The sequence below is a fragment of the Taudactylus pleione genome, unplaced genomic scaffold (genome assembly GCF_031769625.1).
Source record: "Taudactylus pleione unplaced genomic scaffold, aTauple2 ptg001990l, whole genome shotgun sequence".
Lineage (NCBI taxonomy): Eukaryota > Metazoa > Chordata > Amphibia > Anura > Myobatrachidae > Taudactylus > Taudactylus pleione.
The window spans coordinates 7,850,413-7,994,591 of record NW_028286386.1 but is presented as its reverse complement, the minus strand read 5'-3'; the positions used below and the strand labels follow the sequence as shown (position 1 = coordinate 7,994,591).

The 144,179-nt window shown below is 43.5% G+C and overlaps 2 protein-coding genes across 2 annotated transcripts in view; both read right to left on the bottom strand.

Moving 5' to 3' along the window:
* Nucleotides 1-39,069: 39,069 nt before the first annotated feature.
* REEP2 (receptor accessory protein 2) lies at nt 39,070-105,767 on the bottom strand. Its single transcript, XM_088465418.1, has 8 exons — nt 105,603-105,767; nt 97,376-97,448; nt 94,995-95,071; nt 89,411-89,531; nt 88,278-88,391; nt 78,714-78,861; nt 60,014-60,174; nt 39,070-46,150 (listed from the first exon to the last, which is right to left on the bottom strand). Exons 1-8 carry the CDS (start codon nt 105,632-105,634, stop codon nt 46,076-46,078), a joined length of 801 nt encoding a protein of 266 aa, XP_088321544.1. The 5' UTR covers nt 105,635-105,767; the 3' UTR covers nt 39,070-46,075.
* Nucleotides 105,768-137,550: 31,783 nt separating this feature from the next.
* The window catches only part of KDM3B (lysine demethylase 3B), a 121,741-nt gene continuing 115,112 nt past the window's right edge, over nt 137,551-144,179 (bottom strand). Inside the window, exons 21-24 of the mRNA XM_088465514.1 lie at nt 142,015-142,154; nt 141,738-141,914; nt 140,350-140,484; nt 137,551-138,803 (exon numbers count right to left, since the gene is read on the bottom strand). Of these exons, the coding sequence (XP_088321640.1) occupies nt 138,723-138,803; nt 140,350-140,484; nt 141,738-141,914; nt 142,015-142,154 (533 nt within the window). The 3' untranslated portion in view covers nt 137,551-138,722. The remainder of the gene's footprint in view (nt 138,804-140,349; nt 140,485-141,737; nt 141,915-142,014; nt 142,155-144,179) is intronic.

The following is a 144,179-nucleotide window of genomic DNA, read 5'->3' as shown; positions in this document are numbered from 1 at the left end:
ACATTTTAACAAAGCATATTGAGGGATTTTATACTTATATGATATTAAAAAGAAAAGCCCTTTGAAAATGATCCAGACCATAAAAGGTCACTAAACTGGGACACATAAAATAAAAATATGTATTTAATATGAATTAAAAAAAAAAAACACAATTTACACTCATAATGGTATAGATATGCAAGTACTAGTGTTTGCATTGTACCATGTATAACAAGCCATCTCTTTGCTTGTTATCATATAAAGTCTATTTGGTAACAACCAAAGAGATGAATCGTGTTTCACCCATTTGGCAAAATTCCATGATAAAGGGGAAGCAGTCGGGAAGCCGATGGACAGAATCCCGACCACCGGCTTCCCGACTGTATAATCCCGGCAACCCCCACATCCTAACCACAGGGAGAGGGGCTGCCGTGGTTCCATCCTTTAGAGAGGTACCACTGAACTGCTCTTCACCAACTCTCCTTTACTGTTAGTGAGATCCTCAGATCCATATTGAATCTACATCTCCATGTTGACAGAGAAAGACATATCTATGTGCCCTCTAAACAATGTAATAAAATATATGTCAAAATTAAACACTACTCCAGCGCTCCTGAGCCGTTGCTGCTCACTTATAGAAGCAGGTGCACCAACCTTCACACATATGTCACACAGCAAAACAGAACTGGCACTTTCACTTCTACAAATAAACTATATGCATGTGCATAAATGTTACTTCATAAATCAAAAATGCTTGTAAAGTTACTTATTATGTACATACTTATAATTCATTTGTAGAAGTGACAGCACAGGTGCTCACAATTTCTGTTTGTTGCTTAATGCAAAAAAAGCCTCACATTCAGTGCCACAGCCCGCTGCGCTGCCCACACAGATCCTCTCCCGGGTCCTGGCCGCACTCTCCACAGTGTCTACACACCACGGTCCGGTGTGCAGTGTCGGAGGCTCTTCAGAGTAAGGGGCATGGAGCAGGCACAGGGTGAGGTCGCGGGCGGTCACATGATACGTGACGTCCGCGGCCCGCCGAGACCACAGAGTGTGTAGTGGAGCTGGAGGAGGAGCGCCGCTGATGCTGATTGGCGGCCAGCTCAGAGGGTCCTCGCTCTGGCTTTTTTTTTTTACAGTAGAAGTGAAGTAGTGAACGAAGCCGGCGGTAGCGGTCTAGGTGTAGATGCGGTGGAACGGCCGGGACCCTGGAGACAATGGAGCCAGCTCAGTCAGATGCCCCCTTCAGGGCTGGGCGTCCGGCGGCAACTGACTCTATTGTCTCCGGGAGTTCCGCCACTGCCGGCAAGGGTTAAATGACAGGCGTCGAAATCCTGACACCTGTCATTTTCCCTACTCCGGGAGCCTGACACCCGGCTTACCGATCGAAGGTGCGGACAGCCGCAGGGGGGGAGGGTTAGGTTTAGGGTTCCCGGGGGGGACTTAGGGTTAGGCACCCCCCCAGGAGGTTAGGTTTAGGCTAGGGGAAGGGAGGGTCAGGTTTAGGCATGTAGAGGGGGGATTAGGGTTAGACACTTGGGGGGAGGTTAGGGTTAGGCACCCCTAAGGGAGGGTTAGGGTATAGAATAGGTTAGAGAAATCTTTCCTGGGGACGATCGGGATTTTCACTGCTGCCGGGATGCCGCTGTCAGGATTTGAACTGCCGGCCATGTGGCCGGATGTAAATAATGGTGTAATTTTACAAATTGGGGATTTACTATTGGTCAAGTCACATGGATATTGCATGTCAAACATGGCTTCGTAAACCAAATCGTGTCAAATCACCATTGAAGCAAACATTGTCAAAATAATATTGGCACCAATGCAAATCACAAATTTACTAAGAATCGTGTTTACCAAATTGACGAGACTCGCACTGAAATTGCACCTCAATGCACAAAATCAATGCACTTGTTTAAAAAATGTGTAAATCATTTTAATTAACCTCAACTCAATCAGGATGCTTATAAAAGCCCACATATTCAGCTGCAGCACTCGCTTTCTGCTGACAAGCATGGCTGGGGCTGGATACTCAGTTGCCTGTACACACCAGGGTCAGAAGTATGGGAGACAATGGAGTCGCCTGCCGCCAGGCGCCAGCACTAAAGAGGCACCTCCTCCATCACCCACAATATATTCACCCCATTTAGGGCTGTAAATATGGGGGATAGGGGGGCACTAAATGATAACATGCCTCCGGGCGTCTGGGATGAACTTACGCCACTGGCGCACACTTCAACCAACACTAACGCAGCCCCTCCAACATGATCCCTTCCACCAGGTACAAATGCTCTGCTCCTGGACTTTCCTCTTAATTTCTGATTGCAGTCACCTGTGTTGAACTGATTAATTAATGCGAAGGGTGTTTCACCCCAGGTGATGGCAATAATCAATTAAGAGTGAAGTCCAGGAGCAGAGAATTTTGTACCTGGTGGAAGGAGTCACACTGGAGGCTATGCTAACGCCACCAATGTAGGTAAGCTCGGTGGTTTGTAGGCATATTTATACCACCATGGTGATGTCACTGTAGCATGTGCGAATTCTGACCAATCAGGTTATGTTTGTGATTTTCTCCGATTTTCGCCGTTATCACACGTGAATTGGGGGGGGGGGAGGGTGAGTTCCGTCGTATTACACATTTGCGATTTCAGTTGCAAAACTCACACTAATTGACTGATCTCGCACACACCATAACACGACTGGTTACACCATCGAATGACAAAACGCTAGCAAACACAATTCTTTGTAAATGTGCACTTTGCTGCGAAAACTGTTACAGCGATAAGGTGTGAGAATGGATCGCATCCCAACACGATTCTTAATAAATTTCCCCCCAGGCAAGCTAAGATAAGTTAATTGTTTATAAAGTATTATAAGGTATAGAAGGTGCAATCTGGTCATGTTTCATCTCATCACCTCAGAGGTGGATATAAACACACATTCCTATAAATATTAGGGGAGTACTGCGCCAGTTTGCATAGCAGAGCTTGCATGACTCCGCTTCCCAAAATGTACACATATGTGTGATTGCTGACCTGTGCCACTCTGTCCCTTGTCACACCTGCTGGAGAGGCAGAATGAGGGAGGAATGTGGTGGTCTAACATAGTATAGTGTAGTTAGTGCATGTTCATACATGCGACTCCTGTAGAAACACGCACTAATCACCTTGGGGGAAATGGAGAAACATTTACTAAACAATAAACAATGCCATCTCCAGCATCATTGCTGGACGTATAATTGAATATTCATAATAGTTATGTCTCGAGCCTGTGGATTTTCTGTGTTCTGTCATTTTACTATTACCTTAGTCCATGTAAATATTTTGCTATACAGTAATATTACATGTATTATTTGTATATGTCTCATATTGCGATGCTTAGGCTGTGAATTCCCATATCAAGTATCACTGATTACTCATTTCCATCCATTTTTCTATGCTTCATTCAAAAGTCTCCCTCCTTATCTGCACTGACTCATCCTTCCTCCCACAAATACAATGAAAATGCAGTGTACCCATATATGTACATGTACGCCCTAACTACGCAATTAACCCCATAAGCACCGGAGTGTGCATGAAGCACATTGTTCTTCCCCCTAAGCAGAATGTAACAGGTAAAGTAAGTGAAATAAACCAGAGATGGATAATCTCAGATGCTGCATTCCTATACACACACTGATGGGAGACCTCCTCCTATATAACCAACACTGATGGGAATCCTCGCTTTGCTACTGCAGTGGTGATCCCGCCTCTGTAGCAAGATATTTGTGTAGGCGCAGGGATGGCACATCTCTGGCATTAATAACATCTCTGGGCAGCTCGAGAGGTAGACTTCCACCTACGCAAGACGTCCCAAGGGAAGCCCACGCTGCAAAGAAAACAGGCTGTATTTCAAAGGCATGGGATTCCAGCCCAATCGAAATTGAGAGAAGAGAGGAGAGAGATAGGATATTAGTCTGAGTAATTTCCATGTGCCTGTCAGTGGCTCCAGTAAAATGAGGAAAACATGAGCCTTCCCCTTTACACTGTGAAGACAGGGAGCATACTGTGACTTTGTCAGTACTAGTGAGCTTGGCTAGTGTTTTATAAGCCCATACTCCGCCACCAAGATTTTCCTTCAATTTTACAACTGTTTCCGGCAGCTGTGCCTGCAGGGCTGTGGAGCTGCGCACTCTCCTTGTCTGTGCACACAGTACTGTACATTGGGCTGTTCTTATATTATGGACTGTGCTGCAAAGAGGCTCAAGACTAAGCAATGATAATTAACAGTGCTCTAACTATAACATACTCTGAAATGTGCAGCTTTATTCCAATAACAAAAGTGACTTTATGTAGCTGCTATGTCTGTGTTGTTAAACATATATTTCATTTAAAATGAAGAAATTAATAATATTGCAATCACTTGCACTATAACTAAGGATTACGAAGACACTAGGTGCCAGCTCGGGAAAGACAGAAGATTAGTTTTGCTATGTTTACTGTATTTAGAATTAGATAGAGGTATTCAAGATACTTGGAAAATGTTTTCTGTGCTGTGGGACAGCATTCCCTATCAGGGGCGTAGCCAGAACTTTGTGGGGCCCATAGCAACATTTTCAAGGGCCCCCACTCTAATGCTTCTATAGAGATACCTTTCTCTGCTGCAGTTGTTCATTTTATGCCCTATAGTAATGTCCTAGTTAATTTTATGCCTCATAGTAGTGCCCTAATTCATTGTATGACCCATAGCAGTGCCCTAGTTCACAATATGCTACATTGTAGTGGTGCCAGTACACATTATGCCACACAGTGTCTCAGTACATATTATGTCACATTGAAGTGGCCTCAGTTTATTTTATGCCACACTGTAGTGCCCACAATTCAAACAATGCGTCATTTCAATGCTCCCAATTATATATTATACCACATCTCAGTGCCCCAAGTTCATATTATACCATGTTACAGTACCCCCCAGTTCATATTATGCCACATTACAGTGCCGAGTGCAGATTATGCTAAACACAGCATTCACTGAAAATGGACTGTCCCCCCATTTAGGCCTGGCAACTGGTCTGATCCATTTCCTTAGCAGGCAATTCTGGTAACTTAGTAGACAACTATATGACCTGTGTCCAGGGCCTCCCAAGCCACTGGGCCCCATAGCAATGGTGCCCTCTGCATCCACTGTAGCTATGCCCATGTTCCCTACTATAAACTCAGCTTCAATGCTATAGGATATTTCATGGTGATTGAAGGGGATGTCAACCCTACCTGAATAAAATATTCCCCCTACATCATTGATGTCACAAAGGGGGTGCGGGCCGCACCTGGGTGTCACCTGCTGAGGGGTGACACCAAAGTGCCGACTGCCCCCCCCTCCCCTCAGTGACAGGAGGCGGGGCTGCACTGTAGCATTACGTGGAGTACTCTGCTCCTGTCACAGTGAGGGAGCCAGCACTGCAAATAGACTGGTCCCCAGGGGCAGCCTGCACCTTCGGGACCCTCCGGAGAGACTAAAAGGGGGGTTCTGGCCATGTGGCGACGTCCCCTACCCGCAGGGCCACGGTCCTTACATGCCTCCTTTTTACGCACACACTACTCTACTCACCGCCTCGGGTGTCACCCAGTGGAGGGATGCCACTGCCCTACATGCAGCAGTAACAGACCCTTCAACATGACCCGTTATATTAGGTACATATGCTCCTTGATTTCCCTCTTAATTTATGATTGCCTTCACCTGTGCTAAAAAACCTGTCTCATCATTTACCTAGTTCAACACAGGTGACTGCAATAGTACATTAGGTGAGAATCCAGAAGCAGAGCATTTTGTACCTAATGGAATGGGTTATGTTGGAGGGTAGGCAGTAAGGGGTCTACTCTTGAGAAACTCCTGCATCTACTGTAAGCTTGCGAGCAGGGGCCTCTTACCTCTTTGTCTGTTGCTACCCAGTCTTGTTTTATTACTGTTTTGTTCCCAATTGTAAAGTGCAACATCATTTACTGGAGTTGTATAAGTAAATGTAAATAATAATAATAATACTAATAATGTTATAAAGCCAAAAGCTTGAACCATATGAACAAAGGACAAGCTATCTAGCTCATCAATTACATACGGCTTATTTAGAGCTCTATTGATGTGCTCTGTATGTACTGAGGGCCTGATTCAGACCCGCTCGCTAGGAAGCGTTCACATGCAACCAGACAATTTTTGCATTCTGCACATGCGTACGCCTCGCAGTGCGCGTACCAGTCCGAGTGATTGGGAAGCATACGCTGGCAGTGCATAGACTGCCCAGCTGAGTGAGTGACAGGAGAAGCCATTTGTGGGTGGTGACAGGGGTTGGTCTAAGAAAATGGGGGAGTGGAGGTGTGAACACAGGCATGCCTGAGTGTCTCAACGCCGTTTCAGAGGCGTGCATAATTAAGACGTAGCGTCATAGTACACGTTACCTGGCTGGAGTTTATACTGAAGTGCTCTCAGTGCTTGCGGTAGGGTATGGTCAACCACAGACGCTAAGTTTGCTTCCGATGGTACCGATGGCTGCATACACTTCCTGGAGATGACATACGCAAGTGGGCGTCTTAAGAAAGGCTGGTGAGCATCTGCATACACAGGGTGATTGCATGCCAAGACATAGTGGGCGTGCTAATGCCTTGCCGTGCAATCACCTGCCTTTGACAGATTTGCATACGCTGGGTGCTTGCGAACACATCTAGCGAGCAGGTCTCAATCGAGCCCTGAGTCCTCCAGTGCCAAGAACTTCGCTCTCAGGGCCTGAATCAGACCCGGACGCTATAAGCGGACGGTCGTTCCAAAAAAGGGGCCGGCTATTTAAATTGTGCGCTCGCTCATTGCGGTTTGTTGACGTCTCTGTGTCTGAGCAAGCTCGCTATTTTGTAAAGACGCCCCTTTGCCATTCGCATCACACGTCATCTCCGGTATTTATTAGATTAATCGGGGACATCGAAAGACATCTGAACTGCTCGCAGTGCTTGTGGTAGGTTTATCCTACCGCAATCACTGCGAGCAGTTCAGGCTAAAAGACAACCAAGTGACGTGGTCGATGACGCTCCTTTACTAATTATGCACTCCCATTAAACGCCCTTTTTACCGTTAGGCACGCCTGCGTTTGGATCTCCACTCCCCCGTTACCACCCACAAACGGTACATTCTGTCAATCAAATTAGCAGCCCCTCGCTGTTTTGCGAGCGCTCAATTTCCGACCGCAATGACTGGTTTGCGCATGCGCATTACGACCCATACGCATGCGCAGTTGTGCGAACATCGCTCATAGCGAACGAGCGGCCGCTTACGAGCGGCTCTGAATCAGGCCCTCAGCTTCAGGTAATGGAAATCCCAATTTGCATAGGGGAAGGGCATAAATGATTAAGGATTGTTGTTAAAAGAGTATAACCTCTTTAAACAAGACTACTAACATTGTAGGCTGATGACATTTTACAAGTTAGAAAAAATTTTGTGGTGTAAATATGTCACTAGTCTTACAGGGATTTAAAAAGTGTTTTATTCTATGGACAAGAGATTGATGCCCTGTTTGCATAGTGCAAATTCGCATTGTGCATGCTCAGAAATTGAATGAGTGAGACAAACGCATTCTGACTAGGGATGTGCAGGCTCGGATAGGTTCGAGTTTGCACGTGGAGTTCCAATTTTTCCCTCCAAAAAAACGGAACTCAGAACGAGCAAAACGTCATCTTACATGGACGAACATCATCATTCCTGGACAAAAGACCAGGAATGATGATGTTCGGCCATGTAAGATGACGTTTTGCCTCGTTCTGAGTTCCGTTTTTTTGGAGGGAAAAATCCGAACTCCACGTGCAAACTCGAACCTATCCGAGCCTGCACATCCCTAATTCTGACCATATCTATACTTACTATTGGAACATGGGTGTGAATGGGCGTTCTCATGTAGGCAATAAGGAGGTGTATGGTTTGCACCAAGTATAGGGCAGGTACAAGTACATGCTGATGATGATGACTTGTAGCAATCAGAGGGCCTGAATCATACCCGCTCGCTAGGATGCGTTCGCACGCAGCCATCAGTAGCCAGAGTATGCATATCCCGTGATCGCTAGCAAGACATTAGCACGTCCACTATGTCTTGCCGTGCGATCACAGTATGTATTTAGACACCCACTTTCCCTTAGTAGCACACGTCATCTCCAGGAAGTGTATGAAACAATCGGTAACATCGGACCAGCACTTGTGGCTGACCATACCCTACCGCAAGCACTGCAAGTGCTGCAGTGTGTAATCCAGCCATGTGACGTGTATGCTGACGCTGGGTCTTAATTATGTACGCCCCTGAAACAGCGTTCAGACGCACAGACATGCCTGCGTTCGCACCACCACTCCCCCGTTATTATCGACCACCCCCTGTCACCACACACAGACGGCACGACCTGTCACTCATGCTTGCGGAGCGTCTGTGTACAAGGGGCTATCGCTTTGCGATCGCAGTGACTGTTCGCGCACGCGCACTTCGTCTTATATGCATGCACAGATTGCAAACATCGGCAGGCTACATGCAAACGCATCCTAGCAAGTGAATCAGGCCCAGAGTGCATATACTAACAATGCAGAGGCACTTTTCTTTTGTGTAATGTGCAACTATTTTACTTCCAACCCTACATTGCCCACCCAATGTCTTTCTGAGGACAGAACTGTAACACAGTGGCATCACAAGGGGGGTGCTGACTCTTCCTCATTGACAGGAGCTGGGTGCTGCGCTGAAGAATTACAAAGCACTGCAAATAGACTGGTCCCCGGGGGGCAGTCCGCATCTCCGGCACCCCCGGAGTGACTAGAACGGGGGTTCAGGCTGCATGGCTACGCCCCTTCCCACAAGACCACGCTCCTACCCATGAGGCCACGCCCCTTCACCGCACACACTGCTCTACTGCCTGCACCGGGTGCCACCCAGGGGAGGGATGCCACTGCTGTAACAGTCATATCTGCATATTGTAAGACACTGATGCCCATTCCGCTGTATACAAGGCCATTTTCTGTGGCCTACAGAAACTGGATAGATACAGGGGTTCTGGGATGCAGGGGTCCAGGGGGTCCTGGGATGCGGAGACACATTTACATCAGTCCTACAAAAAGCACTGGCTTCCCTGCAATCCAATGGGGTATGTTATGGTTTGTAAATGTATTCAATACTTGTGTATAACACAATACTATATAGCGTTTTTATGTTAAAAAATGGATTTGTGACCACACTATTATTGTAGTTCCCCTCCCTATCCAACATGTGTCAGGTCAATCCATAATACTGCTGTGGAACTACACATCTCAGCATCCCCTGCCACAGTTTTATCATGTCCTAATTATAAAATTGTGGAAGTGTGTAGTTCCACAGCAGCTGGATGCCTGCATGTTGAATACCCCTGCTGTAGAAGCTATTGCTTGGGGAGGATTTGCCTTTAAAAGGTTTGTGCATTTAACACTCAACAGTAGTGTAGTGATTATATTAAACTTATATTCAAACTGAATTAATGTTTATATTTAGTGTAATGCTGGGTACAGCTGACAAATGACATATCACATGTGTACAGATGATGGGCCAAATGTAATAGGGTGTCTGTTTTGGTAAATTGCGAGTTTTGTGTTAAACTCGCAATTTTTCACAACTCTCCAATGTAATAGGGTCAGTTCATTAGAACTCGTATTTTTTCAGAGTTACGAAAAATCCCCATTCTCAAACTAGCATCCAGATGTTTTCACATTGAAAACAATCAACTCGCCCAATGTAATAGGGTGTCAGCTTCAGACTTGCAAAAAAAAGTTAACCAAACGTCCCCAAATAATAGACCAGCTTCAGGATAGTGTGTATATCCTGAGCAGGTCAGATTAACACAGAAACATGCACATATCCATGAGATACATGCATGTTACTGTGTGTACTTATGCAAAACGTTCAGCCATGTGTGCTTTGTGCGGTCAGCCTGTCTCCTCCATAGATTTCAATGGGGAGAAATCTCCACTGAAGTCTATGGTGGGAACTGCAACATTGTATCTAATGATGTAACCACAAGGTTACTTGAGGTGAACCTTGTGGTTACATCAATGGATACAATGTCGTAGTTCCCACCATAGACTTCAATGGAGATTTCTCCCCATCGAAGTCTATGGAGGAGACGGGCTGACCGCACACAGCCAATCAGCGAGCAGTTCCGACGGAGACGCAGGGCCGGCCCGAGACTAATTTTTTTGGTAAGCGGATATAGATTTTGGCGCCCCCTGTTGAAATAAGCCGTCATTTTTCGGTGTGTGAAATATCGGTAGTACGGTACACGTAACAATGAGAAAAGGGAATCTGTAGATCAAAAGACCAGCTTGATATACATATGGTTATAATTTAATACTAAACTCAGTGGCATCACTAGGGCTGGTGTAACCGAGTGCAGTAACTAATGGTGTCACCCCACATGGACCTTCTCCTGCATAAGACCATACAGTAATAATATACAATTGACCCAACAGGGGAAAAAAACATACACATTAACCCCCACTGTGGGGGCATCACATGATATATAAAAAACTCACACACATAGGCCCCCACATGAAAAAAATACATACATAGGCCCCACATGAAAAAAAACACATATATAGGCCCCACATGAAAAAAAATACGTACATAGGCCCCACATGAAAAAAACACATACATAGGCCCCACATGAAAAAAACACATACATAGGCCCCACATGAAAAAAACACATACATAGGCCCCACATGAAAAAACAAACACATTAGCCCCCACATAAAAATAAAACACATAGGCTTTGCCGAAAAAAAAGTAATAAAACATAAAATTTGCATGAAAAAAAACACACACAGAGGCTCCTACATAAATAAATAATTAACAACACACATAGGCCCCACACATGAAAATGTATAAAGTTGTATAGGGCCCCTATACAGCAGGTCCACCCTGGGTGCTAAGCTGCAATTATACCCTAAGATACGTATTCAGGGAGAGGGTGACAGGGAGAGGGAGACAGCCAGTGGGTGACAGGGGAGAGGGTAACAGGGGAGAGGGAGACAGCCAGTGGATGACAGGGGAGAGGGAGACAGCCGAGAGGGAGACAGTCAGTAGGTGACAGGGAGAGGGTGACAACCAGTGGGTGACAGGGAGAGGGTGACAGCCAGTGGGTGACAGGGAGAGGGAGACAGCCAGTGGGTGACAAGGAGAGTGAGACAGCCGAGAGGGTGACAGCCTGTGGGTAACAGGGAGAAGGTGACAGAAAGAGGGAGACAGCAATGGGTGACAGGGAAAAGGGTGACAGCACTAGGTGACAGGGAGGGAGACAGCAATGGGTGACAGAGTGAGGGTGATTACAGGGAGAGGGTGACAGGAAGAGATTGACAGTCAGTGGGTGACAGGTATAGGGTGGCACTGCCAGGGCATGACAAATATATAGCCAATTTTCTTACCTGGGCCCAGAACTTCACTGCAGCGCTTGGATGGCGGCTCCTCCGTGGACAAAACGCTGGGGACGGTCACGTGACGTCAGATCCCCGGCACCCAAACGCAGTGACAGAGAAAGGAAAAGCCTGGATTGGAATGTGGAAAGGGGAGGAGCTAAGGGGAGGAGATCACAGCCCCTCCTCTCCCTCCAGCCGGGCAGATACTGTGAGCTGAGTCACTTTGGGGGGAGGAGCTGAGGAGAGGGGAGAGCATGGCCCCTCCTCCACCCCCAACCGGGCACAGCTCCTGTAAGCCGAGTCACTCTAGGGGGGCGGGAGCTGAGGAGAGGAGAGGCGAGAGGAGAGCGCGGACCCTCCTCCCCGTCCAGCCGGGCACATACTTTTGTATGCTGAGCCAATCTGGGGGGAGGCGCTGTGGAGACGGGAGGAGAATAGAGAGTGGCCACTCCTCCTCCTTTGGCCATGCCGACTGCCATTCAATAAAGTGTGATGTGGTCAGGCAGTGGCTGCGGCACTGGCGGCTGGTTGCGCAGTGGCATAGAATGAGTCAATTGTGACTCATTGTAATGCCGGCGCCTGGTGGGGACAGCGGCGGGACTCAAGAGATTGCGCCCTTACAGCTTGGCGCTGTACGCGGCTGTGTACCGGGCGTAACGGGCCGGCCGGCCCTGCGGAGACGCCTGCTGATTAGTTGGCGGCTCCTACAATGACTGGGCTTACGTGGGCCCCAGTCATTCGCACGGAGGAAAGGTGTGTGTACACACACATACCTTTCCTCAGTCCGGCTTGGTTACGTGTATTTTTGTGTTTTTATTTTAACCCCCTGGCTGCCTACTTGGAATGAAGAGGATTTGAACTAGGCATAGGTGAGTATGGATTTTTTATTATAGGTACCCCTATGGATTATCTACTGGACAAGGGGACATGATGGCATCAGGGATACTAGTATGTGTGTTAGTGAGTGTGAGTGTGCATGTATGTTATAATAAACTTTTACATTCACGGTGTGTGTTGTGATTTTTTTACGTATTTCTTTGGCTGTGGAACTACAGGTACCAGCGGGCCCCTAATGCCCCACATGCTGGTACTTGTGGTTCTCCAAATACCAGCATGCGGGGAGGCTTGCTGGGACATGTAGTACCACAGCTAAAGACAATATTTAAACATCTATTTTACACTCCACAATAACACTATCAACCCGGCACCCACCGCCCAGGGGTGCCGGGGATAGCCCCGGCTATCAGCCGAGACCTGGGGTGCCCTGGAGAGGGGGACCCCTTTATCGGGGGGGTCCACAACTCCCCAGGGATCCCCACCCTGGGCTAACTAGCGGTCAGTGGTAATGCTTTGGCCAAGGAAACCGGTGAAAGGTTTTCCCTGGCTGTGGCATCACCCCCCCCCCCACCCCACTAGAAAGAGACTGGTGCTGGTTATGGAGATATAGGGGACCCCTACTCGTCTTGTCCCCTGTTTTTCCACAACCAAGGCCGGCTCAACAAAGCCCTGTGCTGTTCTTAATATAAAGGGGATCGTTATACATATTTTCGTCTGTATTTTTAGAACCAGGACAGGCTTTAGAAAGCCTAGGGTAGGTTATGCCTTTGGGGAGGGGCTGCACGTCTTTTTTATGAAAACACAGAAGCCGTCACTGATCTCACTGACCTGTGATTGCATCTGTATAACTCATACCTTTTAATACTAGTCGCATTAAAAGGTGTCAGTTAACATAGTCCTAAACTCGCCTAAATTCACATATGTAGTAGCCTCAAGCTGAAAAGTTTGCAGGCTATTACATTTGCGAGTTGCAGCACAAACTCGCACCTTTAAAAAATGCGAGAAGGTGCGAATTTGTGCTGTTACTAAAACAGACACCCTATTACATTTGGCCCATCATGTTGGCCCTGCAGCACAGCCGATGCCAATATATCTTGCAGATATATCGGTACATCTACCGGAGTTTACGGGCAACCCACTGATCAGCCCTACACTGTGACTGGCTGCAGGAACTGCCTACATGGACATCAAAAGTGGGTGGGCAATTTAAATGCCCGCATAGTTGTGATTTCTGGCCATATATATGGGGCGGGATGGATGCAAGACAGGGAGAAATGCGGTCAAACCCCGAAAATGCAGGTTTCACTGCATTTCTCATATGCTCCAAGCCCCAGAATGCGAAGCACTTCGGGGCTTGGTTGCGGTAGGTAATGCCATCTTCCTGATGGCGTTACCCATAGATGCCTATAGGCTTCTATCCGCAGAGTGCTGCAATAGGGATCCGATCCCTCCCAGCACCCCCCGTGCATGCGCAGAAGGACGCTGGAGGGGCTTCTGGGTCGCTGACCCGGAAGTTCCACTATCGCAAAGGGCCGCTTACCGAGAGAGCGGTCCTTTGCGGTGATTGTCATGCATGCCGGTACTATCAATGCTAAGCTCGGCGGGATGCATTACATCCCGAGTGCGATGCATCATGCATCCCGCCGATGGAGCAGCCAATTGGTAAGTCTGTACAGCTTACCAATCATCTACTCATATGTGTATCGCAATATCCTTGAGTGCCGTCTATTCCTTGAAATATAGTAACCTTTTATTCTGGCACCTTCAGTTGATATATTTTTTTTGTGATGAGTGCCAATTTTTTTCATTTTTTCATTATATATATACATATGTGTGTGTGTGTATTAAGTATATATAAATAAAACAAGCATAGTTGAATGGAGGTCGACTGCAATTGTTTCTGCAGGCCCGCCAAGAGCCGCGGCAGGCACGGGTAACAGGGGGTGTGGCCAAATCGTGGGAGGCGTGGCCACGCCCCATCCCAAAAAAAAAAAGATTTGCAGCGCCGTGCGCTGGGGAGCTGGGGCGCTCTGAGCCCCCTCAGCCTAGTACAAAGCTGGTGGGGGCGCGATCAGAGTGATCGCTCCCCCGCACAGGCATAGGAGACTGCTGTGGCTGCTGCTCAGCAGCCACGAGCAGTCTCTCACTGCAGCTCAGCTGGGCTGCTGTGAGGGAGGGGGGGTGGAGCCAGACCCGGGCCCCCGCCGGGCCCCTCAGGAAGCCCGGGCCCGGGTAATCTGTACCCACTCCCCCCCTGTCGGCGCCCCTGTGTTTCGGCACTGCTTGCTTGAAACTGAGGGGTATATTCACTAAAGATCGCTTTTAATCGATTTTGATTGATTTCAAATTAATCAACATCGATGTTGTGTTTTGGGGGCTAAATCACACATTTACTAATACTAAAAAAGAAAAAAACTGTTAGTAAATGTGTGATTTAGCCCCAGAAACTCAACATTGATGATGATCGATTTTAAAGTGGGAAAATCATCCTGCACCCCAAGAAAGTGGCAACTGAGGGCCTGATTCATTACAGATCACAACTGCAACAGCATACTCAGATCGGCATAATGCGTGTATATAAATTGCTTTGCAATCGCACTGCCATCACCTACGCAGATAAGAATCCATCACAAAGTGAGTGACAGGCTGTGAATGTTTAGAGGTGGTGACGGGGGAGTGGCTAGAGAAAAGCAGGCGTGCCTGTCCGCCTTTGAACACCATTGCATGGGCATGCACAAATTAGTCACTGCGATGGCGTATGCGGCTTAAGTACTCACTGCGTGTAATGAGGTTAGCAACATTTTTGAGTAAGGTCAGACCTGCTGTAAATGTGTGTTAGGGGCCGATGTTACTCGATGTTTCCGATGTATACGCAGGACTACATGGTATTACGGATGTGAGATAGTGGTAGTGGGCAGCAGTGGGCGCCTCAATGCTGGCTGTGCGACAGCATTTATTTGCATATTTTCGAAGCGGGTCTGTGTGTGTAGTCACAGCTGCGATCGCAATAGCGATCCGTAATGAATCAGGGCATGAGATAGCAGGACAGTATAGAGGGCTGTTAGTGGCCATAAGCAAAGTACTGGAGGTCTGAAAGGTGTAAAATCACTGAATTTTTTTTATTAATGATTGAAAACTGATGGCCATCAAGTATTTTCCAGCAAATTAAAGTCTTTACAGTATGTTGGGGTACAGAAAATGCCTGTAAAGTGATTTTTCAGTGTTTTTATAGTGTAGGGGTGAGCGGGTTCGGTTTTACTCAGTTTTACTCGGATCTTTTTATTGGCTATCGCCGAACACGTGTTTTGGATAGCGAATGAAATCGAGCCGAAGTTGCGGTAAAGTGGCGATAAGAACCGAGTAAAATCGAGTAAAACCGAACCCGCTCACCCCTATTTTATACAAGTTTGTAAAAAGTTGGAAAAAAAACACTTGAAATTCTCATCTGCATCATACCTGTCCCACTTTATTGGCCAAATTATACTTTTTAAACCCCTCCAAGTGCATGATTATTCATTGCCTTTATTGTAGGAGATCATTGGGGGCTGACTGATAACGCTGTAAACTTGTTACCTATATATGATCTAGAGATGTGCATTGACCCTCGTGTTTTGGTTTTGGATCTGGATCTCCCCTAGTTTTGGATCTGGATTGGTTTTGGATCTGGATTTTTGTTCTTAAAAATCATAAAACAGCTAAAATCACATAAAATGTGCCTTTTTTGTTCCTACAGTATATATAGCCTCAATAACATTTATTTCCACTCATTTCCAGTCAATTTTGACCACCTCACAGCTCACAATATTGATTTTTTTCATTTAGTTTAGACCCATAATTTGCACCAAGATAGCTGGCTGACTAAGCTAAGCTGCAGCAGTGGGCGGCACAAACACATGGCAGTTCAACTTCAAACATGGCACATCAGGAAACACTTTTATTATTCAAGAGAGGCCTGAGGGAGTTGGAGTATGTATGTAGTTGAAGGCAGGGCAGGGACAGGAAGGGTTGATTGGTAGTAAATTGAATTTAGTTTTTTGATTCCGAAGAAAATTTATGAGGGAGAAGGGGAGGGGAGGAGGCATTTACAAAAAAAAATTGATATATTTACTTCAGTCCTTGCCACAGAAGAATCCTTGAGCATGGCTGCTGCTGGGAGTTGATTTTCTCATCCCAGAAGGGGACCAGGAAGAGTGATTTCCCCCAAAAAATAAACAATTGACTTAAATAATCATTTGCAAACCTTCTATAAAGGCATTTCCCGACCTGTACAGGGATATAAAAAAAACATAGTTAGTTAGTGGCCTCAAAGTGCCACTTAACCAGCACAGATATGTAGACAAGCATAAGATCTATGATTTAAGGCAGGGGTAGCCAACCCTGGTCTTCGAGAGCTACCAACAGTGCATGTTTTCCAGGTCTCCTCACAGAATCACAACTATAATAATTAACTCCACCTGTGGATCTTTCTAAATGTTTTGGTGAGTAATGAATACACCTGTGCACCAGCTAGGTCATCTGGAAAACGTGAGCTCTTGAGAAGTGAGGTTGGCTACCCCTGATTTAAAAACTTTTTGTAACCCAATAACTTTAAAAAAAAAGTTTTCATTGTAATATTCATGCAGCCCTTTGACAGACAGCAGCACAGCACCCCTGCGCAGTTACGCTGATGACAGGTGTGGCTAACACGCACACAAAAACTATTGTTTATTTTTTGGTCAGCAGCCCTTTGACAGACAGGAGCACAGCACCCCTGTGCACCTATGCCGATGACAGGTGTGGCTAACACGCACGAAAACATTATTTATTTATTATTTTAGGCAGCAGCCCCTCGACAGACAGGAGCACAGCACCCCTGCGCAACTACGCCGATGACAGTGACAGCCAGGTGTGGCTGACACGCACACAAAAAAATAGTTTATTTATTATTTTGGACAGCAGCCCTTCGACAGACAGGAGCACAGCAGCTACGCCGATGACAGGTGTGGCTAACATGCCACACAAAAAAATGTGTTTATTTTATTTTTTTTAACACTGGGGTGAACCTCTGAAAAGAGTCAGCAGCCCCTTAACAGACAGCAGCACAGCACCCCTGCACTGGTGACAAGTGTGGCTAACACTAATTGTTTTTATTTTTTTCACACTGGGGGTGGGTAAAGCGAACCCCTGAAGGACAGAGCACCCCCTGGACAACACAGCACTACAGCCAGCCAGCCCATATGGACAGGACAAGTACAACAGCCAGCCCCTATGGACAGGGCAACAACAGCCAGCCCCTATGGACAGGGCAACAACAGCCAGCCCCTATGGACAGGGCAACAGCCAGCCAGTAACAAGAATTAAGTATTGACAATAACAACAGCACAGCACAGCTTCCAGCTCCCTCTCTCTTCACTCTCCACAGCCGGAATGAAAAATGGCGGCGAATTGCGGGACCTTTATAGAATCCAAAAACCCGCGAGAATCCGACAGCGGGATGATGACGTTTTGCATCATTTTCAGATCCGAGTCAGGCAGGAAACGAGATACGAGCCGACTCGTATCTGCCTCGGATCCCCGAGGTTCGGGTGGGTCGTCCGGTTCTCAGGGAAGCGGACCCGCTCATCTCTAATATAATCAGTGTATCAGCTGCTGCAAGCCAGAGTGTTTTGATCAAAGTATTTTGTTACAAATGCATACCTCCCAACTTTTAGGTATCATGAAGAGGGACAGTTTGCACGCTGTAGATGCGCGCCCGAAAAGGGGGTGGGTTTGGGGGGAAAAGGGGTGGAGCCTTGGAAAAACAGGGTGGATCCTCGCGGATCCCACAGTTTACACTATGGGAGCGTGCCCAGCACTCTCCGAGATGCTGAGCAGCCACCAAGTGCTCCATACACTGGTGAACAGACGTTCTGTTCTTATGCTTACCCGCTGCTCTGCTATGCAGAGCAACGGTATGTGTTCCCTCCAAATTCCCCCCCACCGCGACCTGCGGGTGGGACAGCAGGACAGTCCCAGAAAAACGGGACTGTCCCGCTGAATGCAGGACAGTTGGGATGTATGCAAGTGTAGTTCTTTAATCTATCATAATTTAGAGTTGTTATACCTGTATTATATTAGAGTTAAACGAGGTTACCTAGCAACCCTACCTCCACCTCAAGCACCTGCTTTTTGCACTGCCTGAATATGCCCTACTGTATTGTTAGGCCGGGTACACATGAAGCGATATATTGGACGATATATTGTTCCAACGCTCAGTGTGTACCCTCAATTGTGCGTTCATATGAGTTGTCAGCGACGTCATCCAATCAGTTGGGATGACGTCAATGATTACCGCATGCAGGTGAATGCAGGATGGAAGGGTATATCCCGCGGTCGTACACTGGATCATGCAGTGTGTTCGGCCACCCTCGGGCGTAGTTTTGGTTGGGATACACATTGTTCTGATGTGTACTTGGCTTTAGTTTGATTAAGATCACTGTTGGTTAAGGAGCTGCTTTCAGACCTTGATCTCCTTTTATTTCTCAGGATGTCTACTCCATTATTCATCTGTAGCACCATTTTATTAATCTGTATGTATTACAATCATATGTCTCTAGCCACACTACTGACTGCCCAATCTCCCTCTCCTCCCTCTCATCATACCTCTCTTTCCAGCTCAACCTATTGCCCATCTTCTCTGCCCTCACTTAATTCAACCTACCCTATAATCGCTTCAACCCACCCTCCTGCCACCTTATCTGTTTAGCCTCCGCTGGCTCTGCTAAAGTAAGCTCTGACAGCTCTGACAGTACATCTATCCACTCTCTGTGCTCCTTGTTTGTTCTTGTTTTGTCTTATGCTGAATTGTTCCTGTATGCTATGTGATTTGTTCTGCTAATTGCATCCATTAATTTATTATTCTGATTATCTGTGCCTATGTACGCTCACTGTTCCTATGAATCTCTTTTTTATGCATGATTTGTTATGTACTCTATTAACTCATAGCTGTTTGGTCTTAGTTTGATTATGTATCATGGATTTATTGTTTAATTTAGTACATTTGTCCTGTCATTCCCCTATGTACGGTACTGTGGACACTATGGGTTACCCTATAAATGAAAGATACAAATAACACTAATGCTGTAAAATAACCCCAAAAACAAAAAGAGCTAATAATTGTTTGTTGTTGGCTTCATGGAGCTCTGGGAAAAAGTAGATAATGTGTAAAATGAAACACTCATAAATGAAATAAGTGTCAATCTCTATCTCTCTGTCCTAGTGTAACCAAACAATGCCTCTTACTAGGGCGTAATGTACTAATTGTCCACCAGGAGGTAAGTATTTGAACCAAACTAAACTTCCCACGCAATGGCTTATGGACAGATCTAAATAAACCCAGCAAGGCACAGTACTTAAACATCTACGGCACAAACAAGATATTACATATGAATCAACGCTCAGCGTTAAGGAAAACTACAGTGTCTTTCCTATGCCTGATATATTTATCTCCTCCTACTGTGAATGTGGCCTACCTGCCAGGAATAGTGTGATAGGCCTCTCACACCAGCTCTTCTTGCCGAGATACTTCAGACCCCAGTTATCATCGAGATATAACCCCTTTAGCACTCTCTGAAGGGATTATGTCCTCCTTTCAATATTTAACAAACAGGAGAATAGCACTGAGGAGATGATGATGTCCGTGTCTACCTGTAATAATACAAGTATTACCAAAATAAAATACATAATCAACATACTTGATGCTTCATTGCTATAAGAAAAGATAACATCAGAGCACAACAAGGCCCACAGGCAGAAGCGTAGAGAGGTCGGTTCCAGTGTAGCGCATGCTCTGGGCACCAAAAATGTCAGAGGGCGCCGCACGCTGTACCCACTGGCTGAACTCTGACTCCGGCAGCTGAGCTATCTAATACAGAACTTTTCAAACGCTGTGTCGCACTGTTGTACTACGGACCTGGGCAGCGCTGGGCCCTTTTGGGAGGCTCAGGCACGCCCTGGCCGTGACCTTTTGATACACGGCGGCGTGACATCATAGGTCACGCCAGCCAGCCAGCCTGCCTACACACAAGCCAAGTGCCAGTCCGCCCACACACTTAGCAAGAGCAACCCCAGCCAGAGGTACAGGACAGGGACAGCAGTGAGCCTTCCCAGCTACCGACTGGTAGGGGCCAATGAATGTAATTTAATTTTTTTCTGTGGTGAGCAATGTGTATTTTTTCTGTGGGGGCCAGCCTATTTGATTGTTTTTTTTTCTGTGGGGGCCAATGTATGTGTGTGTTTTTTCTGTGGGGGCCAATGTATGTGTGTGTTTTTTCTGTGGGGGCCAATGTATGTCTGTTTTTTCTGTGAGGGCCAATGTATGTTTGTCTGTGTTTTGTTTTCTGTAGGGACCAATGTATGTATGTGTGTTTTCTGTAGGGGGCCAATGCAGAGCCGTAGCTAGACTTTTTGGTGCCCTGTGCCAGAGAGAGCATTGGTGCCACACCCCCCCCCCCCCTATTTTTTAAATAGGGACATAAGATGCAGTACACCTGGAAAAGGGTCAAGGCCTCATGGGGAAGGACTATGGAAGAGATAGGGGAGGCCAGGATATGCTGGGGATAAGAGAAGAGGAAGCTACAAGTGAGAATGATAATAAACAGGAAAATTGACAGGCCCGAACAGCGCCCCCTTCCCTGCAGTGCCCACAGGTCGCACCACCCTAGTTACGGCCCTGGGCTAATGTATCTTTGCTTTTATCTGTGAGGGACAATGTATGTGTGTGTTTTTTCTGTGGGGGCCAATGTATGTCTTTGTTTTTTTCTGTGAGGGCCAATGTATGTGTGTGTTTTTTCTGTGAGGGCCAATGTATGTGTGCCTGTGTTTTGTTTTCTGTGGGGGGCAATGTATGTGTGTGTTTTTTTCTGTGGGGGGTCAATGTATGTGTGTGTTTTTTTCTGTGGGGGGCAATGTATGTGTGTGTTTTTTTCTGTGGGGGGCAATGTATGTGTGTGTTTTTTTCTGTGGGGGGTCAATGTATGTGTGTGTTTTTTCTGTGAGGGCCAATGTATGTCTTTGTTTTCTTCTGTGGGGGCCAATGTATGTCTTTGTTTTTTTCTGTAAGGGCCAATTTAGGTGTGTCTGTGTTTTGTTTTCTGTGGGGGCCACGGTATGTGTGTGTTTTTTTTCTGTGTGGGGCCAATGTATGTGTGTGTTTTTCTTATGTGGGAGCCAATATGTATGTATTTTCATAGGTCACGAAGTCGCATCGCCGGATAGTGTTCCTTGGCAACGTTTATATGTTGTGTAGTGTGCCTCAAGTTAAAAAAGGTTAAAAACCACTACCGGGTGCTAGCTACAAAGGCACACACGCTTCCGTCTTCTGCCGTGCTGTGCGTGTGACGTCATGACATCACACACATTAGCGTATAATATCACCCGCACGGACAAAGGAGCCGGGACGTGCCCAGAAAGAAAAGAAAAGAGGTGCATCATGCTGGCTGCACCTGTTTGCTATTTAGACGGATTGACACTAACAGCATAAATGTTGTGCACAGAACACTTTATCAGGGGCATCGGAAACGATTTATGTTAGAGGTGCCTGCTACAATCAGTGAGGGGCTGAGAACACATATAATAAGTCAGCGGCTGAGGAGTTTTATAGGGGATGGAGCCTGCTACAGTCAGTTAGGGTGGTAGAGTTAGAGTACGGGGCACAGATATATATTGTGGTCAGTGAGTGAGGGGCGTAAAAATATGTATAGGAGGGGATGGGGGATTTGGTGCTATCAGTGAGGGAGGGGGGACACTGATATATAATGCAATCAGTGATTAAGGTGGGTGTAATGAGTATTATAGACAATGGGGGCCTGCTACAATCAGTGAGACTGGAGCACTGATATATGATGCAGTCAGTGAGGGGGTAATAATGAGTATTATAGTGAATGGGGTCCTGCTAAAATCAGTTAGGGGGGGAAGAACGATTAGAGGTTCCCCATTGCGCAGTACCCACCATATAGGTAAGGTACACACAAAACTGTGGATTTTATTAATGGAATTATTTTAGTGGGTTGGAATATATAATTTCAATACGGGTGGAGTAATGACACCTTTAGCCGGGTTGAAAAAAAATCTGGACAATGATTTGTCATGCGACAATTTTCAAAATGCCAAAATAGGGCCTTTTTCAGGTGGTTTTTGCTTTTGTACGATAAAATATTTAAAAATTGTCAGAAAAATTGCCATTTTGACCACATCACTGTCCCCCTTAGTGTCAGGCAACAAATTACTGGGGGTTCTAAAACCCGGCACTGTTGATCATGTTTATGCCCAAAATTTAAAAGGGCAATGACTTTACTAGCAAAACACAGTTAGTAAAAGCATTGCCCTTTTAAATTTGAAGTATAAACACAATCGGAAGCACCAGTGTTTTAGAACCCAATGCTTAGTAAATAAACCCTCCTTAAAAAGGAGAATAGATATTGTAATGTAAACAATATCTAAGTTGTCAGACTACATTTGAAATAAAGAAGCGTATAGGACAACTGTCTACAAGGACATAGCAGAAATTGAGAAGTTTCAGAGGCAGGCATTGTGAATGAATGGGGAGGATGGGTTACTTTATAGAGAAGTAGATGTATTATACAAGTTTAGAGTTGAAAAAAAGACTAATTAGATATTACATAATTAGTATAAATATAATCAAGGTCAATACAAACATTTGTTTAATAAGCTTTTCATACTGAGGACTGTGCAGGTGAATATTAAACATCTACAAGGGACATACATTTTCACCATCAGCACATACGGGGGGGGCTTCATGGTAGTCAGACTATGGAACCTTTACCTAAGGAGGAGGCGTTAGCTAATTTATTATATTTATATAACATTGGGTTGGATGTCTTTCTTAAAAGAAATAGCATTTTCAGATATAAATATTAGAGGACTATTCAATTTTCTGCGATGTATAGTCATGATGTGCAACTATACATATCACAGAGAATTACACACATTTTCCTGCATACCTCTATGGAGGGCAAGGGAAAACATGGGATATTGCTGGCGGTGAGGTGACTGTCATTCAACCATTTATCAGATACTCTGCGGCCATTACCAATAATTTAATTACTCTTGATCCAGGGAAGTAATCAAAATGGTTTTTTTTGGTGCGAGAAGGAGATTATGTTCACGCTGTAGCACATATATTGGCTGCTTCCTCATTGGGGGGTTGCTTGGATAGGAGTCATCATAGCTAGTTCATATAAGAATAGGCTGAACTTGAAAGACAGTTGCCCAACATTGCTAAATGTAACTATGTAATTGGGCAATTATTTTTATTTATTATTAATCAGATATCACTACTCTTAAACGGGTTGGGTATAAAATACAGACAGTCGGGATGACAGCTATCAAAATACCAACAGCGGTATCCCTATGCTCAATATCCCGACAGGTGGTACGCAAGTATCCTAACCTTTCCCCCTTCTGACTAACCCTAAACCTCCCTTCTTGCACCCTAACCCTCCCCACCCTGCACCCTAACCCTCCCCTCTTAGTGCCTAACCCTAACCCCCCCTCCAGTGGTGCCTAATGCTAAACCCCCCCATCCGCAGCCTAACCTTAACAAGGCCCCCCTGCCTCCTGGAGCCTATCTCTAACCTCCCCGTGGTGCCTAAACCTAACCCTCCCCCCTGCGGTTAACACCTAAGCTGCCCCGCTATACTTACACTCGGGATGGAGGGATTTAGGCATCGTTATCTAAACTAATGTCAGGATTTAAACACATGTTTAGTCTCAGGTCAGGATTCTCGGCCTCTAGTCTATCTAGTTGGTCCTCAGGGGGGTCTCACGCATATCCCATTTGGTTAAAACTAGTGGTTTGCGATCCTTTCTGGATCTCCAGCAACTTTACCATCTCCCACTTTGTTCATTCTGGGTCTACTTCCATATTAGACACTACATTAACTCTCTTTTACTGGTATGCATCCATGGACCCCGACCAGGTTTGAAGCTCTATGTTTGACAGAAGATCCGCCGAGACACTTTATTTCTTAAATGTATCAGTTATGCCTTGAGTGTTCCAATCCCTCTATGCCTTCCTATGTTTCCACTTGGCAAGGTGAATTGGGACAGGAACTGACAGAGGAACAGTGGTCCCAAATATTCAGTTTCACTTTTGCTAGTTCCTCTTCACTCCAAGTTTTGGATACACAATACAAGATTTTAGCTAGGTGGTATAGGTGCCCTGTACACATTCACCATATGTTCCCAAATGTATCTGCCCTGTGCTGGCGTTGTGGCCAGGTGTTGGGTTCCCCTCTCCGTATTTGGTGGCACTGCCCGGTACTGGCTGACTTCTGGGGGAAGGTTCGGCAGATAACGGGATTGATCACTGGTCTTCCCTTAACTAGTATGCCTGAGTTTTGGTTGCTCAATTTAACTGACTTATTATCTCCATTTACAAAAAGTCCTTGCTACATCTGGATGAATGCTGCAAGGGCTACTATACCGTGTTTTTGGAGAGCTCAGACTTGCCTTCCTATCCCTCGGTGGTTCCAGAGAATAGACCATTATATGTCTATGGAAGATCTCTCTTTAAGATCGCCTTCCTCTGATTTTACAGCAATTTGGTATGGTTGGTTGAATTTTAAAGAAACTTCTGAGTACAGCTCACATATTACCTCTCCGCCCTCTGTGACATAGTGACTGATATGGATGACTTTTTTCCCTACTGCTTTTCTTTCCCTATTCTTTTTGTCTTTTCTTACCATATTTTTTATTATTTATCTATTTTATTTCTTTTATCTTAAATTTTTTTATCTATACTGTTCTATTAGTTATGTTTGTTTTTATTTAATTCAGCAATATTGTGAAGGTACGGCAAGATATTTGTTTTTCTGGGGTTTTTTTAAGTTTTTATGTGAGTATGTTTACTCACTATCCCTGTATTGTTATTTATACTCATTTTATGTCTATGTAGGCCGTTGTTGGCCGTATATATGTTATGCTGATTTTGCCTCAATAAAAACAGATTATACAAAAAAAGATATTATGTAACTCTTCTCTTGCTAGAGTCATGCCAGACTACGCTGCTCATTCTGTAGAAAGGTAGCATGGTCTGGCACCATAAAAATTGTATATTTTTAGGCAGATGTATTATAGCGGAATGCATGATGCCGCTATAATTATTCCTGCTTTTCCACTACTGATGAGATGTATGAACGTCTTATCTGCTGGAGTGGGGGAGTGAAAACCTCCCCCTCCGGCAATCCCTACCAGAACACACAGCGCATCAGCCTAGTGTTGATGCACTGTGTCTCCCTTCCCGGCTGGCTCCACTGGGCATCGCGAGATCTCTTGTGCAGCCCCCAGAGCCAGCAGTCGCTGCAGCAGGGACAGTGCCGTCCCTGCTGTGGTGATAGGGCAACTACAGCTGCAACTGTCGATATCGATAGCTGCAGCTGTCAGAACAGTCAGTGGCACTGACCGTTGATACATTGCCCAGCATAGCGGCGCTGCTGTCTTGTAGATAGCAGTGCCAATAATGACAGGGGCGCATAGCTTACAACATGGGGGAGAAGCAGTATCAGCACACCACTCCTCCTCCATATTGCTGTGTCTTTATCATCTACCCCTTTATCCTTTAGGAAATCATTTTTAAGAGTTAATACAATGTATTCTTTGGATTCTGTATAGAGATTTTCATAATTCGGGCACAAATAGCCACATCCTGTACATAACAGTTTCAAATATAAAGAAAAGAAAAACATAGACTGTTACTATGGCAACCACTACCAATATTTGTCTAACATATAAAATTGAGGGTTGAATATGTAGTGAAAATACATGGCATAATGAGTGTACTTACTGAAGAACTAAAATCTCAATGTCTGTGGGAGGGAAGAATGGCATGTTGTAACAGGTATGTTTGCCTTCATCACAAAACTGTCATGAGACATCAATAGCCGCTGCGGGAGATTTATCAAGAAGTAATAACCCATTTGTTTTCTCAAAAATGGGGGGCTTACAGTTCCTCAATATTTACCAAAAGGCATTCCATCTAAGCCTAACAGATTGTATAATATCGATCCTCCACAGTGGAACTGCTTTCTCAGTTTATCAAGTGACGAAAAGCTGAGCTTGTCCTTGCTTATCAATACATATAATGCTATCTGAGGATGCAGTAATGCTTATCTGCTGTGCCGCCAACAATGCCTGACACGCCATGGTGATATTGCTAAATGCTCACATGCGGCCTTAGTGGCACAATAGTGTCACACACTGACAAGAACGTATTGCACCAGCATGTGCTCATGTGATACAGGGGTCTATTTACTAAGCAGTGTTAGGAGACAGAGTGAAAAGTGATAAGGTGCCAGCCAATCAGCTCCCAACTGTCATTTTTCAAACACAGCCTGTGAGATGACAGTTGGGAGCTGATTGGCTGGCACCTTATCACTTTCTTATCACTTTTCACTCTGTCTCCTAACACTGCTTAGTAAATAGACCCCACAGAGAGAAACAACGGCAGAGGGGTCAATTACCGCAAGACCTCTCTGGCAAATTAAAAATTTATATATGTTGCCGCACAATCACATCCTGTATTACAGATATAAACGGCAATACACAATGTGTTTCAGTGCTCAGAAAAGTCAGATTTTGATAAATCTCCCCCTTATTTCTGGAGCGTCTTATGTTACAATAGGTTTTAGGTGGTTAACATTAAAAGTAGGGATGTGCAGGCTCGGATAGGTTCGAGTTTGCACGTGGAGTTCGGATTTTTCCCTCCAAAAAAACGGAACTCAGAACGAGGCAAAACGTCATCTTACATGGACGAACATCATCATTCCTGGTCTTTTGTCCAGGAATGATGATGTTCGTCCATGTAAGATGACGTTTTGCCTCGTTCTGAGTTCCGTTTTTTTGGAGGGAAAAATCCGAACTCCACGTGCAAACTCGAACCTATCCGAGCCTGCACATCCCTAATTAAAAGGCAACATTTATAAAGGATGAGGCTAAGGCTGGGTACACATTAGACGACTGGCAATATTACCCTTTACTGTCCCCGGAATATGCAAGATTGCTGGTACACATTAAGAAGATTTAATGAACGACGGAAGGATGTGTCATTCCATCCTTCATTGGTATGCACTGCACTGCATGCGATATTGTGTGATTGGCCATGCAACGCGGTCAATCACACGATATGACATGCGACCCGCGGGCGTGCGCAATCGTGGGTACACATTAGATTATATCATTACGATCCCCCTCAAAACAATATATTGGACAATATATCATCTAATGTGTACCCAGCCTAAGTCAAGATAGAGGGCAGGGGATCATAAGAAGCTTTATTGCTAACTATAGATTAACAATTTATGGGATATTTTAAACTTGGCTCAGACAACCTGCTGTTCCCTGGCGGTTGTGCAATACAGTAACTGGTAGTGGATGCCACCAGTAACCACACTTCCAATCCTGTCTCAAACTTTAGCATAAGAACATATTGGAGAACACTTGGATGGGTCATTGTGTAATAAAGCATGTGTTGTCTATAGTGAATATACTCTGCTATTTTTGTAGTTCAGGTAAACAGTAAACGTGATTGGATGCAATAGGCAACATAACATCTATACAGTAATTGTGGAACATTTTTTTTATAAATGTCCCTGATTTTTATGCTTAAAAAGTGCATGCATGGCAGTATAGAGATCCACATAGATTACTTAATCAGAAGTAACTCCGCATTTTTATCACTGTTGATGATTCGCCATTATATGAAGCACAAGATAATTTGAAATTAAATTTAAATCAGCTACATAGGGAGTGATGTACTAAGCTCTGGAAATTGATACATTTGGAAAGTGATAAACTACCAGCCACTCAGCTCCTAACTGTCATGTTACAGGCTGTGTTTGAAAAATGACAGTTAGGAGCTGATTGGTTGGTAGTTTATTACTGTCCAATTTAATACTTTTACCAGAGTTTAGTACATCTACTGAAAAGACTGGACAGATAGCACAGCAAGGTCATGTTGTGTATTCAGGCTTCTCAGGACAGGTAACTTTTCCTGAGATACATAACTTGCATCCCATTACATATGCCCCTAACTGTCATTTCAATGCATGTGCTTCTTCTTCTCCAGGAATATGGCAGAATTAACATTTAAGCAAAACTGGATGCAATAAAAAAGACCACAATAGATGCACAGTAGATTGCTCCGTATTTCTACGTGTATAATCGCTTGCAAATCAAGCTATTGTAAAGTTCTCTATACAGAATTATCTTGTGATCAAGTGATAAGTAATATTCTACGTAGTTACAGAGAGATAAATAAATTCAGCATTTAAATGCCATTTCGTCTGCGTCTTAATCTTGGTATAGTCTGAATCACAGAACATGTGGGCATCAGTTTTCACTCAGTTGAAATAAAGGAAAGCAAGAATAACAACCATACACAGTACTGATGAGTAATTGTGCTGCTTTTGCCATCTAGTGGAGGGAAATGAGATGGAGAGTGAAGGCCTTATTCAGCGTGAGACTTAAACATGAGAAGTAAACAAAATTTGCGGGGTTTTTTTTATAGGAAATTGCATTTTTTTTTAGCGCATATGCAAATTTTTATTATATGCGTCCAGGGGCGTAGCAAGTCCTACGGGGGCCTCATAGCAAAAATTCCAAAGCCCCCCAGTGCAAATTATTTAGCAGTTTATTCATTTTGGTTGTAAATGATATATTTGCTCTATCTGCCTACTTAGCTGACATACAGGATTAAATGAATGGTGATTAGAATATAGTATTAAAAATGAAAATATATATATTTTTAAACATTATATAGTCACCTTAATCCTAATTGTTTATTATATAACATGGTATATAAGAAGGCTTATGCTGGGTTCACACTGGCGGATATATTGACCAATCAATTGATTGGCCAATATATTGGGTGCCTGTCGGCCAGTGTGTACCAGCGATATGTCTGTGAACGACATCGTTCACAGACATATCACGTTGGCACTGCTGCACAGCCGATGTCCAATATATCTGCAGATATATTGGGGCATCGTGCTGTGTACACGGGCGGTCTGCCGACCACCCGTACACTTGCAGCAGAGGCTGCAGGGAGGGGGTGTGACAACCATCATCTGCAGATATATCTGTTGTGTGTGTACCCAGATTAAAGCTGGCCATACACTAGACGATTTTCTGCATGATTTACACGATTTTGACACATCGGAATGATGAATCGTTCAAAATTGTGCAGACTCCACAAGCGATAACGATCCCGTGTTTGTCGTATCTTCAGATCTTATTTACTGAAGGTAAGATCTGGCAATCTCCTTAACAATGCAGTGGAAATCATTAAGGACGCACGATAGGTCGTTAGTCACATTGCACAGTTTAGCAAGATATCGTCTGTCCAGGAGTGCCAGTGAGTTGACCGGGGAGTTCAAGGGAAATCGTTGACGACATTGCATCTTTTGCGAGTCGTTTAGCATGTGGCCAGCTTAAGATTAATTAATAAATCAATAGTGAGAAGAGACGGAGGCGGAGCCAACCTGGCTAGTGACAGCAGATGCCCTGCAGAAGCACTCTGGTGAGAATAGAAATGCCGGGACTCAGGAGATGGCAGTGTAACTTGGTGTAGGGAGAGGGCCAACCTCCATAGCAGCCGCACTCCCGGAACCTACAGTAGCTGCCCACTTACCTATGAGTGGCAGCTGGTTTGCCAAAAATTGGAAGTGTGTGTACAGTGACGCAATCCTTTCAGCAGCTTGTTTCAGCAGATGCAGATCTGAAATCTGCTGCAAAATTGGACAGGAGCGCAGGCATATATAGGGTGTTGAATCTGCGTTCACGTCTCCAGTAGGATTGTGTCAACAGTCTGGTCTGGTGTTGGATCCCCAGAAGATTGGAGAAGTGTGTACCCATCTTAAGTCATGCAGCGTCACATCAGATAAATCATTTGCTCTTAATTGTTTTTCAATTAAAAAACCTGCTGATATAACGGAGGTAGGTGTCTGGAGGGGTAAGGGTGCCAGGCCAAAATTTGCTATAGTCCTTACCTGAAGATGTGAGTCAGATTCTTTTTCTGAAGATGTTGCTGTTCAGGACCTTATTGGAAGATGTAAGCCAAAGTCCTTATCAGTAGTTGTTATCCAAAGTCACTTAAATAAAGCAGGAACTACTCAGAGAGTACCAATGTAGGACATAATGTCACCACAAAATGGCTGCCAGTAGCTGGGCATCCTTTATATAGGGCTGTGACTTGCATTGTGACATCACAATGCATACAGGCAGCAGCTATAGATGGCTGTAGCTTAGATCAGCTCTAGGCCCTACCTGTCACATTTATATGACATCAGTAAATGTGTGTGAAGGCTGGTGCTTCCTTGGTGAATCTCTGTGCTTCACCAGAGCATAAGGATTGTGGGCTTTGCAGATGGATGGCTGTATCCCTCTGCCGTGCCTCCAGATGTAGCATGCCGGTGCAGGCAGGGGCGGAACTAGTGGCAGTACAGCTGGTGCCTTGCACCGGGGCCCGCTGTGGTGCAGGGGCCCATGGCCGCCTGCATCTGACAGCGCCACTGCCCGCCGACCCGGTCCCCATTAAGTAAATGGTTGGAACTGGAGCGGGCCCGCTTTGGCCGCTCCGGCTCCAACATGACAGTCTGATACCCACCGCAGCCCGGCCCCTTGGAATGACATGGCGCAAGTGACGTCATGACATCACGCGCGCTGTGCCATAACAAGGGGCTGGGCTGCTTTAGGGAGGGGATGAAGAAAAGCCGCGGATCGAGAGGAGCGGGGGGGAGGAAGGCTGAGACACGCTGGGGGGGGGGGAAAGGCTGAGACACGCTGGGGGGGAAGGCTGAGACACACACTGAGGGGAGAGGAGCAAGGCTGAGACATACTTGGGGGGCAGAAGGCTGAGACATACACTGAGGTTAGAGGAGCAAGGCTGAGATGCTGGGGGGGGAGGCAGAGACACGCTGGGGGGGAAGGCTGAGGCACGCTGGGGGGGAAGGCTGAGACACGCTGGGGGGGGGAAGGCTGAGACATGTTGGGGGGGAAGGCTGAGACAGGTTGGGGGGGAGGCTGAGACGCTGGGGGGGAGGAAGGCTGAGACACACTGGGGGGGAGGAGCTGAGACACGCTGGGGGAGGGGGAAGGCTGAAACACGCTGGGGGGAGGAGCTGAGACACGCTGGGGGGGAGGAAGGCTGAGACACGCTGGGGGAGGGGGAAGGCTAAGACACGCTGGGGGAGGGGGAAGGCTGAGACACGCTGGGGGGGAGGAAGGCTGAGACACGCTGGGGGGGAGGAAGGCTGAGACACGCTGGGGGGGAGGAAGGCTGAGACACACACTGAGGGGAGAGGAGCAAGGCTGAGAGATGCTTGGGGGGCAGAAGGCTGAGACACACACTGTGGGGAGAGGAGCAAGGCTGAGACGTTGGGGGGGCAGAGACACGCTGGGGGGGAAGGCTGAGGCACGCTGGGGGGGGAGGCTGAGACACACTGGGGGGAAGGCTGAAGCATGCTGGGGGGGAAGGCTGAGACACGCTGGGGGGGGAAGGCTGAGACACATTGGGGGGGAAGGCTGAGACAGGTTGGGGGGGAGGCTGAGATGCTGGGGGGGATGAAGGCTGAGACACGCTGGGGGGGAGGAGCTGAGACACGCTGGGGGAGTGGGAAGGCTGAGACACGCTGGGGGGAGGAGCTGAGACACGTTGGGGGGAGGAAGGCTGAGACACGCAGGGGGAGGGGGAAGGCTGAGACACGCTGGGGGAGGGGGAAGGCTGAGACATGCTGGTCGGGAGGAAGGCTGAGACACGCTGGGGGGGAGGAAGGCTGAGACACGCTGGGGGGGAGGAAGGCTGAGACACACACTGAGGGGAGAGGAGCAAGGCTGAGACATGCTTGGGGGGAAGAAGGCTGAGACACACTGTGGGGAGAGGAGCAAGGCTGAGACACGCTGGGGGAGGGGGAAGGCTGAGACACGCTGGGGGAGGGGGAAGGCTGAGACATGCTGGGGGAGGGGGAAGGCTGAGACACGCTGGGGGGGAGGAAGGCTGAGACACGCTGGGGGGAGGAAGGCTGAGACACGCTGGGGGAGGGGGAAGGCTGAGACGCTGGGAGAGGAGCAAGGCTGAGACGCTGGGGGGGAGGCTGAGACACGCTGGGGGGAAGGCTGAGGCACGCTGTGGGAGGAAGGCTGAGACACGCTGGGGGGGAAGGCTGAGACACGCTGGGGGGGAAGGCTGAGACAGGTTGGGGGGAGGCTGACACGCTGGGGGGAGGAAGGCTGAGACACGCTGGGGGAAGGAGCTGAGACACGCTGGGGGAGGGGGAAGGTTGAGACACGCTGGGGGGAGGAGCTGAGACACGCTGGGGGGAGGAAGGCTGAGACACTCTGGGGGAGGGGGAAGGCTGAGACACGCTGGGGGGGAGGAAGACTGAGACACGCTGGGGAGGGGGAAGGCTGAGATGCTGGGAGAGGAGCAAGGCTGAGTCGCTGGGGGGGAGGCTGAGACACGCTGGGGGAGGGGGAAGGCTGAGACACGCTGGGGGAGGGGGAAGGCTGAGACACACACTGCGGCTGGGGGGGAAAGAGGATGACACACTGGGGGGAAAGAGGATGACATTCTGGGGGGAAAGAGGATGACATGCTGGGGGAAAGAGGATGACATGCTGGGGGGGAGGAGCTGAGACATGCTGGGGGAGGGGGAAGGCTGAGACATGCTGGGGGGGGAGGAGCTGAGACACGCTGGGGGGGAGGAAGGCTGAGACACGCTGGGGGAGAGGGAAGGCTGAGACACGCTGGGGGGAAGGAGCTGAGACGCGCTGGGGGGAGGAAGGTTGAGACACGCTGGGGGAGGGGGAAGGCTGAGACACGCTGGGGGAGGGGGAAGGCTGAGACACGCTGGGGGGGAGGAAGGCTGAGACACGCTGGGGGGAGGAAGGCTGAGACACACACTGAGGGGAGAGGAGCAAGGCTGAGACATGCTTGGGGGGCAGAAGGCTGAGACACACACTGTGGGGAGAGGAGCAAGGCTGAGACGCTGGGGGGGAGGCTGAGACACGCTGGGGGTGAAGGCTGAGACACGTTGGGGGGGAAGGCTGAGACAGGTTGGGGGGTGGGAGGCTGAGACGCTGGGGGGGAGGAAGGCTGAGACACGCTGGGTGGGAGGAGCTGAGACACACTGGGGGAGGGGGAAGGCTGAGACACGCTGGGGGGGAGGAGCTGAGACATGCTGGGGGGAGGAAGGCTGAGACACGCTGGGGGAGAGGGAAGGCTGAGACATGCTGGGGGGGAAGAGCTGAGACATGCTGGGGGGAGGAAGGCTGAGACACGCTGGGGGAGGGGGAAGGCTGAGACACGCTGGGGGAGGGGGAAGGCTGAGACATGCTGGGGGGGAGGAAGGCTGAGACACGCTGGGGGGAGGAAGGCTGAGACATGCTGGGGGGGAGGAAGGCTGAGACACGCTGGGGGGAGGAAGGCTGAGACACGCTGGGGGGAGGAAGGCTGAGACACACACTGAGGGGAGAGGAGCAAGGCTGAGACATGCTTGGGGGGCAGAAGGCTGAGACTGAGACACACACTGTGGGGAGAGGAGCAAGGCTGAGACGCTGGGGGGGAGGCAGAGACACGCTGGGGGGGAAGGCTGAGACACGTTGGGGGGAAGGCTGAGACAGGTTGGGGGGTGGGAGGCTGAGACGCTGGGGGGGAGGAAGGCTGAGACACGCTGGGGGGAGGAGCTGAGACACGCTGGGGGAGGGGGAAGGCTGAGACATGCTGGGGGGAGGAGCTGAGACATGCTGGAGGAGGGGGAAGGCTGAGACACGCTGGGGGGGAGGAAGGCTGAGACACGCTGGGGGGGAGGAGCTGAGACACGCTGGGGGGGAGGAAGGCTGAGACACGCTGGGGGAGCGGGAAGGCTGAGACATGCTGGGGGAGGGGGAAGGCTGAGACACGCTGGGGGGAGGAAGGCTGAGACACGCTGGGGGGGGAAGGCTGAGACACGCTGGGGGGGAGGAAGGCTGAGACACGCTGGGGGAGGGGGAAGGCTGAGACACACACTGGGGCTGGGGGGGAAAGAGGATGACATGCTGGGGGGAAAGAGGATGACATGCTGGGGGGAAAGAGGATGACATGCTGGGGGGGAGAGGCTGACACGCTGGGGGGACAGAGGCTGACACGCTGGGGCTGGGAGAGTGTGGCTGACACACTGGGGGCTGGGGGGGGGAATGAGGCTGACACGCTGGGGGGGGAAATGAGGCTGACACGCTAGGCCTGGGGGGCGAGAATGAGGCTGACATGCTGGGGGGGGGAGAATGAGGCTGACACACGGGCTGGACGGACAGGATTTAATGACTGGGGGGGCAGTGAGGGGTGGTGAAAAAATGTTGGGGTGACAGGAATGGATGGGGGGGGGCAAAGCATATTCTTGCACCTGGGCCCACCACTCTCTAGTTCCGCCACTGGGTGCAGGTACAAATGGTCATCAGGCTGGGTCTGGTACATAAATGGAATACAGACGGGAAAATCAAGACAGGGCACGTACAGAAAATACTGTATTCTGAAAGCTTATTAGTTTCCCATGAGTGGTGGTATAGATAGATAGAAACAATGCAGAGTACCTAGGACTGAGCCTTGTGATACTCCAAATGATAGAGGAAGCAGAGAGGATGTGGATCAAGTGAAGATAACTCTGAAAGAGCAATTTGATAAGTAGGATGGAATCAGGATAAGTCAGTGTCCTGAAGGCCTCGGGATTGTAGCTTTTGTATGAGAAGAGATTGACCAACAGTGTAAAACCATTGGGTTTATGTACAACTCTGAATTAGGCCCTAATGCAGTGTTGGCTAACCTTGACACTCCAGCTGTTATGGAACTACATAACCCAGCATGCACTGCTACAGTTTTGCTATTAGGGCATGCTAAAACTGTGGCAGGGCATGCTGGGATATATAGTTCCACAACAGCTGGAGTGTCAAGGTTAGCCAACACTAACCTAATGCCTAATGCCTGAAAATGAGATACATCATGACAGGACTTTTTCCCATTAATGTGATCTTGTAATTTACAAAATTCAGGTAAAAAACACACAATTTTTTCAGAAGAAAATAAAAATTAAAAACTACAAATAACATAATAAACACTTACACAACCAGTGTATTGTAGGTTTGTGAAATTCACTTATTTTTCTTAAATGTCTATTTGTGTTTCTCTTGAATTTACATGATTAATCTTGAATTCAGGCTTTAAATCAAAAAAACCTACAATGTCAATAAGGGTGTGTTAACAATTTATATATACACTTAACAATAGAAGAATTTGCCAGTCAGACTTGCCTACTTTTGAAAATGCATTTCAGGGATATTGTGAAAGCAACACCTATGTGCACGCGTTACAGTGGGTGTGTACTGCTACATCCGAGAGGTGTGTCATAAACTGACTTATAGCCAAATGTAAATGAGCCCAAAAGCAGTTAGTAAGATCTAGTTGTTGATGAAAACACACTGATACATTTCAGAAAATACATGTAGCCATAGGGATAATTGTTCCTTATAACAAATGCAGTGAAATTATACTAATGATCCCATTTTAATGTATATGTCTTTTTTTGTTTATATAACAGCTACATAATGGGGGTAATGTGCAATCAGGGAGATTGCTGGACTCTTCAGGGAGATTGCTACTATTTCAGAGAGTGGCATGTATGTTGGAAGTTGTCTGCCATATTTTCTTTTCTTTGATGCAATATTATCAACGGAGAGCAGAGGAGTTTAATTTGATGGAGGATCACCTTGGTGTTATCAGTTTTTTCTCCCAATTCATCCTTGTGAGCAGCGACGTAGAAATACCTATGGGGGCCTCATAGCAAAATTTCCACAGCCTCACACCCCATGTGCAAATTATTTAGCAGTTTATCCATTTTCATTGTAAATGATCTAATATTAGCATTCCCGCTCCTTTCCCTATGTCATAGGCCATAGTGTAGCCTTGGATGGCCTTTTGTGCACTATCTGCCTACTTAGCTGATATGCAGGATTCAACGAATGGTGATTACTTACTAGCATATAGTATTATAAATGGGAAAAATATGTTTAAACAATTATAGAATCCCCCTAATCCTAATTGTTTATGATATAACGTGGTATATAAGAAGACTATGATTAATTAAAAAATCAGTGAGGAGAGAATGAGGCGGAGCAACCGGGCCGGTGACAGCAGTTGCCTGCAGCAGCACTCTGGTGAGAATAGAAAATCCTGGGCTCAGGAGATGGCAGCTTAACTCAGGGAGAGGACCAGACCCCAGAGGTAGCCTAGGTCCCATAGCAGCTGCACTCCCCTAAATTACTGTAGCTATGCCCTTGTATGCATCTTTTTTGTGCATATTTCTGTCTGGGACCGGGGCTGTGTGGTCATGTAGGCACAGCCAAAGCACAGTAAGGACGTGGTGTAGGCGTACAGCATACTTGCTAATTTTTAGTTGCTCCTCTCCGGGAGACATTATGGTGGCTCTCTGTAATAACGCTCCCCCTCTGCTGCACTTAGCCTGGTCCACTTCAGAGGTTAAAATCAGTTAGGAGGTTCAGTAAGACCATTGCTGACTACCTAATACCAGCTTCCGTAACAGTGTCCCATACTGTGAGATACATGTATCTGGGGTAACTAAGCACCTGACATGTTATTGCCACCATTCACCCCCTCCACCTGCATTACATACTGTGAGATACATGTATCTGGGGTAACTAAGCACCTGACATGTTATTGCCACCATTCACCCCCTCCACCTGCATTACATACTGTGAGATACATGTATCTGGGGTAACTAAGCACCTGGCATGTTATTGCCACCGCTCACCCCCTCCACCTGCATTACATACGGTGAGATACATGTATCTGGGGTAACTAAGCACCTGGCATGTTATTTCCACCATTCACCCCCTCCACGTGCATTACATACTGTGAGTTACATGTATCTGGGGTAACTAAGCACCTGACATGTTATTGCCACCATTCACCCCCTCCACCTGCATTACATAATGTGATATACATGTATCTGGGGTAACTAAGCACCTGGGATGTTATTGCCACCATTCACCCCCTCCACCTGCATTACATACTGTGAGATACATGTATCTGGGGTAACTAAGCACCTGGCATGTTATTGCCACCATTCACCCCCTCCACCTGCATTACATACGGTGAGATACATGTATCTGGGGTAACTAAGCACCTGGCATGTTATTGCCACCATTCACCCCCTTCCACCTGCATTACATACTGTGAGATACATGTATCTGGGGTAACTAAGCACCTGGCATGTTATTGCCACCATTCACCCCCTTCCACCTGCATTACATACTGTGAGATACATGTATCTGGGGTAATTAAGCACCTGGCATGTTATTGCCACCATTCACCCCCTCCACCTGCATTACATACGGTGAGATACATGTATCTGGGGTAACTAAGCACCTGGCATGTTATTGCCACCATCAGTGATGTGTGGTCTGGTCAGGCAGAGCCTTTCCTGTCATACCTGTAATTTCCTGTATACTCCAGAGTTTTGACTATAAAAAGTATAAGAAAAAAAATAAAGAAAATATTATAAATATCTTCTTTGTATTATTCTAATAATTTTTATAGTCAAAACTCTGTAGTAAAAAGTGAATGGCAGATGAGGCACTGCCTCCCCTGTCTACCTTTTCTGCACATCCCTAATCAAAATACACCAAATTTCCAGCACTATGTACTGCTGCACCTTTGTATACTACCCACATGTACCCTCAGGTTCATATATGTGTGTGTAAATCTGGCTCTGATACTAGCCAGTGCCTCCCCAGCCATTTGCCTCACCGCATGTCACTGGCCACCATTCATTCCCTCCACCTGCATTACATACTGTGAGATACAGGTGGTCTGGGGTAACTGAGCACCTGGCATGTTATTGCCACCAATCAACAATGTAGAGCCGCAGGCAAAGACAGAGAAACTGCATCTGCCATGTACGGATGCTGCAAGTTGGCGTCTCAGGCCTTGCACGTTCGGCTGCATGGATGTACACAAGGGAAGGAGTTTGTAGCATCATTTGCATAAAGTCGCAGACGGTAGACCGCCAATAGATGCTTCTGATTGTGACTCAGAATTAGGCCCTATAACCATTGGGCCATGCCCATATCAATGGTGCTTTGGGGACATAAGGGTCTATTTACTAAGCTCTGTCAGGAGATAAAGTGAACGGAGATAAGGTACCAGCCAATCAGCTCCTGTCATTTTTCAAACACAGCCTGTGACATGGCAGTTAGGAGCTGATTGGCTGGTACCTTACCTCCGTTCACTTTATCTCCTAACAAAGCTTAGTAAATAGACCCCATAGACACTGCATTTGGGTAAGAGCCACCTTTTGTTTGGATTAATACTGTAAGATCAAGGTGAGGAAATGAAGGACAAGATTTGAAGGATAGTGTTGGGGTTCAGCGTGGCCAAGCCCAACATTACATGATAAAATAAATAAGATGATCCTTGCGGGGAGCAGCTGTACTTCTTAGGAGCTAGTGTGCTTGGCACGGCAGCACAAACACGGACTGAGAACCATAAAGACAGGTGGCAGGGCCTGGTGAAAGGTGGATGCAGGGAGGGCAGGGGCTGATGTGCTGCCAGCCTGACAGGTAGAATGGGGGTGAGTACTGTACAGAGGAGGGACAGGGCAGAGCTAATGAAGTCCATGACAAAGTGTGATGTCCATGGCAGATGTATGGAGATTTAACTTGTTAACTCAATTGTACATACAAATTAAAAAGAAAGACACAATGCACTAAAGGATATTTCAATGTTTTATTGTTTACATTCTTTTTTTGTTTCAGTAATCACTGCTCATAATGCATCCTATATGTGCACATTCCTTATTATTTGTTTATACAAAGATATTATTGGAATCACAAAGTATAATTTTCACAGTAACATCAGTGCATCAAGAAAGCTTAGTGTTCATACCACTTCAGTGTTAGCAGTGCATCGCCCTCTCATTATATGGCCAAATATATTCCACCCTGCTGAGTCATCTCCTATAAATGATCGCTGCTAAAAATGCTATCCATGGAAAATGCTGCAATTATTCAATGTTGCTGGAGACACCGTTTAAAGAACATTCACTGAGATGGGTGGGGGTTTGTGTATCACATTAATACTTAAAGTGAAAATCCGATGTCAGACCTGTAATGCCAACGTGAATTTACAATCTAGCCTTGGGACTAGGGGCCTGATTCAGAGTTGGGAATATAGAGATCTCACTTTCAACTGATCATCTTGGTGAAACCATGCTGCACTGCAGGTGGGGCGGATTTAAAATGTGCAGAGATATTTAGATTTGGGAGGGAGGTGTCCAAACTGACATCTAAATTGTAGAGTAATAATAAAGCTGTGCAGTATTTGTGGGTTACATGTAAAAGCAGCCAGTATTTACCCCACATGCAAAAAAAAATAATATGTATTTACACCCCTTGCATTGCAATATGGTTTGTTCAGGTTCACAGTTAAGTGCTATCTCTCTCTCTATTCCCAACTCTGTATCAGGCCCTAGGTCCATAGTGACACAGAACCTGCCCAAAAATTACAGTATCTAGTTTACAATTTATTGCCCCCAAATTAGGCTTTAAAAGCACTCTGACCCTGTTTTATTTATAATTTCCTTCTGCATGTGTCTAATGGAAACAATTAGAAATAAATGTCTGTATATATGAATGTATATATGCCTATAACAGAATGTTACCTATCTTCAATTGTCCCATTTTCTTTCCCAAACTTGTTTATGTGTGATAATTATCTATACATTAGTTGTTTAAGGGTCTTCTTTAGTGGCAAGGAATAATTATAACGTCATCGGTGGTGAAGTCTGACATACTCGTGGCATGGCCAAATCCCTAAAATATGACTAAAAGGTGAAATAAACCAGTTCTGAAGTGCCATTTATTTCTGTTAATGATCTGGTTGATTCAAACTCCATTGTAAATGTGCTGTTTAGGTAGGTAATCTACTAAATTATACTTCCTGATGGAAAATATTCCAAAACCTCACACACCTGCTTTCTTAATGCGTTTGGCACCAAAGATGGAGTGTTAGGTTTAGGGTGCAGGGAGAGGGGCAGGGTTAGGGTAGGAATTAGGGAACAAAGAGGGAGGGTTAGGGTAGGGAGAGGGGGAGGGTTAGCATACCAACCAACAAGTGTCGGTATCCCGACTGTCGGCATTTCATACCCAACCCCTGCATTCATCTGCACCAGATTTATTAACCAACAGAAAAGTATAATACATAAAGTGCAGTAGTGCTCATTTGTGTAAATCATGATGCTGCTCACAGTCTGTAAAGCGGAATAGAATAAAACTATATCAGACACATTTTGTTTCCCATATCTGTGGCACAACTAAGAAATATTTTGAGGGTAAACTATTTTTTTACCATGAACTATCACTAACTCAGTAATATATGAAAAATAATATCATGCTTGTTTGTTAAAGGACATGGGCCTAAATACTGATGTAGCAGCTGTGACAGCTGCTAGGGGGCCTGGCTGTTCAGGACGCCTAAGCTATTTGGCCCTGTGTAGCTTGGGGACGCGGTAAGGTAATTGGGAGGAGGAAGTCATGTGTCCCTTTAAAATTTTGCTATGGGGCCAACACATTTCTAATTATGCATGTTCCAAAACTCACTTGTTTTAGTTAATATATCTTTTGCTAGATATTTCCACCATTCAGTCATAGCTCCCAACTGTCACTATTACGGTGGCACTGTCCCGAATTGTGGGATCTGACCCATCATCTTGCAGTGAACAGATTTGTCCTGCGGTGGGAATGTTAGGAGTTGTGTCTGGTTCACCAATGCTAAGCATAGAGAGAATGGCTGCTTGGCAGGCAACAGGCTGATACCCCTTTCACACTGCCAGCAATAACTCTGGTTATTGCATGTGAACACACAGCAACCCGGGTTACTGTGCAGTGTGAAGGACCAGGTTGAAATAACCCGACTCGCGATGCAGTGTGAATGGGTAACCCAGGTCGATGCGACCCAGGTCCCGTTCACAGCACAGGAATAGTCAGTGCTTGGAGTTGATCTCAACTCCAAGCGTCAGCTCTGCACATGATGGCGGTGACGTCATCGACCTGGCAATAAGCCGGCTTGGGCCGTCAGTCTGAAAGGGGTTTCAGCCGAGTCGCACCCGGGATGGACCTGTGTACAAAATCCCAGGTGCCACCCAGAATTGCGATTTGAAAGGGGTATAAGAGGCATCCATATGAAGGGACACGCTCCCATTGCAACATGGTTGTGCCCCTATCACAGCAAGTCCATGACCCCTGTCCTCATTCATGGATAGGAAATTTGGAAAAGTATGTTTTATTGCTGGTATTTGCAAGTGAGGTCTGTACGCACATTGGAAGAAACATATTTGGCAAACAATCATGTAGCATAACACAACGATGACGCTTGCCTCTGTCCTCTGGGGAGAAAATGATAACTTCTAGTTATCTAATTCCAAATGTGACTGCAGAATCTATTTTTGGGAAACATCTTTTAATGACTGCTATTTCCATATTACTCCCCGAAATGGCTGAGTTGCTAAAGGCAACAGAACTACAGAGCTGTAATTATTTGATGCCATTTATTAAGCATGCTGCAAGCACATCTGTCACCAGACACACACTAGATGCATTTGTTATCCTTTGTACATACTTCTGCACATTTTACACTCTATTGCACCTAAGATAGGGCCTACTGTGCTTATGGGCAGATTTTGGCAAATACAGAAATAAGAGGTGTGATGTCTGGCTTAGCGCACTGTGGCACTGTACAAATGTGTGCGCTATACATGGCAGACATGTGACTTGTATGCTTTAATTAACTAAAAGGCAACAGATAGTATAAATGGTAGGTATTCCTATTTGTGGACATATAGAAGCAGCTCGTGTTTACAGCTAGGCACATACATTTGTATTGGGCTTAGAGCACAGCTGAGGGCAATATCTATGCAATACAAACAGCAATTAAATCACCCTTTAATGCATTCATAGCCACATAACAATATTTGAATAACAGGTTGCTATTTTATTTTCTTACATACTTTAATTTTGGATTGAGGAAGAAATAAGCAGTGTAAATTATAGTAAGGCAAACATGAATTAATGAGTGTTATGGGGGAATTCAATTAGCCCCCGGGGATATTCAATTAGCCCCAACTTGCGGCCACTGGCAGCACTTATCAGTGATTTTTTTTTCACCACTGCACAGACAGTGAACAAAAATCCCTGATAACAGGTGCCGCGACCATGTTAACACACGAATCCGTGAACTTTTTACAGATTCACGTCAATTTAATGGGCGTTAACAAAAGTATCGGGTGAAAAAGGAAGCCTAAGAGAAAAGCCTCACGTGATGAAGCCGGAGGCTACCTCCCTTTTTCACCCCCCGTTAAGTTATCACGGCTAATTGAATCTTCCCCTAAGTGGGATACATTTAGGCCCTCATTCAGAGCCGCTCGCTATTTGTGGTCGTTCGCTTTCTAAAAAGGGGTGGCTATTCAAATGAACCGTTCGCACTTTGCGGTCTGTTCACGCCTCTAAGTCTGAACGAGGGAGCAAAACATGCGATCGTAAATTTGAAAAATACGTTCCCTGGCCGCTCGCACCATACGTCATGTCCGCTATTTATTAGATTAATCGAGTACATCGACCAGTGTATGAACTGCTCGCTATTCTTGTGGTTGGTTTTTTCAACCACTATTTTGTGAGCAGTTCTGAGTTAAAAAAAAACAAGTGACGTGGTCAATGAAGCTGCGGGATTAATTATGCACTCCCTTAAAACGCCCGTTAAGCACGCCTGCGATCGGATTTCCACTCCCCGTTTTCAAGCACCTTCCCCTGTTACCACCCACATACGCCTCATTCTGTCACTCAAATTAGCAGGCATTCGCTATTTTGCGAACACATGAATTTCGGCCGCACTGACTGGTTCGCGCATGCGTATAAAGATCCGTACGCATGCGCAGTTGGGCAAACACCGCTCGGAGCGAACGAGCTGCCGCTTACGAGTGGCTCTGAATCAGGCCCTTAGTCAGAAGTTAGCTATGAATTCTCTCAAGACCAAAAGAGCTGGGAACACTAACACCTTGCATATCAGTTGTTAGTTAACAACTACTCCCGTAGGAAATTAAAATATTAGTTGCAAATGTTTTTATAACCAATACCCAAACAAGTGTTGATGTCCCATTCTGGGAGTTCTTTCATTGCTATCATTATGTGTAAGACCTTTAAAGGTAGCACGGCTCACATAATGTATAATAAACTTTCCTCTCATCAGGCTCAAACATGATAACTAAAATGTTAGCAGCAATGCAATGTGAATTAAGAATATTTTTATTTAGTAATGTGCAAGCAAAAACTTAACAAAAAAAATCCTCCTGAGAATAAAGTAAAGACAGAAAGACACATATGTGGAGTCTACATACTCGTACCTTAAATAGTATTTAATTCAGCAGAAAATGAGGGCTTTATTCGGCTGTGAGAGTAGTCACTTAACTAATGAGCTGTGTATTTATTATACAGAGCCCAGTTATAATTAACATTATATTGCTAATAAAAATATAGATTTAAAAAACACAGAATAATTTAATACAATCAAAAGTGCAAATTTCACTAAAAGTCACCAGTGGCGTAACAGGGCGTTATGCCAAATGAATCTTTATTATATCCTCTTATCACCAATCAGCTAAACAGAGTCTCAGCCCCTTTACAGAGCAGATACACAACCTGTGGGTTTGGGAAAGAATTTGCAGCAATATATGAAACTTACCAATCATTGGCTTAAACCTCCTTCACTAACTGATCAATTTACATATCAAAGCAGTGATTGTGCAAATGATTGCTTTATGCATTCTGTTTAAGCACAACAAAATTCACAGTTTGGATTGAGACATCAACATCAGTGTATTTGTATATATTACAATATTCCAGTTGTAAAACGCTGCAGAATATGCAAGCGCCATATAATAAATGTTATTAATAGTATCCAGTCCAGACAGCTGTATTATAGGTCAATGGCAAGTTTCACTGTCTTTTAAGTATTCATCATAATCATGAATTATGTTACAAGCATCATAATCAGCTCAGTGTATATACTCTCCAAGTGTCCTGCTGATGAGAAGCACCCTGATATATTAAGGCTTTTTATTATGAATGACGTTACAAAGAGTCACATGGTTCTGTAACTCAAAGTACTGCCCCTTCAATGCTAACGTTGGGTCTATACATAAATTACTACAGGCTGAAAAGTTGTGTTATCATTTAAATAACAATTTTGACCACACAAAACTAGGGACTATTCTAAGGAAAGTTGTGTTGCTGCACTTTTACAGAAGTGAGTTTGCTGTGTAGGCAGCAGTATAGCAAGCGGTGTACAATTCAATGAGGTGCAGGCTGTGTTACATACAGTATCATATATAATATTAAAAGAATGTAAACTTTAAATTGACTGAATACCCCAGTACTAACAGGTTATCATAAGTCAGGGAAGCAGTTTTGTCCTTTCTACAGCTCTCACAGATTTCTGGGAAAAACTGTTATTTGCCGAATATGCTGAACAGTCAGTGAACAAGTCATAAACCATCCCTACAACTATTCACATCCTGAAAACCACCTTATCTTCTTCTTATTATGAAAGAGTCTCATCTAAAACTAATATTTACACGCATGTTACTCTTATTTTCATCCAGTCACATTCATAAATCCTCAGCTGAAACAGGTAATATTAGCCCTCCAATCCCAGCTGGGAGCCCGTATCACTTGGCACAGGGTTACTGCTCTTCCTTCTCCCATCCTCTCTGACTGCTGAGCATCTTAGTAAATTGTACCTCTAGCTTAAGTCACAGTGGGAGCCTCTGGCCAGGAAAAGTATTCCCAGAAAAGCCAAGACTCAGACATTTAGCCAAGAAGATGGATGATAACATAGCCCTACACGTGGCACTATCATCACCTGGTCAGTTACCCCAACTGCTTGCACTTAATTACTTTCATTACGAACTACCTGATAATTAAATCTCCTCCACACATTTTCATGTGTAATATCTCTTATTTATGGCATTATAAAGCCACTTACACTTCAGCATGTAAGAAAACAGTACAACAGTTCATAGTGCCCTATATAGAAATTAGTGTGTACTGCTATATAGTATATGTGATTGCCATAGTGTTCGTATAGTCTCCTCACTGCAGTCATTTAGTCCCATCTATACTATAGTCTGTGTATGAGTACACTAAAAGCTTCCAGTATATTTATGAAAGGGTTGATAAAAAAAATGGCTGTCATATCTAGATTTAAAAATAATAATAAAAAATTTAAATGAAAAAAAAACAAAAAACAACCAAATTGTAAATACATACTACTTGCACTACTGAGGTCACTGTAAAGGATAACCAATAGATCTCCTATAAAAAATGTCACTGACAATAGATGGTCACCTGCCCGACAGACACATCAGACACAACTGTTCATCCCTGTTCTTTTTCATTATTACTATAATAGTTTTTCTTTTATTCTTCAAACCTATTTTGATGTCCATAGAGAAGTATAAGTTTTGTTTCTACGGGTAGGTGTGCCTGAGTGGATCTCTGCACAACTTGTATATCACATATCTCAGTGTGGCACAATATAATATCTAATTATATCATTTCAATAAACATATTGTTTTGCAAATACTGTTCCCCGGGTGTGGAGTGATCCTAAATTAGTAGCTGACGCTACTAAAGCACAAAGTCCTCCAAAGAGTTTCACATGAGCAGCGTGTAAGGGAAATCCCGGACAGGAAGGCATGTCTTCATGCGGACTCTCCAGGTACACTGGTTCCTGTAGCTTTCTTCTTGGGGCGCACTTTTGTATTCTTGGGCTGTGTCTGGTACAGAAATACAGATGTAGCTCATATAAGATGTCTCTACAGCCAGAACAGTGTTATGTCACATCTTATACATAGCTTGGTGAACACAGCTTAAGCGACACTTCACAGATAAGCGGTTCGGTTTTGACTCTGTTCTCTCTGCCAAATTAGCGCAAGTTTGGATTTATCGTATTGGCTATCCAAAACCTGTGAGAGCCGGATAGCCAATGTGATCATTTTTGAGATCCGAACATAACCGAGTAAAACCGAACCGCTCATCTCTACATTAAAGTAAGGTCCAATGAAACCTATAGGAAGTGCCAGATAGGCTACTTTCACAGTTGAGACTGGACATATCGTGGTCGGATGAAAAACAACTACTTGTATGAGTCTTTATTATAAATATCTTAATACCACCACAACAACATTCAGAACAACAGTTCCAGTCATCTCGCAATTTTCAATAGGGTGTATAAGAGCCTATGCAAGGAGTATATTTTCTGTGCAATTTTTATTTAAAAATCCTTCACCACTGTCAATTCATAGTGCATCAATTTTTCATTTAATTAATATAGATTGATAATTAGTGATAACTCCTCCTACAAAATCAAATATGCCCCTGGGGGAATCGGTATGACATACCGCCGGACCTAAGCCCGGCCATGAAATAAAGATGCCAGATTGGACAGATATCTGACAGATATTGTATAGTATATGCCCAGCATTAGTAATCACACAAGTATCTCAGACAGCTGAAAGATAAGTGATTAAGGGGCACATTTATCAATAGATATTTGCGGCTTACTCCACCGAAAGCACACGTTTTCAGGTGTTAACTGCATATATTTAGTATCCCCTGAATGTATGACAGAGGGGCCGTAGCAGATATCTCTGATACCTGTTGCGATCTCTCCATTCCTGTCAACAGCCGCCACCCCCATAGGTTTCTATTGGGATGCGATGGTGCCGTATATACCAACTTCTGGAATGTGATGATTCCGTAGACTGGCCTCAGCTGAAGATGGCGGTATCCCGCTGATGTCTATTGGCTACACATCGCAAATTTAGTCAGCATAGGGTTCGACAGGAACCCTCCCCGGCATTGGTGGTCACACATTTGCGGTCAGTGGGACAGCGCATGAACAGAAGTCCCTGCAGCACCGCCAGCACATGGCAAAGATGGGCTCCTTTCAGAGCTCCTGTCCCTGTGGGTGCCGGCTAAATAATGGCATCGGTATAATAACTGCTGCATCAGAACACACAATGTCAAGCAAACTAACAGCAACAGGAAATTGACAAAACAGGCAGTTTCGAAACTCCCTAAAAAAATTATGCTGCCTTATATCACTAACTGTGTGGTTGAGACTGGAAATGTATCAATGTGGATGTATGTATATATGATAACAGTTTGAGTTAATAGAGGGAGGAAAGCAAATCCTCAATATTTAATATTTTAATATATCGGAGTCTGCAGCCTCCCAGCTGTAGGGACACACTCGGCATTCTGGACAGTCACGTGAGCATTCTGGACAGTCACATGAGCATTCTGGACAGTCACGAGAGCCTTGGGTTATACGTATAGAAGATCAACAATGAATAGGTCGACAGTCAATCGATCGACACCAGGGGGTGGACATGCAATAGGTCGAAAAGGACATTAGGTCGACTGACAAAAGGTTGACAGGGTTAAAAGGTTGACAGGTTCAAATGGTCGACACACAGATGGTCGACATGTTTTTTATTTATTTTTTCAAATTTTTTAAGGTGATGATTAGGCACTTGGTGGAGGGTTAGGCTGCTTGAAGGGACGGTTAGGGTTAGGCACTATGGGGAAGGTTAGCTATGGTTAGTCACTAGGGGGGAGGGTTAGGGTTAGGCACCAGGGGGTGGGTTAGGAACTAGGGGGAGGGTTAGGGTGAAATAAAAACAAAACAAAACCAAAAACAGGTGTTGACCATTTGAACCTGACAACATTTTAACTCTGTCAACCTATTGCATGTCAACCATTTGGTGTCAATCTATTGACTGTTGGCCTTTTTATTGTCGATACACACCCCTAATTAAGGCAAGGGAATTCTTAAACAGAACATTCACGTGGTTGTTTTATAAACTACAACAGTACTTGTATGAGGGAAGTTACATTTTAAATTCAAGCTTCACCTGGTAAAAAAAAACTATTTACTCCGTGGGCAATATTTACTAAGTGCTGTAATTGGTCAGCGCTCCCATTCATTCCTATGACAGTCACTGGAAGTGAACTGTCATTCGTTACAGGACCAGTCAGGGGTAGTTATGCATCCTGGTTTTTTTGCCACATTCTGGGGATGCCTACATGGAATGAAGGTAATTTGCAGGGTTTAACACGGGAATAACCCGTGAAACCCTGCAGTGTAAACGGCGCGATCCGGGTCACGATGACCTGGAGCGCGCCGCATGATTGGCTGGCTTCAGTGGCGCTTGGAGCTGACGTCATCTCCAAGCGTCCACTTCCACGTCGGAAGAGCTGGGTCATTGCAGACCCGACTCCGGTGTGAACGGCGCCAACTCGGGAATATCCTAGGTCGGCGCCGGCTAAATTCCTGGTCTGATCCGATTTGGAACCCTGTTCCAACCTTCGGGTCAGACCCGGAATTTAGGTATAAAAGCTGTATAATATAGAAAAGGCTGCACAGACCCTAGGGATCTGTGCAGCACTTTACGCAAATACACCTATCAGGGGAAAGTTATTTTCTGTGGGAGATTTATCTGCATTTCGCTTTGGTTTTTAGCCTAGTAAATTGGTGAGATGCAAACCCATCAGCAAAACTCTTGCAATCCCACCGAGACTTTAAACCCGCTGCTTAGGAAATTTCCCCCAAGTCTTTTGGACACATTAGGGGAGAACTTCTGTAAACTAGCGATTTGCTGCTAATTGCTACCCAGGAGAATCCCTTCTGTTGACAGCTCTGGCTATGGCTTGCAGTGCACGTTTTTATGATACTGTACATTTGCTTTAACATTGGATCCTGCAAATAACTGAATAGGAATTTATATTTTCAACAATCCATTCTATTCAATTACTATACATTTATTACTTTAGATTTTTAAATACAATCGATTCTATTTAGTTACTTCATATTTTAATTGTATAATACTAAATACATTGATGTATACAATAGTATGCATTCCTTAAATCATTTGTCTATATGAAGCAGTGACATTAGTGGAAAAGTAATGGATAATGCCATTGTTACAACCCAATCATCAGCCTAAAGTGATTTTAAATGCCAAGGCTGGTGTTTTAAATGTCTCTAATGAAGGCTTTTGGCTTACTGTGCTAAATAATGATGTGCCTTGTACAATACATCCTAGCTGCACAGAATAAATAAAACACGTCCTTTAGCACAGTTTGTACCTTTTTTTTGTTTTGTCCAGTATATATTTATGCCCAAAACAATTACCTGTTTCTCAGTGTTCTTAATGGAAAGTCACACAAGCCCGGACAAAACACTGCCCACTTTCCATTCTGGACTTTCCTCACCCCACTTAAATTGAACTATTCAGAATTTTCTTCTATTCATTTGACCATTACCTATGAATAATCTGATGGCGAAAAGTAAGGGATAATTACACTGCCTGACACTTAATTATTTATATATGTATATATATATATATATATATATATATATATATATATATATGTGGAATTTGTGATTGGTCAGCGCTCCCTCTCATTCACTCGACCAAAGGTTCCCAAACTTGGTCCTCAAGGCACCCTAACAGGCCAGGTTTTAAGGCTATCCATGCTTGACCACAGGTGACTTAATTAGTACCTCAATTTCATTTAACCATCTGTGCTCAACCATGGATATCTCTAAAACCTGAACTGTTGGGGTGCCTTGAGGGACACATTTGGGTACCTCTGCACTACACTATAATGCAGAGGTTTCCAAACTCTGGCATCACAGTCCAGATTTTAAGGATATCCATGCTTGAGTCCAGATGGTTAACTCAAATTGACTGAGGTACTAATTAAGTCACCTGTGCTCAAGCATGGAAATACTTAAAACATGGACTGCAATGTCAGAGGTTGGGAACCTCTGCTTTACTGTTATGGAATTTTTATCCACAATGCTTGGGATTTAGTAATATGGAGCACCTTACATAAAATCAAGTGAAGAGAATTAAAAAAATGCCACAATATGTACCAAATACTACCCTGGGCATTCCCTTCTCATTGCCTTGTGTAGCAGTAAGTGCAAATATAGGCACTTTTTCCATGCACTTACATAACATATTAAAATTAAAATAGACATGAAAATAAAATGAGACATAGGGGCATACTTGACTACTTTTGAAAAAGCATTTCAGGGAGAATATGAAAGCTGCATCTATGAGCGCGGCGGCGGTAAAGTGGGTGTGTGCAGCTACATCTGAGAGGCGTGTCATAATACTGACTTACATCCAAATGTAAACGAACCCCAAAGCAGTTAGTAAGATCTACATGTTGATGAAACCACACTGATACTTTTCAGAAAATTCATGTAGCCGTAGGGATCATTGTGCCTTATAACCAATGCAGGGAAATTATACTAATTATCCCATTTGAATGTATAGATCTCGTTTTGTTTTTTATAGAACAGCTTCATAATGGGGGTTTGGTGCAATCAGGGAGATTACTAGACTTTTCAGGGAGACAGGGAGATTGCTACTATTTCAGGAAGTCTCTCTGACAATGAGGGAGAGTTGGCAAGTATGCATAGGGGTATATTACTAAAGTGCGGGTTTTAGAAGAGGATAGCCCCTAGCAACCAATCAAATTCTACTTAACATTTATCTAGTATCTTATAGAAGATAATAGCTAGAAACTGATTGGTTCAGGGCCGCAACTAGGGGGGGGGCTGAGGGGTCATGTGCACCGGTCGCCATCCTCCAGCGGCACCGGCCACACACTTCTCTCTGCCGGAGGTCTGCAGATAGAGACCTCCGGCAGTGGTGCGCCCTGGACACTGAAAATCGGCGGAAGAACCCGCCCTCCCTCCTTCTGTCGGAAGTTAGGGTAAGAGCCCAGGGGGGGGGGGGGGGGAGTGGAGGAGGGGGGCGGAGAGGGAGTGAGAGGGGCGGCAGTGCTGCACAGGGCGCACTGCCGTCTAGCTACGGCGCTGATTGGTTGCTATGGGTAACATCTCCACTTCTAAAAACCCGCACTTTAGTAAATATACACCAATGTTTCTATTGCCTGAGAAAAAGGAGGGAGTCACCAAGAGCAATAGTCACAGTGTTGAGATTAGATAATACAACACCTATGAAGAAGACCATGCCCTCCATGGAAATCAACGGCGGTGCTGAAGGATAAACAACACATGAAGGAAGAATGGTGTTATATGTATCTATACTTGTAAGATTATCCATTTAGATGTATAGCAGAGTCTGTATGTATGTCAGTGGAAGGAAACTGTATATAGTGTATAATACATTATTATAGTAAAGTCACATGTCTAGGATATCTGGTATCGTGTGACTAGGAATATTATATAGTGATACACATATTTACTGCAAACACACAAAACTAAATATAAATACTTAAACAAAAATAATGAACTAAGCAGAACATACTAACAGAGTAAACTCATAACAGAAAAGAAACAGCATTTGTGGGTATAAACTGGTAAACTGGAACTGCCTCTGTGAGTTGTTTTGTTGTGTGGTATATTGTCTTACCTGTAACTGCATTGTATTATGTGTGTACACATAAGACTATATGGGGGAAATTCAATGCAGATGATGTGAAGCACATTTCCACATATTACTGTAACTCTACACTAGTCTATGAGGTACGAGGAGACACTAGCAATATAGCTGCCCGCCGTGTGACATTACGGAATGGTAAATCACAGCCATTGCCACCAATTGAATCCCCCCCATATATGTACTGTTTACACAATATTAAAGTTATACTATGATGTAAAGTGTGTATTTGTATGTATTACACTCATGATAACTGAAAGTATTTTTAATAGTTTATCTTCATTATATTATAGTTAAGTTGGTGTTAGAATTGTGTTCGTTTATGTTGCTGACCTGGATTTGTGGGTTACTTATACCGCTTTTATACCTAAATTCCGGGTCTGACCCGAAGGTTGGAACAGGGTTCCAAACCGGATTAGACCCGGAATTTAGCCGACGCCGACCCAGGATATTTCCGAGTCGGCGCCGTTCACACCGGAGCTGGGTCTGCTTCGACCCGGCTCTTCCGGCATGGAAGTGGACGCTTGGATATGACATAATCTCCAAGCACCACTGAAGTCGGCCATCGTGACTCGGATCGCGTCGTTTACACTGCAGAGTTTATGGGTAATTCCCGTGTTAAACCCTGCAAGTTACCTGGGTTGGATTGTTGGGTCACTCGACCCGGGAATCCAACCCTGTCCCCTTTTACACCAAGGAGCTACCCATGTTAACCCTGCAATAACCCGGGTTTTAGCTCTGGTGGAAAAGGGGTATCAGTAGATTTGCTATGAAGTGTCTATTACCTAGGTGTAATATTTATATGGCATAGTTGAGGCGACGCAATGTAAAATAGCAGAAAACAGTGCAAATAGTATTATTCCCCAATATTTATGATTACGTTAGAAACACTGCACTGTGGAGGGAGGTTTATCAGCTGCGCCTTGAATATGCAGATAATATCCTTATAGTATTCAATGTCACCTTAAGCAGGTGCTATAATCAAGGCCCTTTTGTAAGGAGCAATAATAGGGAATGATAGTTCTCCTGCCACTGAAACCCATTTACATGTCTGCAGAAACAAAATCTGGAGAAGTAAAAAGATAAGGTGCAACCTCTAATAATCAGGTCTCTTGTAATTTAACAAGTTTACAGTTTAACCAATATTAGTAAGAACACATTTATAAAACCACAAAAGGACACAATGATAGAATAAAGCAGCAATGTACATGGTATCCATATAATTGTAAACTTAATATTCATTTAAAATCGCTAAAGGGAATTGGACATGTAAGTGTCAGAAACAAACACCTTTTTTTCTCCTTTATTGGAGCAATAGTAAAAAAACAATGCATCAAGCACATACTTGCCAGTGTCTAAGGGGTACATTTACTAAAGTGAGAGTTTTTAGAAGTGGAGATGTTGCCCATAGCAACCAATCAGATTCTAGCTATTATCTTCTAGAAGGTGCTAGTTAAATTTTAAGCAGATTCTGATTGGTTGCTATAGGCAACATCTCCACTTCCAAAAACTCTCTTTAGTAAAATTACCCCCTAGAGAAATGGGAACTGAGAATACATAAAGAACATAAAATTGTCGTTCAATGTGAGAACAGGCAGAGAATCAATATATCCCGCCCATATCTTAAAAAAGGATTCCGTCCTAGACTCTTTATGTAAAATAGTCTCCAACCAATCCATACAGCAAGCATAAAATAATTTGACTTTAAATAGAGATAGAGATGGAGGAAGCTTTAGGACCCACATGTGTTGTGTGCATTTACCAGCCACCGCAGACACCATTAACAGCAACCTTTTACTCCCTCCAAGCAACCGAATGTTAGCTGGAGTAATCACTAATATTGTGCACTCTGCACAGAGGGCGAGACAATTCAATTAGCAGGTGGAAGCAAATTGAGCAACCAGTCTCCAAAAGTAGTGAGAGGACATTCGCACATACGATGTAAAATGTGGTGTCAGGGGCATTACATTTAGGGCCATCGGCAGAAATAGATAAACCTATTAGAAGCCTATGATGGGGGTATAAATAGTCATTATATTGTAAATAATATAAAACATTTCCTCATATATACTAGATGAGAGGACCGAACGAGAATAGGACAGAGCTTGACCATAGTAAGTGAACATCACCAGCCAAAAGGAGAGTCCAGTACGTATCTTAGTATGGTCAAGAGGAGTATCTAAAAGCTTGTAATGAAGAGAGAAAGCCTTTGTACCAGCTAAGGGTTGGGCCAATAGAGAGTCTAGCGTGTTAGACTAGTCATCGGGTGAAAGGGTACAAACCACCAAGGTCACGTAGTGTTGGGCATCAAATAGTGCTAAAGTCTGAAACTGTGGGATAGAATATTTCTCTCTAATATCCTGTATTCTAAGAGGTCTGTGTAAAGGATTATAAATTACTTACTCTACGAGCCTATGTTGGGTTGGTAGGAAAGATTGATCAATACGAGAGTCCATGTAATAATCTGTATTATGCAGCAAGTACCATGAAAACCCTGTAATGAATATTTAGTTTTAAATAAAGAGATTAACACCCCCATTAGTCGGCGTCTGCTGAAGCTTCAACAAACCAATCTGTGGGCATTTTTTTTCGGATAGCTCCATACAATAGCTGCTCATCAGCAGTAGTTAAAAGGATGGGCAACTTCTGCTAGGGATAAAGACACTTAGGAAATTAAAGAATTTGGGGAAAATGTATACGACCCAAATAAGAAAGCATTAAGTGCTTCCAACGAGACAATTCACCGAGCATACTCTCAATCTAATCCCTCATACTAAGATCATACAAGTCATAGATACTGCGTGGAAAAGCAACCCCCAGTTAAGTTAGAGATTTAGAAGCCCATTTGCACTGGATTGTATGGCTCCAAGGTCTGACTGCAGGACCTAGAAAAAATGCCTCAGATTTTTGAGTTTTCAGGAGTCATTTTAAACCCAGACACCAGACAGAATACTGTTAATTGATCCAAAATTTTAGGCAGCATGGCTTCAGGGTTAGAGATATACAATAGTAGGTTGTCTGCAAGTTTAGCCTCCCTGGTGCCTAGAGTAATGCCAGCAAAGCCATCCCATGACTGTAGAATACATAACAAGAGGATCTAAGGCTATGTTAAACAATAAGGGGGATAGGAGGCACCCCAGATACGTGCCTCTAGTCATTGTGACGGGAGGGCTATGTTCACCATTAAGATTTCAGAGACGTAGTACAAATAATAAAAACATTGGGAGAGGGTAGGACTAGACACTCTAGTCTCAAAGATTCTCAGTAAATGGGACCAAGACACAGTATAGAAGGCCTTTTCAGCATCTAAACTAAGTAGCATATCCAGGCCAGGACAAGTAGAGGCAGGATATTTTACTATAGCTGCCAGGTCAGTCCATATCCCCTACACTGAGAATCTAACATGGGTGAAGCCCAGTTGGTGGCTAGTGAGGATGTGAGGAAGTACGGACTGGAGACGACGGGTCATGAGTTTTGGCTTTAATAATAAAGTCGGACTACAGTCACCAATTCAGAATTCTTAGAAGACTTAGCGATGACTATTGTTCGGGCCTTGTTAAAATTCAGAAAGGGGAGCTGATCTCTCAAAATGCCATGAAAAAGAGACTCCAGAAAGGGCACTATTTTGGGTTTGAGAATTTTGGAACAAGCCTGTTGATTACCCTTAAACAAAAACATATAAGAAAATAGAGAACATTGGTCCCTTTACAATAGCAAAAGCATATTGACATATGCAATAATCATGTGTGTGAGTCTGAAGAGTGAGCATCATGGAATACGTAGGATATGCACATATTCCCGAGCTTTTTGAGGATCAAAAATTAGAACAAATGATGGTGACCATCAACCATTACTTTACATTTGTGGGGGAACAAAAGGGTAGTTTGAATATGATTGCCAAAAAGAAATGTACATACATGAGAGAACTCCCTCTGCCTCCTAGAAACTGAGGCAAAATAGTCTTGAAATATTGAGAGCCTATGAACATCTAATTGGAAGGAATCTAATTTTCTATAAGAGCGCAGAACCAACTTCTTATTCCAAAATTCAGATATTTACTGATAACTGGTTGAGGGCGAGTATCAGCAGCATGTTGTTCATGCCCCAACCTATGCGCCCTTTCAATAACACTAGTTAACAATTTGAAACTCTTTTTCGACAACATGACTGAAATAGGTTGATTTTGACTAAATCTCTGAACACAAATTTGGTAGCAAAAAGTTTGTTTTAGGTCATAGTCCTGTGTTTTTTTAAAAAAATATATATATTTTACCAATGTAAATTATCTTTTCTACATTCCATGAATACCCTCTCAACAGCCACTTAACACAGATGGGGCAGATGGGAGTGGGTCAGAAATATTAAGTGTTTTGGCAAAATAAGAATTTTAATAATACATATTGTTTGCAATCGCTATTCCACATGCCCATTTTTAAAAATAAATTCAACGTGAAAAGGGACATAGGGCCTGATTCAGAGCCAGACTCTCTGACAGAGCGCTCGCTCTGAATCAGGGCCGGCCCTCTGGTTTTTCAGAACGGCCTTCTGGCCGCTCGCATAGCTGTGGGTGAAAACCCACAGTTATAGCGAGCGGCCATGATGATGGTCGCGATGGTCAAGACCATCGCGACCATCGGGCTTGCGACGAGACCCTTGTGGTAGGGTCTCGTTGCCGCAAGCCCAAGGGTGCTTTCGGCTCTAGCATGCGCACTGGGCCACCATCGACCCGCTTGCGAGCGCAATGTCGCTCGCGAGCGGGTCTGAATCAGGCCCATAGTTCAATTCCAGATGACATCATATGTTATTAAGCATTGTCAAGCTATTTTTAGGATATTTTTGTTTGTATCTAAAAAATTACGTGATAAACATTTTTAGTGTCATATTCTGAATTTAGCACATAAAAGTTAACAGAGTATGACAGTTTTCATCCTTGTTTCAGAAAACTTATAGACTACCGTATATACTCGAGTATAAGCCGAGTTTTTCAGCACATTATTTGAGCTGAAAAAGCCCCCCCTCGGCTTATACTCGAGTGATGCTCCAGGACCACAATGAAAAGTACCTGCTTGAGGTGACCGGCGGTAGCAGTGTGAGATATCCCCGGGGTACGCTGCCCTGTCTAATTCCACTGCGCTGGTGACCTGCACTGCTCTGTGTGCTTCCGGGTGAGCGGCGCCCGCAAGCCCCCGCCCTCCCCTGTGGAGCCATTTGCTCTGTCTGCTTCCGGGTGAGCTAGGTGAGCGGCACCCGCAACCCCCCCCCGCCAGAGCAGTTAGCGGCGAAGGGTGCTGATGAGAAGCCAAGATGCCCTCACTAGTTGCAATGTGCACATCCTGACAGTGGGGTCACTGTTATCCAGAGCAGCACAACTGCTTTTTCCTGTTTTTCTTTGAAATAAATATTCAAAAACATTTAACCTACTGATGCCTCAATTAATGTAATTTTATTGGTGTATATTTTTATTTTTGAAATTTACCAGTAGCTGCTGCATTTCCTACCCTAGGCTTATACTCGAGTCAATAAGTTTTCCCAGTTTTTTGTGGTAAAATTAGGTACCTCGGCTTATATTCGGGTCGACTTATACTCGAGTATATACGGTAGTATAATTAGAGAGCATAACTCCCAGAGCCTGATTGTAGATAGTCTAACAAGGCTGGGCCCCAAACCGATTCAGGCATCCCATCCCTATAACCCTAAAATTACTACGATGACTTCTGTTTTCTAAGTCATCAATTTTATCAAGGAGAGACTTGAGCTGCTGATGAGGATTGGCTGTCACTGCTCTACCACAGTGAGTCGTTTGATGTTAGAGTCTAACTGAGCTACCATCGAGGTGAGGGGGGACTGAAAATCTTTAAATTGTTGTTCCATAATCGGTTTAACATTTCCTGAGCTGCTGCTGTAGCAGAGGGGGCAGCTGGAGACACAGAATGTGACGGGTCAAAAGGCGTAAACAGGAAAACAGAAAGGGAATCATGAGGAGACCCCAAGACATTTTGAGAATCTGAAGGGGGAGGATTACATACAATTGATGAACTGACAGCCGATTACTTAGTTTTAACCGATTTCTTGGTGGAGGCCATAACCAGCAATGTAAATGTATAAAGCAAAGAACAGGGTCATGAAATGTACAGTAGATGGACAATAACATAAACATGTATATTACATCATGCAAACATTGCGAGACATGGCAAAAAGCAAATTAACATTATAAACAGTAAATACTGGAGTTTGAATTCAGGGAGCAGCTTCATGTCGGTAAAAGGAGACACCCACCACTGGGCAGCTTCATAAACAAAAAACAGGTAGAAGGGCAATTCAACAGGGCTCCTAAGATAAAAGCACAGAGTGGCCAGATGTAAAGTGTAGTAGTGAGAGTCTCCGTGGTAGGTTCCTCTATAACCACGAGCCAGGAATGGCTTGATGATGGTGACAAGGCTGTGACATCCTCTCAGCACTCCAGTTCCCAAGGCGGCAGTAGGAAGACCTTGGGCCTCCGCAACAGGACACACTGTGGCTCCAAGATGGCAGAGGGCCACATGCTCAGCAACGTGAGCCAGACTCCGATGAATAAAGAGATAGTGAGGCCGAGATGATAAGTACGCCACTCCTGTCCTCATCCCCACAAGTCCAGCGCCGAGTGTATTCTCAAGACCCAAGGATGCAGTTTCGAAAGCCAGTGAATACACACAGACTCGAGTAGCCCAGGTAATAATGTGGTTGCATTCAAGGCCTGCCCAACGGAAGTTCCCAGGTTTAACTCTAAAAAATTTATTGCAACACAGCAACGGGATGTAGTCGGCATCCCAACGGTCTTAATACAGGCGCCAAAATCCCGACAGGTCGAGATCCCGGCACCAGTATCCCGACCGTCAAAATCCCAAAGGTAAATATCGGGGTGCAGGAGGAGGGTAGCATTAGCTAGTAGGATTAGGGTTAGGCACTAGGGGTAGGGTTAGGCACCGGGGAGGGAGGGTTAGGCACTGGGGGGGGGGTTAGGTTTAGGCACCGGTAGGGGGTGTTAGGTTTAGTGTGCAGGAGGGAGAGGTTAGGTTTAGGCACTAGGTTAGGATTGTTAGGGTTAGGCACCGGGAAGTGTGGGTTAGGGTAGGGGTTACAAAATTACTCACCCTTCACTCCTATGGGTGTCGGGATGCCACTGTCTGTATTTTGACTAGCAGCATCCCGACAGCCGTGATATCATACCTAACCCAACCCCCCAGCAACAATATACATAGTCTATGAATGTGCCTCACCAGATATTCCACAGAGTGAAGACCGTAAAGTTGATATTCAGTTTCTGGGCAGCCAAGTTTGTATAATGAGCTCCAGCTGTTACTACCGCGAACCCCAATTCACACGGATAGAAGTTCCGACCATGGAACCCCGTGCCAACTCTACCACGCTTTATATTCAGGAGCTCTCTAATATCCTTTAGCGATTTTATAGGAACATTACATTTACAATTACATGGATACGATGTACATTACTGCTCTATCCTATCAATGTGTCCTTTTGTGGTTTTATCCATGTTTTTACTCAATTTGGTTTAATAAGCTGCATACTTGTTATATTACAAGAGGCCTGTGGATTACTAGAGGTTGCACATTTTCTTTTTTCCTTGTCATATCTGAAGGATTTGCTACTTATCAGAGAAGCTGCACCTCATTACACTCTATTAGTACCACATGTTACATCATTTCTCCCATATTTATATAATCAAAATCGTGATTGTTTTTTTCCCTGTGAGCTGTGCATGCAATATGGATGTGGTGGAGATTTATCAAACCTTCTAAAGAGGTCAAGTGAAAATTTTACCATTGTAACCAATCAGAATATAGCTGTCATTTATCTAGTACAATCTATAAAATGATAGCTATAATTTGGTTGGCTGCTATGGACTATACCTTTACTTGTCCTCTTTAGAAGGATTTATAAATCTCCTCCTATATCACCATGGAATGTCACAACATGCCCATCGTGGGGAGTGGTATTTGCAGAAATCTACAGCACAGTAAAGCAGCAGAGAAAAAGTTACATGTTATAGCACATGCTGTAATATCTATACAACCATCCTGTTACACAAATCTTTCCATTATGGAACATGTTTCTATCCATCCAGTCAATAATAATGTTTACTATAAAAACACATACCTCCACTTTTGTAACTTTTTTGACACTTTTAACACTTCCTGTACGTTTTGGTATTTTGTCAATGGCGTCTTCATCTGACTGTTCGGTTTTAACATCTGACTGTTCTCCATCTGACTTCGCACTGTGTTTTTGTTCCTCAGGAGCTAGCCAAGTAGATGGGGCTGTATACAAAGAGCAGAGGTTTACACTTGGTGGCAACACGAGATGGGACTGGAATACAGCTGCAGACATAAGGAAATGATAGAACGTGCAACTGGAAGTCACTCTCTCTCAAAAAGATTTAAAGATCAATAGTCAATAATCATAACAATACATAGCTATCAGATACTGATGATCTACTGGTTTCCCATAAACAGCAGAGATGAGATTATTACAGATGTATATTTACCCAACATTGCTGCAGTTGCACCAAAAAGCCCCTCTCGGAGTGCCAGCTCTCGTGATACTCTGCTTCCACTCTGTTTTTTTTTGTCCAAACATGCATCTAAGTTGCAAAGCAATGCCAATAGGATGCATCAGCAGACAGTGCTGATTAATTTGATACGTGACAATTGTATATATGTGTGTGACTGACTCTCTGAATCTGTATACAAAGTGCTACAATGTAGCGGACACAGCTTTTTTCATTCCAAGTTCAGTTTTGGTTCATATAGACTCAGGTGCATACAGGTATACAAGTGTCACATATCAAATGAATCAGCACAGTCTGCTGGTGTGTCCACGTGTCTGCTGCTGCATCTAAGCATTGTGGCTTAGATGCAGCATTTTCGGCAAAAAAAAGATGCCCAACACTAGCAGAGTTGCATGCCACCTGGCGGCTCAGTCACGCCAGGCAAGTTACGCTGCGTGGCCTATTGAGCCTAGATGTATGATGACACATCTGTATATTAATTCTATACATTAGGTATTAGTTAAACATCTAACACCATTTTGAACTAATGGTTTTTCATATAAACCTACATTTTAAAAAATATATATATAAAAACTGGTCAGGCTAAATATTTTAGTTTTCATTGTGAATCAGACAACAACATGATTATGGAAAACCATGACCACAAATTGGTTTATTAATAATGATAGAAAAAGTGGACATTCTTTGGGTTTACCAAAGCTGTAATACATAGGGAACAAGGGAGAGGAGGAACCTGTGCACTGAGAATCACTGGTAACTGCTACGATGAAACAAAATATACCTGGCGCCAATCTTGTATGAAATTTAATTTAGGAAACTAGGATTTAAATCATATAACTTAGAATTTAAAAAGACAATCAATTTACTGCTGAGTCTGCAGCTCTCTCAGTTGGAGATCTACTCAAAAAAACCTCCTAGTCTTATAAAGTAAAACAGAAAAAAAGAGAGAGAGATTCGGTGGCTTCCATTACTGACTGACTGACTGAGGAAGCCGCCGAATCTAGAGGCGGAGAAACGCATTTTATACGAGTGGTGCCGGCTAACACTGATCCACACTGACCAGTCATTTGCCCAAAGGAACAAACACCTTCTAATCTCCGGAGACGAGTGACTAAGCGCTGAGTGCTAATAGCGGGCTTATGGTCAAGCTGCCAGGTGACTTCGGCAGAGACCTCATACCTGCCCGTGTACGCTCAGAGGGAACAGGAGAAAAAACCCTGGAGACGAGCGACCAAGTAATAGATTCCAGCAGCGGGCTGACTGTCTGGTGGATCCTTGGAACCTGCGGGTTCAACATCCCGGTAAATGAACATTGCACTTAACTTTTTTTCTCTTTTTACCACATGGCCATGAGGGATACCTGCTAAAAACTGTATACTGCAGGAGCTTTGTAAGATACTGTTTTAGGCAAATTTACAACCTAACAGTTATCCATATATAAAATCATGGGACTATTGATTGCCTATTTATATTGAATATTGTGCTTATCTGAAACACAAATGAGAACAATATTGCAAACACCATAAAAATCATCAAGCCGCTTCAAGCTGATTCTCAGGTGAAACAGTTTAATTATTTCAAATGGAAAACGAGTGTTGTTAGAAAGCTCTGCACTAGATCAAACAGAAGGAGCTAAATATTGTGTATCAACTCATCCTAGAACAAAAAGGAATTTTATTGCTACACAAGTATCTTTATAACTGCTGTTTGCACATTGTTGCAATTTTTGTGTGGCTAATCTTGAATAGACACTACTCTATTTGGAAATAAGTGACAATTATTTATAACATCTATTATTTGTTTTAGTTTAATTACTCCTCTTTTTAAAACAGGTTTTTTTTATTGTTGACTCTGTATGAGTTTTTTTATCTGTGTGGTATACAATTTTTGATGGAGATTATCAACTATTTATTGTATTGTATTTTGCTGGCCGGCAACTGTTATATGTGAATGTACTAATTAAAAATAGGAATATTAATTGCTGAATTCAGCGCTCTCTCTCTCTTTTTTTTTTTTGTTTTACTTTATAACTGCTACGATGGTATGATAAAGAAATAATCCACAGTAAATAAATTGTCCAGAGTGCAAGGATATAGGTTTGTGGAGGTGCACTTTTGAGAGTCAAATCAGTAATATTGAAATATCAATAAGAAAAAGTACTCTACAGTTTAGGGGCACTCTACTGTATGTACGAGTCTGAGTTAAAACGTAACATTTATTAATGAAATCTAAGAACATCCGTATCTGTACTGAACACATACATATATCATAAACAAACACTAATATCAAAATGTATAAATAAAATCACTTAGCTAGTGATTCCAGAACAAAAAGTTACCTAGATCAGGATAACTCAAAACATGTCGGCGAAATATTTAAAATGTTCATAGAATGTTTTTTTTAAATATGTTGTTAAATACTCCAAATAATCTAACAGCTATTATGTCTTATTATAATACAGTGTCCAATACAGTGGAAACTGTGTTATAAAATGACATGCAGATGCGTCCAGTGACATTGTCGCTGATCGATGAAATGTTCACCACCCATCTCAGATTTTTACGATTTTTTTTTTTTTTGATAAGAGAGGATGTCAAAAAACCTTTCTGCCAAATATCAAAATTTCATGGTTTCTTGTGTAAATTATGTATGCGGTACAATAGTAATTGAACGTCAACTTTATTATTTTTTTTATCCACCATGAAACAGAGGGCCTGATTCAGACCCACTCGCGAGCGCTGAACGCTTGCAAGCGGGTCGATGTTGGCCCAGTGCGCATGCGCACGACGGAGCCGGCTCCGTCGTGCGCATGCGCGAGACCCGGATAGCGATGGGCAAGCCGTCGCTCCAGGTCTCGTACCAAAGGGGGCGTGCTGTCGATGTTGATTGACTGCATGCCCCCTTTGGTGGGCGGCCTTGGGGCGTGGCTGGCCAGACGGAGGCATTCCCATGGGAATGCCTACTGTCTGGGGCCGGCCCCACTGACATCACAAGCGATGTCAGTGGGCGTGCTTTCGGCTTTGATAGAGCCGAAAGCCCTCTAGGACTTGCGGCAACGAGGGTCTCGTCGCAAGCCCGATGGCTGCGATGGTCTTGACCATCGCGACCATCTTCCTGGCCGCTCGCTATAGCTGTGGGTGGTCACCCACAGCTATGTGAGCGGCCAGGAGGCCGCTCTAAAAAACCAGAGGGCCGGCCCTGATTCAGAGCGAGCGCTCTGTCAGAGCGTCCGGCTCTGAATCAGGCCCACAGTACCATGCTGATTTTTTTTGTAGTAGTAATGTATACCTTTATTAAACAAATTGGGATACCTAATGTTGATTTAACCTTGTGTTTTTAAATATGTTCCAAAATCTTGAATTTTTGCTGTAACTCAAAATATAAGGCAGATAAAGTAATTTGGTTTGGATTTTTGGATTCAAGAGGAAAAGTTACCTTAGGGGTCCACATTTTTAAGTGATTCCTTAATAAACACACGTGATACTTCAAGTAAACTAAATAAATAAGCTGCTATTATTAAATAGTTTAATAAATTGAAAAATCAATATTTCAGAAACTAAATCAGACAGTCGAGATATTTGGCAGAAATAGTATTTTTTTACATCCTCTCTTCACTAAAAAAATGTTGTAAAAATCTGAGATGGGTAGTGGACACGCCTGGTTGAACTGACGTGGAATGACTCTATTCAAAAATAACGGCCGCTCAATGTGTCTGGGCTGGCATCACAATTGGGCAGGCATTTAAATTTGCCCGACCACTTGATGTGTAAGTATCGGCGGTCCCTGCAGCCAGCGTATGGGTGGTCGGTGGAACGTCCGTACACAGCCAGATGCAGTGATACATCTTTCAGCTTTATTGGAATTGGCAGTGCTGCAAGGCTGACTTGATATGTCTGTGAATGACGTAATTCACAGACATATCGGGTGTACACACCCACCGATGCACTGGCGATATACTGCTTGTCAATATAACAAGCAATATATCCCCAAGTGTGTACCCAGCATTAAGGAGCAAAAAGTATCTTGTGATAAGGGTTTTGGTGGCAGCTACAGGGCTATATTTACTTTATCTTTAATATCATTATTCACAATTTACTTTCCTCTACCAATTCAATTTACTCTTATTTTTGTATTTCTTTCTCAATAAAATCAGCGAGATAAATATATGTAAATGAACAAACAAATACTTGGAATTGTGCACTGTAAACTTACATAGAATCCATGAAAGCAGAAAAAAGACAAAGAATTGTATTGATGACTCTGCCCAATCAATAGGAGCATAATGTAGCCATAGTAAAATAACAATAACAGACAAATAACTTCCCAATCAATAGGAGAATAATGTAGCCTTAGTACATAACAATAACATAAGGACATCAGTTTCTCAATGTAAAATATTGCTTAAGGCAGTGGTTACTAAACTTTTTTTGAATCACGGCGCCCTAGAGTATCATCACCTAGGCCAAAAGATTTTTATTGAGAAATTTGTGTAAATTGTGCTTATATGTCATCCTTAGGTTCATTTATGTGGTGGTGGACAGGGATGTGCTTCTGTCTGTCCACATATTTTATGATTGGCAGCCACCAGCTCTGGTTTTGCCTACTTCATAGACCATAATTTGATGTAGTACTAGACCGCCAACCCTTCGCAATGACTACAGCCATCCCTATCTTTAGGAGCGGTCATCTTGGGCAATTTAACAAGCTTCGAAAATCATAGCTTTGTTTCCAATTGCTACCAGCATCTGAGGATGGCGTTATCAGCTTTCTCCTATGCAAAGAGCCATCAGAGAGATATCTTCTAATCCCTCTCCTCCTTCCTATTCAGCATGGGTTCATGAGCTGATCTATGGTCATGTACACACAAGGAAACAGCTGGGGGAGATGCAGAAGTGGAGTCTTTTGCCAATGCGATCATCAGCGATAAGTCATTTTTACTATTCATGAGGACAGCTTTGTATCGGAGCAGATGTCCCCGCATGAATAAAATGTTTAACAGCTCATTCGTTTCAGAAAGGTTTTAAACCGGTTCTTTAGATCCTTTTTGATGCTTTACACAAAACACATGTTGGCGTACTGGACAGAAATGCTCTACGGCTCCTCTGCATGGGCTATTTGCAAAATATATTGGAGCAGGACAAAGCTTAAATGGTTATTTGGACAAGCCCTGAATCAAGGCAAATAAAGGTTGCAGTGAATCCCAGTGGCTGTTTCCAATATCAGAACATAAACGATACCCTGGTGACAGCAGCAGAAACACAAATACAAAATCAATAGTGAGAGTCCTGCAAAGGGCAATGATATTGTGTTCTATATTTAGTGGTTCTTTTTAAAACAGTCTGAGGAAAGCTCTTTATCTGTCCTTGCGCACTGTGTTTTACATCCAATAAATTGTAACTCCTGAAACAGTTGGAGCAATGGTGTCATTCTTGAGATGTGTATTCAATGGTGCAGGCAAGAAATATATCAAATAAATATATATACATATATAGAACACATACCAGAGACATTTAGCATATTACTATAACTAGGACTATTCGAAAGGGACAGCCACACAGAACACAAATCTGAAGAAGGGATGCGCAGTGGATGTATATTATAATCTTATTTGTTTACATTTGTTGACTTGGTAATAGGCCAAAGCAAAACTTGTACAGCACAGATGGTAATACAGGTGCTCAACTACAAATTAACTGATTGTATATAAATACATTTTTGCACTGAATAGAGGTTTTTGGCATAATCTTGGCCAAGGTTATGGCCAGTCAGAGGCACAATATACAGTCAGGTCCATAAATATTGGGACATTGACAGAATTTTCATATTTTGTCCTCTATTCACCATCTGAAAATTCTGTCAATGTGCCAATATTTATGGACCTGACTGTAGGTAAGTCCTGCAAATATTTAGACTGTGTAGTGCAACTTTGGTTCATTTTTGGGGAGTGGGTCCCCCTGGATTGCTTTGGTTGATCTGCCTCAGTGCACCGCAGTATAACACATTTTTCCTTCAACACATTTTAACGCTTCACTGTCTGTTTTTTATACATGTATTTCACTTTTTATTTTTATTCTTTATATGCAGCTGCAGCTGCTCTTAACCATCTCTTTTACACTTCACCTTTCTTATTAGAGCGGTGTCTTGGGGTGGCTTAGCTGGGCTAGTTTGGTGGTGTCCTGCGCTCTGGATTTGAACTGTAGTATGTTAGGGACCTACCCGACAGAGGTTACCTGGATGTGGTGGGTAGGCCCATAACCTTGGCCAAGATTATGCTAAAAACCTCTATTCAGTGCAAAAATGTATTTATTTATATACAATCAGTTAATTTGGAGTTGAGCACCTGTATTTCTTTTTGTGTATATATCAATTGTCTCCACAGGTAGCACCACCAATTACAGTCAGGTCCATAAATATTGGGACATTGACAGAATTTTCATATTTTGGCCTCTATTCACCACCACAATGGCTTTGAAATGAAACAAACAAGATATGCTTTAACTGCAGACTTTCAGATTTAATTTGAGGGTAATTACATCCAAATCGGGTGAACAGTGTAGGAATTACAACAGTTTCAATATGTGCCTCCCACTTTTTAAGGAGCCAAAAGTAATGGGACTATCAACTCAAAAGCTATTTCATGGACAGTTGTGGGCTATTCCCTCGTTACTTCATTATCAATTAAGCAGGTAAAAGGTCTGGAGTTGATTCTAGGTGTGACATTTGCATTTGGAATCAGTTGCTGTCAACTCTCAATATGAGATCCAAAGAGCTGTTACTATCAGTGAAGCAAGCCATCATTAGGCTGAAAAATCAAAACAAACCCATCAGAGAGATAGCAAAAACATTAGGTGTGGCCAAATCAACTGTTTGGAACATTCTTAAAAAGAAAGAACGCACCGGAGAGCTCAGCAACACCAAAAGACCCGGAAGACAATGGAAAACAACTGTGGTGGATGACAAAATAATTATTTCCCTGGTGAAGAAAAACCCCTTCACAACAGTTGGCCAAATCAAGAACACTCTCCAGGAGGTAGATGTATATGTGTCAAAGTCAACAATCAAGAGAAGACTTCACAAGAGTGAATATAGAGGGTTCACCACAAGATGCAAACCATTGGTGAGCCACAAAAACATTAAGACCAGATTAGAGTTTGCCAAACAACATCTAAAAAAGCCATTACAGTTCTGGAACAACATCCTATTGACAGATGAGACAAAGATCAACTTGTACCAGAGTGATGGGAAGAAAAGAGAAGGAAAGGAACTGCTCATGATCCAAAACATACCACCTCATCAGTGAAGCATGGTGGTAGTAGTGTCGTGGCGTGGGCATGTATGGCTGCCAATGGAACTGGTTCCCTTGTATTTATTGATGATGTGACTGCTGATAAAAGCAGCAGAATGAATTCTGAAGTGTTTCGGGCAATATTATATGCTCATATTCAGTCAAATGCTTCAGAACTCATTGGACGGCGCCTCACAGTGCAGATGGACAATGACCCGAAGCATACTGCAAAAGCAACCAAAGAGTTTTTTAAGGCTAAAAAGTGGAATGTTATGCAATGGCCAAGTCAATCCCCTGACCTGAATATGATTGAGCATGCATTTCACTTGATGAAGACAAAACTGAAGGGAAAATGCCCCAAGAACAAGCAGGAACTGAAGACATTTGCAGTAGAGGCCTGGTAGAGCATCACCAGGGATGAAACCCAGCGTCTGGTGATGTCTATGCATTCCAGACTTCAGGCTGTAATTGCCTGCAAAGGATTTGCAACAAAGTATTAAAAAGTGAAAGTTAGATTTAGGATTGTTTAGTTTCTCCCATTACTTTTGGCCCCTTCAAAAGTGGGAGGCAGATATAGAAACCGTTGTAATTCCTACACCGTTCACCTGATTTGGATGTAATTACCCTCAAATTAAATCTGAAAGTCTGCAGTTAAATCACATCTTGTTTGTTTCATTTCAAAGCCATTGTGGTGGTGAATAGAGGACAAAATATGAAAATTCTTTCAATGTCCCAAAATTTATGGACCTGACTGTATATATATATATATATATATATGTTCAGGGTGTGCAGTCTGAGGCCCATTTTCTATATGAATCCAATCAGGGCATTGCTTTGCACACCTGGAAAGCCTGAGACACTTTCCACTCAGACTAGCACCCCTAGAACATTGGTTTAGAGCATGAAGTCTGGCAAAGTAATATGCACACCAGTCAGAGGCACAATATAGGTAAGTCCTGGAAATATTTAGACTGTGTAGTGCAGCTTTGGTTCATTTTTGGGGAGTGGGTTCTCCTGGATTGCTTTGGTTGATCTGCCTCAGTGCACCGCAGTATAACACATTTTTCCTTCAACACGTTTTAACGCTTCACTGTCTGTTTTTTATATATTTCACTTTTTTATTTTTATTCTTTATATGCAGCTGCGGCTGCTCTTAACTATTTCTTTTACACTTCACCTTTCTTATAGGAGCGGTGTCTTGGGGAGGCCTAACTGGGCTAGTTTGGGGGTGTCCTGCGCTCTGGATTTGAACCCTAGTATGTTAGGGACGTACCCGACAGAGGTTACCCGGATGTGGTGGGTAGGCCCATAACGTTGGCCAAGATTATGCCAAAAACCTCTATTCAGTGCAAAAATGTATTTATTTATATACAATCAGTTAATTTGGAGTTGTGCTCCTGTGTTTCTTTTTGTGTATACAGCACAGATGGTGTAATGGTTATCATTACTGCCTAACGGTTTTGAGGTTATGGGTTTGATTCCCACCACGGCATTAACTGTGTGGAGTTTGTATATTCTCCCTGTGCTTACGTAGGTTTATTCTGGGTGCTCCGGTTTCCTCCCACATTCCAAAAATATACTGCTAGGTTAATTGGCTCCTGACAATAATTTACCTTTGCGCGCGTGCGTGCGTGTGTGTGTGTGTGTATGTGTTATGGAATATAGATTGTAAGCTCCACTGGGGCAGGGACTGACGTGAATGACTGAAATACTCTCTGTAAAGCGCTGCTATATAAATAACTGGCAGTAAAGAGATGAGCTGAATTGAGATCCTCAACATCAGGTGAAAGTTTCCCAGTTTCATAAACTGTAATATAGAATATGTGATTTATATACATGGCTGAAGATGGAGTTTACAATATGTCGGCCACATCACAAGGGAACTATGACGATATTGTTTGAAACACCATCAAAATATTATCAACTTAGAAGTCAAATCAAAACATAATACAACATTTCAACACCCACCGTGGCCCAAAAGTGGATAGTCTCACAGTAAGAGGAAGTGAACACATTGGGGCTCATGTTGAGTCAGATGCATTTATGTCCCAACCGTACACAGAAAAGATGCATACATGATGAAGAGCATTTACATGCATGTGTTCGCTTTAATATACATCAGGTGTACATCGGGATTAACAAATATGTATACTGACACCCTATGGTAGCATAGAGATGTGGTTTATAGTAGTAAATGCAAATTTCGCATTACCCTATTTGTACACAATATAATAATGTAATGAACAGTTATATACAGAAAATAGTATACTTAGTTATTAATAAATACGACAGTCATATTTACCATATAAAATGTAATTAAATACAATCAAAATTACAAAACACAAATCAGATGGAAATCTTCTATCTTTGCTGCAGCATTTTACTAGCAATAAATAGAATCACAATATTACGACATAAGGTTTATAGCTATAGCAATCCCAAAAATCATTCCAAGAGATCCAACACTTAGGAAAGGTAAGACAGTGCCCTCATTGGTTTCTTAGAAATTATTGTGAGATAAGTTTATTATAAACTATTGGAGGAAGGATGATGCAAATATGAATTAAATGGATTTACACATTGGGCACTGTACATCCCTGGGAGTGTTTATTTTGAAATCATATTTTTTTACGATAATTCCCACTGGATGTAGCTAATATTATTATTATTATTTCAGACATGGTGTAATGTGGTAAAAATGCTGCCTATAATTTATGAATATTGTATTGGTTTAGAAGAGCTTCATTTACCCATATGGTCATTGGATATAGCCATATTTGGGATATCAACGTACATTATATGAAATCACCATTAGAAGCTACAGACATACTGGCCTACTGTCCCGGAAAGTCCGAGAGACTCCTAAATCTCAGGGGGCTCTCCTGGACATCCAGAACAGAGGGCAACTCTCTCCCGGAGCTCACCCCCCTGCTTTACAATGCCTGGAAATCCCTACATTATATAGTAAAGGCAGGGCCACAATGATGCAATCACGCCATCACGAGTACAGCACCGTCCACTTGGCCGTGCCATGCTCCATCCTCCTGGAGGAGGCAGCCAGAAAGTAGGTAAGTATAGATTATTGATGTTCTATATTTCTTGGTTAGTTCCTATTATAGATATGCATTATCCAATAACATGAAGGTCATGCAGAACCCACATGTGGTGTATGGCACATATTGTCAGAAAACAGTTATTATAAAGTTTTATTAGCCCTATAAGAAGAAAAGAGTGTTTTATATAAATTAATGTTTCTAAACAGCGATGCCAAAAGTAGCGGCTCCATGGAAATTCCACATCATACAATAGATGTGGGGGTGTCTGAATGGCATACGTCATCTACTGTATTGTTTATTGATCTGATTGGAGTAATGTCACTAAGATAACATTACTCCAATCAATGACGATAAATTGATGTCTTACACTTCTATTTCGTGGCATTGTCATACAATGGGAAAATGATGTAGTTACTGAGGTGGAAAACCCCCCAAGTCAGAATGTAATATGAAATATGCTCTAAAACAACACATAATGTATCAGCATAAGGAAGCCTGTTTACAGACAAAGGATTATATTTTTAAGAGGTCAAGAAGTAATCCTTTTTTTACCTCCATACAATCATGTTTATGTTGTGTAATGGCTCTACATAAAGTAATGTGTTTGGCAATTTCCCCACCGCCTTGAGAAAACTATACAGTTGGAGCGTGTAAGGGCTTGCACAATTGTGAACACATATAAACCAAGAAAAAAAGTATATAAACCTTGGTAAGCTGTGATATTTGTGGGTGGTCAGGTTCAAATAGTTGATGATGATGACAGTGGGCAACACTAGAAAACCGCTTATGATTGGTTGTTTACGAACTCTATGCTGACACAACAACTACATGTATTGGAAAAACTCCAAAACAAAGAAAATTCCTGATAGGTCAATATTATTATTATTAGAGTAGAAATAAAAACAAGAGATATGGTAACAACTTACCTTTGTTGTCTCTGTTTCTACGAAGTCCATAGGGTCTACAGGGTTGACCTTGGGGTATAGCTGGATCTGGATCCACGGGCACCACGCAGTTAAAGCTTTTGCTCCTCACAGGATGCAATGGGTCCATCCTCCTCTATACCCCGCCCCAGAGCCACAGGCACCTCAGTTGGTAAGTAGCCAAGGCCGGAGGAGAGGAAAAAAAACAGAGAGAAGGAAGACTGGAACACACAAGAACCATACTGACAGAAAGGGGGACGGAAAACCGGTGACCAGCCACAAAGCCCATATGAAGCCAGGTGCGTCAGGGCACATCTAAGGAAGCCTCACCAGCCGAGAGATCAGGTGACTGAAATGCCGGCATAACAATTTCTTGATTAATGTGGAACTTAGAAACCATTTTAGGTAGAAAACCCGGGTGAGTGCGAAGCACCGCCCTGTCCTGGTGAAAAATCAGAAAAGGAGGACAGGAGAGCGCCCCCAATTCTGACACCCTTCTGGCCGAAGCAATCGCCAGGAGAAAAACCTGTCAACCATTTGAGTTCCACCAACTCAAGAGGTTCAAATGGAGGACCCTGCAGGGCCCGTAGCTCCACAGGAGCCACTGGGGGAACAAAGGGAGGCTGAATCCTGAGAACAGCTTAGAAAAAGGTGCGGAGTAGCTATCCTACGCTGGAACCAAACAGATAGTGCAGACACATGAACTTTCAAAGAAGCTAGGTGTAAGCCTAGGTTCAAACCAGAATGAAGGAACGCCAAAACCCTAGAAACAGGAAACGCCTGAGGATCGTAGTTTCTGGACTCACACCACTGAAAATAAGTATGCCACACTGTGTGGTAAATCCTGGCGGAAGCAGGCTTGCGCGCCTGTAGCATCGTGCTGATGACTGAGCTGGAAAAACCCCGGGACCTTACGATGGATGTCTCAAGAGCCACGCCAACAAAGACAGACGACCCAGATCCGGGTAAAGGCAGGGCCCCTGAGACAACAGGTCCCGACGCTGAGGCAGAGGGAGCGGAGCGTCGATGGAGAGACTACGAAGATCAGAGTACCAAGGACGTCTGGGCCAAGCCGGAGCCACCAGCAGAAGTGTGCCGCCGTCCTGCTTGATTTTCCGAAGGACCCGAGGCAGCAGGGATATCGGAGGGAATAGATATGCCAGCTGAAATGTCCATTTCACTGACAGCGCATCCGCAAGGCTTGTGCCTGCTTCTCTTGTCCTGGACCCGTACAGGGGCAGCTTGTGATTGTGACTGGAGGCCATGAGGTCCACCTCTGGCAGTCCCCACCTGTCCACGAGTAGTTGAAATACCTCTGGGTGAAGCGACCATTCCCTGGGATGCACATCGTGACAGCTGAGGAAGTCTACCTCCCAACTGAGGACTCCTGGAATGAAGACTGCCGAGATGGTCGGAGGGTGGCACTCCGTCCAAGACAAGATGCGTGACACCTCTGACATCGCTGCTCGACTGTGAGTCCCTCCTTGACGGTTGATGTACGCCACCGCGGTGGCGTTGTCGGACTGAGCTTTCACGGCCCTTCTTTGAAGAGCGTGACCGGACAACTGGAAGGCCCTGTACACGGCCCAAAGTTCCAGAATGTTGATGGGAAGAACCACTTCTTCCGCCGTCCAACGGCCCTGAAGTGAAAGTGGACCCATCACTGCACCCCAACCCCGGAGACTGGCATCTGTCATGAGCAGAGCCCAGTCCAGGATCCAAAAGGGGCGTCTGAAGCGACAAGCGACAGGCGCACCTCCGGAGACAACACCAGCATCTGAGTCCTGATCCGGTCTGGTTACCCGTTCCATTTGGATAGAATCAGCCCCTGCAGGGGCCTGGAATGAAACTGGGCATACTCCACCATGTCGAATGCCGACACCATGGACCCCAGAACCCTCATTGCCGAGTGAACCGACACCTGGGAACTCCTGAGACAACTGCTCACTCGTAGTTGTAGGGAGGAAATCTTTGCTGGAGTCAGAAAGATCCTTTGCTGACAAGAGTCCAGAAGGGCTCCCAAATGAACCATCCTTTGTGACGGAATCAGGGAGGACTTTTTCCAGTTTATCAGCCACCCGTGCACTTGCAGACAAGCAATCGTCAGGTGCAGATGTTGTAGAAGTACCTCCGGAGAGTCTGCCAGCAATAGGAGGTCGTCCAGATACGGCAGAAGCCATTTAACCTGGCTGCGCAGATGGGCAGCCATGACAGCCATAATTTTGGTGAACACCCTTGGAGCCGTGGAAAGGCCAAAGGGCAGAGCCTGAAACTGGAAGTGAAGTTGACGTATAGCAAACCTCAGATACCGCTGGTGTGAAGGTGCTATAGGAACATGGAGGTAGGCGTCCTGGATGTCCAGGGAGACCATATAATCCCCCGGTTCCATAGCCAGAATGATGGAATGCAAAGTTTCCATCCTGAATGTGGACACTCTGAGGAACTTGTTCAACGATTTCAGGTTGCGGATAGGCCGATGAGACCCATTGCGTTTCGGAACCAGAAACAGAGAAGAGTAGTAACTCGTCCCGCGTTGAGAACGCGTAACTGGAACAACGACCCCTGCTTTCAGCAAGGACTCTATGGCTTCCTGAATCTGCAAGGCCTTGGTCTTGTCCTGAGAAAGACTCATGCAGAAGAACTGTTGGGGGGGTCTGTGACGGAAGGAAAGGGCGTACCCCTGAGAGACCACTTCTCATACCCAAGCATCCGTGGTGGTATTGCACCAGCACTGGGCGAATTGAAGAAGTCGGCCTCCCACTCTGGGATCGAGTAACTTGAGAAACCACCGCAGGCGGGGTTTCCCACTTTTTGCAATGACTTGCAGGAAAAGGATAACTAGATGCTAAACGTTTCTGCGGCTGGTACCTCTTACTAGGCGAATGCCAGGCCTCTGCCATATGATCAACATAACATAGTTTGAAAGGCTGAAGATGAGGCCTCCAAACTCTGGACTGAACTGGAGAACACATCCACCAATGGTGGTTGACCCGCCTGCGGGAGACCCTGAAAGGGAATGACGGACTGCTGCTTCACCGGAGGAGAATGAATATACATAGGCATATGGATTAACAGTCTGAGGCCCAGGGGGAGACTGCAATAACTGCGGTATACCCTGAGAAGGGGAGATGGCTGATTGGGGTAACCCCCTATGAGGGATAGCAGTCGGGACCACCAGACGGTCCGCGATAGAATCCAGCACCTGAGAAAACACCGCCCAAGGATGGTCCTGTCTCAAATTTGGGGGGTTAGAGGCACCAGGTAACTGACGGCACCTCACACACGACCCATCCTGTGTTAAATCCTCCATATTTACCCCTGCAGCGCAGCGTCTGCAGGAGAGCAGAGTGGGAGCTGTGGAGCGCTCAACTTCCTCATCAGACATGATAAAATCTATATATATAAATATATATATATATATATAAACAGAATTGGAATTAACCCTTCAGCGACAAGTATGCTCAGTGAAATAAATATTAACTTGTGAATAATAAAAACAACAACAACCAAATCTGGATATAAAGTGTCTAGTGCAATCAATGTAAATTCATGACGTGCAATAAATAATTAGTCAGAAAAACAAAGATAGTAAAAAAGTGCCTGTGCGTTATCAATAAATAAATAATTAATTATGTAAACAGTTGAGGTTCTGTGACAAATACAGCCCCATAAACTGAGATCACTTAGGATAAAAGTGCCAATGCAATGAGATAAAAATCAAGAAAATTTATTTTTAAAGACAAAGAATAAAATTTAAATGAACCAACATAGAAGTAAAAAATGCAGCATAAATAATTTAAAAGAGAAAAAAGAGAGAATAGGTTGTAAACAATAGCAGCTTATCTGAGTGCGTAGAAAAGTTAATTCTCTCAGAAGTTCATGAGACAGGTAGCAGTCACTTCCAACGCGTTTCGTACTATGACTTCATCAAGGGGATAGTGTATAGGTGTAATGGTCAGATATTTGTCTTTAAAAATAAATTTTCTTGATTTTTATCTCATTGCATTGGCACTTTTATCCTAAGTGATCTCAGTTTATAGGGCTGTATTTGTCACAGAACCTCAACTGTTTACATAATTAATTATTTATTTATTGATAACGCACAGGCACTTTTTTACTATCTTTGTTTTTCTGACTAATTATTTATTGCACGTCATGAATTTACATTGATTGCACTAGACACTTTATATCCAGATTTGGTTGTTGTTGTTTTTATTATTCACAAGTTAATATTTATTTCACTGAGCATACTTGTCGCTGAAGGGTTAATTCCAATTCTGTTTATTTGTTTCTTAAATACTTGCACTAGTATTGTCCTATTTACCCATAGCTGACGCCCATAATATTTACAGGCTGAGGTGCCAGTTTTAAACAGCTGATAGCTCATCTCTTTGTTCGATAAATCCATAAATTTGCTAAGATTGGCGCTGTACCCATCCATTTTTTCTATATATATATATATATATATATATATATATATATATATACAGATATAAATATCAACACAATAGGGAAGTCCAGTGGCACACTCCTGGCGCATCCACAAGCATGCAGCACAGAGGTCCACAGATATGGTACCGTGTAGCACGCAACTGTATGTGACCGACCTCACAAATACATGAATTTAGAAAAGCCCTTCCCACACACATGCCAGGGCCGAAGGAGAATGACAGTAAATAGAAATAAAGCACAGACAGTCAGCACTAGCAAAAGTCACATACAATGCAGAAGTTAACCTTGTCACTACAATCAACCTGCCCAGATTCAGTGTCTGGGAGGGCTATAGTGCTGTGTACGCTGTCCTTTAGCAGGGGAGAGGTACACAGGGGGACCGGTCCGCAGGCTGCCTGAGAGATCTGCGATGCTGCCAGGGAAGATGGCCACCGGAGACCTCAGAGGAGGAGTGGCTGAAGGAGGAATGCAGCTCAGCGTCGCCTGACCCGAGCGGAAAGGGAGGAGCCACTAGACAAGGAAGGCTGCCTCCCCTGGCTAGCAATTAACCCCCGGGACGCCAGTTCCCGCTGCCGGCAACTTACTCCCTGGTGGTCTAGTGGTCCTGCGAGGTACTGTCCCCAGACCCCGGAGGCAGCCGACTGCATATACCTGCTGCGATCCCCAGATCTGTACTGGTGTCGCGGTGCCAGTGGGGTGCAGGAGCGGCAGCTTGGACATCAAATGGACAGTCCGACGCTGTCGCTCTGAAGAGTCTTAAAAGTAAAAGAAAACTAAAAAACTCATAAAATAAAATAAGCTTAGGGGTTGCTAATCAGCCCCCTGCGCTAACGGTGACCCGACTCCGGCCGGGCACCAACTTAAACTGAGGTGCCTGTGGCTCGGGGGTGGGGTATAGAGGAGGATGAACCCAGTGCATCCTGGGAGCAGCAAAAGCTTTAACTGCATGGTGCCCGTGGATACAGGTCCAGCTATACCCCAAGGACAACCCTGTGGACCCCTATGGACCCTGAAGTAGAAATATAATATACTTTATTAGGTATGCTTTAAAATTGTAAATGCTGACACTAACACTAATGGACAATGAACTAAGGAGAAATATAAATAAATATATATAAACCAAAACACACAACGTGACCCAAAATTGGTGTAGAAAAAAAAGAAGAGATTAATGACTAAACATAGTGACACATGAAGACAAATTAAAAACATGTTGAGTAGATACCTGTCTCTAATATTAGGTAATAGGTTATAATAGCTAATAATTATTTCTGTAGTATATAATCCATAGAAGGTAATTTACTGTTATCCCTGGTAGGAATAATCATAACCACTGCAAAAGTTGTAGTTCAGTATTATTAAAAGATTGATGGTGTAAGGGATTGTTGTCAATATTATCAGGACCCCTGCACAAATAATTAGAGCACCTTCTGGGTACACTTTGTCTGGTTGAGTATTAACATATTCTGCACATTGTAGTCAGGATTTTATGGTCAATATTGTATTCCCACTATGGCCCTAACTGTGTGGAGCGTGTATATTCTCCCTGTGCTTGCGTGGGTTTCCTCCCACACTCCAAAAATATAGGGGTCTATTTACTAAGCAGAGTTAGAAGAGTGAAAAGTGATAAGGTGCCAGCCAATCAGCTCCCAACTGTCATTTTTCAAACACAGCCTGTGAGATGGCAGGTGGAAGCTGATTGGCTGGCACCTTATCACTTTTCACTCAGTCTCCTAACACTGCTTAGTAAATAGACCCCACAGATTGTAAGCTCCACTGGGGCAGGGACTGATGTGAATGGGCAAATATTCGCCTGTAAAGAGCTGCGGAAAATGTGTGCACTATAAAAATAACTGGTAATAAATAAATAAATAATACATATATTGTGTTTGATATATAGTTCTGTGCGGTTACGCTCTCCTTCTGCGTTGGAACTCTATGCTGACATTGATTTGTCGTTCCTTGTTTGCTCAGTCATAAATTATGCTGCTGTGACCATGTTCTCTTTTGTATATGCAAGACAGTTTCTACTGTATTATAAAATTTGTAAATTTGTATTTTTTTTGCTGCCTAATAGCAAATGCATTGTGTTGCACATAAAATAAATAGTTTACAACATGGAGATAAGTGGGGTGTAAGTGACTATGGAATAAACCAGACACATATATTATTATTACCTTGAGCTCTACATTTGGATAGATATACACTATTTTATGTACACTTTTTTTTTTTAAAGTACACTCATTTTACAAGCAACTTTGCATCAGTCCCTTTGTCTTAATTTGTTTGTGATATACATTATCTTGTTTAGAGCTTTATAACTTAATTTTAATAACACATTTATTTATTAGAATTATGGTAAGATTTAGGTGTATGATGAGTTCAGGTCCAGTATCTATTTTCAAGATGAAGGGAAAAAAATTGCTGCTATAAGGTGATCCTGATATCTAGGTGTGTTTTACCATCACTGATATCTATACTTTCTAGGACAGTTACATTACACACATGTGGATGACTGGTTCAGTGTAAGCTCTCCTCTGTATTGTTAATCAAAGATCTATTAGATCTATACCTGGAGCCACAGCGGTTTCCACCAGTCCACTGGAAGCACTACGTAACCGAGGCTCGGGACTCTGCAAGTTCATGGCATCATCATCCTGTATCAGAGTCAAGTCCTGCATGCTGAAACTCCGCAACTTCTCAGATAATACCCCTTGGCCCTGAGAAATAAAAATGTTATATAGAAACCTAACCTAATTATGCACACATAATAGTAAGTAAATCAGAGACTTATATCTAAATGGATTTAGAAATTCTTATGTATTCTCTTACATCCTTTAAAGTGTAATTTACAAACTGGAAAAACATGACAGAGCAAACAAAAGCCGTTCTTTCTAGTTTGCTACATCATGCACCTCATTTTCCATTGCTATTCCTGGCATGGCATGATAATGCATAAGCCGCATATAGTAAAGACATGTTCATGTTGGTGTATCAAACACCTGGAGAAGTGGCCATAATGAGAATGGTATACATCCCCATATACACTTCTTAGGAGGATTATCTTTTTGTGAATATTGGAGGCCTGGTGTAAAGATTCATCATAGCAATTATGGAACAAGCAGCAGTGTTGAGACCTATCACAGACGGTATGCAGTCGGGAAGCCGGCGAACGCAATCCCGACTGCTTTATCCCGGCGAGGATTAAATGACCGGCGTCTACATCTAAACGCCTGCCATTTTACTGACGCCGGGAGACCGGGACCTGGCATCCGGATCGAGGTGATGCCAGGCACCGCTGCGGACAGCCGCGCGGGGGGGAGGGTTAGGTTTAGGGCTCCCGGGGGGGACATAGGGTTAGGCACCCCCCCAGGAGGTTAGGGTTAGGCTAGGGGAAGGGGGGGTTAGGGTTAGGCACCCCCGAGGGGACTTAGGGTTAGGCACCCCCCGGGGGACTTAGGTTTAGGCAGCGTGCAAGGGGGGGTTAGGTTTAGGCACTTAGAGGGGGGAATTAGGGTTAGGCACTGGGGGGAAGGTTAGGGTTAGGCACCCCTAAGGAGGGTTAGGGGGGTGATTAGGTTAGTAAATACTTACCTGGGGACGATCGGGATTTTCACCCATGTCGGGCAGCCGCATCCGGCGGTAATTCATACCGATTCCATCACAGACACTTCTAAGGTACGCTTTACACACTTCTCAGGTACTCTTTTTACACTGCTTAGGTATGCTTTACACACTTCTCAGATACGCAATACACACTGCTCAGGTACTCTTTACACACTTCTCAGATACGCAATACACACTGCTCAGGTACGCTTTACACACTTCTCAGGTACGCTTTATACACTTCTCAGGTACGCTTTACACACTTCTCAGGTACGCTTTACACACTTCTCAGAAACGCTTTACACACTTCTCAGATACGCAATACACACTGCTCAGGTACGCTTTACACACTTCTCAGGTACGCTTTATACACTGCTCAGGTACGCTTTACACACTTCTCAGGTACGCTTTACACACTTCTCAGAAACGCTTTACACACTTCTCAGATACGCAATACACACTGCTCAGGTACTCTTTTTACACTGCTTAGGTATGCTTTACACACTTCTCAGGTACGCTTTACACGCTTCTCAGATACGCAATACACACTGCTCAGGTACTCTTTTTACACTGCTTAGGTATGCTTTACACACTTCTCAGATACGCAATACACACTGCTCAGGTACGCTTTACATACTTCTCAGGTACGCTTTACACACTTCTCAGGTACGCTTTACACACTTCTCAGGTACGCTTTACACACTTCTTAGGTACTCGTTTTACACTTCTTAGGTATGCTTTACACACTTCTCAGGTACGCTTTACACACTTCTTAGGTACTCGTTTTACACTTCTTAGGTATGCTTTACACACTTCTCAGATACGCTTTACACACTTCTCAGATTCGCTTTACACACTTCTCAGATACGCAATACACACTGCTCAGGTACTCTTTTTACACTTCTTAGGTATGCTTTACACACTTCTCAGATACGCAATACACACTGCTCAGGTACGCTTTACATACTTCTCAGGTACGCTTTACACACTTCTCAGGTACGCTTTACACACTTCTCAGGTACGCTTTACACACTTCTCAGATACGCTTTACACACTTCTCAGGTACGCTTTACACACTTCTCAGATACGCAATACACACTGCTCAGGTACGCTTTACATACTTCTCAGGTACGCTTTACACACTTCTCAGGTACGCTTTACACACTTCTCAGGTACGCTTTACACACTTCTCAGATACGCTTTACACACTTCTCAGGTACGCTTTACACACTTCTCAGATACGCTTTACACACTTCTCAGATACTCTTTTTACACTTCTTAGGTATGCTTTACACACTTCTCAGATACGCAATACACACTGCTCAGGTACTCTTTTTACACTTCTTAAGTACACTTTACACACTTCCCAGGTACGCTTTACACACTTTTTAGGTACGACTTTTTATTAAATGTTTGCATACAGGTTTGGAGCGCAAAAATGCATCATAGCCTACATGAGTGCAATATTTCACCTTTATACATAGCAAATACAATCCTTAATAATGTCAATTATTTGACAAAGTCCTATTTTGTTCCACATGCACTCTATTTAGTTCTACTAATCACAAATTCAGTATTTGTGTAGTGTTTTTTTGTTAAGTGGGTATCTCTACCTCCACGTTTATAGATTCAGTGAGTATAAAGTAAGGAAAGTACCATATTTTGCCCTAGGAAATTTGCAAGATTTTTATGGCCATATGTTTTGCATCAGTTGTAATTAATATTTACATACACAACCCTGTTTAACGCAAATAGAGGAATATTTATCATGCTAATTGTGATCTTAAAACATGTGGAAATGGGTGTTTGAGCATGGTTAAGGACAGAATTAAGTGTCACTTGTGTTTTTCGGCAATATCTCTCCAATCGCCTGTCCTCACATATGCCATCACCATAGAAAACTGTGGCGATGATGCAAAGGTGCAATGTAACAATCTAACTAGCCTGCGGTAGCGAGTGCCATCTTCAGATGTTATTAGCTCACTTATCACAGAGGAGCAGTCCTGTCAGAGAGGGATCTTGAGATCCCTCTCCAGTGGAATGGAGCTGAATGCGATGCCCATTGCAACTTTTCTGCAATGCGCATGCAGTGATAAGTAATATTACATTTGGAGACATATCAGCATTTTTTATAAATATGCCCCCCCCCCCATAGTTGAGAGTTGTGTGTTAGTAATGTATGTGTTTGGACCTCTTTATTTAAATGAAACTTGAGCAAGAATCTGTACATTTCCATTAATAAGTGTTCATGTGTCCTTATGCCGTTAGGAGACGATATAATTATATACAAAAAAAATGAGAGTGTACAATTTACTTATAAATGTAATTATGAGCTCTTGTTAACCACTTGCCTAGCATGGTTGCATCTGATTCGAACAGTCAAGAACGCCCACTGGGTGGCTGCCGGAAGATAATATCAATGCTGACCACAATAATCAGGCAGCCTGGCGCTTCTGAAATGCAGAGACTGGACTGTAAACGGAGCAGCTGCTGCACATGGTAGCCGTGACTTCTCTCCTGCTGTGTCACAAACACTGTCGCCACAAATGATCGGGCAGCCCGGTGACAACCCCTCTAGCTGGCTTAGTGCAGCAGAGTCTGCACTAGAAGCACAGCAGCTGCAGCTCTGCCCTCAGTGTGTCCCGATCATTGTGACCAGCAGTGATCGGGCAGCCAAGCAACAGCCCCACCTGCCTGCTTCAGTGTACCTGAGTCTGCACTAGCAACGTATCAGCCGTGGCTCTGCCCCACTGTGTCCCGAACACTGCTGGCGACAGTGATCGGGCAGTGAAGTGTCACCCCACACAGCTGCCCCTCTCCCAGACATTACGGCAGCTGTGATGAGTGATCCTCAGGAGCGCCCCACTCACTTCTCCTGGCTTCTCCTGCAGAATATAGTATTACAGTTCAAAAAGAAAAGCAAACAACATATATAAAATATTAGCCAGTTATGTGGTTAAAGCAGACACCAATAGCAAAAAGATAAACAAGATTTTCTTTTTCTAAATTTGTTGAGCAAATTTGAAAGAGATTAAAGGCAATCTAACCACGTTTCTAGTTTTCCCCATATTTCTGCAATGTAGAATGTAATCCTACTATACAGCTCTCTTTAGATTTTTAACACTGTAGCAAAACTAAAGATGTCTGTTTATTACATTTCTTTTTCAGTACCTTTTCAATAGTGTCTGTGTATTACAATATTTTATTTAAAATTTGGGTAATATTTATAGATTGTTTGCATCACATGCATTTATGTTCAGCAATGTATAATTAATATGCCTCTTTGTAAAGGCACAAGTTATATACAGTCAGGTGCATAAATATTGGGACATTAACAGAATTTTCATATTTTGGCCTCTATTCACCACCACAATGGCTTTGAAATTAAACAAACGAGATGTGCTTTAACTGCAGACTTTCAGATTTAATTTGAGGGTAATTATATCCAAATCAGGTGAACGGTGTAGGAATTACAACGGTTTCTATATGTGCCTCCCACTTTTTAAGGGGCCAAAAGTAATGGGACAAACTAAACAATCCTAAATTTAACTTTCACTTTTTAATACTTTGTTGCAAATCCTTTGCAAGCAATTACAGCCTAAAGTCTGGAACACATAGACATCACCAGACGCTGGGTTTCATCCCTAGTGATGCTCTGCCAGGCCTCTACTGCAAATGTCTTCAGTTCCTGCTTGTTCTTGGGGCATTTTCCCTTCAGTTTTGTCTTCATCAAGTGAAATGCACGCTCAATCGGATTCAGGTCAGGGGATTGACTTGGCCATTGCATAACATTCCACTTTTTAGCCTTAAAAAACTCTTTGGTTGCTTTTGCAGTCATTCGGGTCATTGTCCATCTGCACTGTGAAGCGCCGTCCAATGAGTTCTGAAGCATTTCACTGAATAAGAGCACATAATATTGCCCAAAACATTTCAGAATTCATTCTGCTGCTTTTGTCAGCAGTCACATCATCAATAAATACAAGGGAACCAGTTCCATTGGCAGCCATACATGCCGACGCCATGACTCTACCACTACCATGCTTCACTGATGAGGTGGTATGTTTTGGATCATGAGCAGTTCCTTTCCTTCTCCATACTCTTCTCTTCCCATCACTCTGGCACAAGTTGATCTTTGTCTCATCTGTCCATAGGATGTTGTTCCAGAACTGTAATGGCTTTTTTAGATGTTGTTTGGAAAACTCTAATCCGGTCTTCCTGTTTTTGAGGCTCACCAATGGTTTACATCTTGTGGTGAACCCTCTATATTTACTCTTGTGAAGTCTTCTCTTGATTGTTGACTTTGACATATATACACCTACCTCCTGGAGAGTGTTCTTGATTTGGCCAACTGTTGTGAAGGGGTTTTTCTTTACCAGGGAAATAATTCTTCTGTCATCCACCAAAGTTGTTTTCCGTAGTCTTCCGGGTCTTTTAGTGTTGCTGAGCTCTCCGGTGCGTTCTTTCTTTTTAAGAATGTTCCAAACAGTTGATATGGCCACACCTAATGTTTTTGCTATCTCTCTGATGGGTTTGTTTTGATTTTTCAGCCTAATGATGGCTTGCTTCACTGATAGTGACAGCTCTTTGGATCTCATATTGAGAGTCGACAGCAACTGATTCCAAATGCAAATGTCACACCTAGAATCAACTCCAGACCTTTTACCTGCTTAATTGATAATGAAATATCGAGGGAATAGCCCACACCTGTCCATGAAATAGCTTTTGAGTTGATAGTCACATTACTTTTGGCCCCTTAAAAAGTGGGAGGCAGTCAGCAGTTAAAGGACATCTTGTTTGTTTCATTTCAAAGCCATTGTGGTGGTGAATAGAGGTCAAAATATGAAAATTCTGTCAATGTCCCAATATTTATGCACCTGACTGTATGTTGTATAGTGCAATGCAATCAGTCTGCTCCTGTGGGGCTCTAAGATTTAAGCTTCTAAAACTGGGTACACATCTATACAATCGTCAGGCCGTTGTATAGGTGTGTACGCTGTCCTGATGCAGAAGCTTTAGCCGATAAACGGTTTATAACGCTCCTGCAATGGCCAGGAACGGCAGATCGAATCTCATGTGCTGTTTAATATCTATTGGGCCGACCACCAGATCCCATAGAGGCCTGTACACACTGGGCCTGATTCAGAGCCAGACGCTCTGACCAGAGCGCTCGCTCTGAATCAGGGCCCTCCTACATGAAAATGGAGCGGCCTTAGGTACGCTTGCATAGCTGTGGGTTATCACCCACAGCTTATGCGAGCGTCCATGATGATGGTCGCGATGGTCAAGAGCCAAAATCACTCCCACTGACATCACTAGTGAAGTCAGTGGGGCCGGCTTCAGACGATAGGCGTTCCCATGGGAACGCCTCCGTCTGGCAGCCACGCTCCCGGCACGCCCACCAAAGGGAGCGTGCTGTCAATCAACATCAACAGCACGCCCCCTTTGGTGCGAGACCCAGAGCGACGGAGAGCCCGTCGCTATCCGGGTCTTGCGCATGCGCAGTGGGGCAACATCGACCCGCTTGCGAGCATCCTGCGCTCGCGAGCGGGTCTGAATGACCCCCACTGTGCTATGTCTGCACACTGTGTACGCGGCTCACAGGCAGCTGACCGGGGATCACACTGGGGACACACCGCGCGGGTGATCGGGAGAGTTTTACCCGAGCAGCAGCTGATTGTACAGGTGTTTACCCAGCTTAAGATCCCCCACACTTTGTACATGCTCTACAGGCTCCAGAGTCAATGCCGGCTCTTCCCTGGCCTCCTCTTCTCCAATCTCCACCTCAGCAGCACCTCAACTGTCGCCTGTTACTGCAATGACATCTCCTGCTGCTCCTCTGCCATGCAATTCTGTAATACATAATACATGAACATTTACATTTTTCATGTGTCCTAGTTTATAAAAAATGACATGCTGTATTTGGGATAAGAATGCATAAGCACACTTTAGACACTAAAGAGTAACTAATGACATTAGCGTCTTAGATTTGGATACTGATATATAGATATGTCCTCATACACTCGCGCCAAACAGCCCTTCTGTGTGCACCAGGTCCCGTACAACTCAGCTTGAGCAGAGCGTCTTTTTCACTCAAATGTGCGGCTTAGTTGCACAAATTAAACAATCATATGTAACAAAACTGCTTAACGAGACTACACTGATTTATCTGTACATGTATACAAAGTGCTAGGATGCAGCGGTCACGGCTTTTTTTTTTCACTCCAGGTTCCATTGTGCTTCATCTGCGACTTTGTACATATTTAAACCAAACTCCTGCGCGGTTAAAGTCACAGCCTAGCGTCGCTGGTACAGATTGAGTGGTGTTTTGCTGCGTCTGCTGTGCAAATAAGACGCAAATTTCGAGAAGAACTCGCTAGACTACACCGCTCGGCGTGGCTCACTCGCAATGTGCGGCATTCGCCACATGGCGTATTGGGGCTGGGTGTATGAGGACATATCTGTATCGTATTTTTAGGTTTTTAGAGCCCAATTTTGAAAAACTTTGAATAGTCAAAAAAGTGACCGAATACACTAACAATTTATTTTTCAAACAATGTTAGTGCAGATACCATCCTGAATGCAGTCACCTCGTCATGTTAGCCGCCCATTCACAGATTGTTCAAATGGGCACTAAGAACTTTATGTTTATTTCAGATATTATATTGCAAGATTACAGAGTGTAAATCACAAATGTGTCTTTTGTGATTGTTGTCTGGTGAGTGTCTAACGTGTGCTCCTTAATGCATTTTTATTTTTAAATAATGTATATTTTTATGTTGTCAAAAAAAAAAAAAGGACGGAATAGAAGAAAGAGCAATGGACAGGCTCCTCCATTCATTTGATGCATTACAGTGTGAGGAATTAAATCCTTTTCTTTTTTTTACATCCTGTGTATTGTGCTATAACAAAGTCACACTGGAGTTTTAAAGATAACTAGGAATTAGTAAGCATCACAGAAACAATGAAAGAATGTCTTACATACCTCTCTGCACTGCATCTGACGTTGAATGCAGGAAACCAACTCTGGGGTTGAGCCACTTTGACACCATACAACCATACAGGCCTTTATTTTCATGGCATTACTAACAGGTGCTCTGCCCTCAAGGTGCCAGTCCATGTAAAGCACCATGGTCTTGAGTGTCATGCTTGTAACTAACTGCTTTTAATATAGCAAACAGATTAGACCACATGGAGAAAGAGCTGAAGCACAACAACAAGCAGCAAGCCTGTTACTTTTAACATGTCTGAAGAAAGGAAACCGACAAACCCAGAAAACAAATGTAGTTTTACTTTTCCAGGCCTCCTAATTGTGAACGTACCACTCTTTGGGTGACCCTACCTGTGGTGGCTAATGTAACAGACATCTGTCAGTAATGAAGTCTATGTATTATGTTTTATTTCTTGAAATAATTGCATTTTAGGCTCCAGGAATACTCAGCTTTTTTACATTGTGGCAAAGCAAAGGGAATTACCACAGGTGTTGGAGGATACAGTATTATGTCCTCACTCCTGCATGTAACAAGGCTGCAGGTTACAGTCGAGTGCATAGTCTAAGCACAATATTAGGCTATGCAGCAGCCAGAGACAATACCAACAGCATCTAATTTATATCACAAAACATAAAAGGAAGGAAGGAGGGATAGAGCCTCACCTGATGAAAATCATGGGAGAAACACACAGGATAATCTATAGAAATGGCATACACCTAGGTAGGTCAAAGGATAGGTCTTTAGCCCTATACCGGGAGAGATCATGGAGGGGATATTAGGAGTTTGTATTTACATCATTTCTCAAACAGCACAGTCCTTGGCATCTATGTTTTATGTACTATGCTCTAGTTCGCTTTGTGTTTATGTCCGATATTTAAAAGGCCATGAATAGAAGTGTCAGGGTTTACAACCCGACACTTCTTAAATAAACCCCCTAGTGTCAGATGCACAAGGAGTGTGTTTCCAGTGTTAGCTATAAAAGTGCAACCTGTCATTTGTATAAAGTATAACCCGGCACCCGTCGCTTACCACTTTATCCATCCAATAGGAATCTTCTTTCTTGCAGTAGTCCAAGAGACCAACAAAAAAAGTCAGATTAGACAGCTGCAATTTATCTTATTATAGCTGTACCGCAAGATAAAGTGACTAGGCAGTGCTGCTGGCATCATCATCATCATCACGTATCTTTATACCAGGCCTCTGGTACCCACAAAAGATGCACATCCTGAGAAGCATATCTGGGGATGTGCCAAGTCTAATTAGGTCACTTCTCCAGGGCATGTGCTTCACTAACGTACACACCATTACTGTACCCAACTCCTAAAATACACTGAAATCTATATACAGATGCATGCTGTTATGTATTCAGAATACAGAAATGTGATTACGTACCACCACAAATGGAATTACATCCATCTCTAAATAAGGCCCCTAATCTGCAACATACAAACTATAGTAAACTGTGAGGTCAGGGTGCCTTTGATGTACTTAGTATATATTTAGCATGGACAAATGAACTGTAACTACACTGTATACTATACCTTAGTAGCTGCAGTTACAGCAACATTTGCAGCAAGGTTCAAGCCTCTTTTTCCAACACGCATCATTGTTTCATAGCTCTTGTCCCTTGCCTGAGCTATGTACTCATCAATTTCCTGTAAAACCATATTTAAAAACACATTATTAAATCATTTATTTGACTTCTAAATGCTTAGCTTATACTGCAATGATGGCTTCCAAATTAAAGATGAAAACATTAAAGTGTACAAAACATCTATAAATAGTGATAATGAGTATCTGACCATGCACACCCAGGCCACTCAGCATGTAACCCGCACACACTCAGATTTCAGACCTGAGACTAAAATTCAATTGCTAGTGAAGACCGCAAGTTGCCGGTGTTCTGACCATTTCCCCACTAACTCGTGGTCAGAAGCATCACAGATGCACAGGAAAATCTGCGATATTGTGCTATCATAGAGGCCAATTCAATTCAGTGCGCTGATGATAGCACCGGGAAGGAGTTCCCGAAGCCATTCAATTCGGCATGCTGTTAGGGCGACTAAATAATTTCTTTTCACACCCTTCTGGGGGTGCGAGGAGAAATCCGACTAAAGTGCCGGCCGCAAGGCTGTTTTTCGGCTTAGCATAGCCTAGTGGCCGGCACTTTAGTCAGAGAATGCCGATACTCACAACTAAACACCCAGGTTAAGTCGACAGAACCGGCATTTTCTGACTTAAATTACTGTAGTCGGTCTAAATTGCGAGGTGACTTGTATAGCTCCGTAACAAACTTCCCGGCACTATTCACCTCGCTCTGAATTGAATCGCCTCCATAATTATCAGTAATGTGTAAGTCCACAAACAATGCAGAGAATGGAATTGTGGTAAAAATATCAATGTGTTTAAATTGGCATGTATGGAAGCACGCCACACATATACACATGCTCAGACTCTACCTGTCTCTTGCAAATGTCACTGTACATTTTTTAAAGTGTTTGCCCCATTCAGTAATTCTGCTTTATAATACTAGTTGTCCTTACCACATCCGTGGTTCTGTAGAGAAAGTTTCAGTAAATAACTTTACTCTGCACATGATGTACACGGATGCACACGTAGTAGTGTGTGTTAATATCATTCAAATGATGGAAATTAGACTTTAGAATGGACATACCTTTTCTTTACTGGAGAGTGTTGGATGGACAAATTTCCTATACAGCACACTAGATCCTTTAGTGTAGGGTGAAAGGAGCCAAATCACAAATGCAATTTTTAACTCAAAATAAAAAGGAAACCTAAAAGAAAGAGAGGGACGGAATTAACCATTGAGCCACCAGATCTTTAGCAGATTTGGCCATATGTATATACATAAATGATCAGTCGTGCTAATTGTTTGACCACTTCTATTGTCTGTCCACACCACCACCGGAATCGGTATGTAATCCCGGTGGACGGGATGCCGGCGGTGAGAAGACCGACCGCGACATCCCGATGTCTAAAATACCGAGAGGTGCCGGTAAGTATACTAACCCTCCCCCTGTACCTCCTAACCCTATCCCTCCTTCAGTGGTGCCTAACCCTAACCTCCCACTGGTGGTTCCTAACCCTAACCCCCCCTTCCCGCACCCTAGACCTAACCCTCCCAGGGGGGTGCCTAGCCCTAACCTCCCCCCAGTAGTGCCTAACCCTAAGCCCCACCTCCCTGTAGCCTAATCCTAACCCTCTCGGGTGGGTGCCTAACCCTAAGCCACCCCGGGAGGTCCCGAAAGCTAACACCTCCATCCCCGGGCTAGACCTAACGCTAACCTGGATACTTACCTTCGGTATGTGGCGGTCGGGATGTCGACGTCGGTATCTTGATCCTGTTCTAGATATCAGCGTCAGCACTGACGTCCGGGATCCTGTCCGCCAGCATTCAGAATGCATCCCCCACCACCTGATAGATCCCATTGGCTTGTGATGCAGACCACCAGGGCTTTGTGTCTATACAGACTGCGATTTGCAGCTGACTTAGTGGTTAATCACAGTGTGTAGTAGTACATAGTCTCACTGGAATAATGAGCAGCGATATGGACAACTTTATGCTGCTCCCTAGGGTGCGGGTGTTTTCCAATCACAATACAACAGGAAGCACAATTCCCCAAAGGTTAGCATTGTTTATATACAAACATGCAATTCTAATGCAGGAAGGATGTTACATGTTATATAGTTTGTAAATTACTTGCAATGTAAAAAGCAATCATATCAACAATGTCCTGTAGTCCCAAAACAATAAACAGCCAAACCAATCAAGCAAAACAACTCTATCTGCAATAATTGTCATTGCTTATGGAACTTGGGAAACATCAAATATTGATGACAGAAAATCCATTACATTGTTTTCAGGTAATATCATATTGTTACTAGAAACCTAAATGCTACTTTAGTGCCCTACAAGTTTAACTCTAAAGGAAACTCTTCTTAAATATGACTTTAGCAACATACAAGTGTATTTTATAACTAAGCTGGTATTGTCAACTTCCTTGTTACTCTGATAAAGAATTTTCCTGAAAGATGCAGAGAGTAGGAACAATAAGTGATTTATTTATGCTTATAACTCATTCAATATTATACAGTATTAATCCACATTATTGTACATATCTCTTGGTCTTCAATACCGGTGCCATCATCCCTTATCTATTTCTAATAAAAGTCACCCCTCTAAAAGTGTGTAATTACTGGGTCTTGTCTGGATGGGACTCGCCTCTCTCTGCATTGGTGATATTTGCTGTTCAGAAGTCATAGTACCCCATGAGAGTGAGCACTGGGGCTGATTCAGCAAGGATCGCAACTGCGAATGCAATAGCAATTACGCACACAGTTCAACTGCGATAGTATGCTAATCCATTGCGATCGCACGGCCGCCGCTGCACTATATAAGGACGCCCACTTTACTTACCACACATCCGTAATGTTTAGCAAGACTGCGAAACCATCGGTACAATCAAGTACCATCGCAGCCTCACGCTCACTAGCACAAGCCCTGACCTTACTCAGAAATTGATAACTTCCACGCACACTATGAGTCCTCAGACTACGTTCGGCATCGTAGTGGCTAATTTATGCACACCCCTGCAACGGCGTCCGAACGCACTGGGACGCCTGCGTCTCACAGAACACACCCCCCTCACCTCCCACAACCGGTACTTCCTGTCAATCACTCTGCGATGGGTCTGCATAGCCACTGAAATCGCATTCTCGATCGCAGTGGAGCGTTCACACACTGACGCGTACACATGCGCAGTGTGTAACTATCGACCGATTGCGTGCGCATTCACATTTGCGATCCTTGCTGAATCAGGCCCACTATACACTGCTCCTTCACAGAAAGCAAATATTTAAGCTGAACATTTTCCTTTCAGTCAGAATGTGTAGGAACTGGTATTTGTTATTAACAGTGCTGGTTATGCTTGACTACTGCACTGCAGGGTTCTCACGCCCAGCACATCAGTGAAAAAGTTGCTATCACCTTTGCTCTAATATGCTGTTCATGCCTGGTTTAAGATCTCTACTGAGAAACCCCTTCAGCTATTTTCAGACTGTCAGCAGGGAGCTGGTTTCATTATTCAAGGACAAGATCAAGTTGCATTAAATGTTTGTTTAATAAAGGAACTATTTAGCTGCTTTTGAACATACATGAGCTACTGTAGGTACATTTTTTTATGAACGCAGTGATATCACATGACGTCTGATAAAACTTCCCCATTATGACCATACGTATACTGCTATTCACTGCAGGATTTCCAGGTGTACTACTCATATATACACTCAGAGTGACACATTACATTCTTCTTACACACTATAATTAATACACAGCGCACACAATCAATACATTTGTCTCCTCATTATATAAACATGCCCAGATCAAAGAGCACCTAATAGCCACATGGTATGAAACCTACCTACATCCAATTCTTTTACAAATGGCAAAATAGCAATTGTGCGATTTATTTAGCTGCTTGTTAAAGCACCAGAAAAAAAGCCAGGCTTTAAAGGAGATTAGAAAGTGTCCTGACTGGTTCCTCTACAGTAAATACTAGTGTAATATACATACTGGAGTTTGTATGCTGCAGGATAGGAGATTTAGGAATTTCCCAGGAAGATCCAAAGTTTAATAGCGAGTAATTAGTGCTTATCTCCAGCTCTGTAATAGGGAATCCTATTGTTAAAAAATTAACAAAGTTTTACCCCTAACATATGAACCCTGATAGAATTTAGGACTCTAGTTAAGGGTAATACTAATTGAAATAACCTAAAAATGTTAATCGATTCCTTTACTTACTGTAATTAAAAAAACAATAACAGAAAGGATCAAAATAGGTATTTTATTGAAAATATATCATACAATAACTGGGGGTCCTTTCTTTTAGTGCCCCCATGTGGATTAATCAGATAAATAAAAGAAGATTGAATTAAGTATTCATTAGGAAGACAGCTTTTTTTTTTAATTATTGGGCACAACTTATTTTATTTATACCGGAGCCACTACTTATCATTTTATTTATAACAAGGGCATGACTATTATTGTAAGAGGGGCACTGCTTATACTGGTTATTACGGGTCACTACTTATCATTTTATTTATAACAAGGGCATGACTATTATTGTAAGAGGGGCACTGCTTATACTGGTTATTACGGGTCACTACTTATCATTTTATTTATAACAAGGGCATGACTATTATTGTAAGAGGGGCACTGCTTATACTGGTTATTACGGGTCACTACTTATCATTTTATTTATAACAAGGGCATGAATATTATTGTAAGAGGGGCACTGCTTATACTGGTTATTACGGGTCACTACTTATCATTTTATTTATAACAAGGGCATGACTATTATTGTAAGAGGGGCACTGCTTATACTGGTTATTACGGGTCACTACTTATCATTTTATTTATAACAAGGGCATGACTATTATTGTAAGAGGGGCACTGCTTATACTGGTTATTACGGGTCACTACTTATCATTTTATTTATAACAAGGGCATGACTATTATTGTAAGAGGGGCACTGCTTATACTGGTTATTACGGGTCACTACTTATCATTTTATTTATAACAAGGGCATGACTATTATTGTAAGAGGGGCACTGCTTATACTGGTTATTACGGGTCACTACTTATCATTTTATTTATAACAAGGGCATGACTATTATTGTAAGAGGGGCACTGCTTATACTGGTTATTACGGGTCACTACTTATCATTTTATTTATAACAAGGGCATGACTATTATTGTAAGAGGGGCACTGCTTATACTGGTTATTACGGGTCACTACGTATCATTTTATTTATAACAAGGGCATGAATATTATTGTAAGAGGGGCACTGCTTATACTGGTTATTACGGGTCACTACTTATCATTTTATTTATAACAAGGGCATGAATATTATTGTAAGAGGGGCACTGCTTATACTGGTTATTACGGGTCACTACTTATCATTTTATTTATAACAAGGGCATGACTATTATTGTAAGAGGGGCACTGCTTATACTGGTTATTACGGGTCACTACTTATCATTTTATTTATAACAAGGGCATGACTATTATTGTAAGAGGGGCACTGCTTATACTGGTTATTACGGGTCACTACTTATCATTTTATTTATAACAAGGGCATGACTATTATTGTAAGAGGGGCACTGCTTATACTGGTTATTACGGGTCACTACTTATCATTTTATTTATAACAAGGGCATGACTATTATTGTAAGAGGGGCACTGCTTATACTGGTTATTACGGGTCACTACTTATCATTTTATTTATAACAAGGGCATGACTATTATTGTAAGAGGGGCACTGCTTATACTGGTTATTACGGGTCACTACTTATCATTTTATTTATAACAAGGGCATGACTATTATTGTAAGAGGGGCACTGCTTATACTGGTTATTACGGGTCACTACGTATCATTTTATTTATAACAAGGGCATGAATATTATTGTAAGAGGGGCACTGCTTATACTGGTTATTACGGGTCACTACTTATCATTTTATTAATAAAGAAGGTAGTAATATTTATCTTGTTACTAATAGGGGCAAGAGTACCCCCGGAGGGGCCCAGTGCTAATCAGCATTGGACCGAGACTCTGCATATGTAGGGGGGCTTGAGAGCCCTAGAAGGATGGGCCTAATACCGAGTAAAATGTGTTGGAAGATGATGTAAAAAATAAAAGTGAATCTTTATCATTCAGTGTACAACGCAGTTTTTACCCTCTAAACATCGTGATTCGCTATTTCTTTTACAGCTGGAAACCACTGGCGATATCTGGCGTATTTAAAAATTCCACCCAAAAAATGTAAGAAGTTTGGAATGGTAGTCGGGGAACTTTTCTTAAATTTATACTAATATTCTTCTAGAGGTCTGTTCCTCCGAGCATAAATATAGTATTTCTAATAATCCATGAAAAGATAGCAGTAAACCTTCCTTTGAATCACTTATTTTCCACCCTCTCCTGGAAAATGTAAGCATGCTACATATACTCATTTAACCAACAAATACATATTCCTGTCAAGATAATATACCATTTGTATATATAATTGATTTCCCTGATTTCCATTACTAAGAATAGCCCGGAATAGCAAACAATAAAAGAACCAGTTAATATCACCATTCAGCGGGGACATTTGAGAAACAGATATTTGAGAATGAATAATAAACAGCATATTGGCATACATTTACAGCAATAGCATTGTATCCTTTACACTACTTACCAAGAGAGGATAATATCAGTTAAGGTTTCTGCAGTTGTAAAAAAGGCAAACACGATCCAGTACATCATCCATTTTACCTGCAAAAAGATATTCATTATCCATCAATTCCCACTTATGGCTAAGAAGTATATTTGTAGTTTAAATTATTTTTCATATGTAAGTGCTAGAAATCAAGTGCCAGGGTCGATTATCTTGAAGGTGATTGTATTCATTTTCTGTATCAAGATAGGCAACCTTTGTGTCTCCAGTTACTGTAGACCTATATGTCCCAGCATACCACGCTATCTTGTCCACATCTAATATACCATGTTAAAGATGGAATTAAATTTGCAGTCTAACGGCGCCCTAGACTATCAGCTTTTGTTCACAGTACCTCTAGGCCAAATGTTTCTTATTGATAAATTCATGAAAAAAAAAACTTAAATAAGTATTGTTGACCTGTCATCCTTAGGTCAGTAATGTGGTAGTGGACAGGGTTGTGCTTCTACTTGTCTACATATTCTATGTAGGTATAATCACTGTGCTCTGCAACTGCTTCTGTCTGACCAAACTTCAGGGAGATTGCTGGTTATACAGAGCTGTCATTGTATAAAACTGCTAGAACAAGTAGAAAAGTAATGTTGTAAATATAATTTTTCTCAGGGACTTTACAAGAATATAGACACTTCACCTTGATGAAATAAACTCCAGTCTGGAATAGATTTTCTCTTTATGGCTATTGGTTTGTCATGCAGTAAAAGGCACATCATACTTATACTATGCACCCACAGTGGTTTTGTATACCATTCCCTGTACATAATACTTCTATAGTACATACAGCTTATGCTGCATTCAATAACATGCTAAATTCAAGCCGTCATGTGGAATAGGGATTTTTGCTCACTGTGAAAAGGTAAATGAAGCATTCATAGTGAACACTAAATGGACCATAACTGCTTTATAATGAATTTCTTGCAATTCACTATGATCACTGTGTGCACTTCTCTAATCTAATGCTATGTCCAGCTAAGGTATATGGCTATGCATTTGCAGGCAAAAGAGAAAATTAGATTTACACTGTTCATATAGTAATAGTTTTTATTTAAATACTTAGAGGCTGATGTAAAGTTGACCACGAGACAGAAGTGACTGTTCCTGCATTGCATGCATGGACCTAAATGAGTATATTACCCTGTATCACACGTCTACTCTCCCGGGATTGCCGGGAGTCTCCTGAAAATCGGGTGGTCCTCCCGGACCCCTGGAGAAGTAGGCAAAAACTCCCCACATTGCCCGGGACCCCCATGCATCCCAATACATACGGGGGGGGGATGGTGACGCAATTTGCCCCCCCAGCTTCACAATGCCGGCATTGTGAAGAGGGCCCCTAATACTACATCATCACCACGCCCCGCCCCCCGCAGTAGAAGCCTCATTCAGCTCCCGGAAGGAGGGAGCTGAATGTCAGTGAGTATGCCCTGTATGTAGGGTTCTATGCACCTCTGCATCTGAACTGGCCCTATCTGTACTCTTGGTGTCATGCAGCAGTCAGTGTCAGTGCACACTTGTACCAGCCCTATTCTTGTTGCAATAGACCAGTCTGAAAACAGGTGTAGTTACACATACGCACAACTCTGCATAGTCCACAATTCCGATGACGTGCCCTCGCTGACCTTACCCTATGTTACTGCCTAGTTACATCTACTCAGATGTAAATGTGAATGTGAAGACTCTGCAACACCTGTAGTTTCTTCCGCTTGGTTCCGGAGTATGCGCAGTGCAAAGACATGCAATATATGCTCTGCAAATGGACTCTGCTTTAGCCCCTTAGTATATACAATAAAGCTACAAAGTTAATTATTTATTAGGTCTAAAGGGGAAATATGACCTGAAAGTAATAGGCAGACAAGGAAAATATAGATTAATAAATACTATGATTTCAGGACAGGTCCAGGAAAGAGCAGGGAAAGACATACTGATGACCACAGAGAGATGATCAGATGGAAAAACAATCAGGGGAGACATATGTTATAGATATAGGCACTTTCTGTTTCTGACTATTTTCCTGAATCGTTAACATGGCATGTTACATTGTTTTGGGTTAGAATGACCCTGTATGGCAGCCCCGCACCCTTGCATGTTGCTGATTGTTACATGGATTTCTAAAGAAAATCAATAAGAATGGGCAGGGAGCGCCAATAGAAAAAAAAACAAAACAAAAAGAAAGCATACATAATGATTTGGATGGTTTGGATGGTTATGCAGACAATGAAAATAAAAATATCCACTTGTTCTACAAAAACCACATGGATATTTTTGGCTTTCCATACATTTTCCATGTCATGCATTCATTTAGTGTTTATACAGAACAAAAAAAAATTCCATATATTAAAAAAACTTACATATTCTTTAACATTTTTTGTCTTGACAGCTTTGTATGATGAGTATGCTGGATATAAAGTGCCAAACAGCAACCTACAAAATAAAATACAAAAGTACTATAGAAAATGTAACTATAGTAGCATAAATACAACTTTATAATAATGCATAAACTTGACAAAATGTGACGTGTAATGGTATTGTATACATGAACATGCCTCAAGAACTGTATAACAACTGAGCGACTGCAGGTGTCCAGCAACACTACTAGGTCATACACAAGAATACAATGCACAAGGATAAGCCAAGAAAAAAAATATATACAGGTTGAGTATCCCATATCCAAAATGCTTGGGACCAGGGGTATTTTGGATAACGGAATATTCCGTATTTTGGAATATTTACATACCATAATGAAATATCTTGGGAATGGGACCCCAATATACACACAGAATGCATTTATGTGTTATATACACCTTATACACACAGCCTGCAGGTCATTTTATACTATATTTTTAATAATTTGTGCCCTAGACAAAGTTTGTGTTCATTGAACCATCAAAAATCAAAAGTTTCATTATCTCAGTCATGCCAATAGTATTCCGTATTTCGGAACATTCCATATATTTCGGAATATTTGGATATTGGAGACTCAACCTGTATATCTTGTTTGAATGTAACAAAATATTTTCAGATGACTCCACTTTTATAATATAAATCTCTCATTGTGCAAACAGGTGTAGCAGAAAATCTACAACTATAATCTGGTAGCTCTTGTTTAGTCAAAAATGATAATGAATGTATGTCCTAAACAAGGAAGTGTCAGCCTTAATCTTTCCTCTGTTACTGGAATAATAAATAGATTAGTTCCTGGGATGGAGCACACATTTCTGCTGACAGGACAAACAGTTTCTAGAGAAGCAAAGCTATTAACACGTTAGATTAACTCCTTTATATATAATACACCATCAGTGGATTTAAAATACATTCTATGAGCAGAAACTAAAATAAGTTAAAATAAAACTAAAATAATATTTTTGGAATGTTTTAAGATTTAGGGGTCTATATACTAAGCCTTGGGGGTATATTTACTAAAGTGCGGGTTTGTAGAAGTAAAGATATTGCCCATAACACCCAATCAGATTCTAGCTATTATCTTCTACAAGGTGCTAGATAAATGTTAAGTAGAATCTGATTGGTTGCTATGGGCAACATCTCCACTTCTAAAATCCCACACTTTAGTAAATATAACCCTTGGAAAGGGATAAAGTAGATGGAGATAAAGTACCAACCAATCAGCTCCTAACTGCCATTTTTCAAACACAGATTGTAAAGTGACAGGACCTGATTGGTTGGTACTTTATCTGTCCACTTTATCTCTCTCCAATGCTTAGTACATAGACCCATTAAAGTAGTAACAATCAGTAGTTCTTACTGTTTGCAAGGTTATGCAGATAGTATTTGGTGATACTGTTTTTAATTTGGTCTATCACAACAACTCGCTGGAAGAATGAGTTGTTAGTGCAAATATTTAAAATGGAAACATCACCAGTTATTACAGTACACAACTCTGTACAATTTTATTAATCAAATCATAATTTTTATCACTAACAGACAGGGGGGGAGATATAAGAAGCTCAGAAGCGGTATCAGTGCATGTTATATGCGCTGATACTGCTACTACCCAATGTATGATCGGGGGTTTGGTGGTAAATGACAGGGGTCATTATCAGCGTTGCTATGTACCAGATAGCAGCGCCGATAGCCTGGGCCATGTATGAACGGCCAGATCGCGCTGTCCCTGCTGCGGCAGCTGCCGGCTCCAGGCTGAAAGCGGGGATCTCGCGATACTTGCAAGATCCCGCACATGCTCAGTGGAGCCGGCCGGGACTGACACAAAGCGCACCAGCAATAGGCTGATGCACTGTGTCTCAAGCGTGTAGCGCCAGAGGGGGAAGTTAATGCTCCCCCTCTCCGGCCGATGAGATGTTCATACATCTCATCGGTAGTGCTTCCTGCTTCGCCTCGGTAATAGCGGCACGTTAAGTGCCGCTATAATACATCTACCCCAAGAAGCCTTAAACCAGGCATCTCAAAAGCAATGCCATGCTAAGCCAATTTAAATGAATTAATGGAGGGCAAACTAAATCTTTGTTGACTTTGCTTATAGTATATGGAAAAAAATGTAATGTCACTTTATAATCCTAATTCCTCTACAGCAGGGGTATTCAACATGCAGCCCTTCAACTGTTATGGAACTAAACATCCCAGCATACCCCGAACAAGATTTGCTATTAGGGCAGAGGTTCCCACACTCGGTCCTCAAGGCTCCCCAACTCTTCAGCTTTTAGAGATATCCATGGTTGACCACAGGTGACTTAATTAGTACCTCAGTCAATTTGATTTAACCACCTGTGCTCAACGATGGCTATCTCTAAAACCTGAACTGTTGGGGAGCCTAGAGGATGCATTTGGGAACCTCTGTATTAGGGCATGCTAAAACTGTGGCAGGGCATGCTGGGATGTTAGTTCCACAACAGATGGATGGCCGCATGTTGAATAGCCCTGCTCTACAGGCTCCTGACTGAATGCAAGCGATTTTTAAATCACGCTTTAAGTACAGTAATTAGATTTGTTACTAGATTAGTAGTGTGGGGTCACTAGCACCTCTTGTGAGATGATATGGAGTACATGTAGGGGGTCTGAGACTATGTGGGTGCATTTTTTGGCAAGAGGGAGGACTAAGTGGCATATGGGGCATTTGTGGCAAATGATGGGTGTGAGAGTGGGTTGAGTATGGGATGCTGGTGGTTGGGATCCTGGCGATCAGAATCCAGACGCCGGAATCCCGACAGGGTTAGGATACATTAACCCTCCCCCTTTTTCTACCCCTATACCTCTCTCCCTGGTGCCTAAACCTAACCTCCCCTCCCTGCACCGAAAACCTAAAGCCACCCCCTTAGTGCCTAACCCTCCCCCTAGTGCCTAGCCCCTAACCCCAGTACATACCGTCGGGATACCAGCGCCGGGATTGTGACAGGTGTTGGGAGTCCGGTGCCGGCATTCTAAGCACCACCATCCCGACTGTCGAGATTTTGACCGGATCCCCCCCATGAGAGCAAATGGGGGCGATTAGGAGCAAGTGAGAGATTTGAGGGGCATGTGGAGACTTGTCAGGATGGAGTGATGTGCAGTTCGGGCTGTTTTCTTTTCTTATTATCTTATCTTTTACATAAAGGGGCTGATTCATAGTGCACCCTGGTAAAACTATTTTGATCTGCAGGTGGGGCAGATATAAAATGTGCAGAAAAAATTAGCTTTGAGTGTCCAAACTCAAATCTAAATTGCAGTGCAAAAATAAAACGTTCAGTATATGTGGGCTACATATAAAAGCAGTCAGTATTTACCCTGCATACAAATTAAATGTAGTTGCATCTCTTGCATTACATGGTTTGTTTCAGATACAAAGGTCATCACTTTTTTGTTCATTAGAGAAACCTGTGTTAACTAAATGTAAAAAAAATCACTAAGAACTTTCCTGGTGTTTTTCTTTTATTGTAACTAAAATTAAAAATTCCAGAAGACTTCCCAACACTGCCCCTACCAGGTAATCATAAACTCAGTTCTCCCCATGATGTAGGATTTTTCTTCTAAGCGCCCTTATTGCTAGTGCTGTTAAGTGCTCCTTCTGTGAAATGCTTCCTATTCCATCATGTTTTAAAACTTCAGGACGCTGCATTGTTGTCTAGGCTTCACTTTTATCAAAGTCACCATACCCTCCGTATCTTGGCACTTGTTCCGTGGAATCACCCCCTCTACTCTAGCACTCTGTCCCCTTGCCCTTGGTTCCTGTGGTGCACTGTCCCATTTCTCCCAAGGCACCCACTCCCCTGGCCCCAGACACCCTCTCCCATGTTTAAAGTAAAAACAAGATAAAAATTATGTGGCGTTTTCAATTTCTTTGTAGCGTATTTATTTTGTTAACATTGGAAAAACTTTCCTTCATAAAGAACAATGAAAATCGCAAACACTAATTATAAAGTATCATACATTCCATCTCTTACAGTACAGCTAAAATATAGGTAAAAAAAAGCACTTGTCCTGTGGCCTTGCGTCTTATACTGTTCCACTCCTTAGAGATTTATAATATCCTCATAATTTACATTAGAGAGCATATTATCCCATATATCATCAATATAATTAAACTATATTCAATTAAGTGAGTGTTGGGTCCTGCAAGCCATTCTTGCAGTAAACTCGCACTGCGAATTGCATTTGCAATTCAGTTCCAAACTCACATAAATTTTTCAGAGGAAATCCGTGTTGTTTTGTGTGCATTCCTCTGAGCAGGTGAATAGGTAGGGAAATCTTTATTGTAAGGTCAAAATGTCAGGACACAGTGCAGAACCTTTGGTACACCATTCCCAATGAATAATCATGCACTCTGAGGGGATTAAATTACATAATTTGTACCTCTTTTCCACCAAAAACCCGGGTCCAACCTGGGTTTTCAGAAATGGTTCCAACCCAGGTCAAACCCAGGCCAGACACCGTTTACACAGCACCATCGATCTGGGTTATTCTCAGGTCAGCCGCGTTCACACTGAACCTGGGTCTGCCTGCTAAACTTGTGAGGTCATAAAAAGTGGGAGGTGACTGCTCTACAACCACCAATCAGCTCATGTTAGGCATGATCCAGGTCGGATAACCCGGGTTGCGCCGCTTACACTGCACCATTACCCAGGTCCATCCTGGGTCCGACCCTGGTAGCCACCTGGGTTTGATTGCCCGATCACTTGACCCAGATTATTTTTCAAGGAGCCTTTTACACTGAGCTGCGACCCCGGTAGACCCAGCAAAAACACAGGTTTTTGGTGAATTTCTTTAGAATGCTCAATAATGGGTTAAATGATGTGGAACAGGTGTGTGGATGTGTAAATTATGTAGGACAGGTATGTGGAGGTGTAAATGATGTGAGACAGGTGTGTGGAGGTGTAAATGATGTGGGACAGGTGTGTGGAGGTGTAAATGATGGGAGACATGTGTGTGGAGGTGTAAATGATGTGGGACAGGTATGTGGAGGTGTAAATGATGTGGGACAGATTTGTGTGGTGGTGTAAATGATGCTGGACAGGTGTGTGGAAGTGTAAATGATGTGGGACAGGTGCGCTGAGTTGTAAATGATGTGGGACAGGTGTGTGGAAGTGTAAATGATGTGTGACAGATGTGTGGAGGTGTAAATGATGTGGGACAGGTATGTGGATGTGTAAATGATGTAGGACAGGTATGTGGAGGTCTAAATGATGTGGGAGGTATGTGGAGGTGTAAATGATGGAAGACAGGTATGTGGGGGTGTAAATGATGTGTAACGGGTATGTGAAGGTGTAAATGATGTGTGACAGGTATGTGGAGGTGTAAATGGTGTGGGACAGGTATGTGGAAGTGTAAATGATGTGGGACAGCTATGTGGAGGTGTAAATGATGGGGGACAGGTATGTGGAGCTGTAAATTATGGAAGACATGTATGTGGAGGTGTAAATGATGTGGGACAGGTATGTGGAGGTGTAAATGATGTGGGACAGGTATGTGGAGGTGTAAATGATGTGGGACAGGTATGTGGAGGTGTAAATGATGTGGGACAGCTATGTGGAGGTGTAAATGATGTGGGACAGGTATGTGGAGGTGTAAATAATGTGGGACAGGTATGCGGAGGAGTAAATGATGTGGGACAGGTATGTGAAGGTGTACCGTATATACTCGAGTATAAGCCGAGTTTTTCAGCACATTTTTTGTGCTGAAAAAGCACCCCCTCGGCTTATACTCGAGTCATGCCCGCATGGTACGCAGCTGAGTAGCGTACCATGCGAGCCACGGTGCAGACTGTGTCTCTGTGACACAGCTGCACCGCGTGTGTAGCGCTGACCGGACAGAGTTCAGTCAGCACTACACACTGCCAAAAACACAGCCGCCGGAGCCGGCAGCTGTGTGTTTGTTGTAATTAGCAGCCGATGAGAGTCTGTCAGACTCTCATCGGCTGCTGCTTACACTGCGGGAGCCATCTTCCGGCTCCCGCAGTGGGTAATGGGAGAGACGTCGTCATGACGACGTCTCTCCCATAACGCAAAGTGGCCGGAGGAGCCAGTAGCAACGTCGGGACCAGGAGCGGGGTTTCAGGTAAGTGTTTTTTTTTTTTTATTACATCTATCTCTACTGGGGGGGCTACTACTGGGGGCAGTACCAGTGGGGGAATTACTACTGGGGGCACTACCAGGGGGGGTGTTAATACTGGGGGCACTACCAGGGGGGGATATTGCTACTGGGGGCACTACCAGGGGGGGTATTACTACTGGGGGCACTACCAGGGGGATATTGCTACTGGGGGCACTACCAGAGGGGGTATTACTACTGGGGGCACTACCAGAGGGGGAATATTACTACAGGGGGCAGTACCAGGGGGGGATTACTACTGGGGCAGTACCAGGGGGGGATTAATACTGGGGGCAGTACCAGGGGGGTATTACTACTGGGGGCACTACCAGGGGGGGATTAATACTGGGGGCACTACCAGGGGGGGATATTGCTACTGGGGGCACTACCAGAGGGGGAATATTACTACTGGGGGCAGTACCAGGGGAGGGATCACTACCAGTAGCTACTGGAGGGTGGCTACTGGATTACTACCAGTAGCCTCCCTAGACTTATACTCGAGTGAATAAGTTTTCCCAGTTTTTTTTGGTAAAATTAGGTACCTCGGCTTATATTCGGGTCGACTTATACTCGAGTATATATTATGCTGGACAGTTGTGTGGAAGTGTAAATGATGTGGGACAGCTATGTGGAGGTGTTATAGTGATGGGAGAAAGGTTCTGAACTTGCTTCCTATCATTTTTCAACCATTAATAAAAAGTGCAAAAATCAGCCAGTTGACACCTTTTAAGAACCTCCAGAACTTTCCTTATGACCACTAACAGTCTATGGCCCTGCTATCTCAGTTACCAATATTTTTGGGTCCAGGATGGTTTCCCCACTTTTTCATGCACTTCTCGCAGATTTTACAGAATATGGCAAGGATACAGTGGCCAGAACAGCATTGCCTGTGCAGTGCAAAAAGATTGGAATTTCGGATGGGAGAGTTGGGCGGGATGAGAAGTGCCTGACTAAATTTTGCATTGAAATGGAAATTATTTTTACATTTTCCATAGTAATTGAACAAGTGCACAACATAACCCACCCCCCAACCCACTCAGGTATGGATGCTCTTCAGCAGGTAAGAAAATTTCTAATGGTGCATACACTCGGTCAGATTTGTCAGATCATCGATTTTGTTGAACGATAACGATAAACGGTGAACGATTTCATCAACGATTTGAATGATTTTATCAACGATGAACGATGTATGATTTCTGACAGTATTTAAAATGAATGAAATCGTCCAAATCTGCCTGCAAACACAGTCGATGTCAGATATCGTTGGTCGATGCATGCCCTACATGTCAATGATTGAACGATTTTTACAATCGTTATCGTTCATGTCTTTAAGAAAATCTGACCGTGTGTATGCAACATTAGAACCTTTTGACCACTGTGATAAAGACCTGATGTCATCTCACTCTCATGACTAATGTAAGATATAAAGAAGTTACAATGAGTAGTATTTTAAAATACAGAAGGTGGCTGTAAAATAAGTTGGCTGGAGTCTGGGCTTGGAGGTTATACTTTATGCACCGTGCCATTATTACCACGGTGTTTGCAAAGATGGAAAAATAGATGCACACCTTAAAATGAGCTTGGTGGACAATTGGACGTGCGCGTGGAAATAACACATCAGAGCGGGCTTGTATTTCTTCCATTTTGTAAGTGATCTATAAATTAGGAATTACTTATCTACCTGGCTGTGCTTCCTCTTCAGCTTGATGCTGCCAAGTTATACCCGGCCATTGCTTGTGTGATTAGAAAACAGGGCCTTCTATTAATCATGGGCTCAGTATCTTAAATTCGTTTATATAAAGTAGCACATGATGTAACCAATGTAAATACAGGTATTAGAATAATAGCTAATTCCAGTGAGATATCTGTGCTCATCCTGTGCAGATCAGCATTCTCTATATGCAGCACATCAGCATCATGTGTACACAACACACATACTCCTGCACTGTATGAGCCGTCATGCAGCCACCCCTCCTATACAAACACATGTAAATAGCATGACCAGGGGCTGCATAGCATCACACAATCCCATACGGTACTCACACCACCAGTCTGGAGATGATCCAGGACACCATCCTGACTGTCCCCGGAGGGGGCTCCCCGGGTAGCGGGCACACGCCCCGGGCACAGCACTGGCGGCGGAGGGACGGGGATGAGCAGCCACAGGCTGGGAGGAGGAGAGGGAAGGGATAATAATCCCGGAGCCGGTTAAATCCGTACAGTCAACGTCTTTGCAGCAATCCAGGGGGCGTGGCTAGCTCTTAAAGGCTACTGTGCGATGAGGTACTTGTTCTCGGAGGACAGTAAAAGCAGATGCTGGCAGATCACCGCAGCAGGGGAGCGAGGACCAGTCAGTGATAGGATGAGAGGAGCACATTGCCTTTAACGTCATGATAGGGAAGGCTGCTCAGCTACAAGTTCATTTAGGATACAAATGCACCGAAGAAGGGAAAATACATACACTCCATATATAATAACCGCTGTATACAAGTGCATTTATTTTGTAATTAGACAGGCTCCTTGTCTTCTAGACACGATTCCAGCATTATAGAATGTATGGATGACGATGTCTGCAGTTACAATCAATAACTTCAGACAGTGCCTAATGCCAGCAATGTATGAAAGGCAATGCCTGTTTTGAATATGTAACAGCCATTGCTACCATTTATGTATGTTACTCATATAAAATAGCAGAGCCGTAACTAGACTTTTTGGTGCCGTGTGCCAGAAAGAGCATTGGCGCCCCCTGATTTTTCAAAGGGACATAATGCACCCAAAAAAGGGCCATGGCTTCATCGGGAAGGGCCAGGGAAGAGATAGGAGAGGCCAGGAGATGCTGGGGATGAAATAAGAGGAAGCTACAAGCAAGAATAATAATAAACAGAAATTGGACAGGCCCAAACAGCGCCCCCTGACCTGCACTACCCTGACTACGGCCCTGTAAAATAGCTATATAATAAGCGGGAAAGCGTGTCTGTCTGTTTGTCCTTTATGCACAGCCAAAGTTTTGGACCCTAGCACCACCAAGTTTGACCAGGATTAGGTTTTTGCTTAGGTTTGAACATCGCCAGGCCGCCACACTGTCAAAAAATCCCTAAAAATGGGGTCACACTTAAATTACAGAGGTTTCGGGGCTGGCTCAATTGGAAATTGGCAGTCTGTAAAAATCCAGTGTGAAAGCTACAAAAGTATCCTTTTAACTTCACAGTCTGAGCAAGTGTCAAACTTTATGACTTGCAAGTTCATATTAAATCCAGAGTTAGTCCTTTTTAAAGTGACCATATATATTAGTCAGCCCTCTGTGTTTGCATGCAATGGCATAACTAGAACTATGTGGGCCACATAGAAAAATCTTAAAGGGCCCCTCCAGAGGTAAAAAAAAACGCATATTTGCCCCCACACACAGCCCATTCATGTTATGTCACACAGAGCCCATTCAGGTTATGCCACACAGTAATACCCCTACACATTATGCCACGCAGTATTAGTGCCCCTTATACTTTATGCCACACAGTAATGCCTCATACACATTATACCACACGGGTGCCGAGGGGGGGAGCGGGTACGCTTTGCCCAGGCTTCCAGAAGGGCCCGGTGGGGGCCTGGGTCCGGCGGCGCCGCTCCCTGCCTCCTCCCTTCCTCTTCCCTCCCTCGCAGCAGCCCAGCACGTGGGAGATTGCTAGCGGCTGCTAAGCAGCAGCCACAGCAATCTCCTCTGCCTGAGGGGGGGAGCGATCACACTAATCGCGCCCCCTTCTGGCTTTGTGCCAGGCTGAGGGGCTCACAGCGCCCCCTCCCCGGCACACAGCGGTGCTGCAAAAATTATTTTTATTTTTTTTATTTTTTTGTCATCTTTTTCAAGAGGGCGTGCCCACGCCTCCCGTGATTAGGCCATGCCCCCTCCTTACCGGGGCCCGGTGGTGCTCTCGATGGCCCTGCACACAGTAATGCCCTTTACAGATTGTGCCATGTAGTAATGTCCCATATGACACATTATTCTATCCAATAGTAGTCAGTTCCATTTGGCCTAATGGAACAGATAAAGGATCAACTGGTGCAGTATCCATTGCCGAGCTCCTTGGATGCCTTGATGCAGTTGGCCATACGGGTTGATCGACGCATCCGAGAACGAAGGATGGAGAAACAAGGTCCATCCCCACTCTCCCATACTTTTGCCATCATGTCGCCTAAGGAAGGTCCGGAGCCCATGCAGATAGGGTCTCACCGCTTGCCAGCCGAGGAGAAGACACGTAGGCGGACCCTAGGTCTGTGTCTCTACTGTGGTGGCAAGGGGCACCAAGCACGTTCCTATCCTCAGAAGTCGGGAAATGACAGAGCCTAAGTGATGTGGGAGAGATCCACTTAGGTCTGTCAGCTATGTCAGCTGCAAAATCTGTCCTCCTTCCAGTGTGCATATTAGTCAGAGGAAAGCAGGTCAAGGCTTTGGCCTTCCTGGACAATGGAGCTGCAGGAAATTTCTTGGACCTTGCCTATGTCCAGTCTGTTGGCATTTCTGCAGATGTATAAGAGTCTCCGATTTCTATCTGTGGATTTGATGGACAACTATTACTTCAACGGTCAGGTGAAGAGGCAGACACCTACTTTTTTGCTTTCCATCGGGGCCCCTGCCTACTGAACACCTGTCTCTCTATCTTATCCACTGTCCTCTGGCTCCTATCATACTTGGATTACCTTGGCTGAAGACTGACAATCCTGTCATCGATTGGGAGACTGGCAAGGTTTTGCGGTGGGGTCCAAAGTGTTCCAAGGGTTGTCTTACTCTTCCCTTATGGGCGCTGCAATCGGATTGTCATCCATTTCATCACCTTACAAGGACTATTTAGATGTCTTCTCCAAGCAGAAAGTGGATACTCTCCCTCTGCATCATCCATATGACTGCACCATTGAGCTTGTTACCGGAGCCAAGCTTCCCAAAGGCAGGTTATATGCCCTCTCCATTCTGGAGTCTGAGGCCATGAAGGACTATATCAAAGAGAACCTTGCCAAGGGATTAATTCACCCTTCAAAATCCCGGCAGGCACAGGATTCCTCTTTGTAGGCAAGAAGTATGGAACTTTGCTACCTTGTATTGATTATCGAGAGCTCAACAAGATCACCATTAAGAATTCGTACCCGTTGCTGCTTATTTCGGTCCTGTTTGATCAGCTCCGGGATGCCTCCATCTACTCCAAGATTGATCTGGGCGGTGCTTATGATCACATCTGGATCAAAGATGGAGATGAATGAAAGACAGCATTTAACGCACTCAGGACACTACAAGAACCTTGTATGTCATTTGGTCTGGTCAATGCTCCTGCGGTTTTTCAAGACTATATTAATGGCGTAATCCGAAAGTTCCTGGGTCGTTTTGTGTTTACCTAGATCACTTCATCATCTGTTCACCTTCTCTTGAGACACACCGTGCCCATGTCCACCAGGTCCTGCAAAAGTTATGAAAGAGCCATCTTTATGCCAAACTTGAGAAGTGTGAATTTGAAAAGACCGAAATATCATTCCCGGGTTATGTCATCAATCCCAATGGGTTTACCAATGATCCCGGTAAACTCAAGGCAGTCTTGGAGTGGATCCGATCCACCAATCTGAAGGCCATTCAGCACTTTCTTTGGTTTTCCAACTATTACCCCAGGTTTTTCCAGCCATTTGCCGACATTATTGATCCCATTGTGCAGTTGACTAAGAAAGGCGCAGATACTGTTCATTGGTCTCCAGCAGCTATCCAGGCCTTCAATAACATCGAGGTAGCCTTCACATCAGCATCTGTCCTTCGACACCCAGATCCTGCATTACCGTTTGTGGTAGAGGTAGATGCTCCTGAGATTGCAGTGGGTTCTGTCCATCCATGTGCCTTTTTGTCCAGAAATTTCTCCCCAGCAGAGGCAAATTATGACGTCGGCAATCAAGAGCTTTTAGCCATTAAATGGGCCTTTGAAGATTGGCGACATTGGTTGGAGAGTGCTAGACATCCCGTCACTGTCTACACGAACCACAAAGATCTTGCCTACATTGAGTCAGCTAAAAGGCTAAGTCCCAGGCAGGAACGGTGGGCAATATTTTTTTTGCTGGATGAAATTTTATTATTTCTTACAGACCAGGATCTAAGAATGTTAAGGCAGATGCTCTGTCTCGCAGCTTTCAGTCAGTCCAAACTGCAGTGACACCAGTGGAATCTATTATTCCGTCCATAATTATCCATGCTGGCATGGCCCCAGATCTCTTAGTTTGGATACGTGCTTAACAGGACCAAGCACCGTCCAAGACTTCAGCTGGGCATTTATTTATTCCACAGAATCTTTGGGCAACAGTTCTCTCACAGTTCCATGGCAACAGAGCCTCTGGACATCCTGGTGTGGCTACGACCTTGGAACTCTTTTCTCACTCAGTGTGGTGGCCATCTATGACTGAGGACGCACGTAAGTTTGTACAGAGTTGTGATATTTGTGCCAGGAAAAAGGTTCCCTGCAGAGCGCCTACTGGACATCTTCTACCTCTGCCATCACCTCAGAAACCATGGTCTCACATTACCATGGACGTTATTGTGGACCTTCCCAGGTCAGGCCAATGTAATATCATCTGGGTGGTCGTGGATCGTTTCAGTAAGATGGCCCACTTCGTTCCACTGACAGCATTACCCTCAGCAAATACACTTTCCAAATTATTTTTGCAGCATATATTCCCACAAGACATTGTGTTGGACCATGGACAGGGCGGTAGAGAGCCTGGCCAGGCCCAGGTAAAGGAGGGGGCATGGCCTAATCGCAGGAGGAGTGGCCACGTCCCCTTGGAAAAAAAAACTTTTGCAGCACCGCTTAGGGGCGTTGCGCGACGGGGAGGGTGGCACTCTAAGCGCCCCAGCCTATCGCTAAGCAGTATGATCACTCCCCCCCACAGCCATAGGAGACTGCTTCGGCTGCTGTGAGGGAGGGGGGGACGACGCCAGACCCAGGCCCCGCCAGGCCCCTCTAGCAAGCCCGCTCCACCCCCTCTCGGCGCCCATGACCATGGATCTCAATTTGTGGCGGCATTTTGGAGATCTTTTTGTGCTGCTCTCAAGGTTACTGTGAGTCTTTCTTCCAGGTATCACCCACAATCAAATAAACAGAACAAACAAAACCAGTTGGCGCTAATTATCAGAAAGTGAAGCGGGACTTGTACAATGAGACCGATAAAGCTGCTGTTCCAAAAGAAACTCTGAAGTTTCTCCAAAGAAATTATTTACCATAAATAAAATAGAGGAACTGAGCTAAATCAATCAACATATATAATTAATCATTAAAATATATAAATATATAATTCAGACATATAATAATCAAATAAATGCATGGGTCCCAGCATAATAAAAACATGAACAATATTCTCATATAATGTGCATGACAAATGAATAAATAAATGCAAATCACCCACAATCCAACGGGCAGCCTGAGCTCGTAAACTAATCACTGGAGCAATATCTCAGATGTTATGTATCCAAATATCACAACAACTGGACATAGTATTTGCCTTTGGCCGAATTTGCATACAATAATGCCTGCCACTCTGCGACATCTGTCTCTCCATTCTATTGTGTTACCGGGAGCCATCCGAGGGCTGATTCCTTTAAACCACTACAACAGGTTTCCGGATCCTTGTCTCCCATCATTAGACTTCAGGCCATCTGGAAGGGAGTTCATCAGGCTCTAATCGTGCCTGTGTTTCTGCTGACCAGTAACGAAGACCGTGCGACTTCAAGGTCATCTACTTGGTTTGGTTGTCCACATAAAACATCAAACTCCGTCAGCCATCACAGAAACTGGGCCCCAGGTACATTGGTCTTTTCAGAATAATAAAACAGGTTAACGCAGTGGCATTCCTTAAGACTAACAGTACTTTCCACTGTTCTCTGCTCAAGCCAGTCATGCTGTCCGTCTGGTTTTCGGTCCATGCTTCTAGAAACCCCGCGCCGGTGTTGATACAGGGTCATCAAGAATATGAAGTGGATAAGATTCTATACTCCAAATTGGTGAGAGGTCGGCTTCAGTTCCTGGTACACTGGAAGAGATATGGTCTGGAGGAGAGGTTGTGGGTCCCAGAGAGGTTCGTTCATGCCCCCAGACTCAAAAAAGCATTTTTTCAGCAGTTCCCTAGTAAGCCAGGTGCTAGAGGACCCTTGGTCCCTCCTCAAGGGGGGGGGGAGGTACTGTTACGTTCTGCTGCCGGTATTTCTGACTGTGTTGCAGTTTCCAGTCCTAGCTGTTGCTAGGCAGCAGGGAAGCTGTCAGTATGTGGAAGTTTTCAGCTGCAGTCAGCCTGTAATCAAGCTCTCACTGTGTGTGCAGCTCAGCTGCAAATTAATCTCTAATCAAGGAAGCTAGTTTGCATTGGTTCTTCCTCCTGTTAAATTGTAGCCAGTCCCAGCATTCCCTGCCAGTGATAGGTTGTTCCTAGTGTCCAGTCTGTTTTAGTTCCATCCTGCTCCCGGTCTCCTGTCTCGTCAGAGCCATTTACCTGTGCTAATTGATCTGTGTTCCTGGTCAAGTATCTCCCAGTCTGCTGTAATCATGTTACCAGTCTGCGGCCTAGCCACGTTATCAGCCTGCAGTTCAGCCATGTTACCTGCCCTCGGGCTAGCCACGTTATCAGCCTGTGGTCCAGCCGTGTTACCAACATGTGGCTTAGTCGCGTTATCTATCATCCACATCAGTCTACAGTATAGCTGCATCATCTGTAGCCAGCCGCTGTTCCTTCAATGTTGCCCAGTTGTGTACAAGTCAGCGGTTTCCATTCATACCTGCGACCCTTACCATCAAGTGCAGCCCTACCGCAGCATATCTCCATCGCTATCATGGAATCATATCAGTGGAACTACCATCTTTGAAGGCAACATGGAACTGCCTTACCTGTTGTCCACCTGCTAGCATATCAGTTCTTGCCAAGTTCATTGCTGGGTATTCAGATTCAACCTCTGCCCAGATCCAGCTCGGGTATATATATGTTCTAAATTTATGTTACAATTGAGTACCATCTCCGACCTTCAGGTGTCAGTAAGATAAGCCCACACTGTGCCGAGACTAAATCCTGGCGCCAGCCTAAGTACCGGTGCGCATATCCAGTCACTAAGGGATCGAGTTAGTGTTATAGGCGGAAGATCTCACTAAGTGACTCTGTGGGTTTATCTTGTGACAGACCATAGCATCATAACACCTGGGACCCCATCGGTGGCACTGACTGGACCATCCCACCTTGTGAGCGTGACTGGGTGCAGGGGAAGCGGTGGGCCATAGAGGCAGCTCGGGCACCATAGCAACCGCACACCTTGCACCCACAGTATTTATACCACTGTTTGCATGTAATATCCAGAAATGAAACTCTCTGGCCTGTGGCACTGTGCTCCAAGCTTTCAAAGAGACGGGTCACACAGGTAGCAATGTCATCTCCTATGAAATCCCTGATACCATTCTCATGTGGGTCTTATGGGATCAACAGGATGCCAGCCAACTACTATAGAGTGGTATAGACATGGGCCTTATTCTGCAGTGCAGGTGTCCTGGTGGATACTGCTGGTCTCTGTTTTATATGGTGGTCACTGCAAAGCTCTCTGCATTATATGGTGGTCTCTGCAACACTCTCTGCAGTATATGGTGTATATACTCTCTGAATTGGTTGGTCATAACTGCGATGATCTCTGTATTATATGGTGATCACTGCAATGTTTTCTGCATTATTTAGCAGTCACTGCGATGCTCTCTGTATTGTATGGCAGTCGCTGTGATGTTCCCTGCATTATAAGGTGATCACTGTGATGTTCACTGTATTATATGATGGTCACTGCAATAATCTCTGTATTATATGACGCCACTTCGATACTCTCTGTATTGTATGGCACTGATTGCTATGCTCTCTGCATTATATGGCTACCACTGTGATGCTCTGCATTATCAGACAGACGCTGTTATGTTCTCTGCATTATTTTCTGGTCACTGCAACACTCTCTGCGTTATGTGGTGGTCACTGCAATGCTCTCTGCATTATCTTGTGGTTATTGTTATCATCTCTGAATTATATGGTGGCAACTGTATTATACTCTGCATTATATTGCTATAATGTCTTTGTCACTGCAATGTTTTCTGCATTTATATTGCGAACACCGTAATATTCTCTGCATTATATGGAGGTCACTTATGCTCTCTGTATAGTATGGTGTTTACAATGCTCTGTGATGGGTGAGTAATGTAATACAGGCAGCTATACTTAGTAATTGAGTTTTGAGGCAGCTGAAACTGCATGCTCCATTGAAAATTGTAGATATTCCAGAACCATAGAAAAAATGCTGCAGGTGCTTTCACCTTAATGTAACGGGTCTAAAAAAAGGTATTTCTCTCACCCTACATGCGTTTCAGTAATTACAATAGTGACAGCTGTATCCAAGCTAGCCAAGGAAGACCACTATCTACAGACTCAGCACCTTTACTTAAATAGCCACTTGGAATTACACCCCCCCCCCCGCCTTGCAGTGGACCCAGTCAGCAGCTGTTCTGGGGACCCCCATCTTTCTCCACACCCCTGGGTACCTTGCCCATCAAAGCCTTAATTGGGACCTCTTCTGTTCCCACTTCAAACTCATAGTGGGCAATTCAGATGCGATCCATGCCCATGATTTAGTATGCAAATAGTCAGCATTTACGCTAGCCCCTAAATTGCATATTTTTGTATGCACCCCTATGGGGCTGCAAACAAAAATATGCGATTTCAGGACAAAGTCAGTGAAAATTTGGGATAATTTGATGTGCTGATGCTGGCATTCCAATGCCATTACCATGGCACATCGCATGCATCGCCCGCAATTGAATTGACCTCATAATGAAATCATGTTCCATGCCTCCCAGGTGCCCTGCTGCTGACCATTATTTAAAGTCTCACAGGCTGGCTCCACTGCATTCCTTGCAAACTTTCTCTATCCAGGGCACTGTTTGAATCACCTAAAGTCTCTCTGCTGCCTGATGCTAGAGGAAAAAAAATGTTAGGTGCAATGAAAGAAGAATTCTTAAGTACAGGGTGTCCATGGCCCAAAAATGTCTAGGTACAGCTATGTGTATGACAGTGCAAATTATAGCAAGACAACGGACATAGCCCTGTTATAGAGCCTGTCACAATTCCAGGACCTCGGGTAGGCTGCTTATATTTACAGTTTTTTTGCATGATTAAGTGAGTACAAATATTTCACACTAATCTGCTGCTCCCATTGTGCTGAACTCTTGCTTGATTGTGACCTGTCATTTCTCATGAGGTTTTTAATTAAATTGTATTTGCCGTTACATAGCCTTTGAAAACAGTATCTGAGCTGTAGCTTCATAGCCTATAAGCATAATGCAGATATACTAACTGGACTGTTTGCTTATTGTTCACTAACAAGTAATAGAATACATTATTTTATGGCACATTTGTAGTGAATTTAGTTTTTTTACATATACAAAAGGACTTTATTAACTACATTTATTAGCCATACATTTAATAAAGTATCATAGGCACTAGAATGGTCCCGGTATTGTATACCAGTCACTAGCAGGGCCGCAACTAGGGGGGGGGCTAGAGGTGCACGTGCACCGGGTGCCGGAATGCAGGGGGTGAAAGAGGGCTGACTCACGGTGGCTTGAGGGCTGCAGATTCAGAAATCAGCCATCCAAAAATGGCCGCCGCCAAGGAGGAGAAATATGCTAGAGGTCCTACTGGACCTCTAGCGCAAGGCCAGCGCAAGTTAGGCCAGCGCAAGTGCTGGGAGAAGATGCTGAAAACTGCATCTTCTCCCGTGAAACCCCCTGGCAATGAGCATAAACTCCATAGCAACGAGCATGTAATCCCCGGCAACGAGCATAAACCCCATAGCAACAAGCATGAAACCTCCTGGCAATGAGCATGAAAGCCCAGGCAAGGAGCAGGAAACCCCCTGGCAACGAGCATGTAACCCCTGGCAATGAGCATAAACCCCATGGCAATGAGCATGAAAGCCCATGGCAACGAGCATGAAAGCCCCTGGCAACGAGCATGGAACCCCCTGGCAACGAGCACGAAACCCCCTGGCAATGAGCGGGTCATTTTAAAATAATTAGAAACCTTACTGTGGGACATAAAATGGTGTCAGACAAATATGTAAGTGGCACTTTGGTAATAGGCATTACAGTGTGTGGCATAATGTGTAATGGGCATTATGATGTGTGGAATAATGTAAGTCACTATACCAGGGACGTCTGACTAGTGCACTGTCTTATGGAGGAGCAAGGACAAAATCCAGGTACAGGAAGGGAGGGGGCGCAAAATTGCTGCCTTGCACCAGGTGACAGAGATCCTAGTTTCGGCCCTGTACTAGAATAGTCCCTGTATTATATACCTGTTACTAGAATTGTGCCTGTATTATACAGTACTGCTGCAAAGTAAGGATGCTTTCAAAAATAGTAGTGTTAATAGTTTATTTTTATTAATTAACAAAATGCAAAGTGAATGAACAGAAGAGAAATCTAAATCAAATCAATATTTGGTGTGACCATCCTTTGCCTTCAAAACAGCATCAATTCTTCAAGGTACACTTGCACACAGTTTTTGAAGGAACTCGGCAGGGAGGTTGTTACAAACATCTTGGAGACTTGATGATGTTGAGATCAGGGCAATGATGGGGCCATATCATCACTTCCAGGACTTGTTCTTCTTTACGCTGAAGATAGTTCTTAATGACATTGGCTGTATATTTGGGGTCGTTGTCCTGCTGCAGAATAAATTTGGAGCCAATCAGATGCCCCCTTTGATGGATAAGTACTTAGCTGTATTTCTCAATGAGGACACCATCAATTCTGACCAAATCCCCAAATCCATTTGCTAAAATGCAGCCCCAAACTTGCAAGGATTTGATTTGGTTTACAGTAGATTTGTCTTCTGTTCATTCACTTTGAAATTTGTTAATTGATAAAAAAATAAACTATTAAAACTTCTAATTTTTAAAGCATTCTTACTTTGCAGCATTTTTTCCACACCTGCCTAAAACTTTTGCACAGTACTGTATATTGGTCGCTATATTGCATATTAGTGAACAGAATGGTTCCTGTGTTGTATATCGGTCACGATAATGGAATGTAGTTATGAGACCATCAGCCGCGATTCCGCAAGGCTAAATCCTGATGGGGAAGCCCGACAAGGAACTTAAGATAGGCGATGAAATACTGACGCCTATCTTAATCCCGACGCCAGAACCCAGAAGGCCGCCAGCCCGAATGAGATAAGTCTGAGGCGCCTTTAGCTGTTAGCCACGGGGGGGGTTAGGTTTAGGCAGCATAGCGGGGTTAGTGTTAGGTTTGGGAGGAGGGGCAGTTTAGGGTTAAGCACCCCTAGGGGGATGGTTAGGGTTAGGCACCACTGGTGAAGGGGTAGGGTTAGGCACTAAGGGGGGAGGGTTAGGTTTAGGCACAAAGGGGAAGGCTTAGGCACTAACGGGAAGCGTAGGGTGCAGGTGGGGAGGGTTAGGGTTTGGCTACAAGAAGGGAGGGTTAGGGAGAGAAGGGGGCAGGGTAAGTATACTTACCCGACCCATTGGGATACCAGCAATCGGGATGCTGCTGTTGGTATTTTGACAGGAGGCATCCCGACAGCCGGCATTACATACTGTAATGGGGGAGCAGAAAATGGCTGCTGAAAGCCATGTTGTATGCAATGTTTTTATGAATGTGTCAGGCATTAGATAATGGTCAGACATTAGGTGGTGGTCAGGCATTAGATAATGGTCAGACATTAGGTGGTGGTCAGGCATTGCATTAGATGGTATAAGAATGTGGAAACTAGACAAGCTATGCTAGGGGTGAATAAGATGGGTTGACTCAATTCTTCAAAGAAAAAGCATCATTGCTCCCCAATACATGTGGGATTTCCTATGCATATATCCATAAAAGGGACTGCACAAGAAAGAGATTTTTCAGTATATTGTTAATGTAGCAACTATGTGCCCTTATCAGTGGTTAGGAGTCAGATGCTGAATTTCATGTCCAACCCTCTTACTACTATATGTACCAGTTGGCTGAAGTATATATCCTTGTTTACATAACATTTATAAATGTGTTTTGGTTCTTGAGTGGCAATTACTATCAGCACAGCTATATAATCAGGGATTACCAATAATGCAGCCTTGATGTGTATGATGAGAGCAACTTCATGAATCCCTAACACTATTCCATTGATTGTACATCGAGTTGTCAGGGATGACTGGGCCACACATAATAATGCTGAGAGAGCAGGGGCCCTATGGGACAAGCAGCCCATGATGGAGCGTTTCATTATTATTCATTTTATTTTATGTTTTTGAAAAATTATATTGACTACACTATAGAGGTTGCTATCAATAAAGATGAACTACAGCAAGAGTATCAATTAACTTTGAAAGCAAAGCATGGTCTTATGTTTACAATACAGAAGCTTATACTTATACTAAAACCCAAAGTTATAAAATTGTAAGCAAACAGTTTTGAAATAATAAAATAAAGCATTACGAATTAAGATATCATCCACGTCTAAGGGTGGATTACAATTAGACCTGATATTTGTAGATATGCTTCATATCTACAGTATTTTTGTGCGAAAACACAAAGAATCAGTGAAAAGGTCATTGACCTATGTGTTTTTGCGATCCCGATAACGAGGCTGACTGTCGGGGATTTTTGTATGCTTGCCTCAGGCAGGTGAAAAAAAAAATTCTCGATGACTGCCAGCTTCAGGGCTAACTGAATAGCCCCCAGGGGATCAATTAGCCATGGTAATTTAGTTTCTTCTTTAGGGTCCATAGGAATCCACAGGGATACCAGGGTGATATTGTGGTTGGCGAGATCCAGGCACCAAACAGTAAAAGCTTCAGCTCCCGTGGATGCCTGGGGTCCTGCTCCATATATACCCCACCCCTAGCAACAGGCAATCAGTTGTTCGTTTGGTGCAGCATGTTTAAGATGCACCTTTGTAACAGAGGACTGCTCAGGCAGTCCTAAGCTTTTATTTTATGTTTTATTTTAATTCTATGTCTTTGGGTTGGTAGTACCAAGCATATGCTTTAAGATGCATATACTGCGACTTCATCTACCTCCTTGGCTGAGCTTGCTAGCAGCGATGCTTGGATCCGGACTGCAACTGGTCGCACGGAGATGTCAGGTAAGGCGATTCCTCGCTTATGGGGAATTGCGTGCAGCAGTCTTTGCTTCCGGTGCTGGAGACGCACCAGAAGCTGCTGCAGTCAGGGCCCGGGTACATCCGCATCCTCGCTAGACCGCCAGGGATCGGCAGCAGAAGCAATTCTGCTGCCATGAGCCTAGCGTACCCGACCGGTTAATGCAGCTTAGGGGAGGTAAGCGCTCCCTCGGCAGCTCCTCCCCCGACCCAGATGCAGTCCCTACAAAGGGTTTTGCTTGTCTGGGTTGCTCCGCCTACCCTCCACGCATATGAGACGCTCATGGTCCACTATCAGTGCGCTGCTCTAGCTGCTGGTCTCAGGAGGGTTTGGGTCAGTCTCCCTGTATACCTCTCCCTTGGTTAAGGTATATACTTCTCTATATATTCTGCCATTTCTGATGTTTGTGTAGTTGATTTAGGGGTATATTTACAAACATTCGATTTTGCACTTTGAGTGATTTGGCGTTCGATTTGGTATTTGGGTATTTACTAAAGGCCAAATCGAATGTAAAATCGAATGTGACTCAAATCAAACATTGGAAAAACATTGGTACTTTTATATAGACCAACACACAAATCCCTCATTTACTATCATTTGATTTGAAATCAAACACAAAATCGAACTTCAAATCCCCAAATTAATAGATCTGCTTCATGCTTTTGATTTCAGCATAAGCAGGTCGGATTGACAGAGATACATGCATATATCTTACTGTAAAAAGCCAAGAAAGAGTTAAGTTTAGAAAAAAAAATTATGTGGGGACTTTTCATAGCCAGTCCTGGTTGTCTAAGTACAGGGATAAAAAATACGTAGGGTTCCACTGTACTTAGTGTAACCAGCACTGGGCTCTGGGAACCAGTCCTGGTTCTGGAATTATAATGGAAGAAAATTGGGTAGGGTTCCCCTGTAAGCTCCAGAACCAGCACCGGACCCTTTCTAGTGGGGGGGGGGGCTGATGCCATAGCCAGGGGAGCCCTATCACCAGGCCCCCCAGCCGCAGCATCAGCCCTGACCACTAGTCAGCCCAGGCCAGGGATCCATGGGGAGTTGGGGATCCCCCCCCAATAAAGGAGTCCCCCTCTCCAGGGCACCCCTAGCCTAGGTTGATAGCCGGGGCTATCCCCGCCACACCTGGGCGGCGGGTTAATAGTGTTAATGTAGTGCATCTTATATAGTTTTAAAGATTGTCTTTTACTGTGGAACTGCAGGTCCCAGCAAGCCTCTCCCGCATGCTGGTACTTGGAGAGCCAAAAGTACCAGCATGGGGGGCATTATGGGCCCCCTGGTACCTGTAGATCCACTGCAAAAGCAATATTAAAAAAACACAGGAAACACACACCGTACATAGTATAACTTTTTTAAACATACATGCAATCACACATGTACATACACATGTACTCATACTCACCGATGTATCCCTGTAGCATTGGTCCCCTTGTCCATTAGAAATTCCATATGGTACTTGTGGAAAATAAAACATACTCACCTTCTCCTATGCGTGGTTTGGTCCTCTTCGGTCCAAAGTAGGCATCCATGGTCTTCTTAAAACAAAAAACCTGAACCACGCACTTAAGTAACAACCAGGATTGTTGTTACTTCCCGACTGAAGTGCTCAGACGCGGCTTTTTCCTTTGATGGTCCATGTCTGAGCATTCATTGACTGAGAGAGGCCAGCCCCCGGCCTCTCAGCCAATGAACAGCTCCCTCCATTGAAGTCAATGGAGAGCCGCAGGCAGGGGCAGATTGGGCATTACATTTTGCGGGGAAAATCCCAGTGGGCCGATTGGTTGTGGGGCCGCTTGTTATCTGAGGCCCCGCCCCCCGATTTGCGTCACTCAGCCGGCTCCTATGTGTTTTACTCAAGGAGCCCGGCTGCCTATCAGTACTGCCTGGCCGCGCGTCTGAGCCTCTCTCACGAGAAGAGAGGCCAGCGTATAGTCGGCGTCAACAAGGAGTGAGGTGAAGTGGCGCGGGACCGCGGGTGACAGCGTGGCTGCGGTGAGGGTAAGTTGCAGCGGGGATGGGGGGCCGGTCAGAGCAGTCTTTCAGCCTGATCACATCCTCTCCACTCTCCCCTCCCCAGGCTGTGAAGTGTCATGTTTAAGTTTCATTTCACAGCCTGGGGAGGGGGCAGAGTGGAGAGGAGACAATCGGGTTTGGCTGCAGTCTAGGGGGTGATAATTTGTCTGTGGAGGAGGGGGGGTCTGATATACTAGGGGTGGAGATGATGATCTGTCTGTGGGGGCGGGGGGGATGATGATCTGTCTGGGGGAGGGGGGGTCTGCTATACTAAGGGCGGGGGAGATGATCTGTCTGGGGGAGGGGGGTCTGCTATACTAAGGGCTGGGGAGATGATCTGTCTGGGGATGGGGGTCTGCTAACTTAGGGGTGGGGGAGATGATCTGTCTGGGGGAGTGGGAGTCTGCTATACTAAGGGCGGGGGAGATGATGATCTGTCTGGGGATGGGGGTCTGCTACATTAGGGGTGGGGGAGATGATCTGTCTGGGGGAGGGGGGGTCTGCTATACTAAGGGCGGGGGAAATGATGATCTGTCTGTGGAGACGAGGCGGTTTGATCTGTCTGGAGAGGGAAAGTATTCTGTGCTAAGGGGAGATGATCTGTGTGTGAGAAAGAAGGGCTATTCTGTGCTAGGGCAGGAGGATGCCACTGAGTAGACGCAGGATGATGGCGCTCGGGAGACACAGGAGGATGGCACTGTGGGTGGATGGTGCCGGAGTGAATTGGGGGTGGCACTGGAGAGGCGCAGGGTGATAGCGTTGAATAAACACACGAGAGGGGATAGGTTGGAGACACACCAAGGCGGTGGTGCTGGAGACACACATATAGGACGGTAGGAAGGCTGATACTATTAGAAGAAAACACTGGGGCACAGTAATCTTCAGTAAGATAACAATTCTAATGAAACCATATTCTGATGTAAATGGAACCAAAGGAGCAAATATATTTTATGAATATAAAATTGTTTGATATGGGAAACCCACATTTATTATCTGGTTGAACCTCTGTTGCATGATAATAACATTGGTTTTATTGGGACACATACAGACGGCTTCCAGACCATGGGATCTCGTGCATGAATAGCATATACCAACTCAAGACACTGCCTGTCCAGGGAGGATCAATTTCTTTAGAGATTCCCCGTTGCAGAGAAATCATATAGGTAAGAAAATACTCATTCACATGCTTGATGTTCTTAGTCACTGGAGAGAGGGACTGTGGGCATACCCATCAGCTCCTGGAGCGGTAGGCATGGCCCCAGTATGACTATGACTGAAACAGGGGGAGTGGCTTGCGGGCATGGTGTTTCGCATTAGGCCGCACCCCTTTTCACGAGACCACACCCACTTTTTCAGTGCGCACACCGAGGGCCACTTTCACAGATTTTTCCAGGGCCACTTTCAATTCCCAATCCGCCCCTGTCCGCAGGGTAACTAAAGTTTATTCTGCGGTTCCCATCATTGACTTCAATGGAGGAGCCGTTCATTGGCTGAGAGACTGGGGCTGACCTCTCTCAGCCAATGAATGCTCAGATACGGCTCTACAAAGGCTAGAGCCGCATATGAGCTCTTCATTCAGGAGATAACAACCATCCTGGTTGTTATCTAGTGCATGGGTCAGTTTTATTCGTTTTTTTGTTTTAAGAAGACTTTGGATGCATACAGGGACGAGAGAGAGAATTAAAACTGTACTTTCACGGTGTGTGTCTTGTGTTTATTTAAACATTTCTTTACAGGTGAACTATAGGTACCAGCAGGCCCGTAATGCCCCGCATGCTGGTACTTGTGGTTCCCCAAGTACCAGCATGCGGTGGAGGCTTGCTGGGACCTGCAGTTCTACTGTAAAGACAATGTTTTTAATCTATTTTCACACTACACCTACACCAGCAACCAGCCAATCACCACCCACCACCCAGGGGTGGCAGGGATAGCCCCAGGCTATCAACCTAGGTTAGGGGTACCCAACTCCCCTGGGCTGACTAGCAGTCAGGGCTGCTGCTGCAGCTGGGGGACCCGGTGACAGGGCTCCCCTGGTTGTGGTATCCACCCCCCCCCCCCCTGCTAGAAAGGGTCCAGTGCTAGTTCTGGGAATTACAGGGGGACCCTACGCAATTTTTGCGCGTCATTCCAGAAACAGGACTGGCTCCCAGAGCTGGTTGTACTAAGTACAGTGGAACTCTACGCAATTTTTTCCCTGTACTTAGACAACCAGGACTGGCTATGAAAAGTCCGGGCTGGTTCTGTTTTAGGGGGGGACCCCACGTAATTTTTTTTCTAAATGTAACTATTTATAAGCTTGTTATAGTAAGATAAATGCAGGCATCTCACTGATGTCTGCATGTATCTGTGTGAAAATTAACTGTTCATGCTGAAAGTGAAAGCATGAAGCAGTCGAGGATTTGCAGTTCGGTTTGAAGTGGGACTTGCTGCTCGAGTTGTACATGAACATGCCAAATCAAACAGCAAATCATTGTTAAAAACCGAACCAAATCGAATTTGATTTGGGAAAGGCTTCTCAAATCGAATGTTAGTAAATGAGGGATTTGAACTTTCAATTTGAGTCAGTTTAAGGTGAGCTAAATCGAACTACAAAATGAAAGTCAAATCGACCCTTAGTAAATTTACCCCTTAGAGTCGATTGTAATTATATTACATAAGCAAGTGATTTTTTGCTAGCTGCTGTATTGACATGGTCTGTTATTTCTGTCTGTCAATTATAGACATCACTGTTTTTTCTCTCCATCCCCTTGGGGTGGAGGTTTTTCTTTTAGGACTTCACTTTCATTAAGGTTTTGTGAAGGCGGTCACATAACATTGCATTTATTGCTTTTATTTTGAAAATGTCAAAGGATAAAGGAAAACAAGAGGGTGATCCCCCTGTGCTGGTTTCATGTAAATCATGTATGACTTTTTTTTGTCTCCTCAGGACATAATGGATGGTTTGTGTGTTGTCTGTTATAAAGAGCCACCTCACCTGTCCAATTTACTTGCTCCTGAACAAGAGTCATCTTTGGTATACTCTCTGTCCCAGCTAATGAAGCAGTTTGTAGATCGTATGGCTGCTCCCACACTGCGTCCTTGGGGTGTCCACAGCATGCCATGTTTGTACCTCCTATGCATCCTTCCTGGAAGGATGTTTATGGCCATTCTAGTATGGCACCATCTAATGTCAAAAGCAGACATGTAGTTACTAAGGCGACTAAGCGCAAGTTAACTTTTTTTATCAGTCTGCTCAACATATGGATACAGATGTATCATCAGAGGAATCAGATGATGTGCAGGGTTCCTCTCCAGGGTCTATCTCGGGGCAGGAGGACCATCTGTACACAGTGGATATTCCTTCTTTGGTGAGGGCAGTTAAATCAATCTTAGATATTCAGGATGAGGAACCAGCTCATAGTAAGAAACCTCCAGTGTTTAATCACCACTGAAACGTGGGCAAAATGGTGTTTCCTGTAGCTGAATATTTGAAGAGACATGGGGTAACCTGGACAAACGCTTTTATGTGAATAAAAGCATAACATTGTTGTATTCTTTCCCAGCTGTTTTATGTACTAAATGGGAGATGCCTCCTGCTGTGGATGCTCATGAGATATTTAATCAGAAATGCTACATTGCCGATTCCATCAGCATCTTCTCTGAAGGATTCCACAGATCGGAAAATTAAAGCATTTCTTAAGGCAATATTATCATCATCTGGAGCCATTACTCGTCCAGCTATGGCTGGAGCCTGGGTAGCCAAAGCTGTTGAAGAATAGATAGGGGCATTCGAGGACTCTACCAAATGCTACCAGAGAACAGATTATGTATATCTCCCCATTAGGGGAAGTGGCTTCTGATCTGGGAGGGGTTGCAGTAAATGCTGGAATTTTAGCTTCTAATGCATCAGCAGCTTCAATAGTGGCACGCAGGGCCCTTTGGTTAAGGTCCTGGAAAGCTTACACAGGATCAGCGAACACTCTCAAAATCTTACCTTTCTATGGGAAAGTACTTTTTGGAGCAGAGTTAGATAAAATAATAGCTACTCTGGTCGGCTTCAAAGTCAGCAGGTCTGCCATCTACGGCTTCAGTAAAGTCTAGGCAGGTTTCTATTTGGTCCTTCCATCCTCAGGGACGAGCAAGGGAACAGTTTCCCTCTAAACTGTCTAGTTTTCGCAGGACAAGGCGACAAACTAAGGTCTGGCCTTGCTAGACATCCAACTTCAAAACCGGACGACAAACCTTCGGCCTGATGGGGCGGGCCTCCTCCTGGGGGATCCCAGGGTGTGAGGCCGACTGCTTCAGTTTGAGGAATACTGGCATCAGACAACAACACATGCATGGGTCCAAGAAATGGTCTCTCAGGGGTATGCCCTCACTTTCAGGAGGCATCCTCCTCAGAAGTTTTAAGTTTTTATTGCACAGATCCTCCATCAGATGCGGTCAAGGCTTTGGCACTTCAGGAAGCCATTTACTCCCTGCTGCAAGCGGGGATAATAATCCCAGTTCCTGTGTCGCAACAGGGAAGGGGTGATTATTCCAATCTATTCTTGGTTCAGAACCCGAATGGGGCTCATCGCCCGATTCTGAATCTAAAAATCCTCAACAGGTTTATCCATGTACTCAAGTTTTGTATGGAAATTCTCCAGTCAATTATTTTGGCAATGGAGCCTGGGGATTATATGGTTTCCCTGGACATCCAGGATGCATATCTGCATGTTCCTATTATGCCATCCCACCAACAATTCTTACAGTTTTTCATGCACTACCCTTTGGCCGATCTACAGCCCACAGGGTATTTACCAAAATAATGGCGGTCATGACGACCTCTCGGGCATCATGGAGTCAGAATTCTACCATATCTGAATGACCTTCTAATATTGGCACAGACTCCTGTGGTTTTACAAAACCATCTTCAACTGACCATAGCCTGCCAACAAAAGCACGACGATCAATTGGAAGAAATCATCGCTTTCTCCAACGCAGCAGATGGTACATCTGGAAGCTCTTCTGGATTCTCGGGGACAAAGAGTGTTTCTGCCAGAGAACAAGATTGCTGTTCTATCAAGCGAAGAGTATCCATTCTGTTAGCGATGCAGGTCCTGGGATCAATGGTATTCCCCTTCAACATGGTGGGGTATGCTCCGTTCCATTCCAGGCCTCTACAAAAATTGATCCTCTCTAGGTGGAAAGAACCATGTCATCTAATAAGGTCCGAAAGGATGCTTCTCACTCCAGAGGTTAGTCATTCCCTCCTGTGGTGGCTAAGAAAGGATTATCTGAACAAAGGGCGCCCATTCTGGATTCCAAATTGGGTGCTTCTCACCATGTACTCCAGTCTTCGCAGATGGGGGCAGTGAAAGGTCATCACACCTTTCAGGGAAGATGGACAAATCAAGAAAGTAATCTGTCCATAAACATTATGGAACTACAAGCAGTTGTCAGGGCACAGGACTTGCTCAAGGGCAGGCCTGTTCAGATCCAGTCCGCCAACGCGACTACTTTGGCCTACCTCAATCAGTGATGCACGAGAAGTTATGCAGCCATGAAGGAAGTGCCATCTCGGCAATATTCATACTTTAGGAAGCAGACTTCCTAAATCGCCAGGACATACACACTGGAGTGATCTCTCCATCCGGGAGTGTTTCAGCTTCTGGTAAACAAATGAGGTCTACCAGAAGTAGATCTCATGGCATCATGTCACAACCACAAGGTCCCCAGGTACAGGTCCAGAGACCCATCAGCAGCCTTTGTGGATGGGACTTCAAGCTGGCATATCTCCTCCGATTTCCCTCCTCCCAAAAGTTCTCAGGAAATTCAAGCAGGAAGGTGGAACAGTAATACTGGTGGCTCCGGCTTGGCCCAGATATCACTGGCACACCAACATACAGAATCTATCCATAGCAGTCCATCCTCTTCCTCTATGGCAGGATCTGCTAACGCAGGGTCCCTGCCTGCATCCGGACTTAACTCATCTGGCTTTGACGGCGTGGCTCTTGAATCTTCCATCTTAAGATCAAAAGGTTTTTCCAGTTCTGTAATTCAGACTATGCTTAGGGCACGAAAGCAGGCCTCTGTCTGCATCTATTACAGGGTTTGGCATTCTTTTGGTCAGTGGTGTTCCCTAAGTTTCTGCACTGTTAGTCTGGTTCCAGAGGAAGATTGCCTCATTACCAGATATGAGAATTTTTTTTCAGGGAGTTCTGAGTGATCCGGCTCCTTTTGTTCCACTGGTAGCACCATGCTATTTGTCGTTGGTTCTTAAGGGGCTACAAGCTCCCCTATTTGAACCCCTGGACTGTAGATTTGAAATGATTGACAGCGAAGACACTTTCTCCTGGCTATCTCTTCTGCATGCAGAGGCTCTGATTTGGCAGCACTTTCTTGTTGCTCCCCATTTTTGATTTTTCACCAGGATAAAGCTGTTCTTCGTACAAGGGAGAGTTACCTTCCTAAGGTAGTGTCCCATTTCCATGTTAATTAAGTAATTGTAGCTCCAGCTATTCAGGCTCCAGATCTTTCTGTAAGTGAAGCCTCCCTGGATGTAGTTCCTGCTCTCCGTTTTTATGTGGAGCGCACAAACTCTGTTAGAAACTCAGATGCTCTTTTAGTATTATATGGTTTTCACAAACGAGGATAGCCAGCTAAGCAGACTCTGGCGAGATGGCTACGTATGACTCAGGTGTACACACAGGCTTATCTCCCTATCTCAAGCACGGTGACAGCACATTCTACTCGGTCTGTAGAGCCATCGTGGGCATTTAGTCGTGGTGCCTCTGCTAAACAGTTGTGTAAGGCAGCCACGTGGTCTTCTGTCCACACTTTTCTTAGGCTTTATGCCTTTGATACTTTTGCCTCTCAGGATGCTTCCTTTGGGCGACGAGTTTATCCTCTCTGCTCAGGAGTGTCCCCTACCCTTAGGGGAACTGTTTTAGGACATCCCCATGGTATCCCTGTGTCTCCCTATGGACTCTGAAGAAAATCAGTTATGGAAGACTTACCTAGAAAACTCCTTTTCTTCGAGGTCCATAGGGTCCACAGCGCACCAACCCTGATGCACCTGGCTGCATGGGTAATTTTTTTATTTTGGTCACAGATTCCCTCATCTTGTGTAAGTGTGTTTCTGGTGTACGTTTGCTCTTCCTTCTCCTCTTTCCTTCTCCTGCCATGAGGCTTGTTCACTAAACTAAAGGCCTGTGGCTAGTGGCGGGGTATATACAGAGGAGGACCCGAGGCATCTTGGGAGCTGAAGCTTTAACTGTTTGATGCCTGGATCTTTCCAACCACAATATCCCCATGGTATCCCTGTGGCCCTCGTAGATAAGGAGTTATGTAGGCAAGTCTACCATAACTCTAATTTTTAAATACGAGGGTTGTTCAAAAAGTAATGCCTAAATGCTCACACCTAAAATTTTATTATAGATACAGATTTGAAAATTTGCAGTAAAATACTTTGAAGTCTTAGTAACAGAATGACTACACTCAAAATATTCACCATCTGCCCTCAAACATTTTCTCCATCTCTCAACCCAAGCTGTGAATTCACTTTGGAAAAATTCCAGTGGTTGGTGTTTCACCTAGGAACGTATGACGATTTTAAGAACCTCTGTCTTCAAAATGTTGATGCCGGAGACAGTATTTGAGAGGGCCAAACAGATGAAAGTCATAAGGGGCCAAATCAGAACTTTATGGTGGATGTGGCATTATTGCCCACCCCATTTTGGCAATGACCACAGATGTTGCCATCGAAGTGTAAAGTCTGGCATTGTCGTGGTGTAAGATGACATTTGACAGTGGCATTGACCTTTTTTGCGGATGGCTTTCAGCTTCTTAAGTGTAATAATGTATCGATCACTGTTGATTGGTTTGGTTCCAAGTAATCGATGAGAATAACACCCTGTCAATCCCAGAAGAATGTGGCCATGACTGTTTACGGATCACTGTGATTTTAACTTTTTTGGCCTAGGTGAACTTGGGTATTTCCATTGTTTTGATTGGCCCTTTGTTTCTGGGTCATAAAGGAATACCCAGGTCTCATCTCCTGTAATGACATTTTCCAAAAACATCTCAGGGTTGGCTTCAAAGTTGATCAAAAGGTCATTGCATACTTCCACCCTCTGGGCCTTATGATCCCTGGTTAATTGCTTTGGAACCCATTTAGCACACACTTTACGATATCCCAAATCATTGATTAGTGTTTCTACAGTGCCATGGCTACATTCAAGTTCATCACTGATATCTCTGATGGTCACACGACGGTCTTTCTGAATCGTGGCCTCGACTTTGTGTTGGTTCTCTGCTGTCACTGCAGTTGATGGTCTGCCACCACGAGGTTTGTCACACATGGACGATTCTCCATATTTAAAAAACTTCATCCACCTTCTGACATTGCTATAGTCAATTGTATGCTCACTATACACTTTATTCAGTCTTCTGTGGATTGCTGTAGCACTGCAGCCTTTTTTTTCCAGAGACTCAAAGATGTCTCTTTGTTTCATCTTGGATTCCATGGTATTTCTTGGACTACCTAAACAAAAATACATATATAGCTAGCAGACATATTAAACTACAAACTGACAAAGTTTCAAATAAATGTTGCATATTATTTTAGAGTTATGAGCACTTAGGCATTACTTTTTGGACAACCCCTGTACATTAGGCCTGATTCAGAGTTGTAGGCAGTTAGCACCCAAGGAAGCAGCAGCGATGCTAACATATACTAATACAGAAGGTGGTGCTGGTGTAAATAGACGCCTTCTTCATACTGTGATTCGCAGATGCATCCGAGGACACAGCCATCTGATCACTTGCGACACCATTGGCCACCTGAGTAACTTACAGGTTACTCAGATGGCAGTCTCAGAACCATAGCTGAGGCTAGGAAATCTGAGTCAGAAGATGCAACCCGGGCCTCAGCACTCCTAGAAAACGGTGGAATCAGCCGTTTCCGGGAACGCTTGCTGGCCCAGGCCACTCCCTGCCCCCCAAATAGCCATAGTCTGTCTATCAGGCTGCAGCTGTCGCAAACTGCAAAAGATCTCACGGTAGAAGTACAGAACCTTTGCATGCGCCGATCTTCTAACATCAGAGTAGTATGCAAACCATCTGGTTTGCATACTACTCTGAATCAGGCCCTTGGCAATTTTTCTTTTCTTTTTTAAAGTGTTTCTACAATTTCATATGCAATGGATGAAATTAGCACCCAGTAGCCTAGTTTACCCATAACAGTGAGTTCTTTGTAATTGAAAACAGATACACTGCTTTGGCAGTTCTTTCTGCCATGACTGGCAAGTCCATGAGCAGCAAGTAAATCAGCTCTAACCGTAACTAGTGATTCTATGTAATGTCCAGTTTCAAGGTCATGTAGAAATTGAAGTTAGCAATAGACTCTTTCAGAGCTCAAAACTACAGTAGCCTGCAGGAATGATATGCAAGCTGTATTTGTAGGGAATAGGTTTGCCACCTACAAACAGCTGGTGGGCATATGGTTGCAATTCTCCAGGATCTTGCTGTAATCATTCCCCTGCCATAACATCAGGGAAGCCACGCATGGCACACAGCTGCAGGTCTCAAGAAGTAGTCAGTCACAAGCAAACGAACAGTAAGTTGTGCTCATACCTGCTTCCCCCAGGCACATATTCAGACATTTAATGGCAGTAGAATTATGAATAACTAAAAGGTTAAGGTTTAAAAACTGCATTTACAATGTAATACGTAAGAAAACAGATTGACACAAAAGTTCATAAAACTCAACTTTTATTGATAAAACAAAAAAAAGAAATAATTAAACATGATAAAGTACCAATGTAAACAAGTGATATGAAAATGGTTAACATGTGTAGAAGTTCTTAAAATATTTAATTTCCTCTTTGTAATTTTAGCCTTCTGAAAACATTAACTTGCTGTAAAGACATGAAAAAGAATTGTGAGCTTGTAGCAAAGTATTGGAATGAAGATTTTCCACACTAAAACTGGGAACAGTAAAAGGATGGGACAGGTGCGTTTGCTATGTGCAATCTTCTTCCCTAGAACAAATAAAGTTTGAAGGTCTAGTTTATTACAAACTGCAGCTTGCATGTCTGGAGGCTTGCCACGTAGCTAGTGGCCAGACTACCACACATACATGGTGGTCGCTCCAGGAAATTCAATCTTTTCCAGATCTGTTGGTTCAGTAATGTCTGGTGAAGGTCCATGCAAGGAACAAGAAGCTGTGGATATTAGAGCTTAAAAAGATATACCTTTAGATGCCTCACTTATTGCAGCAAATTCCCATAAGGCGTGACCTATAAAATGACAAGTGTCAATTCCAGGCTCTATCATTGTCGACACTATACATGCTCTAATGGTAGAAGCCGTGGCAGGGTGAAAACAAGATAGCAATAATTGCTGGATCCCTATCCCTTCTTAATAATTGTGTATTTCTAAAACAAGTAATGTGACTTAAAATTACAAAAATAATGTAATCACAACATAAATTAGACGTAGGGGTTTAGGGTGAGCAGCAGGAGCTCGATGCCAAGGAGACCACTTCTTTGCAAGCAGCACAGGCTCCTCCTCCCCTTTACCCCACCTGAAGCCCGGGAAGCAAATTATTCTTAACCATCCCAAAGAACAGGAATGGAGGAGGAGTCCTGCCTACTGAGGAAGTCCGCCTCCCAATTTTGGACGTAGACCACCGATAGGGCTGGAAGCATCCTGCCCAATGGACTTCTATCATGGCTACAGAACTCTTCATATCACCATGATGGTTTATGTTGGTGACCACCGTCGCATTGTCTGGATTGTACCTTCACTGCTTTGTGTTGAAGGAAAGGCCTCACTTGACCTAGTGCACAGTGGACCGTTTAAAGATCCAAGACATTGATTGGCAGGCCCGTCTCCCGAACGTCCACCTGCCTTGAAAGTTGTGGTGGCTGCCCAGCCTCGAAGGCTAGTGTCCATGGTTAGAAGAATCCAATCCTAGATCAGGAACGGGCAACCCTTATCGGGATGTGACAACTGGAGCCACCACAGTAGAGACAGACCTCTCTGGACAGAACTAGCGTCTGGTATTTGAAATGTAGGGGGGAGCGGTTCTACTGCTGCAGAAGTTCCAGTTGCGGCGTCCGGGAATAGAATTGTGCTTATTTCACCATGTCGAAGGTTGAGACCAGTTTTCCCAGAATTCATATACAGAAATGTATCGAGACTCTGCGACATTGAAGAAAAAGTTTGATGAGGGACTGAAGGATGTCAGCTTGTCCCTAAAAAGTAAAACCCTCTGAACTCTGGAATCCAGGATAGTGCCCAAATGGAGCATTTCCAGAAACGGAACCAGGCAGAACTTGCGCTAATTGACCAGCCAGCTGTGTGACTGCAACAAGTCCAGGGTGAGATGCAGGTCCTCAAGAGTGTCCGGAGACTGGGCTAACAGAAGGTGGTAATTAAGGACTGTCAGGATTCGGATTCCCATGTGACGAAGGTCGGCCGCCATCAAGGCCATGAACTTTGTGAACACCTGAGGTGCCGTCAAAAGGGCACAGCCCGAAATTGGAAGTGGTCCCTCATGACAGAGAAACTGTTGCTGTTTCTCTCAGATAGGTACATGCAAGTATGCGTCCCCTGGCTCCATGATGGATCGAAAAAACTCCATTTGAACCTGTGCCCCCTGGAGAAACAGGTTGAGTATTCAGGTTGAGGATGGGCTGTGAGCAGTCTAGTTTTGGAACAAAACCTGTCCCCCTCTGGTAAAGGGGAACTGGGACTATCACATTGGTAACCAAGAGAGTCCTGATGAAGGTCGGCTACCTTGCCGACATGGACTGGTAAACCAATGGAATAGAACTGAACTGGAGGGCGTTCCTAAAAGGTCAAAGAGTAACCTTGGGACACAATGCCCCTTACCAGGCTACCGAGGTGGTTTCCAGCCAGGCATCGGTGAAACACAGGAGACAGGTGTGCACACTGGGAAATCCCAGGTGGGGACCCACCTGTCATGCCCGCAGGATTATCAGCTGGTTTAGGGGCTTGACGATGGCCTCTGGATTTGGGACTTTTGCAGGAAGATCCCTGAACTCTAGAAGAGGGCTGACCGCTCGTTAAGAGCCCTAAATGTTTTTTAAAAAGTTCCCGTTTCCTGAAGGCACCAAGAAAAACTGACTTCCCGGGCTTTAGGCAGGATATAGGGAAGGAGAAGCCTGTGCTGCTTACAAAGAAGTTAACTCCTTATTGCCCAGGCTCCTGCAGCTCACCCTATACCCCACAGTCCCAGTGTCCTCCATTGGATGGAAAAAAACAAACAAACCAATATATAAGAACAAAGTCCTAATATGTGGTCAAAACTTCCAGTTACAGACCATAAACTCATATCTAGCTCAATATTGGAACACAGATATCACTAAAGACTATTTCTATAGTCTTTATAATGAAAAGATAATGTGACATTCTTATCTACTGCTTTTGAACACCACTTTTTACTAATTAGTGAAGGAGACGTTCTCTGTTAGCTTCAAAACAAGCACAAACTTTTGTTAAGATCCGATACTTGAGCTCTAAAGACAACATTTAATCTAAAGGAAAGGTTATACAAGCCTTTTAATTAGGACTTCTAATTAATTTGGAGGTCACATCTGCAATAGGATGTTTTGCTACAGCGCTGCAGGTCAGGCACCTGCAGGATTCCAAAGTTACCACCTGTAGAGAGACCTCAATGACAAGTTTCCTGATGAAAGCAACTCCAGGTCTGGGCCTGGACTTTGAACCACGTTGCTAAACAGGTTGCCTAATACTGTTGCTTATACTAAATATTATGGTGATAGGAGTGCATTAATATTTTGTGATACCGCTACTGTTGGTGGAATGGAGTTGCAAAAATGCTGTCCGGTGGCATGAGTCCTATATCCTCTTGGACAAATTACCTTGGATGATTTAACCACAGCCATCTCCTTCCATACCTGGTACCACAGTTGATTTTACCAACACACCAATCCTCTCTCCTTTTGCCATTTACTAAGCTCCAAATTGAAGTTCCCAACCTTGTTAGTGTGTCAGTGTCTGATCACTTGTGTCACACTCCTGGGCAGTTTATTGCATCTACGGTGCTACTGCCATATCATCTTGCATACACATACCACAGGGCGAGTTGGGAAGCAGGGATGATTTCATCGGAAAAAAAGATTTGCAAAAGTCAGCACTATAATGCATGTTGTATTTCTGAAACCTATAATGTGGACACGGTTGATAACACACAAATCAGCACAACACCCACATTTTTTGTAAGAATGTATGTACATTTTATTTAAAATAAATACTGTGATTCTGAATATGTACTTTTAACACTGTATGTGCCTTAGTTGGTTAAGTTGCTTAAGGATTTTATTCGAAGGTTTGTGGCCATTAACTCAGACTGAAACACTCACTTTATTGGTCAAGTATCGAACAAAATTTGTAAAAGGTTAGGGATGAAACATAAATGGCTATCCACATGCTTCAGGTCAGGTCAAGAAACACAATAGTATCTTGAAAACAATTGTAGAGACAGGTCTCAGATATTCCTCCATGCACTTCAGAGCATGAGATCCACCATAAAAAAAACCCGCAAACACTGGATTTAGCACTAATAAAACCAATAAGCTGGACAGAACCTTCACCTACACATCTACCCAGCCTTCCTCCTCAACTGGAAATGATTATGAACAGATGCAAAATCTCAAATGTATTAAGGTTCTCCATTGATTAGTCTTGCTGACTACTCATACTGATGGTAAGAGCCAAGGAGTGAATACCTGTGCCAACATCATGTGGTACAGCCCAAGACACACATATATGTGTGTGTATATATATATATATATATATATATATATATATATATATATATGTTAATATAAATTATAAAACGAACTCTGACTTAATTTGCATAGTAAACCATAGAAGACATAATAGAAAAAAAGGCAATTTAAAGTCTTTGGACCGAATTCAATTCAGTGCGATGTTGAATAGCCGTGGGAGGGAGCTCCCGAAGCTATTTTAATAGACCGCACTGTTTGGGCGGCTAAAGAATTTCTTCTAGCAGCCCCCGGGGGATACGAGGAGAAATCCAACAAAAGTGCCGGGCGTGCAATTGTTTGTCGGCTTAGCGCGGCGCTAACAGCCGTGCACCCGGCACTTTAGACAGAGAATGCCGGTTACCGCGCCTTAACCGCCATTCTCTGACTTAACCCATTCCCGTCAACGCTAACAGCTCGTTGAATTATATAGCTTCAGGAGCTCCCTCCCGCGGCTATTCAGCATCACACTGAATTGAATTCGGCCCACTGTCTGCTAAATCATGACCTCTGACAGAGTAAACAATTCAGCAGGGACACCATTTTATTTGTCCTGCTAAAGATTACCATTGTTTACCAACAGATTTGTCAGGGAGCAGCTACTTCAGGTAATTAATCTTTAGAATTAAAAATGTTAATTAGGGATTTGAGATACATCTCCGAAACAGATTATAGCCATTTGGCTACCTTATTCCCCATGTGTGGCGCATGTAGGACTATATCAAGGAAGATAAGGACTCCTGATAACAAGAACAAGTTAGCAATCAAAATGTGGAAGCATTAGAACAAGATCCCTGTGGCAATTCTATATAATACAAAAAATAATTATTATAATATATGTATACTGTATATCTATCCGTATTTGTTACTTTGTATCTTTGTTTATGATTTTGCTTAGTTTCAGTGACTGTACTAGTACATAAACTTTTACATTTGTCGAGTTTTTCTGCTTCTAAATTCTACCATCTTCTCCCAGACTTCTGTAAATATCTACCTCTCTCAGAACATCTGGGTGCAACGTCTAGCGACAAGATACATGTGAAAAAAAAATATGTCAAACTGTCCAGGTCTGGAAACTTGCAGAAAAAGACAAGCCACCTGAATTTGCTTATACTCTGCATAGATGTATAACAAAACTAACATTTACTGTTGGAGATAAAATTAAGCAAAAAAAATAATAAAAATGTCAGGCCACAGTCCCTTAAGTATGCGGTTCTTGAACAAGACGACAAATGTTGCATTTCTTTATTCAAAATTAAAACACTCACACAAAAAACGATGGCCACGTTAAAATAATCCTTGGATATTACTTGAAGACCAGCACTTGTACACTTCTCATTTTTTCACTGCTTGATACGTCACGTACCAAGCAGTGAAAAAATATGAGAAGTGTACAAGAGGAGAAATTGACTATAGCAACCAATCAGCTTCTACCTATCATTTTAAAGAATGTAATTGATAAATTCTGCATCAAAGCCGATTGGTTACTATGGGTACCACTCTTTTCGCTGTCTAATAGTAGAAAGTATGTTCCGGGCGCTACTCTTGCTGGGATACTTGATAGAATATGAAGCGCTTATTCCTGGTTGGCAACTAGATCTCAATCGGGAATAAGCGCTTCACATGCTAACAAGTATCCCAGCAAGAGTAGCACCTGGACCATACTTTATTATTTGTCTATGAAGAAGGCGACCACCGGGGTTTGGAGCTGCAACCATAAGCCTTGCACAGTGATACAAATATAACTTCAGACATCACTGCCTAAGTTTGCTGTATACAGTACGTGTAACTTAAAAGGCAACTAAACCAAAAATACCTTTTACACTACTTGCGTAATATAGAGGCCATACATTGCTTGTGTAGATATACAGGGTAGTAATAATTAAACTTCCCCTATTCAAAGCCGTCTATAGCTCATTCTAACAATCACAATGTCACCAGATTTGGTAGGGAGACTATTTAGGACATGGGAAGCAGGATTCAGAGTTTTAATGCAAAAAAAATCGCCAATAGGAGGAATATGGTGCTGTACAAGGTGAAAACAACGTGGAAATTATGGCCATCTTGTATGGGTAGTAAACAAAACACTTACTTTCACAACAGCAGCTGGATGCAATATATTTTTGTGCAATATAAGTCATCTTGGGCCAAAAGAAGCTGACTACAGTGTAAGTGTGATTACGGACAGGAAGATTGATGCACGTTGGAATAAATACTCCCTCACAATGAGAGCTGAAATATCTTCCATTGTGATAGAACACTGAAAAGAACATTTGTGAGAGATATTTATAGGTCTTTCAAGAGGCAGACTTATTTTAGATTCAGTGTCCCTTTAAAATACAAGCAAACAACCTCATATACATCTATCGAGGAAGGGGCAAAATCTGCATATGTAAGGCCTGGTTTATATGAGCACTGGAATACTGTCTTCATGTCTGTTACACTGGACATATTTTTACGCTACATTAAAATGCATATTAAAAAAATAAATAAAGCAACCTTATTGTTGCTAACAGGTGAAAAATGTACAGGTGCATTATTTAATGTGATCTTGCCATTGTTCATGTGCGTTAAAAATAAATGTAAAGCATAAATGAAAGCAAATGTCTTCATGGATGTAAAATTATAATATACGCACTGTTTACAAACAGGAGAAGTGCGGAAAAATCATCCGTGTGTAAGAGTGTCCTATAAGGTAACCCAGGACCACATCTAGCGTGTGTAGAAATCTAATGCTTTCTGTTGTAAGCTCTCAAGTGCCCTCCTGATTCCACTTACACAAAATTACATTTTATAAACCTTAATGAGACCAGGCATTGCAGCAACCTTCTGATTGGCTGCACCCTGTACCTTTAGTGTAGACACTGCCAATAATAACATTAAAGAGGCGCCTCTAAAACTGTCTAGCAAGTATTTTTTGAAGCCCAATACACAAAAATACCTCCCCCATGGATGCTCTAATGTCAAGTAAAATTAGAAAACAAAACACAAAGTTAACTCAAAATAGAGATTCATTGAACTTTAATAAGAACATGGAAACCCTATAGTCAGCCCTTCACAAAATCAAAATTACAGGAAGTCAAATTAAAAGTATTCTACAGTAAATCACTTAAAAAACTTGTATAACTGAATATATAAACAGACCTGCAAAGTGTCTCAATACAGGTGGAGAAATTATCAACTTTCCTAAAGTCATTATGGAAAGCTGTGAAATTTGTAACAATGATATTTGACTCAATTTTATTTGCCCCAACATGTAAATGTAACTGAAGTGGCTAAATCTTCTGATGGGTAAAACGTAAAAAGAATATGGAAAACATGTGCTAAACATTTTGCATTGCGTTGCTACAGCAACAGTGTACACTTGGTGAATCCGCTGTGGTTAGATGCCCAATAATGGCTTACTGACAACATGAACAATCGTTCTGTTTACAGATCCTTGACTCCTCCCATTTGTTACACTCGTAAATGAATGAATCTACAGAGAAAAGTCAATCTGAAAGGAAGACTAAATGCAATGTGCCTTTCTTGTAATGCAGGAGAACACAGGTGGTATTTCAAAAGTTCTAAAAATGTCTAATTTAATGAAAGATTAACTGTTTTACTACAAACCTAAATTTCCTTAATAAATACAGTTTTTCCAATCCCTTGCTTCCCCAGTAAAAGCATTAATTCAGCACCCCATCCACTTTATTTAGTACTAGCATATTGAACTATGCTGTTTAAAACATTTTAACAACTTGATTTGTATTGCAAATAACTACAAGGACAAATATCTTCTCCATTGTGTTAGATATTTGGGTGCCTTATGAACGTTTTTCTGTAATGCTTTATCTATCTAGTTCACCTTGAAATAATTTTGCAGACTTCTTCAAAGATGGGAAAACTATGCACGAGAAGCCAATCGTGCTCTTCTATATTTCTAGTTCTGAACCTTACTAGAAGCACAGTTGTCCAGTGCTAACGTGGCTAGATTTCAAGGCGGCAACAGAAAAATGCCTTTTTAATTAAGTGCATAAGTGAATCATGTCAATAGTACTTGAGAAATGAGGCTGTATAGAAAAATCGTGCCTAGGTTGTGTAATGGATCCATTCGGTCTTGTTCAAGGAAGTGACAAATCCAAAATTTGAGAAAGGCCTGTGTCACATTCTGCCAAGAGAGAAGACTGATGATTTCTATGATCTAACCAATTTAGCCTCATGAGCTCTTAGCGTTCCAACAGCATCTTTCACTGCATGGTAGATAATATTCTTCACCTGAAATTAAAAAAACAAAGAAATGATACCATGCAAATGTAGTTCTTGGTGCTTTTCAACAAAATGAAACATATACAGGTTGAGTCTCCCATATTCAAATATTCCAAAATACGGAATTATTTTGGCATGACTGAGATAATGAAACCTTTGATTTTTGATAGTTCAATGTACACATACTTTGTCTAAGGCACAAATTATTAAAAATATTGTATAAAATTACCTTCAGGCTGTGTGTATAAGGTGTATATAACACATAGATGCATTCTGTGTGTATATTTGGGTCGCAGTCCCAAGATATTTAATGATATGCAAATATTCCAAAATACGGACTATTCCGATATCCAAAATACCCCTGGTCCCAAGCATTTTGGATATGGGAGATTCAACCTGTATAACCAATTTAGCACGAACCGAACCCCAACATAAATCACAGCAGTTAAGCAGCAGCCCATCATGCACTATACCCCCCTTCCATCGGGCATCTCACCACTGCTTGGCTGGCAACGGGTAGGAGTCAATGCTTGCCTCCAGTGCAGGGTGGGCCGTCCGAGAAATATAGCATGGGGAAAATACTGCACACTTATCCGTAAATTAGGGAACTTTTATTTTTGTTAATATAATAAAAGTCTCCATCCTATGGGTGGCACTGTAACCTATAGCTAGACTGTGTAAAGATGAAATGAGCTTTGATATATAACAGTTTGTTTACTTCTGACATAGCTGAAATGTTTATACTTCACTAAATCTACCCAGCAGGCTACAGCCCCATTCCATTACTCAAGCATTAAAACAAGTGATTATGAGAGTGGACGATCTGACATATAATTGAGAATAGGGGAGGAGAGTAAGAGGGGGGGGGAGGGGAAAGGACTGTTATGCTTCATTACAGGTGTAAGTGCCTGGCTCGGAAAACAAGTGTCAGTAAGTTGATGTTATTTCATTTTTCAAACTAGACAAACATGAGATGTTGTTTTATTCTCTGACATGTTTTCCTAGGAGTCGGAATAGAACACAGAATGGACTATTCAAAGTAACTGAAAACATCTATTAGAGCAGTGTTTCTCAAACTCATTCCTCAGGGAGCACTAACAGTGCATGTTTTCCAGGTGTCCTTACAGAAGTGAAAATCAGCTCCACCTGTGGACCTTTTACAATGTGTCAGCCAGTAATGAATACACCTGTGCTCCTGCTAGGGAAAATGGAAACCATGCACTGTAGTTGCTCTCTGAGAAATGAGTTTGGGAAACACTATTAGAACATTCACTAACATCGATATAGAGAGAGATTTATTAAATGTTAGAGAGACAAAGTACCAACCAATCAGCTTCTGTCATTTTACAGGATGTACTAGATAAATGACAGGTAGAAGCCGATTGGTTGCCATTAGCAAATTCCCTACTTTAGCTCTCTCAAGATTTGATAAATCTCCCCCATTACTTCCTGTGTCAGTATTTTACTTTTGATATACGTATTGTGGAATTAAGAAAAAAAAAGTCTCAATCAAAAACCCCAGTTATTTCTTAAATTGGTATGGAAGATACTCTACCTGTAGTTTGTCCTCATGGTTTGTATGTGTATTTGACAAGTGCCTAAATTCTTGTGTTAGGCGGAAGCAATGTTTCACATGTTCTGGAGAGACAAAATCTTCAGCTACTTTTATACAACTGTATAGATTGTGGACCTACAAAATAAATAAAACCACCACATTGTAATATACAAAATATAGGCATGTTTCTCTGCAGTAATATATACAGGTGAATCATCCAATTGTATTTATGGAGTTATCTATATAAAAACGATGACATAGTGCTTTACAGAGAATATATACTCATTCACATCTGTCCCTGTACCAGTGGTGCAAACACATGAATGCACACCCTAGAATTATTTTTTGTCAGAAACCAATAACCTAGCAGTATGGGGTATATGTATCAAGCCTTGGAGAGAGAGAGTACCAATCAGCATCTGTTAGTTTACAGGCTGCGTATGAATAATGACAGGGGGCGATTTTTTGGGTAACTCTATCCAAGGCTTGATACATCTACCCGTATGTCTCTAGAATGTGGGAGAAAACCTATACTAACATGGGGAGAACATTCAAACCACACAGACAGGGCCTGGTCAAACTGGAACCAGTATAAAGCCATCATTCTTCAAATATTCACCTGTTACAGTTGAGCAATAGGACTTTAGAATTACTACATTAATTGGGATAAAAATGTTTAATTGTTTCTATCGTTGGCCCCTTATACTTTTCAACTGAGCAGTTATGTCATTCACAGTAACACCACAGGCCCAAGGATGTACTTACACTATGAAGCAAAAGGGTCTTCAAAATATTTTTGAATGTCAATAAATTGGTTTTTCATTACTATTGCAGTTCTTTTGAATGCAACACATCAGGATTGTCACCTTTCTGTAATAGTAAGTTTACCAACCATGAACTGCAAATTTTACAGTAAAATTTCCCCCTCAATATTCTTTAGTTAACACTTACACAGCTAGTCAACAAATGCATACGGAATAAATAATGTGAAGGTTTGGTTAGCTAATTTTAAACACGTTAATGAATGTGAAATTTTCTTCTTGCATAATGACATAAAGGGTCTCATCGCAAAAGATATAAAAAATAAGAATGCACTGCCCATGGGACACCTGTCCAGAACCATGCACAGTGAGATGCAGCCTCTATACACAACTTTGAGAACAGGCCAGGCTGTGCAGAAGGGGCAGGCAGGCAGTTGATCATACTACACCTCGCTGCATCCAATCTCACCAATCTCCAATGATAGTCATTTTGCTCTATTAGTGGGTGCTCTACTAGTAATACAAGGACACCACATAAATTGGCATACAGCTACCAAACAGATCATTTCATAAGCTTACTTAAAATTGGTTGTAACACCCAGAGTGCTTCAAATGCAAAAACTGTACCTGATGTGGTGCTCCAGCTGGAATGAACACGGCATCGCCCAAGAATTGTACGATTGCCCAGCCTTGTACACCATATTCATCATACAGACGCTTACGCAGCGCCTGATCTAAATACCAACTTTGATCATGTATGGGATCATGATCTGCTGGATTTTCTTGGCCTTGTTCATCGCCAACCTACAGTAACAAAAATATATGAAAAGAATTATATTACATCTCCTTACTATGGTGTCCAATGCCACAAATACATTAATTTTATATCCATAGCAAAATATACCTTTCTAAGCAGCTCACGTATCTTCTCTGCATCCTTGGCAGCGTAAATATGCCACAAAGCTCCAGGTTTTTCTTTACCCTCGTGAATTCGTTTTTTTGTTACCTCGTCGGCATCACCTTCTTCAATGGTTTTAAGTACCTCTAAAAATTGTATATCATTAGTTAAAATATTATTAATTGCTCAATAACTACACTGTATACATGGAGGCGATACTGTGGTACTGTATTTTGTACACGCTATTTATGCAACGTAATGAAAGCTACAAATACATGAAGGCTAGTTCAGCACATTCCCACCTCTTTCAGACATAACCATCCACAATGCTTAAATTACACCGAAACCACACACAGAGGCAAACATTCTGGTGTGTACACATTACAATGACAAACACCCATTCACTAAGAACAAATGCTTAATTAATATTGGCCATGAGATGGCTCCGTAATGTCACTGGGATTGTTACGCTGCATGCTTGTGAATATTGTTTCAGCCTGCAAAATTAAAACTGTGTGTAGGTGCTCTATTAGTAATAGGATACCACAGAGAATGGCATACAGCTACCAAACAGATCATTTCATAAGCTTACTGGTTCTACAAAGCTCAGACCTTTGTCTAGACTAAAGCTCAAGAGGTGGGAGGACAAACAAAACCCACAAATGACGACAAACTCCAAGGATTGATTAGGTAAGAATAGGCGACCATCAGTCAGTATGTGGCCCTGAAGTTGATTGACAGCATGCCAGGGCGAATTGCAGAGGTCTTTAAATAGAAGAGGCAACACTGCAAATACTGACTCTTTGCATAAACTTAATGTAATTGTCAATAAAAGCCTTCACACTTATGAAATGCTTGTCATTTTACTTCAGTATACCATAGTAACGTCTGACAAAGGTCTAAAAACACTGAGGCAGCAAACTTTGTGAAAACCAATACTTGTGTCATTCTCAAAACTTTTGGCCATGGCTGTACTTGAACAGCAAGCAATGATGACTAGACAGCAATGAAATGAAGGTAAAATTGCACACTGTACTTAAACTTAAGGCATGTTGAAGACACAGGGTTAAAGAAACCTGTTAGGTAGTACTATGACATTAGTACCCCTCCTGCTGCCAAGGCACTGAGCAGTGTATGACTAGGACAGCACATGATATAGGAAACAGACACCCAATATGGAAGAGAAGGGCTGCTACACATAAAGTAATTGTATACAGAACATACCTGCTACAGAAGCATCTGCCAAAGCCAAATAATTTAAAACAAAACACAACTTAGTGAAAATAGAAGTGTGGGACCTTTGACCTGTTGCAAGTTAGCTATCAAAGGTCAAAATACTTAGCATATCCTAGTCCTAAAATACAAGAGGCTCATTATATATAAGTCAATTTTCTTAAAATTTTACATTGCAGGCAATGATATTTGAAAAATGTTGTTTCAAGCTTGGGAACTCCTGAGACAAATGTGGGAGAACCCACAGCCCGTCTGAGGCCAGGTTAACTAGGTCCATGTAACACTACCAAACAAGCAAGTTTGGTGCTACCAAAAGGGCTCACAACTTTTCTTCACGGTGCTTCCAAAATGAATGGGAAAGTAACCTTACTGAAGGCAAAATATAAACAGGATTCTAGATATTAAGCTGAAATCCATCAGCCAAAAATGCAAAGGGACAAAGACCACTAATAATAGTAATGATCAAATGGATAATACTCTGCAATTTATTGAACATACTTCTTAAGAACAGCCTATCCCCCCCCCCCCACTATTTATATGTAAAATAGAAGGGATTAAGCCATTTCCTAAAAATAGTAGAGACTGCAAAAATCCTACAGATATAATTTGACAAATCTTCTGTCAACCTATTAATCCAATCCTGTTATTTCATTATTGAATATTTTGATCGCAGTAATTTTTGTTTAGTCTGCACTTATGATTAAAAAAAGCATCAAATGCTACTTTATTTACTATATTTGTACCACAATAGCAAACTATGCTACTTTTACTATTGCAACATAATGAACCACTAATATCCAATAATTTGGTCATACATGTTGACTAGTTTCTTATAGAGATTGCCATCTGATTAATGATCTTTTTATGCATAGCATTTTTACCGAATGCATTTTGAGATTATTCCCTTGTTATGACCGCACTCAATCTAAATGTTTACA

What these genes read in the sequence shown, in the direction of transcription:
- REEP2 (XM_088465418.1), bottom strand. Translation starts at nt 105,634, where the DNA reads ATGGTGTCCTGGATCATCTCCAGACTGGTGGT. An exon ending in CTGTAACTGCAGCTACTAAG is followed by an intron (nt 78,862 to 88,277) that starts GTATAGTATACA and finishes TTTATTTCTCAG; the next exon opens with GGCCAAGGGGTATTATCTGA. An exon ending in GGAAACCGCTGTGGCTCCAG is followed by an intron (nt 60,175 to 78,713) that starts GTATAGATCTAA and finishes CTTTGTATACAG; the next exon opens with CCCCATCTACTTGGCTAGCT.